Raw genomic sequence first — 144179 nt, 5'->3', positions numbered from 1 at the left:
CTGCCCTGATGGGTGCCCCCTTTGATCCTCTGGGACTTGCAGGTACAACAGTGTCCGTCGACTTGGTGGCTGAGGTGCAGGCCTGGGATCTGAACACCATGGGCCGAGAGGAAGGACGGGGTAGGGGTAGAGAAGAGGTCAATGTTTGCCAGGAAAAGTTTTTTAGACACACTGGGATGGAAAGATGGAGAGGGTTTGGGAGTGGAGAAAGAGGGAGTGGTTGTAGGAGCTGTACACCTGCTGAGTTTGGGTGAAGGTGCATGGGCTGGATGCTGTTGTGAGGTGGATGGCTGTTGGGTGGGTTGGTGCTTGCGTTTGTGTACTTTGAGAGGAGGGGTCACAGACACACTGGGAGACGACACAGGGGATGTGTGAATGGTTGTGGGGGTGGTGACTGTAAGTGAGGGCTGTGTTGTGATGGGTGTGCTGGTGTGGAGGTAGTAGCTGAAGATGTAGTGCATTCAGGTGTGAGTGTAGATGCTACTGGGAGGGAGGTGGACGAGGAGGAGGAGGGGGACACGGTGGATGCAGTGGATGTTGGTGTGTTTGCATGGGGATGGTTCTTGTGTGAGTGCCTATGAGATGAAGTTTGGTGCTTATGTTTGCCTGAGCCACTTTTGTGTGGTGATTTGGGTGCATGTTGGTCTAAAGGTGTACTTGGGATAGGCTGAGGTAGAGGGGATTGGGTCTGGGTAGAGAAAGTTGGAGGGGGGAGGCTAGACACAGGGACAATAGCTGCCATCAGTGCTGAGGCCAGAGCCTGAAATGCCCTCTGTTGGGCCGCTGCGCCAAAGTGAATGCCCTCCAGGTACGCATGTGTTTGTTGCAAATGCCTCTCAACACCCTGGATGGCATTCAGAATGGTTGACTGCCCAACAGTGAGGGATCTCAGGAGGTCAACAGCCTCCTCACTGAGGGCAGCAGGGCTGACTGGGGCAGGGCCTGAGGTGCCTGGGGCGAAGGAGATGCCCACCCTCCTGAGTGAGCGGGCACAGGAGACACACTGAGGGGCTGCTGAGAGGGCGGTGCTGGTGGGGGGTTGGCGGCTCTACCTGCTATTGGGGTGGGCACAGAGGTGTCCGCCACCGCCAGGAAGCTTCCATCGGAGGAGTCGTCACTGTCAGTGGTCTCCCCTCCTGTCCCCGTCGTGGAGCTCCCCTCGCCCTCCGTCCCGCTGGTGCCTTCACCCTCGGTGGATTCGGCCTCCAGGCCCATGTGGGGTGCAGCTCCCTCCGTCACCAGTGCCTCTGCTCCTCCACCAGATGATGCTAATGCACACAAGGACAGGGCGACAAAATAAAAAGGGGGGGAAGAGACAGAGGATACACTTGGTCAATGCCAGCAACACCACTACAGTTGTCGTGCACAACACACATGGAGCCGCTCTATGCACTAGGCCATGCCCAACCATTTACTGAGACAGTCCCCAGCCCCTGCGGTACAATGCCTAATGCCAACATCTGCACACCTGAAACACACAGAACCCTGCACAGTAGTAGATGACCACTTAAACCATTGGGGTAGGAGTGCGCCAGAGCCTGCACAACAAGGGACTTACCCTGCCATGCTCGCCCTGACCTAGAGGCACACACAGCCCATATCCCCCACCCAGCTACCTCCTAAAGCACGCAAAGTCAGCTTTCAGAATCTGTACTCACCCCCTTGTGGCTGCTGTGATACCCTCAAGTGCCCATCTAACTCCGGATAGGCCACCGCCAGGATGCGGAACATCAGGGGCGTCATGGTGCGACGGGCACCCCTTCCACATTGGGAGGCCAGCTCCAGCTGGGCCTCCGCCGTTTTCTTGGTCCAGCGGCGGAGATCCTCCCATCTCCTCCGGCAGTGGGTGCTCTGTCTGTGATAGACCCCCAGGGACTGCACCTCCTTGGCGATGGCACGCCAAATACCCTTTCTCTGGTGGGCACTGACATGAAGGGAAAAGACAGCAGAAAAGTAAATTACTCACCCATCCGGACTGTCAAACTCATTGCCCACCAGTTCCCACCCATGCCCTGAGGCACATACAATGACCACCTCTCATGCAGCACTCAGGCCAGGATGCCTCAGCACCCCCCAACAGGTGGCTTACATCCACACCACTCCAAACATGCATTGCCCGCACATCATGCTCACAGTGTACTCACCTGTTTATCTGGAGGGCCGTAGAGTAATGGGAACAAGGCTAGGACCCCATCCACCAGTTTCTCCAACTCCTCCGCAGTGAAGGCAGGGGCTCTTTCCCCAGACACAGGAGCCATTGTCACTTCTAGACACAGGTCACAGCAGCACTTGGAGTGTAGTTCCTCTCCTGTTGAAGGTCAAGTAGCAAGTGAATGAATAGTTAGAAAATGGTGATGACGTCCGCGGCGGTGCATACCGTCTCTGCTGGCGTACATCGCCATTGGCTACTGGAACCCTTGGGCCCAATAATAACCAATGCGAATCTGTGCGGCGGTCATTGACCTCCTACCGCGATGGCGCACAATGCCAGCGCACTTACCTCATTTCCACTTGTCCCTCCTCACAGGTCAGGCAGCCGCCATTTTAGGGGGGCGCAGGTAATGGCACCTAACTGCGTCACAGCAGACATTGGCACATCAACTGACTCTCGACTTCACATACTGCTTCTGTAAAGTAAATTCAGCAACATTAGTGCAATATATGTGGAAATCTGACCCTCTGCTCACAGTTCTCTTCCATATGCTACAACCACTGAGGCAGATTATGAGATGGCGGCATCCTCCGGTGTACAGACCCCTGGTAGACCTGTCGACAATGGGGGACAGACACATCATCATCACATACAGACTTGATCGTGCCACAATCCAAGAACTGTGTGCCCAATTGGAGCCAGACCTGATGTCAGCTATCTGCCAGCCCACAGGTATCCCCCCTCCAGTGCAGGTCTTGTCAGTGCTCCATTTCCTGGCAAGTGGTTCCTTTCAAACTACAGTGGCCATGGATTCCGTGATGTCTCATCCCATTTTCTCCAACGTGTTGACCAGATTGTTGCCTGCCCTGCTGAAACACATGTGCAGCTACATTGTGTTCCCCCAGGTGGATCAATTGGCCACAGTGAAGCCTGACTTTTATACCCTGGGATATATCCCCAACATCATTCGTGCCATTGATGGTACACATGTAGCATTTGTCACCCCGCCTGAGAAATGAACAGGTTTACAGGAATAGAAAAAGCTATCACTCAATGAATGTGCAGATGGTATGTTTGGTGGACCAGTACATATCCCATGTGAATGACAAATATCCTGGCTCTGTGCATGACACATTTAATTTGAGGAACAGCAGCATCCCATATGTGATGGGCCAACTCCAGAGGAACTGGGTGTGTCTAATAGGTGAGCCAAAGGTCCCCACTGTGTATAAGTTGGTGTCTGGGTATGGGATTGCCCTTAAGGGTTTGTGTGTATCTAAAAGTTGTCACCCTATATTTGCAGGTGACTCTGGTTACCCCAGCCTCTCATGGCTACTGACCCCAGTGAGGAATGCCAGGACAAGGGCAGAGGAACGTTACAATGAGGCACAAGGGTGTACAAGGAGGATAATTGAGAGAACCTTTGGCATCCTGAAGGCCAGGTTCCGGTGCCACCATCTGACAGGTGGCTCCTTGTACTACTCACCCAAGAAGGTGTGCCACATCATCGTTGCACGTTGCATGTTGCACAACCTGGCCTTAAGATGCCAGGTGCCTTTTCTGCAGGAGGATGTGCCTGGAGATGGTCTTGTGGCAACGGTGGAGCATGTGGACAGTGATGAAGAGGAGGCAGAGGAAGATGATGTTGACAACAGAACAAATATAATAAAACAGTACTTCCAGTGACACACAGATAAGACACTGTAACTTCACTTAACATTTCAGTAATCTGTTGGACATTGTACATGGCAACCTCTTACCCTATGTCTATGGCCACTGACTGTTCCCTTTGGATTCTCTATTTTCAGATCTGTGTGCCCCATTCTGGCTCCTGCTATATGTACTGTGCCCAACAAAGGTCATCCTGTAGTATATTTCACTGTACATATATGTTGCGATGCTTTGAGAATATTGTATTAATACATTTGAGATTCATTACACTGACTCCAGTATGGTATTTGTTTCAAGGGTGTTTATTTATGTGCCAATAAGTATAGGTATGTGCAAGGGGCTGGGGTGATGGTGGAGGAATGTCCAGGGTAGAGTCCAGTCTCTTGGTATCAGAGGTGCATTGTCCAAGGGGGCATAGGAAGGGGAGCCATGGCAGTTCAAAGTGGACTGGGTAACAGAGTGGGACAGAAGGGTGACTATCAGGAGAGTCCTATTTCCTGGCGGAGGTCTTGGCAATGTTCTCTGTCTTCTGCCTGGATCACAGGGACCGTTTGCTGAGTGGTTATCCTTCTGCAGGAGGTGGGGTGCTGGTGGCCTATTGTTCCTGTGGCGGTGCCTCCTGTCCATTAGCGCCGGCGGACGTGGAAGGCTGTTCTTTGGTTTGGCTAGTGTCAGGTGCCCTTTGTTGTGCCACTGTCTCCCTCATGGTCTTGCCCATGTCAGCCAGCACCCCTGCAATGGTGACCAGGATGGTGTCGATTTTTGTTAGGTCCTTCCTGATCCCCAGGTTCTGTCCCTCCTGCAGCCGCTGGGTCTCCTGCAACTTGGCCAGTACCTGGCCCATGGTCTCCTGGGAATGGTGCTATGTTCTCAGGATCCCTGCAAGTGCCTCCTGGAGAGTGGATTCCCTGGGCCTGTCCTCCCCCATCGCACAGCAGTCCTCCCAGCTTACCTGTTGTCCTGTGCCTCTGTCCCCTGGACCGTGTGCCCACTGCCACTGACCCCAGGTCCCTGATTGTCCTGTGTTTGTGGGGTTGCCTGGGGTCCCTGTAGTGGTGGACACACTGCTGATTGATGTGTCCTGGGGACAGTGGCTTGGTCCCTCTGGGTGGGTACTGTGCTGGTGTTTTTCTGAGGGGGCGGCTCTGTGGTGGGTTGGGACTGTGTCAGGGGAACCGACTGTCCAAAGGCCCCTGATGGGCCAGGTTAGTCACCCTGATCTAACCGTGCAGAGCTGCTGTTGTCACTGTGGGCCTCTTCAGGGGGGGACTGGATGTAGCTGCCACCGCCTCTCTGGTGATGTTGAGTAGGGGTCCTGTTGGGATGCAAAGGCGTTGTTAATGTATCTGCGTGTGCCATCTTGTACATGGGTGTGTTTCCCTGTATGATTGTGTATGACTGTGCTTTCCCTGTTAGCTTGGCCTTGTGTGGGCTGGCTGAGTCTTCCTACTGGGCATGCTTTGGTGATGGGTGTCCATGCAGGTCTGTGAGTGGTGTCCATGCATTGGTGTTGCATGCAGGGCTTGGTATTGGGATGGGTGGGTTGTGATGGTGAGGTAAATGTGAGGTGATGGAGTGATGGGAGTGAGGGTAAGGGTGGGCGTATGTAATGGCATGCAGATACGAAGGAGGGTGTAGTAGTAAAGATTAGACTTACCAGAGTCTAGTACTCCTGCGAGGCCCTCAGGATGCATAATTGTGAAGACTTGCTCCTCCCATGTTGTTAGTTGTGTGGGAGGAGTTGCAGGTCCACCGCCTGTCCTCTGTACAGCAATCTAGTGTCATGCAAACATGGAACACACCTTCCCACTTAGGCCGTTCTACCTCTTTGTGATGTCATCCCTAGTTCTGGGGTGCTGTCCCATGGCGTTGACCCTATCCATGCTGCTCCACCATAGCTCCATCTTCCTTGGATGTCTGCTGTACCTGTGATCCGAATAGCTGTGGCTCTACCTGGATGATTTCCTCCACCATGACACTTAGCTCCTCCTCTGAAACCCTGGGGTGTCTTTGGGGTGCCATGGTTTGGTGTGAGTGATATGAGTGAGGATGTGTGAAGATGTGTGGGGTAATTTGTGAGGTGATGTGTTGTGTATGCTGTGATGTGCATGAATGGTGTATGGGTGAGGTCTGTTCTGTGCCTCTGATTGAGTGGGTGATCCTAGCTTGTCTCTCTCTGCTTGCTATCTTTTTTTCACTGTAAGGGGTTGTGGGTATTGTGGGTGTGTGTTTTATATTGGATTGGGTGTGTGGGTGTGGTGTGTGTATGTGTGTCAGGTATGTGTTGTTTGCATTGTCCAATGTGGTGTAGTTTTGTAAGTGTGTGTGTATTTTGAGCGCAGCGGTATGTACCACCAATGGTTTACCGCGATTGAAAGACAGCCACAGTGATTCGTGGGTCGTGATACTGTGGGCGTAATGGTGTGGGTTTTGCTATCGCCAGTTTATCACTGACCTTTGGTCGGGCCAACTTGTGTGGGTGTCTGTATTGTGGTGGAATTCTATGTGTGGGTCATAATCCCTGTGGCGGATTACCACCGCGGTCACGGTATGTTGGCAGCCGTCAGCACGGCGGTAGGCGGCATTTACTGCCAGGGTTGTAATGAGGGCCTATATGTCCTACCTTAACCATACACTGCATCTTGCCCTTGGGGCTACATAGAGCCTACCTTAGGGGTGTCTTAGGGAAGGTTTAGGCCTGGCAAGTGGGTACACTTGCCAAGTTGAATTTACAGCTAAGACTGCACACACAGACACTGCAGTGGCAGGTCTGAGACATGATCACAGAGCTACTTATGTGGGTGGCACAACCAGTGCTGCAGGCCCACTAGTAGCATTTGATTTACAGGCCCTGGGCACATCTAGTGCACTGTACTAGGGACTTACTAATATATCAAATATGCCAATCATGGATAAGCCAATTACTTTTACATTTTGTAAAGGAGCACTTGAACTTTAGCACTGGTTAGAAGTGGTAAGGTGCCCAGAGTAACAAAAACAGCTAAATCAGAGACCAGCACACATCAGCAATCTGGGAAACAGAGGCAAAAAGTTAAGGGAGACCACCCCATGGATGAAAAGGCTAACAACAGTGAAACAGAATGCAGCCCAGCAACCACAATACAAAACCAAAATGTCATATTTCAGTAATGCACCACAATCAGCGAGCAGCTCAAAGAAATAAGAGAACGCATTACTACGGCAACAAAATGCCATACAGCACATTTTGACAAACATTTTGACAATACATTACAGCCTCAAGAAACCTGCTTTCATACTACTGTGGTCAAAATTGTTATCACCAAGCACTGCTCGAAATTACCATCAATGGCATGAAATAGTGTCAGTCAAAAATGTTGTTTGATCCAGCCCTGACAATTAGATAGTTTAGTTCATGTGATACGGACTCTCGTACTTTATTTTAGTGACAATGTGCCAAAAATATCTCAGAGGATATGCTCCCTTAGGAGGTAAGCAACATACACAAAATATACACAACTAACCAAACCAGGTAAGTGAAACAGTCAAAAAGTAGTGCAAAATAGGCCTAGGGGCAACACAAACCATATACTAAGAAAGTGGAATGCGAACCATGAATGCACCCCAAGGCAAGTATAGTGTGTAGAGGGTCACTGGGAGTGGGAGAAAACCCTAAGGGTGTAAAGCAGACCCCACCCCAAGACCCTGGAAAGTAGGAGTAAAGTACTACTATTCCCCCAAAAACACACTAAATTTGTGATAAAGGATTTTGCAAGGACCACAACAGACTGCAAAGCACTGAAGACAGATTCCTGGACCTGAAGACCTGCAAAGGAAGGGGACCAAGTCCAAGAGTCGCTAAAGTGTCCAGGGGGGGCAGGAGTCCACTAAACCCCGGATGAAGGTGCAAAATGGCTGCCTCAGATTGGAAGAAGCTGCATGTTTTGCTACAACTACAGGAGGTAGGAAGTTCTTCTTCATTCTTCTTCATGCAGAAGATGTCCTACGGCGTGCTAGAGGATGCAGAGTTGTTTCCTTGGCAAAATACTGCAAACAAGCCTTGCTACCTGCAAGAGTTGCAGTTAAAGAAAAAGGGTGCTGCCCGGGCCCCAGAAAGACCAGGATGTCGCCACTTGGGAGAGGAGACAGAGGGGGCCCTCAAGCAATGTAGAGAGCCCTCAGACAGGCAAGAAGCAACTGCAGACATCCTTGAACACGGGTTCAAGAAGACTGAACACGGCGGTCATCTCAACACTGCAAAGAGAGGTCCCACGACTGAGCATCACAGGACGGAGTGCTAGGGACCTCGGCTCAGCTGTTCATGCAGGATTTCTTGGAAATGTGCACAGAAGCCCTTGTAGCTGCAGATCACATGGTGCACTGGATTACTGTCTGGGGAGGGGAGGGGAGGCAAGGACTTACCTCCTTCAAATTTGGACAGCTGGACCTCTGGACATTCTGGGTCACTTGGGTCCACCACCTGTGTTCCAGGGGCCACGCTCATCATGATGAGAGTGGACCCAGAGTACAGGTGAAGCTGAAGTTTGGTGCCTGCTGGAGCAGTGGGAAGATTTTGTCGACCCACAGGAGATTTCTTCACGGCTTCCAGTGCAGGGTGAAGGCAGGCATCCCCCAGAGCATGCACCACCAGGAAAGAGTTGAGAAAGCCGGCAGGATTAGTCGCTACAATGTTGCTGGTAGTCTTCTGGCTACTTTGTTGCAGTTTTGCAGGTGTCCTGGAGCAGTCAGCGGTCGAGCCTTGGCAGAAGTCGAAGTGAGAAGTGCAGAGGAACCCTGATGAATTCTTGCAAGTTGTAATCTGAGGAAAAGCCCAATGGAGAGACCCTAAATAGCCCTCAGAGGAGGATTGGCCACCTAGTCCGGTATGCACCGATCAGGAGGGGTCTCTGATGTCACCTGCTGGCACTGGCCATTCAGATGCCTCCAGAGTGCCCCCACACCTCTGGAAACAAGATGGCATAGGTCTGAGGCACACTGGAGAAGCTCTTGGCACCACACCTGGGGTGGTGATGGACAGGGGAGTGGTCACTCCCATTTCCTTTGTCCAGTTTCATGCCAGAGCAGGGAGGGGGGGAGGTTCCCTAAACCAGTGTAGACCGGTTTATGCAAGGTGGGCACCATCTCTGCCTTTTAAAGCATTTCCAGAGGCTGGGAGAGGCTACCCCTCCCCAGCCTTTAACACCTATTTCCAAAGAGAGAGGGTGTAACACCCTGCTCTCATGGGAAATGCTTTGTTCTACCTTCCTGGGACTGGGCTGCCCAGACCCCAGGAGGGCAGAACCCTGTCTTTCGGGTGGCAGCAACGGTAGCTGCAGAGAAAACGCCAGAGAGCTCGTTTGGCAGTACTGGGGGTCCATAGAGGAGCCCCAGGATGCCTGAAATTGGCTCCCCAATACCAGATTTGGAATGGGGGGACAATTCCATGATCTTAGACATGTTGCATGGCCATATTCGGAGTTACCATTGTGAAGCTACATATAGGTATTGACCTATATGTAGTGCACGTTTGTGTCCCCACACTCACAAAGACCGGGGAAATGGCCCTCACCTATGTGGGGGCACCTTTGCTAGTGCTAGGGTGCCCTCACACTTAGTAACTTTGCACCTAACCTTCAGCAAGTGAAGGTTAGACATATAGGTGACTTATAAGTTACTTAAGTGCAGTGAAAATGGCTGTGAAATAACGTGTGCGTTATTTGACACAGGCTGCAATGGCAGTCCTGTGTAATGGTTTGTCTGAGCTCCCTATGGGTGGCAAAAGAAATGCTGCAGCCGATATGGATCTTCTGGAACCCCAATGCCCTGGGTACCTAGGTACCACATACTAGGGACTTATAAGGGGGGGTCCAGTATGCCAATTGAAATTGGTAAATGTAGTCACCAGCCTATAGTGACAAATTTAAAGGCAGAGAGAGCATAAGCACTGAGGTTCTGATTAGCAGAGCCTCAGTGACACAGTTAAGCACTACACAGGCATACACATTTAGGCCACAAACTATGAGCACTGGGGTCCTGGCCAGTAGGATCCCAATGAGACAGGCAAAAACATACTGACATACATGTAAAATTGGGGGTAACATGCCACGAAAGATGGTACTTTCCTACACCTAGACCTTTCATTTACATAATTCCTTTCAAAGGTTTGTAATGTCTAGATATGTCACTTGAAACTTTAAAAGAAGGTTTGGAAAATAAAAAGAAGAATGAGTATTAATGCACACATAACAAACAACAAGAAATGTACTGCTTCATTGCAAATTCTAAGTGCCTAATTTACAAAGCTTTTCAGAAAAGCTGTAGCTTCTAGGGCTCTTCACCTACAAATCATTGATTTCAGATATGCTAATTTAATTATGTGAATGGAAGCAAAACACAACAACACCCAGAATGGGTTAGACTATCACACTCAAGTTCAGGACTGGAAATATTGCCTGTTATCACCAGCAGGGAGGTGGTCACCCTAGTTTTGTCCCAAACTTCCCCAAAACCATTTAAACGAATGGTCTCTGTTAAAACCTGAAGTAAAAGATACATGGAAAGCAACCCATTCATAAAACTGAGGCTATGAAATAGAAACAACATATTTAGAAAAGGAGACTCGATGAAGGAGAAGAGGTCTATTAATAGTCAACAGAGCAATTAAAAGGTTTGACAATCTTTTTTCTTGAGAAAACCTTTATTGAGTTTTGAATAAAAGTAATATAAAACATATAAAAGACAGAAGGATATAAGTGGAATACTGTCTGGGGGTATAATCGTATCACGTTCTTACATGTTCAGTAAAAACAAACTGTACCCTCTGGAGTAGCAAGACAGCATCAAGGTAAAAACAAGAAGCATAAATTAACCTAAAATTGAAAAGAGAATCACAAGATTCTACAGCAAAGATGTGTTAGAGGAAAGAGAAATGCCACAGATAAGTTTGCCACAAGACCCAAAATTGTCTGGGATTATCAGTAGGTTATGGGGCACCAATATATGTGTTGGTTTGTGCATTCTGCTTAGGGAGGGCTGGTGGTTCACAGTGGCTTAGTAATAGCAATCAACTTATCCTGCATGGACCATACAGTTACTAACTTGGCTCTCCAAAGAAAGGTGTGCATGGATATATTAACAGCGCCCCAATGAAGAATATCTAATTATTTTAAGTGTCTGATTTGAAGTTTGCAGTATTTTTCCAATTACCAAGAATAATTTTATGAACCATTGTCAGCAGAAAATCTAACACATTTATCTCTATTGTGGATAATACAAGTATCAAGGAGAACCATGAATAAGTAAGGAAGTTCTTCATGGGGTTGGACTTGGAACAGGGTTTTGATGAACACAAATACATCCTTGCAAAACTCTGAATGGGATGGGCAGTAAAAGATGTAAAACCCCCAGCTCGTTTGTTGCAGTTCCAGCAAGGGAGGGTTTCTCTAAGTTTCAATTTGTGGAGGCAAGCTGGTGTCTAAAAGGTTCTATGAATTAGCATGAATTTAGTTTGATCTAGAACCAGAGTAATCTTATATATAAAGGGAGATTGTGTGATTTTTGACCAGCTCAGGGTATCATTAGCCACTAAGCTGTCCTTGACACACTTAGAGTGAATCTCCTTCAGAAGATTAGAGGAGGACGACATTCAGTAGATTCTGGAGACTTTGTGGCTGGACCAGGCAAGGAGTCTTGCAAAGAGCGGAAATGAGGAGTCCTTATCAGTAAAAGCTAGATTATGTATGCCTGCGTTTAGTTTCAGACAATTATAGAAGTTGATATTATTCTAGGCATATGAGTACTGTAGGTTAGCAAAGTTTATAGGAGGTTTATCTGTTTCCTATTGATTAATGGTGAAAATGCCTCTATTGTCCCACTGGGGCCAGTGGGGCAAGTGACCTGGGCAGCCATCTGTTTAATTTTTGGGTTGTCCCAGACAGGAGCCAACTTTGAGGAATGAATTGTATTATCTAACACAGAGCATATCTGTGAAATGGCTGTTTTGGTGTTGTTCAGAATATACTTTAAATGTAATCGGGTAATTTTGTTCACGGAGAGAAACAAGATAAACTTTCCTTGAGGAATAATAGTGTTTTCAATGTTCACTCATAAGAGCAGCATTCCTTACCTATGGATTAACCAGTGAATACCTTGTTTGAATAGGAAAGCTGTTTGATACATTATGAAATTGGTTAGATTTACACTTCTTTGGACCTTAAGGAGTCTTTGGACCTGATTTAAATGTGGCCGGAGGGAATACTTTGTCACAAACTTGACAGATATCCCCTCTGCCATATTACAATCCACATAGGATACAATGGGATCATAATACAGCAGGCAGGCAATCTGTCATGTTTTTGACAGAGTATTCCCCTCCACAGACTTCTAAATCAGGCCCTTAGTTTCATTACAGAGATCCTGTTTTTTTGTTTTGCAACAGGAAGTGTGAGTGATAACATACTGATCAAATAATTTATTATAGGTGTTATCATCGTTTTCACTGCTTTGACCCTTCTTTATCATGTCAGGAACTTGTGGGACCAGCCCCCAGCAGATCAGTGATTTTCTTGAAAGTGAGCACTTCAATATGTCTTAGAGTATCTATAAGATTATTTGGAACTCCAGGCCTAAGTAATTAATATAGCGTTTGTGCTAGGCGAGTCCTTTGTCACACAATAGTTCTCTGAAACCTAAACTGTGTAAAAGTATAATTTCTGACTAGTCCTTGTTAAGGGTATACCCTGATATTCTGGTGAATGGGTGTCAGGAATAAGGCTGTGCGCGGTCCAGGTCCCGCCCGAAACTCTGCTGTGTGGATTTGCAGCACTTCATGCGCACCACTTGTAATCCCCTCCTGTTCTAAAAGTAGTCATCAGCGTCGTCTGCCCTGTGGTAAAGCTCATGTAGTTGCAGGGTCAGGACATTGGTGGACAAGATGCACTTATCAGTGCTATTCTATGAAGGGACTACAATTCCCATGTTTTTAGAGGCAGAAGCCATCTTGGGGTGTGGCAGACCTGTAAAGCCCAGCCACACCCAAGCACATTGCTCACTATTTTGAAGACTTCGATGCAGTCAGACCTCATGGAGGTTCCTCTGAAGAAGAGCAGATTTCCTGCATGGCAGATTGACAGCAAATCGGAGTATCCTTGTTTCCATGGTGAATTCAGATACGAGTAGGTCGTACTCATAGCGGTAAGGTCTTGATGAGTTAAATCTGGAAGGGAGTTGTTACTTTCAAAGGTAAAGCGCCCCTTAGCACAACGAGCAAAGCGTTTTCAGTTATAAGAGTAAAGCAGCCTTGGCGCAACAATCAAAGCACTTCAGAGCACAGAAGTAAAGCGCCCATTAGCACAACGAGCAAAGTGCTTCAGGCCACACATGTGAAGTGCCCTTGGAACGGCAATCAAAGTGCTTCAGTCCGCATGAGTAAAGTGCCCTTGGCATGGAAATCAAAGCGCTTCAGTCCACATGAGTAAAGCGCCCTTGGTACGGCAATCAAAGCGCTTTAGTCCACATGAGTAGAACGCCCTTGGCACAACAAACAAAGTGATTCATGCCACATGAGTAAAGCGCCCCTTAGCATAACGAGCGTAGCGCTTCAGACAAGACAAGTAAAAGTGCTTTCTCGCATAAGGAACAAAGCACTTCATGTATAATAATCAAAATGCTTCGTGAACACTAAAGAAGGCGCTTCTGCCTAACGAATAAAGCGATTCAAGTTCAATGAGTAAATCTTTCAGGTCTATAGTTGTAAATGTGAAAGCATTTTCGGAGGTAAGCAAATTATAGTTTCATTGTTTTTTAGAAAGCATAATATGTGAGATACATATTTAAGTCTTTGAGAATTTCTAGGCTGTTATCAAACGTTTATGTTATGAATGCATAGTTGTTACAAGATTGATATTCAGAGTATGACCATAGTCCAAAGCTCTTGCCATCTCTTGGTTCAGAGGTTGTAGTTTGTTCTTGTTCCATGATTCAAAGAAGGGGCTTCACCCTCACTTCACAAAAGGGGTCTCAATCTGATATCACGGAGACGTCTTTATTCTAGAGTCCATTGATGAGTTATACTGCCATGAATGAGTATATGCATATTTGTTCTAACTTTTTCTTTTCAGATCTCTCTCCCTGCAGTTCCCTACCCTAATTCCCTTGCCCCACCTGGCTTCATCATAACTCTGTGCTATAATAGCTTTCTGAGTTGGTGACCCCAGGAGGTTGGCCTTTTGTTCATCAACGTGCAGATCCTGAGTAAAGGACACTGTGACAATGGAGCACCAAGGTAAAACTTCTCAAGTAGCGGTTAAAGGTAGGTCCAGTCAACTTTATCAAATGCTTTTTTGGCGACTAATGTGATGGCAACCATGGGTGTAGTGAGAGTGTGGGCTTTATATATTAAGTGGCAAAGCATACTGGTGTTGTCGCTGGTAAATCAGTTTTTCAAAAAGCCCACCTGAGAGTGATAAACTAGTTTAGTAAATTTCACAATCAATGTTGAACCGGTTATAGTGTTCTGTAATTCTTAGTGAAGAGAGGATCCTTGCCTTCCTTAGTGATGACTGTGATTTTAGCCTCAGAGGTAGTACCACTCATGACACCTGAGTCAGCAAAATAGGTATATTGTCAGAGGAGGAGCCATTAAGAAGTTTACCAACGTTTTTATACAATTGTGCTAAGAAGCCTTTTGGTCCTGGGGCTTTACTGTCCTTAAGAGATTTAATTGTGTCCAAAATTCCATATATGGAGAAAGGGGAATTTATTTTTCTTTTCTTCTCCTCATTAAGAGTGGAGAGGGAAAGTTTTTCTAGGAACTTTTCACAGTCAAGCTCCATTACCATTGTGTTCAGGGAGAAGAGGACCTCATAAAATTCTTTAAAGGTGTCTGCCATCTTTGCAGGATTCATTTGTATGTGTTTGTTATTGTCCATGGTTGATGTGATAAAAGTTTGTTTGCTGTTTGTATTTTAGGTAAGAAGCATGCATCTTGCCCTTTTTGTTGGCTTTGCAAATTGTCAAGCTTTTTTTGTTTCTTAACCCAAATCCTACTCATGTACTTAAGATATTATGTTATTTGTATTTTTTTGTTGTGAGGAAAGAGAAGATGGAATTGTCTTTGGGATGAATATGGATATGCTCTAATGATTCAATCTCTTTTTCTAGTGTTTGCAGTTTTTAATTTGTTTTCTTGTTCATTACTTACCTAATTTGTAATAGGGTACCCCTCGGTTGTGCCCTGAATGCCCTTCCACCAAGTTAATGAGGAATAATCTGCTTCAGGATTATTGTTTAGGAAATCCTTAATTGCTGAGTCTATCTGCTCAAGATATTCAGTAGATGTTCAAATTTCATTTTTCAGTCTCCAGAGGGATGTTATGAGTTGGATTTTAAAGCTTAATAGTGAGAGGGCTACATAAGAGTGTTCTGAGATTAGTTTAGGTTCAATAAATGTTTGGTCAATGTTGTGGATGTGGTTGCCTGTTATTATAATACATTTGATATCGGTGTACAAAGATTGAGGACTTGAGAAAAATGTATAGTCTTTTGCCCTTGGATGTTGGACCCTCCACATGTCCTTTAAAGCTAATTTCTCGCAGAGATATCCAATAAGATCATGTGATTTAGGAGGATGGTACCAAAGTAGAGTCCCCATGACCAGTAGGTTCAAATAGAGGGATTAAAGTCACCCATGAAAAGGAGTAGTGAGATGTCAGAGATGGCTAGCAAGTTTTGGTCATCATCTCTGGGGGCATGTTAGCCACATAAAAATCCACCCCATTTTTTGATAATTTGGAAATGATCCTTTTTCCTTTGGAGTCCGAAATCAATGAAAGCATACTGATTTTGGAAGCAATAGAGATTAAAGCTTGACCCTGTTTATTTTTTACCAATTGCAGGGTAACTATCAACATCAGCAAACCATTACTCTGAAGAGAAAGGGACACATCTTGGTTGAGTTTGTATTCCTGTAGAAAAATTATAATGCCATGTAGTCACAGGAATAATCTAAAATCATTTTCTCTTCATGGAAATATTGTATATTATATATTATATATAAGAAACGTTAGCTCAGCCTTTGAGCCAATAATTTTGACGCAAAGGGTTAATTAACCTAACACCATATTTATATTTTGTCACTGGACCTGTCTAGCAACAAAATTCTAGACTTAGCATAATTTTTTGGGAGTGTCACTCAACCTTGCATCGTGTAACGACAATGATATGCAAGGTAAGCGTTCCTACCAAAAAATTACGCTAGCCCGCTAGCACCATATTTACAACCCAACATAAAAACAACGCACACAAAGGACCGAGCAAAAAAATTACACTAATTCTGATTAGCATCACAATTTTATTGCTTGGTCAGACCAGGCATGAAAATGAGGCCCACACACTGCTAAATAAGGGAAACTCACAGAAGGAGCATTGGCAAGCAACTGGACAACATGGACCTGTTACTGCTCGAGTTCGGCACACAACGAAGGTGACAGCAATGACAACAAGTGCTACCAGGACAACTGCAGCAACCCCAAACACCACCATAGCAGCCAAAAAGGCAGCGCAGAAGGCGGGAGAGGATATTTTGCCAGCGCACAACAATCCTTGCCCTCAGGGACAAAGAGGTCATCAGACTCTACCATCTGAAGTGGGAGTCTAATGTACGCCTGTTGCAACACATAGTACCAGACATCACTGCAAGAGGGGAAAGTCAAACAACAGTTCCACCCATGAGCTAACTCCTGGCTGCCCTCCATATGCTAGTGTCAGGATCTTTTCAGACTACTATGGCACAAGTGGGTGGTATCTCCCAGCTAGCCTTTCCTGCCTTCCTTCCGAAGGTCCTGGACACCATCATACGCCTCACACCCCACCACATCCGGTTCCTCATCACCCAGCAGCTGAAGCAGTAGATTAAGCAAGGTTTCTTCCAAATAGCTGGGTTCCTGCTTGTGCTGAGTGCAATGGACTGTACCACTGTCCAAATTGTACCTCCTGCTGCTACCGAACACCTTTACAGGAACCACAAACATGCCCACTTCATCAATATGCAGGCCATTGTGGACCACCATGGTATTTCACTAACATACTAGCTAAATATGCTGTCAGCGTCCATGATGCCTACCTGTTACAGCACTCTACCATGAACCAGTGGTTCCAGGATGGTCAATATGGCAATGGGCTACTTGTAGGTAAGCCACCATTCTAATCATTACACAGACAACACACCAAACTTGTGAGACAAATAATACATATACCGCACTAAACACGCATGGACAGGGGAACACAGATGTTCAGACAACAAGACATATGTCACATGCCACACTACACCACATTCAATGCACATCTCCATATGTACAAGTTCCTGGCACCACCTGACTGACACACTATGTGAAGGACAGGTGGAGCTATGTCCCCTCTGCATACAAAAGGTAGGCCCAAACCACTACTAGGGTCTGCAGGTTGACAACAAAAAACACATCCCACACACATAATAATCACCAATAAATAGCTCTGCTATTTGAATTGCATTGGCCATGCCAATGTAAAGCAATTCACATATAGGCACTGCCCCACATTTATCATGGTGTAAAAACCTCAGGTAGCACCAATATCAAATGCCATCCGAATGTTGCCATCATCATCTACATATCACCAAAACATGCCAGACATTTCCATTCTGTTCACCTTTCCCTTGTCTGGTGCATAGTGCAGCACACATAGAAATATCACATCATCAGCTATGAATGATCATGGGCAGGATGGACAATTCAAAGCACACCAACAATCATACACATTAATCCGACATCTCCCTACCGTGATACAAGGGTAACAACAGAGGATGTGGCATCTGGACTACTGACAATATACTGAGAGAGGACAGAAATGCATGTGAATGAGGAGACATGGCACTTAGCAGGACTGGTCCCCGGATACAGCACACTGCAGAAAACCATATCAAGCCCTGTCCTGTCACACAGGTGTCTGAAAACTCTTTCATACATCACAAAACATAGCATACAACTGAGTCACACTGTGCATACGGACCTAATGCACATATGTATGCCAGCCAGCTATTGGCAACAACAACACTTTGTGCATGGGAGGTATTCCAAGGGCAAAGGGGTAAGATCCACATGCAACACACAGGGCCCAACACCTGTTTCAATGCACACAGCACACAAAATAGGTACAACGTCCCAGACCATTACTCTTCTGCAGGTCTAAAGTGAAGGAGCTATGGGCCACATGTCAAGAAAGTGGCTCAGCACCACTGTAACTGTGCCCCTTGGTGGCCACCTACTGCCACTGTGTGGGTTCTGTATACAATATACGGCACACCATGGTGCAGAGTAGGTGCAAGATAATGGATGCCATTAATGGACTCTATAGGAGTAGCTCCTGCCCTGTACATAGTGACCCGTTTACACCAATTGTGTGCCTCCTTCTAATGCCTGCTCTGTGCAGGTGTGAAATGTCTCTGCTAAAAATGATGCATTGGAACCCTGAAGATTCCTCTGCACCAATTTTTCCGGTCCTCCTAATGGGGAATGCCCCCTTTGTGTACGTGATGTCTGTCACAGCCATAATCTGCCACAAAGTCTCACTAAGTGTCGCACTGCATGCGTAGTGCGACATGTAAACATGGTGCCTTGAGTTTGGCCTTGTAGGGCTACCATAGCGTCAATCTAAACGATGCTATTGTGGTGCAAGGAGGTGCTAGGTCCCAATAGCATTTGGATGCAGCCTCAAATATGGACAACCCAACACATATTTGGCATGGGGGAACTGTCAGTCCAAAATGTAATTGACAATCACCAGGTCCCTAAGGCAAAACCCATGATAGGAACATGGATACCACACACCAGTGCAACCATTCATCCAAACACGAACACACAATACTAGATTCAAGTCTGAGTCACCACTCCACTTAAAACCAATATGTGCCATGGCACATAGGAAATAACAAATATGCATGACTGACACATTTTCCCACATTCCCTTGCAGCGGACCAAGGTTACATCATCCAACCATAGATCATGACCCCTTTTGGCAACCCAACTACAGAGGCAGAGCCGGTGTACAACGAAGGCCACAGAAGGACAAGAAATGTGGTGGAGAGGATATTTGGACTCCTAAAATCAAGGTTCAGGTGCCTGGCTCTGACAGGAGGAAGCCTGTTATATGCACCACCCCTTGTCTGCAAGATCATCCTTGTGTGTGCCATATTACATAACATTTGACTACTCACCAATGTCCCCTGGGATGAACTGCTGGATGGCTCCAATGAGGAGGATGATGACTAGAGGAGGAGGGGGAACAACAAAACACTGCTGCTGGAGTACGCAGTTGAACAACAAATGGAAAAGAACTTCTTCACATAGACAATCTGTAAATATTACCATTAAATCACTTTAAACCAGAATGTCCATGGCGTACTCAATATCACCATCACATACCCTTTGTAAGTGATCATATCTCAGAGAGTATGATAACACCACAAAAGTTGTGAATAATGTTGGAAAATATATCCAGATTTAAGAGGGTTTAGCACCTCCATGCAAAACATTAGCATCACATTTCTCACGCTCATGTGGCCCTACAATGCCTAGATCCATGCACCAGAAATACATTGCGCTACTTTCTACTCCTTGCAACACATTATGCCTGCGCCAGGCAAAATTTATGCAAGTGCGGTGTACAGACTGTGTGGGGTGCAAAAATGAGGTAGTTAGAACTAAGGGACTAAACTGTTTCACATCTCTTATGGGTCCTTGCAATGCCTGCACTCAGCAGGTGTGAAAAGGGGGCACACCATTGGTAGCAATGGGCCTCTATGTACTTGTCAGGGTTAGGGCCAAAGATTTGGCCCTAACCCTGCACAGTATATCAGTAGCTTGAAATAACTTCAGCGCTATTGGTCCCAGCCCCGCATCATGGTGTGCTGTCTCTCAAATGTGGCACACATGGTGGTAGTGGAGTGCGCTAAGGGCTGCAAGACAAGTGGGACAGAAATGGTGCAGCTCAATTCTTCTCACATATGCCCCACAGCCATGATTGATTAACAAATTGGGAGAATTACACTACTACAGGAATGTGTGGGTGGAATGTAGGCATAGTCTGTAGCACTTACAATTTACATTGTCAGACACATATCACACAAGTGTGTTGGCAGGACATATGCCTGCAGCAAATCTGGAAATACACATGAAGAATGCTGTACCTGTGTATGGCATAGGTAGGAAAGGGGTAGTAATTACCTACAATGGCTGGATTGTGTCTGCAAGGTTGCCAAGCAAAGTCTGTATGACACCATCTCACGTGACATCTGAAAACATACTTCTCAATGACACTCACATGTCTGACCAAGAGAGAGTGAGATACAGGGCCCAAAACACATGAATGTCTAGGTCTCCCTCAGCTAATCCCGTTTTGAATGTGCATGTAAACCTAGCAATGTCCAAACATGTCACAGACTTTTCCAAATGTGTATGTGTGAAGAAGGAGACCGAAAGGTTGCATTTGTCATTTTTTCTACTAATAGCTGAGATGAGTCAACACACATTATCAAAATACACCCATGGTGAAAGTTACATAGGTTGTGAAATGCAGATGTGAGTGCATGCCCATGTACACTAAATGATGTGGAAGAACAGCTGAGAGAGTCCCTTAGACACTTGAAGATCCAAAATGTGGAGGTTACTCTGACACTGCACTAGTACTGTGTCTGGTGTACTGTGATGTGTGGGTGGCAGTCATGTGATCTAGCAAAACCTGGAAATGGTAGGGATACTATCACTTAGCATGTAGAAGAAGATGCGTCCATCTACAAAGTAAACACGTCTGACTTAGCATCCTGTGCACGTATGAAGGGACAATGTTGCTGTTGATGGTGGGTACTGAGTATAAGCATCACAAAGAATGCAACAATGTAGGTCTAGACCCATACCAGACAAGATATTTCATTAATGTTGGTGAACGAACACACATAGATAAATACTCACTGTACAACAGAACATTGTTACCATGTAACACCAGACACATATTCACAGAGAATATCTAGGTCAGTGCACAACCCATTCACGTTGGCAACAACAACAACTATGTGCTTGGCCAGCAAATACTAGTCTGATAGAAGCTACTGAAAAATGACAGAATCTGTCCCCGGGTCTGAAAATATAACCAAGTTGCACAATATATAAATGCCCTAACAAAGCATTGTATGGAAAATCCCACCTATGCATGCCAATTTGTGTGAAACCATGCCAAATGAAGAGACAGGCCTTACACAAACAAGCTGCCAGCCCCCAAAATATGATAGGGAAAGCCTGACATCAAGAACCAAAAAGGAAACAAAATATACTAGGCCATGCGATTACATTTGGTAAGGTGTATGTCTCCAACACCCCCAAACTCCGCAGCAGAGGCTACATTGACTTGACACCATCAAGGGCCTCCTGCTTGTGCACAGTGGATTGAGGTGAGGGGAACACAGTCAACCTGTGTCGATACATGCAACAATGGGCCTGTGTGGGCATACAAGGTGCCATAGGAGCAATGGTGACTAGGGAGCCATCATTGCATGACAGCAGCACTGCTATACAGATTGTATGGCAATGTATAAGTCTGGAAATTAAACATGCTTTGGGTCATTGTGCTTTCCAAGAGTGTGTCTTTCACACACATTTCAAACGTCTTAGCACACATGTCACACCTAGGTGGTTCAGACTGTGGGGGTCATTACAACATTGGCGGTATAAGGAGCTTATAGCCGTGCAGAAGACATCCAATACACCGCGGCGGTGGCGGTAGACAGCCACAGCTATTATGACACACATCACGGAATCTGCCGAAATTCAGACACCCACACAACACCGCCACACCAAATGTCAGCGATAAACATGCGAAAACAAATCCTCCACCTCCACGCCAACAGAAACACGCCCATGCTATTACGACCCACGAATCCATGCAGCGGTCTTTCAACCGCGGTATTCCATTGGCGGTACACACCGCTGAGCTCAAAATACACACACATCTACAAAACACCGCCACATTGGACAATCACAAATACACACACCTGATACACATACAAACAACACTCCCACACACCCAACACAATATAAAACACACACCCACATCACCCACAAACCCCTACAACCAGAAATTCTGAGAGAAGGCCAGAGAGAGAGCACAGCTATTGACAACCCCATCACACAGAGGCACACAACACCATCACCCACACAACATCCACGCACAAAACACCACATACCACTACACTCACCACACTCATCACCACATACACCACCCCACACCTCACACACCCCACCCCATGTCACGCCAAAGACAAACCCGCTTCTCCGAGGAGGAGCTCAGGGTCATGGTGGAGGAAATCGTACGGCTAGAGCCACAGCTATTTGGCTCACAGGTACAGCACACATCAATAGCCAGGAAGATGGAGTAATGGCGCAGAATAGTGGACAGGGTCAACGCCGTGGGACAGCACCCAAGAAATAGGGAGAACATCAGGAAGAGGTGGAACGACCTACGGGGGATGGTGCGTTCCATGGTATCCAGGCACAACATCGCAGTGCAGCGGACAGGCGGCGGACCCCCACCTCCTCCCCCACAACTAACAACATGGGAGGAGCAAGTCTTGACCATCTTGCATCCTGAGGGCCTCGGAGGAGTCGGTGGAGGATGGGACACTGGTAAGTCAAATCTTAACTATCACATCCCCCACCCTACCTGCATGCTATCACACACCCCCACCCTCACACCTTCCCCTATCACCCCAAATCCTCACTAATCTACCCATAACACAAACCACCCATCTCAACACCAAGCCCTGCATGACACAACTAAGCATGGGCACACCTCACTAAAGCATGCTCACTGCACATACCCAGAACACCCCCCCAACCATCATCACACAAGCAATGCTTGCACTGGGGTACACAAACACCCATCCATTGCACACCATGAAACACACACATGCAATAATCATGTTCTCATACCCCTGCAGGAACCCGAAAGACCGTCACCACACCAGAGGGTCCAGACAACACCACTCCACCCCCAGAAGAGGCCCACAGTGACGACAGCAGCTCTGCCCCACTGGATCTTGATGACCAGCCCGGACCATCGCGGGCCTCCGGACAGTCGGTTCCCCTTGCCCAGCCACAACCCAACACCGAGCTGCCACCCTCTGGTAACACCAGCACAGCACCCACCCAGCAGGCCCAAACCTCCCTACCCAGGACAGGTCAATCAGCGGTGTGTCCACCACTACAGGGCACCCAGGCTAACCCACCACCCCAACAACAACAGGGACCTGGGGGTAGTGGTAGTGGCACACGGTCCAGGGGACGGAGGCACAGGAAAACCGGGGAACTAGGAGGGCTGCTGTGCAACAGAGGGAGGACAGGCCAAGGCAACCAACTCTCCACGAGGCCCTCTCCTCCATCATGGGAGCATACCACCACTCCCAGGAGACGATGGCGACGGTCCTGGACAAGTTGCAGGAGACCCTGCGCCTGCAGGAGGAGCAGTATTTGGGGTTCAGGGAGGAGCTCAGGACCATCGGCTCCGCCCTGGGCACCATCGTAGGGGTGCTGACGGACATTCAAAAGACCTTGAGGGACACCATGGCACTCCAAGGGGCCCCTGACACTAGCATGGACGATGAACTGCCCACCTCCTCCGCCGGCGCTAGTGGACAGGACGCCCCGCCACAGGACCACCACACCAGCACCCCAGCCCCTGCAGACGGACAACCACCACGCAAGCGGTCCCCGAGATCCAGGAACAGGACAGAGCAAGATAGCAAGACCCCCGCTAGGAAATAAGACCACCCTGATTGTCCTCCCACTGTCCCACTTTGTTACCCTGTCCATATTCAAACTGCCCCAGCTCCACTTCCTATGCCAAGATGGGTAGTGCACCTGTGAGACCAATAGACTGGACTCTGCCATGGACATTCCTCCACCATCACCCATCACCATTTTATAACCCCCCTTCATTTTTTGAGCACTCAAATAAACACCCTTGATACACAAAAAAATCTGGAGTCAGTCTATGATTTGGTATTTTGTATTATCAATCACAGTGTCATAATGGGTTACCCATTGTAAGGCTAACATACCTATGTCACACATCACAAGCCCTTGAAGGATGCAAGCAGTTGACACGTAGGTTACCACACTTGTGAAACTGAAATGGAAGGGTACAACTCAATTAACAAATAGTGAGTGAAATGTAGGTACAGGATAGAGGTAGACGTGTGAAAGTTAATGTAATGTTAAACCAGAAAATGTTCTCACCTGTGTGTCACTGGAAATATTGCTGTATGACTGAATCCCTGTTGTTGTTTTCTTCTTCCTCAGCTTCATCCTCATCACTGTCCACAGGCTCCACAGGCTCCACAGCTGCTACAGCACCGTCATCTGGATCATCCTCCTGCAGAAAAGGCACCTGGCGTCGCAATGCCAAATTATGGAGCATAGAGCAGGCGATGATGATGTTGCACACCTTCTTCGGTGAGTAGAATAGGGATCCACCTGTCATATGGAGGCACCTGAATCTGGCCTTAAGGAGGCCGAAGGTGCGTTCGATAACCCTCCTAGTCCGCCCATGGGTATCATTGTACCGTTCCTCTGCCCTGGTCCTGGGATACCTCACTGGGGTCAATAGCCAGGAAAGGTTGGGGTAACCAGAGTCCCCCAATACCCATACACAGTGCCTCTGGAGTTGACCCATCATATCAGGGATGCTTCTATTCCACAGGATGTAGGCGTCATGCACTGAACCAGGGAACATAGCATTTACCTGCGAGATGTACTGGTCTGACAAGCAGACCATCTGGACATTCATAGAATGATAACTCTTCCTGTTCCTGTACACCTGTTCACTCCTGCTGGGGGGGGGACCAGAGCTACATGGGTCCCATCAATGGCACCTATGACGTTGGGAATATGTCCAAGGGCATACAAGTTACCTTTCACTGTAGGCAAATCCTCCACCAGAGGGAATATGATGTATCTTCTTACGTGTTTCAGCAGGGCAGACAACACTCTGGACAACACGTTGGAAAACATAGGCTGGGACATCCCTGATGCCATGGCCACTGTTGTCTGAAATGACCCACTTGCAAGGAAATGGAGCACTGACAGCACCTGCACGTCAGGGGGGATTCCAGTCGGATGGCGGATCGGTGACATCAGGTCTGGCTCCAACTGGGTACATAGTTCCTGGATAGTGGCACGGTCAAACCTGTAGGTGAAGATGACATGTCTCTCTTCCATTGTCAACAGGTCCACCAGCGGTCGGTACACCGGATGATTCCGCCATCTTCTCATATGTCCCAGCTGACGGTGTCTACGAAGGACAACAGCGAAGAACCAGTCATTAATCCTCGAGGTATGTACCCACTGTTACACACAAGACTACACCAGACACAAAACCCTTCCTGTATGTGTGTTGAGTGTAGGCCTAGCTATATGTGACGCAGTAGTAAATGAAGCCATGTGGGCCCCTGAAATGGCGGCTGCCTGACCTCTAAACTGGGACAATGGGATTGTGGGGTAACTGCGCTGGCGCTGCACACCGTCGCGGTAGGCGGTCGAAGACCGCAGCGCAATGCTGCATTGGTTAACATTGGACCGTATGGGTCCCAGGAGCCAATGAACAGGTGCGCTGGCGGTGATGATGCGCACCGCCGCGGACTTCACCGCCGCGGACGTCACCGCCATTTTCTATCTGTTCACTCACTAGATACCTGACCTTCGACAGGAGAGGACCTACACTGCTAGTGCTGCTGTGACCTCGGTCTGGAAGCGACGATGGCAGCTGCATCTGGGGAAAGGGCCCCTGCCTTCACTGCACAGGAGTTGGAGAAACTTGTGGATGGGGTCCTCCCCCAGTACACGCTACTCTACTGTCATCCAGACCAACAGGTTAGTACACTGGGAGCACGTTGTATGGGCTAGGCCTGGGTGGCGAGGGCTGGGTGGAAGAGGGAAGGGGGCAGAGTACATAGAACGGTTATGCATGGGAACGAATGGGCCACAGGGCCAGAGTAGGGAGGGGGCCACTCACATTGACGGTGCAGTTGGTAATGACTACCTCTTCCCTTGTGCATGTCATGTAGGTCAGCGCCCACCAGAAGAGGGACATTTGGCGTGCCATCGCCAAGGAGGTCCGGACCCTGGGGGCCCACCAGAGATGGGGCACCCAGTGCCGTAAGAGATGGGAGGACATTCGCCGCTGCAGCAAGAAGACGGCGGAGGCTCAGCTGGGGATGGCCTCCCAACGTGGGAGGGGTGCCCGTTGCACCATGACCCCACTGATGTTCCGGATCCTGGCGGTGGCCTACCCGGAGTTTTATGGATGCTTGAGGACATCACAGCAGACACAAAGGGGTGAGTACAACCTCATTCTGCGGACTTTGCGTGCAGTGGAGGGGTCTGGGTGGGGGAGGTGGGCTGTGGGTGTCCCTAGGCCAGGGCGAATTTGGTAGGCAAGGCCCCTTCGTAATGTAGGCCATGTGGCACTCTACCCCACCTCACCAGAGTGCCAAGTTGAGGTATAGTTGCCCCTGTGGCATCCATGTGCGCAGATGTCCACCATTGCCATGTAGGCCATATCCCAGAAATTGCATGTGCAGAGGGCAGGAGCACGGCGTAATGCAGGGGGCTGCTGCGTCTGTCTTGTCCGCCAACGGTAGCGGAATGCCAGGCACTAAAACTCTCTTTCTTCTGTCTCCCCCCCTTTTCCTGCTCTCCCTGTCCTTTTGTACATCAGCATCATCAGGCGGAGGTACAGTGGCACCGGAGCTGCATCCCACATGGCCATGGAGGGCCACACCACAGATTCTGAATGCACCAGTGGGACGGAGGGCGAGGGGAGCTTCACATCGGCCACTGGATCACCAACGAGCGACACGGACTCGTCCGCCGATGGGAGCTCCCCTGTGGTGGTGGCACCATCTGTGCGCCCCACTTCTACAGGTACAGCCGCCACCTCCCCTACCAGCACCGCCCTCCCAGCAGCCCCTCAGCATTTGCCCCGTGCCCCCTCACCCAGGAGGGTGGGCATCACCTTCGCCCCAGGCACCTCAGGCCCTGCCCCAGTCACCCCTGCTGCCCTCAGTGAGGAGGCCATTGACCTCCTCAGGTCACTCACTGTTGGGCAGTCTACCATTGTGAATGCCATCCAGGGTGTAGAACGAGAGTTGCAACACGGTAATGCATTCCTGGAGGGCATTCATTCTGGTCAGGCTGTCCTTCAGCGAACCGTGCAATCTCTGGCCTCAGCACTGATGGCAGCCATTGTCCCTGTGTCCAGCCTCCCCCCTCCAACTTCCTCCACCCAGACCCAATCTCCTGTACCCCAGCCCATCCCAAGCACACCTACAGACCAGCATGCACACAAGTCAACACACACAAGTAGCTCAAGCAAACATAGGCACCACACACACCACAGGCACTCACACAAGCCTCACCCACATACAGACACAGCAACATCCACTGTCTCCACTGTGTCCCCCTCCTCCTCTTCTCCCTCCTCCCTCCCAGTCTCGTCTTCTCTTCTACACACACACCTGCATGCACCACATCTACAGGCACTAGGACTCGCACCAGGACACCCAGCACCACAAGCCGCTCACCTGCACTCACCACCTCCACTGCCATTTACACGTCCCCTGTGTCCTCTCCCAGTGTGTCTGTGACGCCCCCTCCCAAAGTGCACAAACGCCGGCAATCACTCACCCAACATCCATCCACCTCACGACAGCCTCCAGTACCTGCACCCAAAACACCTAAAGTGACATCTCCTACAACCACCTCCTCTTCCTCCACTCCCAGACCCCCTCCAGCTACCCATCCCAGTGTTCGTCAGAAACTGTCCCTATGTCAAATTGACCTTTTTGCCCCCACCCCCCCTCCAATTCATCAGTCCCGTTGTGGCGCCTCAGCCAAAAAGCCTCCAATACCAGTGGTGCCTGTTCAAGGTTTGTGGAGTGCACCAGCCACCAGGGCAGGCAGTAGGACCGAGCCAAGGCACTGGCAGCCCACCCCCTGTAAAGGCTCCAAAATTGGACAGTGGACGACGGGTCTGTGTTAAGACTCCTGGTGGGACAACAAGTGACATGGGTTCGAAGGGGATTGGTGAGTCAGCTGTAACTCCAACAAAGGTGGGGAAGGTCCAGAGGAAGTCTGCCCAGCCTGTTGTGAGTGTCACAGTGGAGAAGTGCGCCATCATTTCCGGTGGTACAGACACAACCGCCAGCACCGTTGTCACTGGTCAGGAGACCACCGCCGGAGTCACAGCCAAGGAGGGCCCAAGTATTGTCACTGGTCAGGAGACCACTGCCGGAGTCACAGCCCAGGAGGGCCCAAGTGTCGTCACTGGTCCAGAGACCACCGCCAGAGTCACAGCCCAGGAGGGCCCAAGTATTGTCACTGGTCAGGAGACCACCGCCGGAGTCACAGCCCAGGAGGGCCCAAGTATGGTCACTGGTGCAGAAACCACCGCCAGAGTCACAGCCCAGGAGGGCCCAAGTATGGTCACTGGTCAGGAGACCACCGGCAGAGTCACAGCCCAGGAGGGCCCAAGTATCGTCACTCGTCCAGAGACCACCGCCACCACCAGAGTCACAGCCCAGGAGGCCCAAGTATCGTCACTGGTCCAGAATCCACCGCCAGAGTCACAGCCCAGGAGGGCCCAAGTATCGTCACTGGTCCAGAAACCACTGCCGGAGTCACAGCCCAGGAGGGGCCCGGATGCCACAGCACCGCTGGGCAATGATGGAACGTCATGCCACCCACCAATGCTCATTGTAGAGAACGTCATGCCACCCACCAATGCCCATTGGAGAGAAAGTCATGCCACACACCAATGCCCACTGTAGAGATCGTCATGCCACACACCAATGTCCGTATCAGAACCGCCATGGCAAAGCACCGCTGAACATTCCAGAACCGCCATGGCAAAGCAACGCTAAACAGGGCAAAGACCGCCATGTTAAAGCACCGCTGAACAGGGCAAAGACCGCCATGGCAAAGCACCGCTGAACAGGGCAAAGACCACCATGGCAAAGCAACGCTGAACAGTGCAAAGACCGCCATGGCAAAGCACCGCTGAACAGGGCAAAGACCGCCATGGCAAAGCACAGCTGAACAGGGCAAAGACCGCCATGGCAAAGCACCGCTGAATAGGGCATGCACCGTGTAGGAATGAAAAGGCCGCCACATCAGGCATCCTTCTCCCATGTGCAGCTGGGACAGTGACCGGACATGAACTTTCACGGGGAGACTCATCCAGTCTGGGCACCAGTCCCCCCCAGTACCAGTAGAGAACTGCATCTACTTGAGAGACTGTGGCTTTGCACTCCCCAGGATGGCACAGTGGGGAAGCCACCCACTGTAGAGACTTGAGAGACTGTGGCCTTGCACTCCCCAGGATGGCACAGTGGGCAACCCACCCACTGGAGAGACTTGAGAGACTGTGGCTTTGCACTCCCCAGGATGGCACAGTGGGCAAGCCACCCACTGTAGAGACTTGAGAGACTGTGGCCTTGCACTCCCCAGGATGGCAGAGTGGGCAACCCACCCACCGGAGAGACTTGAGAGACTGTGGCTTTGCACTCCCCAGGATGGCACAGTGGGCAAGCCACCCACCGTAGAGACTTGAGAGACTGTGGCCTTGCACTCCCCAGGATGGCACAGTGAGCAACCCACCCACCGGAGAGACTTGAGAGACTGTGGCTTTGCACTCCCCAGGATGGCACAGTGGGCAAGCCACCCACTGTAGAGACTTGAGAGACTGTGGCTTTGCACTCCCCAGGATGGCACAGTGGGCAAGCCACCCACTGTAGAGACTTGAGAGACTGTGGCCTTGCACTCCCCAGGATGGCACAGTTGGCAACCCACCCACTGGAGAGACTTGAGAGACTGTGGCTTTGCACTCCCCAGGATGGCACAGTGGGCAACCCACCCACTGTAGAGACTTTAGACACTGTGGCCTTGCACTCCCCAGGATGGCACAGTGGGCAACCCACCCACTGGAGAGACTTGAGAGACTGTGGCTTTGCACTCCCCAGGATGGCACAGTGGGCAAGCCACCCACTGTAGAGACTTGAGAGACTGTGGCCTTGCACTCCCCAGGATGGCACAGTTGGCAACCCACCCACTGGAGAGACTTGAGAGACTGTGGCTTTGCACTCCCCAGGATGGCACAGTGGGCAACCCACCCACTGGAGAGACTTGAGAGACTGTGGCTTTGCACTCCCGAGGATACATCAATGGGCATGGAGCCCCGTTGTGGATGTGGCTTCGCATTCATCTGGCTGAGGTGCCCCCCCTTCCCTTCCCCCTGAGGTGCCTGTAGTGTTTCTATCTGATGCCCCGGCAGTGTTCTCTCCGATTTTGGTCAGGTATAGTTTGTGGGCCTCGCCCATGCATTTTTGGACTGTTGGTGCACAGACATTGTTGTGTACATATCTGCACTACTTCTCAGATTGTATGTGTAAATAAGAGTGATTTTGAGATATATATATCTGTATATTTTTGTATGACATGTATATTGGCACATTACAATGTTTGACCGAATTTCACATTGTCTTTTCATTCTTCCGGGGGGATTGTGGGTTGTTACTGTGATTTTTGTGAATGCATTGGTGTGTATGTTGTAATATGCGAGGGTGGGGGTGGGAGTGTTTGGTGGGTGTCCCCCTAACTTTTGCCTCTCCCCTCTCCCGTGTCGTAGATGCAGTACTCACTGGTGTCTTCGGCGCCTACGTAGCTTTTGGTCATAGAGGAGCAGAAAGACAAGGGCAGGTAGGATTTGTAATTCGGCCTCCATGGTGTCCTCCTTCCTCGTTGAGTATGTTGAGATGAGCGTTTTCCCATAGCAAAAGCTGTTTCCGCCGTGTTTTTATCCACGGTGAATCCGCCCCAGAAAAGGTGGCGGATTGACGGGTTGTAATACTGTAGTGTGGGCGGTACATTGTCTCCCGCCTGTCTGTTGCCGGTGACTGCCGCGCTGCTTGTCTGTACCGCTGTGGTGGGCGGTGTGTTAAAGTGGCTGTCTTTGTTGGCGGTTACCGCCAGGGTCATGATTCCCTTTTTTTGTCCGCTGCCCTGTTTGCGGTATTTCTGCAGCTTTAACACCGTCCGCCAGGGTTGTAATGACCACCTATGTGCCTTGCATTGCAGTATGCACAAAAGGGACATTTGTACGAATGAAAATGTGTATGTGTTGCATAATCACATGTAGACTTATATGACCTGTAAAAATGTTCCCACATAGGGAAACATAGTTGGCACAGATATAAGTACACGGCCATGAAACTATGGCCTACATATATCAATGCTGGAATTTAGATTTGGTAGTTATCATATCCCTATAAACGCCACTGTGGTATGACTCACATATCATACATGAAACATATCTTTTCACACATACCTCATTTCATTGACACATGTTAGCACACATCTCCTGCATAATGTATGCATGGGGAAGTATACATTACACGTTTAGCTGTGCATCATGAAGCCTGAACAATACAACACACCACAGTTTGGACAGACATGGACTCACATTGCTATGGCTTACTGGAAATCAACCCAGCCTTAGTTAACAGCATCCTTTGTGTAAGATTTGAAAGGGTATCACATGCATGAACATGTATTGGACATAGCCCATCATATGTTATGCGGTGTTGCGAAAAGTACATTTGGAAATCAGACATGACAATGTGGTGTACCCACAAAAATTATTACCACCACATATGTACACTCACTGTACACATGTGGTAACATGTATCTGGAAAAAAGTCTACATACACATGCACATTTGCAAACAGTACCTGTACTCCCATACATCACACACACACAACAGAACATATGGTTTAAATATTCCAATATTTCCAGCAGACAGTTATGTACACATGCAAACACATGGTGCGATACCAGACAAACAACAAAGATGCATAGCCCCTGTAAATACCCGTCATGCTTCAAAAAAATTATGCATACGGTAGGTCTCCATACATCCCATTGACACAATATGACTCATTGCACATGCATGTCAAAAGTAACTTGACAGGCCAAGTCAACCTTCATTGAAAAAAACGTGAGTGTTGGTCATGCGTCAAAAAAATTATGCATATCAGGAAACGTGATGCATACGCCCAGGAAGTGATGTAATATGTCTTCCATGCTTCTGCACATTGAAAGATGATGTTATTTTCACTTTTACTTTACAGTCTTTCAGTCTGCGTTTGTAAGAGTTTATGAGTTGCTTTTGATGGTATAAGGATTGTTGTATTTGGAGTATTTTGTGCTGTGGCCTGTGTGTGTTTTGTCACATATTGTCAATTTTGTAAGTTTTAAGTCCATGGTTATACTGTCACTGTGTTTGTATTGTTGAGTGTCTGTCTTGGGGTAGATAAGTTTGTTGGGGTTATTTGGGGGTTAGGTGGGGTCATAATATATATATATATATTTTTTTTTGGGGGGGGGTTGATTGGTTGCTGTGGAGGGAAACAGCAGGATGTCCCGGAAGGGAAGGGCACAGCGCACGAGTACAGATGAACTGGGGGTTCATATGGTTAATGTGCCACTAGCTCCCCAACATTATGAAAATGGCTGGCTGTGTCATCATGGGCTACCCTACGGAGGCCAGAAAGCTGTACTAGGGGAAGGTGCTGGTCCAGCTACGCAGCATCTTCCAGGTTGAGCGCGCGGACCACCAGCTTAAGCATCGGTGAGCAGACCTCATTGCCCTGGAAGGGGATCTCTTGGATCACCTAGTGGTTCGGGTTGGCGGACCTGCTGGTAAGGAAACCTGTAACATAGCAACATCCTCCTTTGTATGTGCATGACAGTAGGGCATAAGGATAACTGCAGCATGTTATAAAAAAGGTGAGGGGCAGATTTAAGGAAAGTGGCTCTGCACCCAGTGCAGCACCACTTTCCTTGCGCCCCGTAGAACCCCCTGACCACCACCATGTGTGCACTGTATCTACGATATGGTGTACCATGGTGCAGGTAAGGGGGCAATTGGGTCATATTTGTTGACGCTGTTGATATACTGTTGAGGGTAATTGCCATAAATGTGGCACTAATCCTGACCAGTACATAGTGGGCCATCAAATTATAATGGTGTGCCCTCTAATAATGCCTGCTCTGAACAGGCATTAAAATATGCAGAACAAAATCACGCAAATTAATCCTTTAGATTTCTATGTGCCATTTCTTTAGCCCTCCTAACGGGCAAATGCCCGCTTTGCATACATTATGGCTCAAGCAGGCATAATATAGCAGAAAGGGTGATAAAGGAGCACAGTGCATGCATAGCACCACTTTGTGAGCCTATGGGTAACATTGTGCCTACACCATGCATGCATGCATGCAAAGGGGGAATTCCCCAATTAGGGGGGGCTAAAAAATGAAAGGCACAAAAAAAACAAAGAGATTTCTTTTTGTAAAACATTCTGGAATTTTATATGCTTGCTCAGACCAGGCATCAAAAGGGGGCACACCATTATTTATGATGGGCCCCTATTGACTGTTCAGGATTGGGCCAAAATCTTGGCACTAACCCTGAACAGACCATCAATAGCTTCAACAATTATGATGCCATTACCTCCTACCCTGTGCCATGGTGCACCGTATCTTAAATACGGCACACACATGGTGGTGTTAGGGGGGTGCTAAGGGGCTCAAGGAAAGTGGCGCTGCACTGGGTGCTGTACCGCTTACCTATTATCTGACCCTATGCTTCTGACAATTAACAGTAAGTGTGACATGAATCTGAGACATGTGTGTATGGGTGAGTCACATTACTATATATGTTTTTGAGTGCTACCTATGTCTGTCTAACTGACATGTTGTAAATGGCAGTGGGTCATTGCTAACACTAAGTTAACTAGGTCACTCCGCTAATTTATGCTGTCATGTGTTACAGGAGGACCTCCACACTACACCATCAGCGAGGTTTCCACTTTTGAAGAACCCAATACAGCCAGTAAGTGTCACCTTGTATGCCACATGTGTACATACAGTGCTGTGTCTGAAAGGGTTTGATGTGTGTAAAAGTCATGTAGAAACAACGTGTGTGTCAATTTAGTCCCTTCATCTATTATTGGGTGTCAACATCATGTTTAATGATATGTTGTGGATGTGGAATAATTTTAATGATGTACAGGTGCCAACGTGTACTGCTATGGATTATTGGGTCTCAGGAAATTTTATGTATGCCCACAAACACAGTAATGTCAGTCAAGATATGTGTCAGAGGGGCTGGCTTTCTGCAATGCATGGATGTTTCCAAGATATTTGTCACAATACCTGTTCCTACTCTGTGTGCCACACGTTGCACAAATTTAGTCAGGATATGGTACAATATATGTGCCTGTGTAGAGCTCTCCAAGGGCCTTTTGCAAGCAAACACTTGCACCACCGGTGCATCACTGCTCTTCTGCAGGAGGCTGGCCTGGTTTGAGTGGGTACCTAAGGTAAGGTACTTACACCTTATACCAGGTCCAGTTATCCCTTATTAGTGTAATGTAGTCAGTGTCTAGAACCCAGGCACTCTAGGTACTTTATTTTTGGTGACACAAATGCCAAGTATACCTTTGAGACTATACTTCCTTAGGAGGTAAGTAATATACACAGTATATAAATCAGAATGCGGAAATAGCTGTAAAAACAGTAAGAAAACAGTGCAAGTAGTGAAAATCACAATAGTTAGAAATGGGTCTGGGAGAACACAAACCATATACTAAGAAAGTGGAATGTAAAAGTCGGTTTCCCACATAGGCAAGTGTAGTGTGTAGAGGGGCACTGGGAGTGTTAGAAAACACCAAAGGTTAGTAATAGAACACACCCCAGAGCCCAGGAAAGCAGGAGTAAATCAGAATAACTTTCTTAGAATACTCAAGAAAATGTGGTAGAAGATTTTGCAAGAACCAGAAGAGACTGCAAGACACCAATGATGGATTCCTAGACCTGAAGACCTGTGGAAAAAGGGGACCACATCCAAGAAGCACTGAAGACTCCAAGCAAAACAGGAGCCCCTGTTAACCCGGATGAAGGTGCAAAAGAAGAACCACTGGTGAAGAATAATAGTCAGTACTGCACCCAAAAAGATGGTGTGTGTTCCACGTTGGTGCAGATGATGTCCCACGCCAGATGGATGATTGTAGTCTGGTTTGCGTCGCTGGATTACGCCAACAAGACTTGGCACATGCAAAGCACACGGTTAGCAGAAATTGGCACTGCCTGGGACCAGTAGGGACCTGGTAGCATCTACCCAGGATGGGGGGGACAGAAGGGGCTCTCAGCAACTCAGAGAGCCCTCAGAAGACCAGGCAGCGTGAACAGGAGTCCCACAGCATGGGGACAAAGAAGGTAAAAAAGGAGGCCCATGCAGCACTACACAAAGGGATCCCATGCCGCCGGAGAACCACTCACCATGCTGTGCATTGCAGGATAGAGTGCTGAGGGCGGAAGCTGCACGGTCCACGAAGAACTTTGTGGAAGGATGCCAAGCCTTGACAACTGCAAAACACATGGTGCATGGGTATACTGTCTTGCGTGGGGTGGCAAGCTCTTACGTCCACCAATGGTGGACAGCTGGACATCTGGACCATCAGGACAACTTAAATCCACCACCCTTGTAGCTGGATCCACGTACTTCTTCAGGAGAGAAGACCCACGCCACCAGTTGTCTCTGTAGATGGGTGCCCGCTGAAGCAAGGAAGTGACTCCATCACTTCAAGGGAGATTCCTACATTCTCCTGGTGCAGGCTAAAGACAGGCAGTCCTCGGAAGATGCATGACCTGGAAGCAGTTGCAGTTGCTGGCAGGAGCTGAAGATACAATGTTGCAGAAGTCACCTTTGCTTCTTTGTTGCAGTTTGTAGAGTTCCTGGAGGGTCCAGATTGTAGGAAAGTACCATCTTGCCTAGCATGTTACCCCCATATTTCACTGTATATATGTTGTTTTAGTGTATGTGTCACTGGGACCCTGCCAGCCAGGGTCCCAGTGCTCATAAGTGTGCCCTGTATGTGTTCCCTGTGTGATGACTAACTGTCTCACTGAGGCTCTGCTAACCAGAACCTCAGTGGTTATGCTCTCTCTGCTTTCCAAAATGTCACTAACAGGCTAGTGAGCAATTTCACCAATTCACATTGGCATACTGGAACACCCTTATAATTTCCTAGTATATGGTACTGAGGTACCCAGGGTATTGGGGTTCCAGGAGATTCCTATGGGCTGCAGCATTTCTTTTGCCACCCATAGGGAGATCTGACAATTCTTACACAGTCCTGCCAGTGCAGCCTGAGTGAAATAACGTCCACGTTATTTCACAGCCACTTACCACTGCACGTAAGTAACTTATAAGTCACCTATATGTTTAACCTTCACCTGGTGAAGGTTGGGAGCAAAGTTACTTAGTGTGTGGGCACCCTGGCACTAGCCAAGGTGCCCCCACATTGTTTAGGGCAAATTCCCCGGACTTTGTGAGTGCGGGGACACCATTTCACGCGTGCACTATACATAGGTCACTACCTATGTATAGCGTCACAATGGTAACTCCGAACATGGCCATGTAACATCTCTAAGATCATGGAATTGTCACCCCAATGTCATTCTGGCATTGGGGGTGACAATTCCATGATCCCACGTGTCTCTAACACAGAACCTGGGTACTGCCAAACTGTCTTTCCCGGGGTTTCACTGCAGCTGCTGCTGCTGCCAACCCCTCAGACAAGTTTCTGCCCTCCTGGGGTCCAGCCAGGCCTGGCCCAGGAAGGCAGAACAAAGGACTTCCTCAGAGAGAGGGTGTTACACCCTATCCCTTTGAAAAAAGGTGTCAGGGCTGGGGAGGAGTAGCCTCCCCCAGCCTCTGGAAATGCTTTGATGGGCCCAGATGGTGCCCATCTCTGCATAAGCCAGTCTTCACCGGTTCAGGGATCCCCCAGCCCTGCTCTGGCGCGAAACTGGACAAAGGAAAGGGGAGTGACCACTCCCCTGACCTGCACCTCCCAGGGGAGGTGCCCAGAGTTCCTTCAGCGTGCCCCAGACCTCTGCCATCTTGGATTCAGAGGTGTGCTGGCACACTGGACTACTTTGAGTGGCCAGGGCCAGCAGGTGATGTCAGAGACTCCTTCTGATAGGCTCTTACCTTTCTTACTGGCCTATCCTCCTTCCTAGGTAGCCAAACCTCCTTTTCTGGCTATTTAGGGTCTCTGCTTTGGGGAATTGTTCAGATACCGAATGCAAGAGCTCACCAGAGTTCCTCTGCATCTCCCTCTTCACCTTCTGCCAAAGGATTGACCGCTGACTGCTCAGGACGCCTGCAAAACCGCAACAAAGTAGCAAAGACGACTACTGCAATCTTGTATCGCTTCATCCTGCCGGCTTTCTCGACTGTTTCTTGTGGTGCATGCTCTGGGGGTAGCCTGCCTCCTTCTTGCACCTGGAGCTCTGAAGAAATCTCCCGTGAGTCGACGGACTCTTCCCCATGCAACCGCAGGCAACAAAAGACTGCATCACTGGTCCTCTGGGTCCCCTCTCAGCACGACGAGCGTGGTCCATGGAACTCAGCAACTCTGTACAAGTGACTCCCACAGTCCAGTGACTCTTCAGTCCAAGTTTGGTGGAGGTAAGTCCTTGCCTCCCCACGCTAGACTGCATTGCTGGGTACTGCGTGATTTGCAGCTGCTCCGGCTCCTGTGCACTCTTCCAGGATTTCCTTCGTGCACAGCCAAGCCTGGGTTCCCGACACTCTAACCTGCAGTGCACAACCTTCGGAGTTGTCCTCCGGCATCGTGGGACTCCCTTTTCTGACTTCGGGTGGACTCCGGTTCACTCCTCTTCTAAGTGCCTGTTCCGGTACTTCTGCGGGTGCTGCCTGCTTCTGTGAGGGCTCCCTGACTTACTGGGCGCCCCCTCTGTCTCCTCATCCAAGAAGCAACATCCTGGTCCCTCCTGGACCACAGCAGCATCCAAAAACCCTAACTGCGACCCTTGCAGCTAGCAAGGCTTGTTTGCAGTCTTTCTGTGTGGGAACACCTCTGCAAGCTTCTTCACGATGTGGGACATCCATCCTCCAAAGGGGAAGTTCCTAGTCCTCTTCGTTCTTGCAAAACAGCTGGCATTTCCTGGGCTTCTGCCCACTCTTGGCACTGTCGCAACTCTTGGACTTGGTCCCCTTGTCTTACAGGTACTCAGGTCTGGAAATCCACTGTTTTTGCTTTGCTGGTGTTGGTTTTCCTTGCAGAATCCCCCTATCACGACTTCTGTGCTCTCTGGGGGTTGTAGGTGCACTTTACACCTACCTTACAGGGTCTTGGGGTGGACTATTTTTCTAACCCTCACTGTTTTCTTACAGTCCCAGCGACCCTCTACAAGCTCACATAGGTTTGGGGTCCATTCGTGGTTCGCATTCCACTTTTGGAGTATATGGTTTGTGTTGCCCCTATACCTATGTGCTCCTATTGCAATCTATTGTAACTTTACACTGCTTGCATTACTTCCTTTTGCTATTGCTGCATAATTTTGGTATTGTGGACATATATCTTGTGTATATTTGGCATCCTCATACTGAGGGTACTCAGTGAGATACTTTTGGCATATTGTCATAAAAATAAAGTACCTTTATTTTTAGTATCTGTGTATTGTGTTTTCTTATGATATTGTGCATATGACACCAGTGGTATAATAGGAGCTTTGCATGTCTCCTAGTTCAGCCTAAGCTGCTCTGCTATAGCTACCTTCTATCAGCCTAAGCTGCTAGAAACACCTCTTCTACACTAATAAGGGATAACTAGACCTGGTACAGAGTGTAAGTACCCCTTGGTACCCACTACAAGCCAGGCCAGCCTCCTACACAGATGCAGTTTATTTCAGTAGACGAGGAAGTGAAGGGTGCAGAGGATTCCTGTTGGAGTCTTGCAATCCAGATCTGATGAAACACCCAGAGGAGAGACATGAAATTGCCCTGAAAGTGGGATTTGTCAGCTACACAGGAAAGCACCTATCGGGGAGGACTCAGACGTCACCTGCTGCCACTGGCCACTCAGATGTTCCCAGAGTGCCCTGCCAACTTAGAATCCAAGATGGCAGATCCCAGGAACACTCTGGAGGAGCTCTGAGCACCACCCCTGTGGTAGTGATGGACAGGGGAGTGGTCATTCCCCTTTCCTTAGCCCAGTTTTGCACCAGAGCAGGGACTGGGGGTCCCTGAACTGGTGTAGACTAGATTATGCAAGGAGGACACCACCTGTGCCCTTCCAAGCATTTCCAGAGGCTCCTGGGTGCTACCCCTCCACCAAAAAGAGAGTACTTTCCTGCATCTTCAACAATGAAGTGAGGCACCAGATGTGCAAGGAGATTTTTGAGAAAGACAACAGTCAGTTGAGTACACATAGAGATTTGCACTCTTCTCCAGATGGATGGGGGACAAGTCCATGGGTTGCAGCAAAAAAGATGTGTGCAGATGAAACAACAGGTTTTAGCCATCATGATAGTTGAGCGCAAGCATGATCACATCACGTGTGTATGAAATGTGCAGGGTGTCCTGGTAGTTAGAAGGTCTATCAAGTTTGTGCACAGATAGGGGCAGTTACAAAAAATAGACCAGCTCAACAGCCTGCAACCACCTCAAAAAAACAAGTGTCCTCTGCACCCAGAGTCTGTGGTGCTCCATCAGGACCAACACCCTAAACATCCACTGCACATCTGATGCCAGCAGCACTGCAACAGCCACCACCATCTGCCACCAGTTCCACCTTTAAGGTGGAAATGCGACACAACCTGGCTGAGGTCAAGGTTAGGTTGGCCAGACTTGAGGCAGACAATGCTAAGTACTACAAACTGCCTAAGTTCATAAAGAGAAAGTTGAAGAAGCTGTAGTTTTGGCCAATAACCACTTCCCAGGACCTTGCCTTCACCAGTCTGCATTGTGTATAGTTTTAGTGGGTTTTAGGGGGGTAGACATAGGTTAGGTATCATAGAGTAGGTTATTTGTAGGATATAGTTTGGTGTAGTTTGAGTATGGGATTTAGGCTTTTTTCTACTTGGGGTGTTGGGTGAGGAGGTTATGTATAGGGGTATATGTTAAAAAAATACTTGTTTAAGACATAGGATTAGTTAGTATATGTGTAGCTTTAGTTCATGTTGTCCTACACATCTATTGTCTCATAAGGGGGGCGGGGGACAATGTTTTTTGAGTTGGGTTATGTGTGTAAGATATGTTTAGATTAGGATAGATAGCTGTAGGGTTAAGTTAAGATAAGTTAGTATAGGTTAGATTGGTGTAGGTTAGTGAGTAGTTTAGGTTTTTCATAGGTTGTGTTTTTAATTACCAATGAATCCTGTTAGTTTTAGACAATTAGGTGTCTATGATGATTGACTGTCTGGGTGTTCTCATGTCTGCACTGGCCAAGTTAGAGAAATGCCTTAGGGTATGCATTCAGTATTGATTTACATCTATGACTATGTGTATCCACTATGAACCAAGAAGCTGTCTGATTGGCAGCAGTATGACATCAGCTACTCAAGACAGTTTTCAGAGCGGTTCCTGACATTCAGATTTTATATGGATACAAAATCCTTGTCAGTTAATAATGCAACATCAACTGTCATTGCTAAGGTCTGTCGCAATCATTATTGAAAGGTTTAGCACATTAAACTCCATCTTATTTGGGATGTGGATACTGGCACACTACTATCTGCCCATCACAGTCTTAAATATGCCTCTTCTGTTGCTCATATATTTGTTGTACTGGTACAATCATCCATGAAATTTCCAGACGCTTGAGCTACATGCCATATGTCAACTTGCATGCATATCTGTTCAATACATGCTTGGAAGGCTAAGAAAGTTGGTTGTAGTCCACAATGATATTGGTTACCTTTATCATGTTTAAGTCCTAGTGTGTGAATTTGTGCCTGACAGTAAGCCACACATGTCATTTGGTTCTGTTCTCATTGATATAGCTTCACACAGTGCATACATCAATATGAGTTGATTGAACACTGATACATGTGAATATGGTGATGTATGTACAATTTTGTTTCCAATGCAGTACAATGTCCAGTTCAGTGACCCCATGAGAGATACTGAGCCATGTAATGTTCATTCAGAGTCCAAGGGTGAGGGGCATGTCATGAGACATGTGTAGGAGAAGTGTGCATTAGTGAGGAGATGTCCAATTTGACAAGAGGTAGGAACTGAGACAATGGCAGTCCATACAAGATATGTCAACATGGGTAGAGTGAAGAGGACACATTGCGAGCTGTCACAACACTGGCAGGATCTAAAGAGATACTGTCCATGTGGCACAGATTGGAGCTACCTTGTGATTTTACAAGTGAATGTTGTTCATTCCACATCTTTATCTTCTGATGTGTGTGGTGCTTCCTATGCCATGGGTGGTGCTGTTGTTGAGGTTAAGGGGGCAGAGATGCAGAATCAAAGGTCACTAGAGCTGCAATTTGTGGGAATACATAAAGCATCACTACAGCAAGGAGGAACTACTGATTTTGCATTACCACTGCTATATCACAGTAGCAGGCAGCAGTGTTTTCCCTGAGGGAGGCCACTTCCCACTGTATGGACTCCAGGGCATTCTGTGTAGCCCCCAGCCTGTTATCTATCATGCTGCTGCCAATTTGGGAGGGCAATTGGTCTTGCCTCATGACAACAGCTGTGTTGGCCAGGGACTGCTGAGTCCACGTAGCGAGGAGTGAGTGCATCTGACGCCAGCTGAGTTATCCTTATTTGGTCTGAGCACCTCTGCACTCCCTCCAGGCTGCCTGCCATGGTCTCCAATCCCACCTATAAATGCTGTGCCAGCTCCCACTAGACTCCTGCCACTGTCCTCTGAAAGGTAATGTCTGGGTCCTCTGATTCCCGGGATGTGGCAGGAATGGTTGGTGCTGTGTGTTGGTATTGGGTGGCTCATGGGGAGACCCCACAATGCTGTTTGTCCTCCCTGCAACTAGAGGTGGTGTCTTGAAGGAACCCAGGATATCATGGAGAGGCTCTTCATTGATGGTTGGCAGCTGGTCATCCATATCATCTTTAAAATCCAGGACAGGCAAGTCCACAGGAGGTAAGGCATCACCATCTGCAATGGGATAGTGAAAGGTCAATCTTTGACTGTAGTTCCTGTTGACATGGCTCATTACTTACTTGTTACTGGTGGCTCAGTGACATGTTACAGACCCTGACATCAAGGCACACATTTGTGGACCTCTAATGGCATAATATGCCACCTGAACATTATTTGTGTGTAGTCAGTATTTGCACAATCTGCCAGTCCACAGTTCCTTTGATTTGACTGTGTAAACTTTGCATAGCATGGCAAGACATGGGCATTGTTCAAGATCTGTGTTCACTCCACAAGTGAAGATGTTCAGATATACTTGGAAATTGTTCTTACTGATATTTGTGTTATTAAGTGATTCATCTTCCACCCTATGTGTTTTGCTGGAGTGACAGTAAGGAGTGAGCTATCCATATGCATCCTCTAGACACTTTGAGTGATGTTTCCAGCATCCTGCACCACACATTATGAGATTCAACCACACTGTGTGCATGTGAGCAAACAGGATTTTCTTCCTTCCTGCAAGACAACACTCATCTGTGCATTTCAGGTTTTCTTGTTGCATAGCTGAAAGGATAGCTGCATTGCTGGAGGGAGTGTTGTTTTGATGGAAGGTAGACTTTCCTTTTGCACACATACTCATAGGATGGTTCATTATTATGTTGTGTGGTGCAGGATGCAGAATAAATGACTCTGGGGCCAGATTTAAAAGGCCCTATCACCACTGGAGCTTCACTTTTAGCAATGCTTTTGTGTTGATATTAGTATTGACCTTGATGGGAGAGTCAGGATTATGGGTGGAATCAGTTTTAGGCCTCCTGTAGATAGATTTGATCTCTTTGTCAGCCTTTGTGCTATGAGTTGAGGCTCAAGATTGTGTTTTTTGGGTTGGGTTTCAATCAGGATTAGGTGAATTCTATTGTAAATAGTATACTCACACTCTAGTGCTGATGACATATACAGTCAAACTGGACTCCTGTCATCCCTTTCTTCCATCTACAAGGGGCACTGAGCACAGGTATTCTACTGTATGCACGAGCTACTGCGGGGGAGCACAGCTAGTGACTGGTGTAGCCTCAGTGCAGGCAGTATATGTGAGATGAGGTGTGTGAGAAAACAGGGCTGACTGCAGACGCCCCCTAACTTTTTGCCCCCATTTTCCACTATTGGCTGGTGGTTCCCTGACTCTGATGGTGCTGTGGGTACTGCTAACCAGTCCCAGGGCCTGTGCTCTGTGTAAAATCAGTATGCAAATTAGGCTAATTATAATTGGCTAAGTCAACCTACCTATAAGTCCCTAGTATATGGTAGGGCATGTAGGTTTAGGGACCACAGCATAGGAAGTGCACCCATAGGTGCACTGCTGAGTTGCCCAGTGTCATTTTAAAGGCAGGCCTGCCTTGCTGGCTGCTTTTAAATTAAAGTTATATGCAAATTCGACTTTGGAATTAAAAGTAGTTCCAAAGTCTTAAACTACCTTATTTTTACATATACGTCACCCCTAAGGTGTGCCCTATGTGCCCCTAGGGCTGGATGCCATGTAACTATAAGGGAGGACCTCATAAAAATAGTTTTATAAGCCCTGGTGAGGTAAAAACAGCCAAATTCATTTTTCCCTCATTGTAGTGAATGGCCTTCATAGGCTAGAATGGTGAGACTTTATTTTAATTTTAAAAGTCCCCTTAAGTGACAGCTACAAAGGGTTTGGTATCAAATTAATTGTTATAATAAATCCCAAAAACTTGCAGTTGTGGGATTTAATATAGCTTGTTCAGGTAAAGAGTTTTAAACTTTACCTGAAAGGTTGCCAATTTCAGCCCTGTATTATTTTTGCTGCTGTGCTCTGATTGGCCAGCCTCTGGCAGACTGGCCAGGCTGCCTTGATGAGGTGTGAAGTGGCCTGACTTCACACAAAGAGATCTGTGTGTGGGAGGGAATCTCCCCTCAGTAGATGGTGAGGCAGGAAGGGGGAGGGCTGCCAAACTGGTCCTCAAAGGCAGAGAAGGACATTTGGAACAACCCAGCAACACCCCCACATCCTGCAACCCCAGACAACTAGGTGCCCCCTTGATTAGATTAGGAGAGGGCAGGAGAGGGGGGATGTTTATGATTTTTAGCCACACCAGTGGGTGGGCTCAGCCAGATGTAACCTCCAAAAATCATTTTCAGCCATGATGGATTTTTGAAGAATGTTGCCTCCTGGGATTGATTTTTGCCACATTTACTAGGAAGTGGTCATCACAGGGGGAAGGACCCAGCACCTGATTGGAGAATCAGGACCCCCCTGTTTTTCACCCAGGAGCAAGGACAAAACTGGCAGACCTGCGCCCACACCACAGATCCCCATCACAATCCAAAAAGGAAGAACTAAAGGAGAAGAAGGACTGCCCTGCTGGACCCCTGGCCTGCACCTGGAACCTGCACTCAGAAGGACTGCACCAGCTGCACACTTGGGCTTCACCACAAGAAGGACTTTGCCTGGCTTCAGCTGGTTCAAGGAGGGACTCCCTGTCTGCTACATGTGAAAAATTGCTAACCAGAGTCCCCTGCACCAAGTCCTGAAGAAATCAACCAAAAAGGAGTTTGCGCCAGGTGCATTCTGGGAGTTGTAGTCCACACCCCCAAGGATCATCTCAGAGCTTCTGGGCCCTTGGGATGAGCTGTGGACACCAAAAGAACCTTAAAGGAACATCTGGAAGAAGATCCAGAAGTTAGGAGAACTTTGGAGAACTTTTGAAAAAAAGCTCCATAGAGGGACCGACCCGCCGCGGCAACTCTAGCCGGCTTGCCTCAATCGCGACCGGGCCTGATTTGCAGGTTCGTCCCGGTGAAGAAAATCTCCAAAAAAGAGACTAAGGGGGTTATTACAACTTTGGAGGAGGTGTTAATCCGTCCCAAAAGTGACGGTAAAGTGACAGATATACCACCATCCGTATTACGAGTCCATTATATCCTATGGAACTCGTAATACGGCTGGAGGTATATCAGTCACTTTATCGCCACTTTTGGGACGGATTAACACCTCCTCCAAAGTTGTAATAACCCCCTAAGTCTGAACGTAGAAAGTTGACCGGGACCTCCCAGCCAGCGTATCCGAGGAGGGCTCCATGGATGTCGGATCAAGATCCAGGTTTGCCCCAGTCGAAGGATTTTCACCTCAAAAAAACAAACAAGTCCGAAGGTAAAAATCTCCACGAGGGCTCCCGCGACGCGTATCCGGAGAAGAGTTCCAGGAGGTCGGATTGGACTGGCAGGTTCGTCCCGCTGAAGAAAATCTTCAGAAAAACAACTAAGTCCGAAAGTAAACTTTTGACCGAGGCCTCCTGCGGGCTGTAGCCGAGCCGGGCTCCATCGTAGTCGGCCTTAAACTTTGACTTTGCCCCGGTCAAGGTGCGACCATATGACCAGATTGGCGCTTTTTGTTTCTAGGCGTTAGAAAACAATAATTATTTAAAAATTCATATCTCCGGTTCCCCTTATCTGATTTTATTTGTTTTTGTGTCATTTTAAAGATAAAAATATGATATATTTTTATAAATTGGTTTGGGATTTTTAAACTGTTTCCTGTGTTTTATTTATTTACTGTTTTGTGATATTCGAATGCTTTACACTCTGGGGGTCATTCTGACCTCGGCGGTAAAAGGCGCTTACCGCCGGTCAGAAGACCGCCATAACACCGCTGCGGTCGCGGTAAACCGCCACAGTCATTCTGACCCGCAACTGGCAAACCGCCAAAAACCCGACATCAACAAAAGTCCGCCACAGCAACGGCCAGCGCAAAACTGGCGATGACTAAACCTCCACCGTCACGCCAACAGAAATACGCCCATGCCATTCCGACCCACAAATCCCCGCAGCGGTCTTTCAACCGCGGTATTCCATTGGCGGTATACACTGCCGCGGTCAAAATACACACACCTTTACAAAACACAGCAACATTGGACAAATCAAAATACACACACCTGAGACACATACACACACCACTCCCACACACCCAATTAAATATAAAACACACACCCACATCACCCACAAACCCTTACGACCACAATTGCGACTGAAGGACAGAGAGAGACAACACAGCATAGAGTAGACCATCACACAGACGCAAATCACAACATCACCCACACAATTCCCACGCACAAAACACCATACACCACCACACTCTACAACACATACACCACCCCTCACCTCATCCACACCACCCCATGGCACCCCAAAGACACCCCAGTTTCTCTGACGCAGAACTCAGGGTCATGGTGGAGGAAATAGTTTGTGTAGAGCCCCAGCTCTTCGCAGCACCGGTGCAGCACACCACCATTGCCAGGAAGATGGAGCTATGGCAAAGAATAGTGGACAGGGTCAACGCTGTGGGACAGCATCCACGCAATCGGGACGACATCAGGAAGCGGTGGAACGACCTACGGGGGAAGGTGCGTTCCATGGTATCAAGGCACAACATCGCGGTACAGCGGACTGGTGGCGGACCTCCACCTACTCCCCCAGAATTCACAGCATGGGAGGAGGAAGTCTTGCACATCCTGCATCCTGAGGGCCTCACAGGAGTAGGCGGAGGAATGGACTCTGGTAAGTCAAATCTCCACTACTTCATTCCCCCCACCCCACCTGCATGCCAAATCATACCCCCACCATCACCCCCACCCCCATCACACCAACTCCTTGCAAATGGCTCACCATCACAACCCACCCATCCCAAAACCTAGCCCTGCATGCGTCCCCAAAGCATGGACACCCATCACCAAAGCATGCCCACTGCACACACCCATCACCCCCACAAGCCACCGTCACAAAAGCCCCCACAAGGGAATGCCAGCACTGGGGTACACGGCCACCCACCCATTACACGAAATGCCACACACAGAAGCAATAACCATACTCTTATACCCCTGCAGGACCCGAACGCCACCACACCGCCACGGAGGGTCCAGAGATGTCCATCCCACCCCCAGAAGAGGCCCCCAGTGATAACAGCAGCTCTGTCTCCCTGGACCCAGATGACCAGCCCGGCCCATCGGGGACCTCGGGACAGTCGGTTCCCCACAGACAGCCACAGGCTACACCAGACCTAACCCCCTCTGGGAACACCAGCACAGCTCCCACCCAGCGGGCCCATGCCTCTGTCTCCAGGACACGTCAATCAGCGGTGTGTCCACCACTACAGGGCACCCAGGTTGACCCACCACCCCAACAACAACAGGGACCTGGGGGCAGTGGTAGTGGGCACACCGTCCAGGGGACAGAGGCCCAGGGAAACAGGGGAACTGGGAGGGCTGCTGTGCGACAGGGGGGGGACAGGCCCAGGGAACCGACTCTCCAAGAGGCCCTCTCCTCCATCATGGGAGCATACCACCACTCCCAGGAGACGATGGCTACGGTACTGGCCAGGTTCCAGGAGATCCAGGTACTGCAGGAGGAACAGTACATGGGGTTCAGAGAGGAACTGAGTAACATTAGTTCCACAATGGGGACCATCGTCGTGGCCCTTAACCAGATAGTCACCACATTGCGGGACCATGTGGCACCACAAAGGGCCCCTGTCACTAGCATGGACCAGGAACAGCCTACCACCTCCGCCGGCGCTAGTGGACAGGAGGCCCCCACACAACGACAGGCCACCAGAACCCCACCACCTGCAGAAGAAGAACCACCCCGCAAGCGGTCCCTGAGATCTCACAAGAAGACAGAGTAGGATGCCAAGACCCCCGCCAGCAAAGGATACCCCCTGATGTCATCCCACTGTCCCACATTGTCACCCTGTCCAACCTTGAACTGCCCCTGCTTCATCCTTCCACAGGCATATGGACAATGCACCTGTGAGACTGAAAACTGGACACTGCCATGGACATTACTCCACCATCACCCATCACCGTTTTACAATCATGTTCCTAAATTTAGCACTTTAATATCTTTAATAAAATCACTTATTGCACTCAAAAAATCTAGAGTCTGCTTGTATTTTGAACAAATGTATTAGACATAACGGTGCAAAAATGTTCAGTTACATTGTGATGACAACATGCCACTGTCACACAGCTGTAGTCCATGGGCAAACAAAGCAGTGGTCATGCAGTGGGGCCCACAGCTCTGAAAACGGAAGGGAAAGTCACAACTCAGTTAACAGGAACTGGGGGGGAACTCAGACAGTAGAGAGGCAGGAGACTTTAAGTAAATGTAAAATGGCGTGGTTGATTCGTACCTGTGTGCTACTGAAAATACTGTTGTATCACTGTGTCCCTATTGTCTGTGTCGTCCCCATCTTCTTCCTCCTCTTCACTCTCCACAGGCTCCACAGCTGCTACAACACCACCATCTGGACCATCCTCCTGCAGGAAAGGCACCTGGCATCGCAAAGCCAGGTTGTGAAGCATACAGCAGGCCACGATGATATGGCACACCTTCTTTGGTGAGTACATTAGGGATCCACCTGTCATATGCAGGCACCTAAACCTGGCCTTCAGGAGGCCGAAGGTTCTTTCTATAATCCTCCTAGTTCGCCCATGGGCCTCATTGTACCGTTCCTCTGCCCTTGTCCTGGGATTCCTCACTGGGGTCAGTAGCCACGATAGGTTGGGGTAACCAGAGTCACCTATTAGCCACACACGGTGTCTCTGTAGCTGTTCCATCACATAAGGGATGCTGCTATTTCGCATGATGTACGCGTCATGCACTGACCCAGGGAACTTGGCATTTACATGGGAGATGTACTGGTCAGCCAAACAGACCACCTGGACATTCATCGAATGATAACTTTTTCAGGTCCTGTACACCTGCTCACTTTCACTGGGGGGAACCAAAGCCACATGAGTCCCATCAATGGCACCAATGATGTTGGGGATATGTCCAAGGGCATAGAAATCACCCTTCACTGTAGCCAAATCGCCCACCTCAGGGAAAACAATGTAGCTCCGAATGTATTTCATCAGGGCAGACAACACTCTGGACAAAACCTTAGAAAACATAGGCTGGGACATCCCTGATGATATGGCCACTGTTGTTTGGAATGATCCACTTGCCAAAAAATGGAGTACTGACAGAACCTGCACCAGAGGGGGAATCCCTGTGGGTTGGCGAATGGGGGACATCAGGTCTGGCTCCAGCTGGGCACACAGTTCCTGTATAGTGGCTCGGTCAAGTCTGTATGTCAGTATGACATGTCTTTCTTCCATTGTCGACAGGTCCACCAGCGGTCTGTACACGGGAGGATTCCTCCATCTCCTCGCAAGTCCCAGCGGACGGTGCCTAGGAAGGACAACATGGAGCACAGAGTCAAGCAACCCACAGGTACGTAACCACAGCTTGCACAGTACACGATTCGCTATGCATTGAATGGTTTGTATGAGTGTTGAGGAAAGGCCTAGGTATGTGTGACGCAGTAGAAATTAAGCCATGTGGGCCCTTGAAATGGCGGCTGCCTGACCTGTGAAGTGTGACAATGGGATGTGAGGTCAATGCGCTGGCGTGGCACACCGTGGCGGTAGGCGGTCGAAAACCGCAGCACAAAGCAGCATTGGTTAACATTGAACCCTATGGGTCTCATGAGCCAATGACGAAGTGCGCCGGCGGTCGCGACCGCCATTTTCTATCTGCTTAATCACTTGAGACCTGATCATCCACAGGAGAGGACCTATACTGCAAGTGCTGCTGTGACCTCGGTCTGGAAGAGACAATGGCTGCTACGACTGGGGAAAGGGCCCCTGCCTTCACATCTGAGGAATTGGAGAAACTTGTTGATGGGGTCCTCCCCCAGTATGCGCTACTCTACGGTCCTCCAGACCAACAGGTAAGTACACAGGGAGCACGTTGTATGGGCTATGCCTGTGTTGAGTGTGGTGGATGTAAGATGGTGGGGAGGGGAGCGAATGAGGAATGCAACGCACGACAGATGAGAGCATGTGCCACATGGCAAGGTTGGGGAGGGGGGGCCACTCACATCGACCATGCAGAAAAGTGTTGATATGTCTTTTCCCACCCTGTACATGTCACATAGGTCAGCGCCCATCAGAAGATCGATATTTGGCGTGCCATCGCCAAGGACGTCCGGGCCCTGGGGGTCCACAACAGACGGGGTACCCACTGCCGCAAGAGGTGGGAGGACATCCGCCGCGGGAGCAGAAAGACCACCGAGGCTCTGCTGGGGATGGCCTCCCAACCTAGGAGGGGTGCCACACGGCAATTGACCCCCCTGATGTCCCGGATCCTGGCGGTGGCCTACCCCGATTTGGATGGGCGCGTGAGGACATCACAGCAGACACAAGGGGGTGAGTATCAGCACATTCTGCTATATTAGCGCACAGTGGAGGTGTCTGGGTGGGGGAGGAGGGCTGTGGCTATCTCTAGGCCAGGGTGGTTTCTGTAGGCTAGGCCCCTCGGTTAGGCATGGCCCTGTGCCCCCGCCCCCCACCTCTGTAGGATGCTAAATACAGCTATCCATGGCCCGGGCTCACCTATGTGTGCAGTTGTCCTCCATAGACTTGTAGGCCAAGTCACAATAATTGAGTAGTGTACCCCGAGAGCGCGGCGTAGTGCAGGGGGCTTCTGTGTCTGTCCTCTCCGCCAACGGTGCCGCCAATGCATGCACTCAACATGTCTCTCTTTCTTCTCCCCCCCCCTTTTTTTTGTTTTTTCTGGTCATGTGTGCATTAGCATCATCAGGCGGAGGAGAAGTGGCATCGGCGCACGAGGGAGCTGCATCTCACATGGCACCGGAGGGCCATGCAACCGACTCCGAGTACACCAGTGATACGGAGGGCGAGGAGAGCTCCACAACGGGGACCCGTGGAGACGTCAGCGACACCGACACGTCCTCGGAAGGGAGCTCCCTTGTGGTGGCGGCAACATCCGTGCCCACTGCAACAACAGGTACAGCCGCCACCCAGCGCACCAGCTCTGCCCTCCCAGCAGCCCCTCAGCGTTCGCCCCGTGCCCGCTCGGCCAGGAAGCCGGGCATCTCCTTCGCCCCAGGCACCTCAGGCCCTGGCCCCGTTACCCCTGCTGCCCTCAGTGCGGAGATCATTGACCTCCTCCAGACGCTCATTGTTGGGCAGTCTATCCTTTTGAATGCCTTCCAGGGGGTAGAAAGGGAGGTGCATCGGAGCAATGCATACCTGGAGAGCATTCATTCGGGTCAGGCTGCCCATCAGCGATCGTTCAACGCTCTGGCCTCAGCACTGACGGCAGCCATTGTACCTGTCTCCAGCCGCCCTCCTCCAACTCCCTCCACCCAGTCCCACTCCCCTGTTCCTCTGCCTATCCCAGACACACCTACAGACCAGCCTGCACACACCTCAACACCCAAGGGCAGCTCATCCAGACATAAGCACCACAGATCACACAAGCATTCACCCAAGCAACATCCACATGCAGACATGCCAACAGCCACTGCCTCCTCTGTGTCCCCCTCCTCCTCGTCTCCCTCCTCCCTCCCTGTGACGTCTCCACTCACACCTGCATGCACACCACCATCAGCCAGTACGTCCAGCACACCCACCAGAGCACTCCGCACACGTGCAGTCACCACCCCCACTGCCATTTACACGTCCCCTGTGTCCTCTCCCAGTGTGTCTGTCACCCCCTCTTCCAAACCACACAAACGCAGGCAGCCACCCACCCAACAGCCATCCACCTCACGACAGCCTCAGTCACAAGCACATGCACCCAAAGACAGCACACTTGACTCTCCTACAACCACATCCTCTTCCTCCACTCCCATACCCACTGCACCTACCCTTCCCATTGCTCCTAAAAAGTTATTCCTCTCCAAAATTAACCTCTTTGCATCACCTGACCCACCCCCTCCATCTCGTAAGAGTCCAAACAGCACCTCAGCCACCACAAGCCCTGCACCTACTAGGACCATAGTTCAGGGCTATTGGAGTCCACCAGCTCCTAGGGCCGGAACATCGGCCAGCAGCAAGGGGACAGCCAGCTCACCCCCTGGGAAAAGAACCAAAAAAGGGAAGGGCCGGCACGACAGGCCTGATACGGCTGCCCCCAAGGACACTACCCTTGCACCGTCACCTGGCACATCCACAAAGGGAGGCAAGGGCCCCAGAGATTCGGCGAAGGAGGGCAAGGGCAGCAGGGCGGACAAGTCCAGCAGCAGGTGAGCTGCCCAGGAGGGCCCCACCAGCCCCATTTCGGGTGTGATGGAGGACACCCACGGGCCCAGGACTCCAGCACAGGAGGGCCCCGCTAGCGAAAGGTCGGATGGCGACTGAGCGGGAATTATTGTCCAGATCTGGTTCCCTAGGAACACAAGACAAGCACCGCTGAACAGGGCCCCGCCGTGAAGAGCACCGCTGAACAGGTCCCCGCCGTGAAGAGCACCGCTGAACAGGGCCCCGCCAAGACAAGCACCGCTGAACAGGGCCCCGCCGTGAAGAGCACCGCTGAACAGGGCCCCGCCAGGACAAGCACCGCTGAACAGGGCCCCGCCGTGAAGAGCACCGCTGAACAGGGCTCCGCCGTAAAGAGCACCGCTGAACAGGGTCCCGCCGTGAAGAGCACCGCTGAACAGGGCCCCGCCGTGAAGAGCACCGCTGAACAGGGCCCCGCCGTGAAGAGCACCGCTGAACAGGGCCCCGCCAAGACAAGCACCGCTGAACAGGGCCCCGCCAAGACAAGCACCGCTGAACAGGGCCCCGCCGTGAAGAGCACCGCTGAACAGGGCCCCGCCGTGAAGAGCACCGCTGAACAGGGCCCCGCCGTGAAGAGCACCGCTGAACAGGGCCCTGCCAAGACAAGCACCGCTCCGCTGGGCCCTTCCTGGCAAGCCCCGCTCCGCTGGGCACCGCCGTCTCTGAACTGCTCCGCTGGGCCCTTCCTGTCAAGCACTGCTCCGCTGGGCTCTTCCTGTCAAGCACCGCTCTGCTGGGCTCTTCCTGTCAAGCACCGCTCCGCTGGGCCCTTCCTGTCAAGCACCGCTCCGCTGGGCCCTTCCTGTCAAGCACCGCTCCGCTGGGCCCTTCCTGTCAAGCACTGCTCCGTTGGGCACCGCCGTCTCTGAACTGCTCCGCTGGGCCCTTCCTGTCAAGCACCGCTGGCCCATTGGCAGGGCCGTATCTGTGTCGGGCAGGGCTTCACGAAGCACTCTGGCCAACATGCCTCCTCCATAACCAGTGGAGTCTGTAATCCACCTGATGGACTGTGGCTTTGCACTTCCCAGGATGGTACAGTGGGCAATCCACCCACTGTAGAGACTTGAGAGACTGTGGCTTTGCACTCCCCAGGATGGTACAGTGGGCAATCCACCCACTGTAGTGACTTGAGAGACTGTGGCTTTGCACTCCCCAGGATGGTACAGTGGGCATGGAGGCCCCTCGTGGATCTGGCATCGTGGACTCATGTGGCTGAGGTACCCCCCCCCTTCCCTTCCCCCTGAGGTGCCTGTAGTTTTATTATCTGATGCCCCAGCAGTGTTCTCTCCAATGGAATCGGGTCTCGTGTGTGGGCTTTGCCCATGTGTTTATGCACATTGGCCCACGGACAATGGAAAGGAAGCCAATATGTGCCGGACTTTTTGCCTATGTATATATTGTTCATGTGGTAATATTTTATATTTAGATATTTCATATTTCACTTAACTTCAAATATGCTATAATATACTTCAATTTTAATGATCAATTTATTTTGTCTTTGCATTATTCCGGGGGGTTTGGGGGGTGTCACTCTGACTTGTTGCTCTGCATTGGTGTTTGGGGGGGGGAGGGGGGGGGGTCGCGTATGTGTGTGCCCGTAACCTTTTCTCCTTCCCCCTCCCCTGTGTCGTAGGTGCAGTACTCACCGTTGTCGTCTGCACCGGCGTTCGTGCTCCTGGTAGAGGCGCAGGTAGACAATAGCTGGTAGGATGTTTAATTCGGGTTCCATACTGTCCAGATTCCTCGTGGAGTGTATAGAGGTGAGCGTTTTCCCGCTCGTAGTCTGTTTCCGCCGTGTTTTTATCGGCGGGGCTCCCGCCCCGGAAAAGGTGGCGGATTGGTGGGTCGTGATAGTGTGGGCGGTACATTGTCTGCCGCTTGTCTGTTGGCGGTGACCGCCGCACTGTTTGTTTGTTCCGCCGTGGCGGTCGGAGTGTTAAAGTGGCGGGCTGTGTTTGCGGTTCCCGCCAGGGTCAGAATTCCTTTTTTTTTACCGCCTGCCTGTTGGCAGGTTGGCCGCCGCTTTAACACCGACCGCCAGGGTTGGAATGACCGCCTCTGTCTCCAAAGTTAAGCCTTGTCGCTCGTTGCCAAGCTACCAAGGGTTGAGCTGGGTTTAATTTCCTGAGACCTAACTGGACCTAAGTGGAGGTTAGTGGCCTATAGCTAAGTGTAGGTACCTACATGCACTTACCAAAAACCCATTTTCCAACAAGGTGAGATGCAAATGTCACATCATTAGAGTGTCACAGCTAGGCATAAGAGTATCAACCTTCTCTAAATATGCTGCGGTGTCAATGTGCCCATTCTTCATGTTGTGTATCTAAAGCTGTGTTGGATTCACCAATAATCATTGAAAAGGGATGGGAGCCAGTGTGGGCCCATGTCTCTATGGCGCAGTGCTGCTCATTTAAACCTGCATGACTGTATGCAACATCTTATCAGGTCTTGGGAGTAGTGACCAGGCTGACAGGCCTTTTTTGGATTACCGCTTAATCATGGTGCCCTAGTTTGTTACTGGTGCTTCGGAGTTGTGTCAAAGAGGGTGGTGTGCATTTGCAAGCAGATTGGGGAGATGCTTGTCAGTGTGGTAGCCCACAAGACAAGTATTTTACAGAAAATATGTAGGCTATAGCGCCATTTTCTCCACTGGGTCTAGTCCAATTTATTTCTCCTTCTCTTGCATTGGCAGAAAAGCTCTCTGCTGTCAATCTGAATAATCTCTGTTCTTTCTGGGAGCTATTCTCGGTCAATCTGCCTCCTACAGCTGGGCTTATGCACCATATTTAATTGTGGATCAAACACATGACACAAAGCTGATGAGCTATGCTGCTATCTTCCACAGTCATCCAAGCCATGCCCTAAAGGTATGATATTTTAAAATAAAGAGACACGTGAAAGAGATGTGACCAAGAAAGCAGCATGTTTTTGTGATTTGAAAGTGGGGAGCTGTAGATTTTTTTTCACACATTAAGAGAAAATATATTTTTTTTAAATCTTATCTTGGGTTTCAACTAGTGTCACTGACATGAACAGCAATAATCAATGTCATAGATAAAGGAGTTTGGTGAGCACTGCGAGCCTATGATATATATTATTTCAGTATGTGGGGAAACATGTGTGTACACAGCCTGGGTATTGTATGCATGCCTTTATCTTTTAGAAGAGGAAAGCCTGACTTCACTCTCAAACCTTACCCACACAGTAGCAGTCTAGATGGTCAGCCGATCTGCATAAATACCACATTTCTTCAAATTTCTGAATAACTTTGTATATTTACCCAAGCACTTGTTGTTGTATTTTTCTGGACATGCTACTGTGCTTGTTTTTTTCCACACCTGATAACACAAACATGGCCTTCCCATGGCACAACTGGCTTCAGCAAATGATGCTCTGAAGTTCTCAATGATGCTCGGCTAGAGTCACTGTCATTCAGTATGCTCTGAGTACCAGGGGTGAAGGGCAACCATCCCAAAAAAATCAGTGGGCCTTGTATCTAGACTAGCAATTAAGATCTAGATCGGTTTAAGCATTTCCATCAAATACTACAATAATTGTTCAAAGGCATTCAGTTACAGATGGCTAGAATATTAATACACAGAGTTAATTATTCACCATATTTGGTAACAAATCCAACATAAAGGTAGCTTTTTTAAAACCATGAACATTCTAATCGTGCACAGGAAGACGCTATTTTGATGTTTTTTACAAGAATAAATGAAAAGTATAAGAAATGCCAGGAACGATCTAGTGTATGAAATTCACCTTTTTAATTGGTTTTATGTTAGATCTTTAGGGTTTTATGGACTTGGATTTTACTGGTAGGTTTAGCGTCTGGGCGCTGGGAGACTGCTACCAAGCTTCCCAGTTCACATGCTGTGACCCATAAACTTGGGTAAACATTGACTAAACGCATTTGGCTTCTTTCATCTTCAAGAAAGGCCACAGTAGAGGGCTGCAGGAAACACACCAGTGGCATAAAAGTTAAATACCATGTTTTGACTGCAGTCTACACTTAGAGCACCCACTTGAGTGAAAGTAACCAGTCCCTTAGACTTCAGGCAGGGTTCTGCAGACACTGACCCCCTTCCTTTGGCAGACCATCTTTCTGTACTTGGATCTTTTCTTTACCCACATCAGCCTCCTTCTGAGATGTCCCAGCCTCTTCGATCACTCCGTCACCCACTCCAACCGATGTATGCAAGACACCACCTGAACGTGTATGAGAAACCTCCCACACCGACCACCATTCTTTCTTACCTGGGGGTGACATTGTCTGTGTGCTGTAGGGATGGTTTTGAGGCTGCTATTTTCCGTTTATGCATGTTATGAAAGTTTTTCAGGGCATTCAGGGTGTCTGAGCTGCTGGCATTAGGCTGTGAGATGGGGTTGCTTCATGGGGAAACAAGTTTGGCAAAGGGTCAGTAGGGGATATGACTGCACATCCAGAGCAAGTCAGCTGGGGATGGAGAAATGGGTATGGTTGCAACAAAGTGGGAAGGATGGGGCATCCCCAATGATGGACTGGCACAGTTTTTGTGAATGGTCGGAGCATAGACAGGAGCAAATATTTTGTCATACCAATGAAGACAGGATTACGTCTTTTCAGCTGTTGTCAATGCTACGCATGGCTTTAAAGAAATTGGGCTGAAATGTGGCTACATTTGGGACTCATTCCTTCAGGATAGGGGCAGTAACTGCTGCTGCCCATATAGGTTGGAACTGGACTCAGATACAGAGAACTGGCAAGTGGAATTCTCGCTACTGAGAGAAATATATACACAACTAAACTGGGGGTGTGGAGCTTGGCAATGGGGAGGTCTGGGGACTTGATATAACTTAACTGTTTTCCCTTTCCTCGTAAGGTATGTGATCAGCCCTGAGAGGTCTAAGATGATCACATGGCTGTTGAGACATTCTTTCATCCACTGGAAAGCCAAATACATGGAGCAGCAGATCTATGGACATAGCCGGCATGAGGCTTTCTGGTGGTGGAAGAGTGAGATGAGATGGGGGAATTTGCTGCCTGTTTTAGCTTGTGATAATGAAGTGCGTTTTTTCTGGATAAGTTGGTTCTTGACTTGGTAGAAAACGATCTGGTATACTTATTGGTGCTCACCATACGGCAACATATGCAGTGGGATGTATTGTTCATTCAACAAAACTTGGCTGGAACAACTGTGATATGGACAGAGTTTGTGCCCCGTAGGAAATATAGAGGAGCAATGAAACATGGGGCGATTGACAGAGCCAGGAGAAAGCTGTATCGGGCAATGCAGGTTTTCTGTGGAGCTTATAACATGAAGGTCTGGTGCATGGGGATATTAAGGAAGAGAACATGGGCCTATTTCATTCTGATGGAGCACATCTATCTAATATGGGAAATGCTTACTACATGTTGGAATTGAGGGATATGTTGGGGTCACTGTTGACTGAGAAGGTCTGGCGCAGAAGGACAGAGTGAGGTGGTGTTTTAGTGGGTTCACTGATGGGGCAGTGAGACGTCCTCCAGGGTTTTACTGGGTGGGATTAGCTGGGGAGTGTAGAGTCAGATTAGGGCCTATGCACCCCTCGGGAACATGGGAGAAAAGAAAGATGTCAGTGTGTGGGATGCCCGGAACAGGGTGAGGAGTTTACATGGAAGGGTGCTTGGATGAAAGAAGTAGGAATGGGCTTTGGCATGGAAGAAAAGGAGAAATCAAGAATGAACCAAGTAGGACTGTTTTAAGGCGTCTTCAATAGTTATTGTTTTGGAATGTAAACACAAAGTTATATTGTTTGATTGTAAATGTTTGAGTTAAATTGCAATCCTGTCCTATAAAATGGGCTTTTACACTCTACTGTACAGTTGCATATGTTAATCACGAATGTATTTCTTGGCTACCCAGTATTTGTGCACATACATGCTCCTGGCTCATAATCAGGCCCCTTGAGTGGGACTCAAGTTCATCTGAAGCCTGTAATACAAGAACAAAATAGCTGCTGTCTTCCTCAGTAAAAGGGGCACATTTTAATACATTCTTTAATACGTGCTCAATCTATACATCCTCCTGTTATTGTCTTATCAATCGCTGATTTCCCGACCTAGGAGGTAAGCACATACGTGCTCGCTTTAGCTGCAATGTCCAGATCTCCTTAGGAACATCATCAGGCAACAATAAAGCAACAGATTAAAAATGCTAGTGTATTTGGACACGATGATGCGAGGTGTTACTCAATGCGCAGCCAGAATCATTTGCCCATACATTTTTAATTTGTTTATATTTAGGCTATGTCATTGAAACAGCATTTGCAAAATGTTGAATGCATTTGTCATAACAATATGTGTATTATTACTAAAAACATAAACGTGTCACATGCCGGGGAAGAGCTCGTTTGTTGTCCTGGAAACAACTTGTGCTGTCGCCTTTGTTGACTACATGCCTGCCAGTTCTTTGTGTTCGTTAAACCCTGTCAACATCTGTTTTCTGTAGAAAGATGACTTTATACTCATTTTTGGCACAGATTAGTTATCCCCAGGTGCAATGTTCAATGTCAAGGCTCCCATGGAGACAATATGTATGCTTGCCAGCGTTTTATTTAAAACACTCTCTGTCACTGCAAAACTTTTCACGTTTGCTGTCATGTACTGCACTGTTATGACGACCTTACAGATCTTTTTTTGTTCTAATTCTCATCTTACCATGCTAGAAATTAAGTTACCTGCATGTTTAACCATATTCTACTAACTATTAAGTCTCAGTTGCAAGCACAACTGCAAGTCCCTTTGTTAGCAATTTGTTATAACACACATTAAGTGTGCTCTGTTTCTATCCAGACGAGTATTATCGTCTAATCTCATGCTGTTGGTCATTTCATGTATCATTCCACTTAAAATGCTCACACCGTATGAGTGACGAGCCGTTTAGATCTTAAGATTCCACTCAGTCATCAAGATGTTTATCCCCTCTATCCATTCTATACAGAAAACAGTCTTTTAGGTATTTTTCCCATAATTGACAAAGCCAAAAGGACTGGCTTTAAACATGATAAACAAAATGCGTGAATACCATTGTTTACATTGTGAATGTAATGCTAACTTGTATTCACATAACCCTTACTACGCTTGACCAGGCATTTAAGTGTTTTGCATCAAGTAGCACCATACTTCTGAATCCAAGGGTAGAGGTAGATTAGTAGTAGATGAGTAATTCGTGCTTTATTTTGCTGTGTAGAATTAGATGTGTTATGTTTATTGCATTTATGCTCTTGAGATATCTTGCATTAACTCTACTGTTTTGAATAGGGATAGAGGTTTGGAAGAGAATTAGTGAAGGGAAGACGTGAGATGCAAATGGGAGTAGTGGACATGTGCGTTTCTTATCTTTAATAATTGGAAGGAGAGAAGAGTTTGGAAAGCATGTGTTGGCACAGTAATTCCATCTGCATTGGTTTGCTAATGCCTTTTCCCAGGGGCATATAGAAGCACGTTTCAATTGCTGCAGGAACTGTAAAACTAATAGGCAGATATTTAGATAAGTTAATTAACATTAAAAACATTATCCCAATTAATAGAATTACAAGTGATAGGAATGGGGTTGCTAGTTGGCAAAGGTATTCACCATTGTCCCTTGTCAGGGTAAGTCACACACAATCCAAATGATCCTGTGCCTACCCTCTGGTATCTTGGCACTGTGCAGTCAGGGTTAACTTAGAAGGCAATATGTAAAGTATTTGTACAATAATTCATACAGTAACACAGTGAAAACACCCCAAAAATACACCACACAGATTTAGAAAAATAGAAGATATTTATCTTGTTAACCCCTTCGCTGCCAGGCCTTTCCCCCTCAGCTGTTTTTTTTGGGGCTATTTGGAGCAGGGCGTGCTTAGGCCCTCATAACATTTTGTTCACATAAGCTACCCGCGCCAAATTTGCGTCCTTTTTTTCCAACATCCTAGGAATTCTAGAGGTACCCAGACTTTGTGGGTTCCCATGAAGGAGGCCAATAAATGAGCCAAAATACAGTGAATTTTTTTTTTTTTTTTTTTAAATGGGAAAAAAGGGCTGCAGATGAAGGCTTGTGTTTTTTCCCCTGAAAATGGCATCAACAAAGGGGTTGCAGTGCTAAAATCACCAGCTTCCTAGCTTTCAGGAACAGGCAGCCTTGAATCAGAAAACCCATTTTTTCAACACAATTTTGGCATTTTACTGGGATATTCCCCATTTTTACGATTTTTTTGTACTTTCCGCCTCCTTCCAGTCAGTGACAGAAATGGGTGTGAAACCAATGCTGGATCCCAGAAACCTAAACATTTCTGAAAAGTAGATACAATTCTGAATTCAGCAATGGGTAATTAGATCCTACAAGGGTTTCCTACAGAAAATCACAACTGAAATAAAAAGATATTGAAATTGAGGTGAAAAAAACAGCATTTTTTCACCACGTTTTACTCTGTAACTTTTTCCTGCGATGTCAGATTTTTTAAAGCAATATACTGTTATGTCTGCTGGACTCTTCTAGTTATGGGGATATATAGGGATTGTAGGTTCATCAAGAGCCTGAGGTACACAGTGCCAATAAATTAGATGCACCCTGCAGTGGTTTTTCATTCTATACCAGGTATACAGCAATTCATTTGCTGAAATATAAAGAGTCAAAAATAGGTATGAAGAAAACCTTTGTATTTCCAAAATGGGCACAAGATAAGGTGTTGAGGAGCAGTGGTTATTTGCACATCCATGAATTTTGGGGTACCCATGCTAGCATATGAACTACAGGGCATTTCTCTAATAGATGTCTTTTTTACACACTGTCTTATATTTGGAAGGAAAAAATGTAGAGAAAGACAAGGGGCAATAACACTTGTTTTGCTATTCTATGTTTCCCCAAGTCTCCCAATAAAAATGGTACCCCACTTGTGTGGGTAGGCCTAGTGACCGCGACAGGAAATGCCCCAAAACACAAAGTGGACACATCACATTTTCTCAAAGAAAACAGAGGTGTTTTGCAAAGTGCCTACCCCTGGATTTTGGCCTCTAGCTCAGCCAGCACCTAGAGAAATCTACCAATCCTGGGAATTTTTAAAAACTAGAGACCTAGGGGAATCCAACACAGGGTGATTTGTGGGGGCTCTCACCAGGTTCTGTTACCCAGAATCCTTTGCAAACCTCAAAATTTGGCTAAAAAACACTGTTTCCTCATATTTCGGTGACAGAAAGTTCTGGAATCTAAGAGGAGCCTCAAATTTCCTTCCACTCAGCATCCACACAAGTCTCCTGATAAAAATGGTACCTCACTTGTGTGGGTAGGCCTAGGGCCCGTGACAGGAAATGCCCCAAAACACAAAGTGGACACGTCACATTTTCTCAAATAAAACAGAGGTGTTTTTTGCAAAGTGCCTACCTGTGGCTTTTGACCTCTAGCTCAGTCAGCACCTAGGGAAAACTACCAAACCTGGGCATTATTGAAAGCTAGAGACCTAGGGGAATCCAAGACAGGGTGACCTGTGGGGCTCTCACCAGGTTCTGTTACCCAGAATCTTTTGCAAACCTCAAAATGTGGCTAAAAAAACACTTTTTCCTCACATTTCGATGACAGAAAGTTCTGGAATCTGAGAGGAGCCACAAATTTCCTCCCACCCAGCATTTCCCCAAGTGTCCCAATAAAAATGATCCCTCACTTGTGTGCGTGGGCCATGTGCCTGCAACAGAATAAGGCCAAAAACTTGTAGAGATAGAGGGGATAGCACAGTGAGTTGATAAGGACATATTCTTCTTTTATACATCTTTTGGCTGACTCTGCTTTGGGGACCCACACAAGTGAGGTGTCATTTTACATGGGAGACTGAGGGGAACGCTGGGGAGTAGGAATTTTGTGCTGAAGTGGTTATCCTACTAAAAAAGTCCAGAAAATATGCTTTTTTAAGGAAATTTTGAGGTTTGCAGTGGAGTCTGGGTAAGAAAATGTTGTAAGATCCATGCAAGCCACACCTCCCTGGACTCCTTGGGGTGTCTAGTTTTAAAAAATGTCTGGGTTTGGTAGGTTCCCTTAGATGAAGGCTGCACCCACGACCAAAAACATAGGTGCCCCCTCCCCCAAAAACAGGTAGTTTTGCATTATATCATTTTGATGTGTCCACATACGTCCGTGATGTGCCAAACACTAAAATTATGAAAAGAAACGCACTTAGGTTATGTGAAAAAGACCCCTCACCCACCAACCAAGTTGGTGGCATGCTTCATCATCGGGGTCCCACCTGAGACACCTAGTGTGTCACAAGTGTGCTGCAACGCCTGATTATAGCGGAGCAGATTTTGTCATTTGTACCACACATACTGGTTGGATTTGGCACGAGGGTGAGTGTTGGTTCAGTAGATCAAATTTTATTAACAAGAGATTTCCCAAAAGTGAAATGCACTGTTAATAACTGAAAGGCCAAAAAACTGAACCAATGACTCACAGCTTGTGAGCTGTAAAGGCCGCGTCAAGGCACCAACCGTTTTACAGTCCATTCACACACCTTTCATACATGACATGCAGGAGACCAGTCAAGCCGCCAGCCACGGGCCCAGCACATTACAACAGTCGCATCGATAGACAGCTCCACTCAAGGGCCCCTTACTTACATACGCCCATATACCTGATACACCAGTCACACCAGCTGATGGGAGTGTGTGGACTGAGGTTTGGTTGGCACTGCCAGCCAAGTGCCACCCCACACACACACCACCAGCCAGGCACCACCCACGTACACTGCCAGCCAAGTGCCACCCCACGAGCCAAGCGCCACCCCACACACACCGCCTGCCAAGCACCACCTCATGCACACCGCCAGCCAAGCGCCACCCCACGAGCCAAGCGCCACCCCAAGCACACTGCCAGCCAAGCGCCATCCCGAGCACACCGCCAGCCAAGTGCCACCCCACACACACGCCAGCCAAGCACCACCCCAAGCACACCGCCAGCCAAGCGCCACCCCATGCACACTGCCAGCCAAGTGCCACCCCACACACACCGCCAGCCAAGCGCCACCCCACACACACCGCCATCACTTTTTTCCCATTTATAAACAACAAAGAAACCACTAACTAATTATAAAATAAGTACAAAACTACAAACACAAAAGTTTTAACTAAATATATGACAGTAATGCCAACCGTGGAACATACGAAAATATAACATAGGCAGTTTACGCTCATGGTATTTCCTCAACATTTTTCTGTGTGTGGTAATTTCTGAAACAGCCAGGCACACACAGCCCAGGCTTTGAAGGAGAATCGGGGCAGTACATCCGGCTCTCCTTCCGGATTCCTCTTCGGGCACATACTCTACATTTCTTAGTGGGTAAGACTTTCTTGGGAGTGGGAGGAATGTGATCTGGAAAGTGGCGATCTTTCAATATAGCCAGTTCCTCCACCACTGCTACTCTAGGAACTCTTGCCTGGTCCACCACAATAAGGCTCTCTATCACCGACTCCTGAAATTTAACAAATGTCATCCTTGACTCAGGTGAACCATCCTTGAACACAATAAAGGCATTAAAAGTTGCCAGATGAAATAAATGTAGGGCCAACTTTTTATACCACACATAAGACTTACGCAGAGCAGTGTAAGGTTCCAACCTCTGATCTATTCTATTAACATCACCCATGTGCCTTTTGTAGTCCAAAATGCACGCACGTTTGCCCGATTCAGCAACCTGGCCCCAAACAGTCACAGGGGAAGTACTCTCATCATGGATGGTAGATAGCATGTACACATCCCTCCTGTCTGAAAATTTCAGAGCTAGCAGGTCATTATTCAGCAAGGCACTGCACTGTCCCCTCTCAAGTTTTTTACAGACAAGCTCCCTTGGATAGCCTTTCCGGTTAGAACGGATTGTGCCACAAGCAACAGTGTCCACTCTAAACAACTCCTTGAACAACTGCACTCCAGTGTAGAAATTATCTACGTACAAATGGTGACCTTTGTTAAACAGTCATCTACCATGTTCCCACACAATTTTTTTGCTAAATCCAAAAGTGGCTGGACAACCAGGAGGGTCAATACTGGAATCCCTACCAGTGTAGACCCAGAAATTATACACGTATCGTGTACTGCTTTCTGACAGCATATAGAATTTAAACCCATACCGTGCCCTCTTACTAGGAATGTACTTCTGAAAAACTAAACACCCCTTGAAAAGGACCAAAGACTAGTCCACACTTATCTCTTTGCATGGAACATAGACCTCTGAAAACCGATCTACGAAATTATCAAGGACAGGCCTAATCTTAAAAAGACGGTCACAATCAGGGTGATCTCGTGGCAAGGCTAAAGCATTGTCTACAAAATGCAGCATATGAAGAAGCAAATAGCGATTACGAGTCATAGTTGCAGGATATATAGCCATTGCCATCAAGGGACTAGTAGACCAATAAGAAGCCAGTGACGGCTTCCTTATCAACCCCATCAAAAAAGTCAAACCTAAAAACATTTTCATCTCTTCCAGATATGTGGGAACCCACTGAATAGCTCTAGATTGAGACCTAAGCCTGGCAGCGTTGTCCCTCAAATATTGCTCTGCATACACATTAGTCTGCTCCACAGTCTCTTCCAAAAATACATTGTCCATAAACAAGTGAAAGAAATTAACAGACAAAAAGTTTTCCATATTGACTCTACACCCTGGGAGACCAATAAATGCAGGTAACCGTGGCTGTTCCATGTTTGGGGCAATCCAGGGTTCAGATCTTCTAATTGGAAACCCTTCAGCCCCAGGCTGCTGCACTCTTGGCACATCAATGTCCTCCTCTAAAACAGGCCCTTCATCTGCACTAAGAGTGGCTTCCTCATCAGAAGAATCCTCTTGGACAGAAAACTCACTGCCAGAATCTCTCACTTCCTCCTCTGCCTCAGATGCAGAGTCAGTCTCGTAATCATGGTCTGAAGACGACTCAAAAAGCTTGCCAACAACCTGCTGAGTGGTCACTCTGCGGCTAGCCATGATCTTCACTAACAACAAATGGATTGCCAACAACCTCCAGCACTAAAATAAGTAATAAACAAAGTGTAGCTTTATCACAATGAGTTTTGTACTAAAAAACAATACCACTCACTTGCCTGAAAAAGCTACTCACCAGCAACTACTCTGCACAGACACAGCAATCACCAATGATATCCCACTAAAAAGAAAATTAGACATATGACAACACAAATATCATTGTGCTCAAATCTAAGGACAATTTCACACACAATACTACATTTAGTACACCACCTACAAACATGTCATTCATGCATGTCAACAATACTCCTTTGGAGTAAATTGCTTTCACTTACCTAAAACATGCAACTATGCAAACTGCAGGACAACTACTGCCAAAACCGCAAGGATCCACAGCAAAGGAAGCAAAAGCTTTGAACTAGAACAAAAAGAAGAAATAAACTGTTATAATCACAAATACAAATACTTTGCCAGTTGACAAACACCCCGCCACCAAGAATGTAGAAATTGTCCTTGGTGCCTAAGTGGCTTCTGTCCCCCATGGGGGCAGATGGGCCAAAACAAAATAGGCCAATCTGCCCCCAAGTGGGGCAGAAATGGCCAACAGCTCTGTATCCTGTTTGGGGGGGGGCGACCCTTGCCAAAGGGATGAATGAGGGTGCCCCCAGCACAAAAAAAAACTAAGGGGAGCAAAAAAAAAAAAAAAAAATCCCCTCATGTCTTGGTGGCTTCTGCCCTCTTGGGGGCAGATAGGCCAAAAACAATAGCCCAATCTGCCCCCAAGGGGAGCAGAAATGGTCATCAGTAATATGCCCCCCTTTGGGGAGCAACGCTTGCCAAAGGGGCCGCCCCTCTACCCACACAAAACACACACACAAGATCCCTGGTGCCTAAGTGGATTCTGCCCCCCTTGGGGGCAGATGGGCTTAAATAAATTGGTCAATCTGCCCCCAGGGGGGGCAGGAATGGCCAACAGCTCTGTGCCCCCTTTGGGTGGGGGTGACCCTTGTCAAAGGGGGCACCCCCGGCACACAAAAAAACAAAGGGAATGAAAAATAAAATCTCTGATATCTTGGTGCCTTCTGCCCTAGTAGGGGGCAGATGGGCCTAAAAAAAAAAAATGCTGATAGCCTCCAAGGTGGGCAGAAATGGCCATCAGTAACGTGCCCCCTTTGGGGGTAACCCTTGCCAAAGGGGCCACCCCCCACCCACACAAAACATACCCACACACAAGATCCCTGGTGCCTAAGTGGATGGGCCTAAAAAAAATAGGTGAATCTGTCCCCAAGGGGGGCAGAAATGGCCAACAGCTCTGTGCCCCGTTTAGGGGGTGACCCTTGCCAAAGGGGGCACCCCCAGCACAAAACAAAAAAAAGGGGGGAAAAAATCCCTGGCATATTGGTGGTTTATGCCCTCTTTGGGGGCAGATGGGCCTAAAATAATAGGTCCATTTGCCCCCAAGGGGGGCAGAAATGGCCAATATTAATTTTCCCCCCTTTGGGGGGGCGACCCTTGCCCAAGGGGTGCCCCCAAACACACAAAGCACACACACACACCACACAATCCTTGGCGCCTAGTGGGTTTCGACTCACCCGGGGACGAGATCGGCCAAAAACATGGCCGATCTAGCCCCGGGGGGCTGAAACATATTAAAAATTATTGCCCCTGGGGCAGCGACCCTTGCTTACGGGTCGCTTCTCAAAAGCATAAGGTAAACATAATCCCTGGTGGTCTAGTGGTTTTTGCCCCCCCCCCCGGGAGGAAGATCAGCCAAAAAAACGGCCGATCTGCCCCCAGGGGGGCCGAAATATGATACCCCCCATGGGAGCGACCCTTGCCCAAGGGGTTGCTCCCAAAAATAAATATTTTAAAAAATCCCTGGTGCCTAGTGGGGATTCCTGGTCCACGACCAGGAATCCACTGAAAACAGGCACGGGGGAAGGAAAAACTATTTCCTTTCCCCCGTGTCTGTTTTCCCCCCAAAACCCTCCCAAAGGAGAAAGACTCACCGGCGAAGTACTCTCCTGCGACGCCCTGGAAGCAAATGGCTTCCAGCGCGTCCTCTGCAGCTTCTCATGACCTCGGCGTGCTGGAGTGCGCTGACGTCATCAGATTGCCGAGGGGGGGGGTCAAGGGTGGACCATGGGGGGAGCGCTAGTGCTTCCCCCGTGGGCCCGGTGCAGGATGAGGTCCTGTGTGCTGGAATGAGACCACCTCGTGCAAGGCACCGAGGGGGTTAAATTAAGATCAAAACAATAAAGATTCAATAAGCACAGTTGAGATAAAGTTGAGATATCACTTTTGCAAGATTAAAAAGAGTCTTAAATCTTAGAAATCAACAGTTGTCTCTTGGTTTCACATAGTACCTGGTTTGAGTAAAAAATAACACGCATGGAGACCGCAGAGGTGGAGATGCATGGAAAAATAGGGATTGCGTTGGAATTGCGGGCATGGCACACACGTTGCGTCATTTCTTTTCACACAGCAAGGGTCTTTGCTTATATTTCTGGCACACAGTATTGGTTCCTCACTGTGATGCAGGGATCTTTTTGATGCCCAGGTGCAATGCGTGGAAATCCTGGGCATGCAGGATGTAGTCACAGGTGTTGCTTCGGTATGGTGATGTGTCTAATTTTCTGTCGCACAGCAGGTGCTGCCTCGATTCTTCTCTCTGAAAGTCGGGCTGGGTCATTCCGGTTTGGCTGTGCGTTGATCTGGTAGGGCTGTGCGTCAAATTTCCAGTCGCAAGGCAGGCGCTGCGTCAAATCTTCACTCGGGATGTCGGGCTTTGTCGTTCCAGTTCCGCTGTGCGTCAATTTTCTGATCACAAGGCACGATGTGTGTCGTTTCCGGCAAGCTGCGCATCGATTTTCCACGCACAAGCAGTTTATTGAAGAGGACCTTTTGGCCCTGAGGCTTCAGAAAACAGGAGGCAAGCTCAATTCAAGCCCTTGGAGAGCTCTTCTCATCAAAGTCAGAGGGTAGCAAGGCAGCAGAGAAACAGCAGGGCAGCAGGCCTTCTCAGCAAAGGAGTCCAGATGAGTCCTTTGGACAGCCAGGATGTTCCTCTTGACAGGCTGCAGGTTCAGGTCCAGAAGAGCCTAGTTTGGTGATGTCAGAGACCCAGTTTATATACCCCAAAATGCCTTTGAAGTGGGGGGAGACTTCAAAGAGTGGTTTTGAAGTGCACAAGTTCCCCTTTCAGTACAGGTCTGTATGCCAGTGTCACAGCAGGGGGTTTGGTAGTCCATTTTGTGAGAGCAGGCCACTAGACTTTGAAATGTAAGTGTCAATCCCCACACACTTCAGTATGCAGATGAGTGCAGGTGTGACTGAGTGTCCTGTGTTTGTGGTTGTCTGAGTGGAATGCACAAGGGAGCTGTCAACCAGCTTAGCCCAGACGTTAATTGGAGACAGCCCGTAAGGCACAGATGGATTTTAGGTGTAGAGAAATGCTCACTTTCTAAAAGTGGCATTTCTAAAATAGTAATAGAAAATCCAACCTCGCCAGTGAAACTGCACACATAGGCCTTGTAATGGCAGCCCTGAGACATGGTTAAGGGGCTACTTATGTGGGGGGCACAATCAGCGCTGCAGGCTCACTAGTAGTATTTAATTTACCGACCCTGGGCACACGTAGTGCATTCTACTAGGGAGTTACATGTAAATAAAATATGCCAATTGGATATGAGCCAATGTTACTATGTTCTCAGGGAGAGAGCACATGCACTTTGGCACTGGTTAGCAGTTGTGAAGTGACCAGAGTCCTGAAGCCAGTAACAATGAGGTCAGAAAAAGAAGAGGAGGAAGGCAAAAAGTTTGGAGGTGACCCTGCAGAGAGGCCATTACCAACAAAAAGCATTCTTGATGGTAATGCATCTGCATGACCTGTGTCTTTTTGACTATTCAAACACATTCTTTTGGTACCTATAATACTGAGAGCTGGTACAGTGGTCTTCTTCCAAACTTCTTGCCTTCTCCTCTACAGTGTGCTGAAATTCCTTTTTCTTGGCCACAAAGGCAACCCCTCTGCTGTGGTGAAGGAGCATCGCCCCACTGCTGAAAGACAGCAGAAAACTAAAATTATAATTCTCACTGCTTTAAACACTATACGGTTGGCTTCTACCCAATTTGGTACCTTTAATTTTCATATGTCTCTAGTAAGACGGTACTTCAGGCCTGTAAGTTAAATGCTACCACTGGGCCAGTAGCATTTATTGTGACACACTCACTAAAGTAGCCCTTTAACCTGTTCTGTGCCCAGGACGTAATGGTTACGTCCTGAGGCACAGTGCTGCTGTGCCCAGGACGTAACCATTATGTCCTGGTCACAGAGCCCAGAGGGAGCGCTATCGCTCCCTCTGTGGGGTTCCCCCCCACCCCACCAAGTCAGGGATGGAAGGGGAAGCCCCTTGTAGGCAAGGGTCGCCCCCCGGGTGGGGTGGGGGGGCAAATTTATTTTAGGCCATTTCTGCCTCCCCTGGGGGCAGATCGGCCTATTGGTATTAGGCCGATCTGCCCCCAGGGGGGGCAGAAACCTCTAGGCGCCAGGGCAAAAAATAAATTGTTTTTTTTTTTTTTTTTTTTTTAGAGATGGGGAGCGACCCATTAGGCAAGGGTCGCTCCCCTGGGGGGCAAATTGTATTTAGACCATTTCTTCCCCCCTTGGGGGCAGATTGCCCGATTTTAGGTCAATCTGCCCCCAAGGGGGCAGAAACCACTAGGCACCGGGGATTTTTTTTTTGCCGCCAATGTCACGCAGGGGGAGCGACCCCGTAGGCAAGGGTCGCTCCTGGGAGGGTTGGGGGGGGGGGAATTTATTTTAGGCCATTTCTGCCCCTCTGGGGGCAGATCGGCCTATTGTTATTAGGCCGATCTGCCGCCGGGGGGGCAGAAACCTCTAGGCGCCTGGGCAAATTGTTTTTTTGTGTTTTTTTTTTTGTTTGTTTGTTTTTTTAGAGATGGGGAGTGACCCATTAGGCAAGGGTCGCTCTCCTGGGGGGCAAATTGTATTTAGACCATTTCTGCCACCCTTGGGGGCAGATTGGCCGATTTTAGGTCAATCTGCCCCCAAGGGGGCAGAAACCAATATGCACCCGGGATTTTTTTTTGGGCGCAAATGGCACGCAGGGGGAGCGACCCCCGTAGGCAAGGGTCACTCCGGGGGGGGGGGGGGTTGGGGGGCAAATTTATTTGAGGCCATTTTTGCCCCCCCCGGAGGCAGATCGGCCTATTGGTATTAGGCCGATCTGCCCCCAGGGGGGGGCAGAAACCTCTGGGCACCAGGGCAATTTTTTTTTTTCTTTTGAGATGGGGAGCGACCCATTAGGCAAGGGTCACTTCCCTTGGGGGCAAATTGTATTTAGACCATTTCTGCCCCCCTTGGGGGCAGATTGGCCGATATGCACCGGGTATTTTATTTTTGGCGCCAATGTCACGCATGGGAGCGACCCCGTGGGCAAGGGTCGCACCCGGGGTGGGGGTTGGGGGACAAATTCATTTTAGGCCATTTCTGCCGCCCCTGGGGCCGGATGAGCTAGAGGCCAAAATCCACAGGTAGGCACTGTTTTCTATGAAAAAATGTGATGTGTCCACGTTGTGTTTTGGGCCATTTCCTGTCGCGGGCGCTAGTCCTACCCACACAAGAGAGGTATCATTTTTATCGGGAGACTTGGGGGAATGCTGGGTCGAAGGAAATTTGTGGCTCCTCTCAGATTCCAGAACTTTCTGTCACCGAAATGTGAGGAAAATGTGTTTTTTTAGCCAAATTTTGAGGTTTGCAAAGGATTCTGGGTAACAGAACCTAGTCAGAGCCCCACAAGTCACGCCATCTTGGATTCCCCTGGGTTTCTAGTTTTCAGAAAAGTGCTTGTTTGCTAGGTTTCCCCAGGTGCCGGCTGAGCTAGAGGCCAAAATCCACAGGTAGGCACGTTTTTCTATCAAAAAATGTGATGTGTCCACGTTGTGTTTTGGGGCATTTCCTGTCACAGGCGCTAGGCCTACCCACACAAGTGAGGTATCATTTTTATCGGGAGACTTGGGGGAACACTGGGTGGAAGGAAATTTGTGGCTCCTCTCAGATTCCAGAACTTTCTGTCACCGAAATATAAGGAAAATGTGTTTTTTTACCCAAACTTTGAGGTTTGCAAAGGATTCTGGGTAACAAAAACCTGGTCAGAGCCCCACAAGTCACCCCATCTTGGATTCCCCTAGGTCTCTAGTTTTAAAAAATGCACAGGTTTGGTAGGTTTCCCTAGGTGCTGGCTGAGCTAGAGGCCAAAATCTACAGGTAGGCACTTTGCCAAAAACACCTCTGTTTTCTTTCAAAAATTGTGATGTGTCCTCGTTGCGTTTTGGGGCATTTCCTGTCGCGGGCGCTAGGCTTACCCACTCAAGTGAGGTATCATTTTTATCGGGAGACGTGGGGGAATGCTGGGTGGAAGGAAATTTGTGGCTCCTCTCAGATTCCAGAACTTTCTGTCACCGAAATATAAGGAAAATTTGTTTTTTAGCCAAATATTGAGGTTTGCAAAGGATTCTGAGTAACAGAACCTGGTCAGAGCCCCAGAAGTCAACCCCATCTTGGATTCCTCTAGGTCTCTAGTTTTCAAAAATGCACAGGTTTGGTAGGTTTCCCTAGGTGCCGGCTGAGCTAGAGGCCAAAATCCACATGTATGCACTTTGTAAAAATACCTCTGTTTTCTGTGAAAAAATGTGATGTGTCCACGTTGTGTTTTGGGGCATTTCCTGTCACGGGCGCTAGGCCTACCCACACAAGTGAGGTATCATTTTTATCAGGAGACTTAGGGGGAACGCTGGGTCGAAGGAAATTTGTGGCTCCTCTCGGATTCCAGAACTTTCAGTCACCGAAATGTGAGGAAAACGTGTTTTTTTAGCCAAATTTTGAGGTTTGCAAAGGATTCTGGGTAACAGAACCTGGTCAGAGCCCCACAAGTCACCCCATCTTGAATTCCCCTGGGTTTCTAGTTTTCAAAAATGTGCTGGTTTGCTAGGTTTCCCCAGGTGCCGGCTGAGCTAGAGTCCAAAATCCACAGGTAGGCACTGTATTCTATGAAAAAATTTGATGTGTCCACTTTGTGTTTTGGGGCGTTTCCTGTCACGGGCGGTAGGCCTACTCTCACAAGTGAGGTATCATTTTTTTTAGGAGACTTGGGGGAACGCTGGGTGGAAGGAAATTTGTGGCTCCTCTCAGATTCCAGAACTTTCTGTCACCGAAATGTGAGGAAAATGTGTTTTTTTAGCCAAATTTAGAGGTTTGCAAAGGATTCTGGGTAACAGAACCTGGTCAGAGCCCCACAAGTCACCCCATCTTGGATTCCCCTGGGTCTCTAGTTTAAAAAAATGCACAGGTATGGTATGTTTACCTAGGTGCCGGCTGCGCTAGAGACCAAAATCTACAGGTAGGCACTTTGCAAAAAACACCTCTGTTTTCTTTAAAAAAAATGTGATGTGTCGATGTTGTGTTTTGGGGCATTTCCTGTCGCGGGCGCTAGGCCTACCCACACAAGTGAGGTATAATTTTTATCGGGAGACTTGGGGGAACGCTGGGCGGAAGGACATTTGTGGCTCCTCTCTGATTCCAGATCTTTCTGTCACCAAAATTTGAGGAAAATGTGTTTTTTTAGCCAAAGTTTGAGGTTTGCAAAGGGTTCTGGGTAACAGAACCTGGTCAGAGCCCCACAAGTCACCCCATCTTGGAGTCCCCTAGGTCTCTAGTTTTAAAAAATGCACAGGTTTGGTAGGTTTCCCCAGGTGCCGGCTGAGCTAGAGGCCAAAATCTACAGGTAGGCACTTTGAAAAAAAAAACTGTTTTCTTTCAAAAAATGTGATGTGTCTATGTTGCGTTTTGGGGCATTTACTGTCACGGGCGCTAGGCCTACCCACACAAGTGAGGTATCATTTTTATCAGAAATCTTGGAGGAACATAGATTATCAAAACAAGTATTATTGCCCCTTGTCTTTCTCTACATTTTTTCCTTCCAAATATGGGAGAGTGTGTAAATAAGACAGCTATTTGAGAAATGCTCTGTAATTCACATGCTAGTATGGTCACCCCGGAATTCAGAGATGGGCAAATAACCACTGCTCCTCAACACCTTATCTTGTGCCCTTTTTGGAAATACAAAGTTTTTCTTGATAGCTATTTTTCACTCTTTATATTTCAGCAAATGAATTGCTGTACACCCGGTATAGAATGAAAACCCACTGCAGGGTGCAGCTGATTTATTGGCTCTGGGTACCTAGGGTTCTTGATGAACCTACAAGCTTGATATATCCCTGCAACCAGAGGAGTCCAGCAGACGTAACGGTATATTGCTTTCGAAAATCTGACATTGCTGGAAAAAGTTACAGAGTAAAACGTAGAGAAACATTAATGTTCTTTTCACCTCAATTTCAATATTTTTCTTTTTCAGTTGTTATTTTCTGTAGGAAACCCTGGTAGGATCTACACAAATTACCCCTTGCTGAATTCAGAATTTTGTCTACTTTTGATAAATGTTGTGGCGTCCTGGATCCAGCATTGGTTTCATGCCCATTTCTGTCACTGACTGGAAGGAGGCTGAAAGCACAAAAAATCGTAAAAATGGGGTATGTCCCAGTCAAATGCCAAAATTGTGTTGAAAAATTGGGTTTTCTGATTCAAGTCTGCCTGTTCCTGAAAGCTGGGAAGCTGGTGATTTTAGCACCACAAACCCTTTGTTGATGCCATTTTCAGGGAAAAAACTACAAGCCTTCTTCTGCAGCCCCTTTTTCCCATTTTTTGGAGAAAAAAAATGAAATGTTTACTGTATTTTGGCTAATTTCTTGGCCCCCTTCTGGGGAACCCACAAAGTCTGGGTACCTCTAGAATCCCTAGGATGTTGGGAAAAAAGGACGCAAATTTGGCGTGGGTAGCTTATGTGAACAAAAAGTTATGAGGGCCTAAGCGCGAACTGCCCCAAATAGCCAAAAAAAGACTCGGCACAGGAGGGGGAAAAGGCCCGCCAGCGAAGGGGTTAAAACATGTATCAGGCCTGCCATACCAGCCTATGTGAAGTTTTAAAGTGCCTATTTGTCCTGGCAAAATAAGCCAGTTGCTGGGCCTAAACTTCCCTTTTTAATTCAAATAAGTCACTCAAAGGTAAGCCCTAAATACCCCATAGGGCAAAGTGCATACTATCTAAAAGGAAGGACATGTGTATCAGTTTAAATGACCTAATAGTGAACAACTTCCAAATTCGTTTTTCAATGCTGTGAGGTCTGACTCTCCTGTAGGATAACTTTGGGTTATCTTGCTACATTTAATCAGTGCAAACTTAAGATTGGGACACGGTGGACCACCACCTCCCATTGTGCCAGAGGAGGCATCTGTAGGTCCTGCACCAGAGAAGGAGCTTGCAGAGATATAAAGCACCAAAACCATTCCTGCTGTGCAAGACAACAGCAGACTAGGGACTCCAACTAGCAGCTGCCATTGCGCCAGGGGAGGTGTCTGTGAGCCTTACACCAGGGGATGAGCCTACAGAGGTATAAAGCAGGGAAAGCATTCTTGCTGAATGGGTCATGCGCAGGCCACCAGTGGGTGAAGTCCTGGCCAAGGTAGGGCCCATCCTGTGCCCTTCAGCAACAGGAAGAGACAGGGTGTAGGAGGCTTGCCTGGTTTGTAGTGGGTACCTATGGTACTTACTCCTTATAGTCCAGTTATCCCTTATTAGGAAATCTAGTCAGTGTCTAGAAGCCAGGCTCTCAAGATTAGCTGTGAATGAGCACCCAAGGCTTATCTTGGAGACATGCAAAGCTCATACAATACTACTGTAGTCACACAGTACTCACACACATGAAAAAAACTTCAAAGTACCTTTATTTTGGTGACACAAATACCAAAAATACCATAGAGGCTATACTCCCTTAGGAGGTAAGCAATACACAAATTATATACAGTGTTATGCAGAACAGTTAGAAAACAGTGCAATTAGTGAAAATCACAATAGTTAGAACTGGGCCTAGGGGGGAGCACAAACCATATATAAAGAAGTGGAATGAGAACATCGGTCACCTAGGCAAGTGTAGTGTGTAGAAAGGAGCTAGGAGTACTAGAAAACCCCAAAGGGAAGTACTAAAACCCACCCCAGTGACAGGAAAGCAGGAGTAAATCACAGTAAGTTTCGTAGAACACACTCAGAAATGAAAAGAAGAATAATGCAACAACCTGAGGACCTGTGGTAGAAGAGGACCAAGTCCAAGAAGCACAGAGGAGTCCAGGAAGAACAGGAGCCCCTGATAACCCGGATTAAGGTGCAAAAGGAGAAACACTGGTGAATAAGAACAGTCAGTACTGCACCCAAGAAGACGGAGTCAGCTTCCTGGAGGATGCAAGTGATGTCCCATGCCGGATGGAGGATAGCAGTCTAATTTGCATTACTGGACTCTGCCAACAAGCCTTGGAACATGCAAAGCTCGCGGTCAGCAGATAATGATGCTGCCCAGTACCAGGAAGGACCAGGTGGACTCTACACAGGAGGGGGAGCAAGATGGGGCTCTCAGCAACTCAGAAAGCCCACAGAAGACCAGGCAGTGCACACAGGAGTCCCACAGGATGGGGCCAAGAAAGTTGCAAAAGAGGCTCACGCAGCACTATGACTAAGGCTCCGACGCCACCGGAGAACCCTCAGGAAGCTGTGCGTCGCAGGACAGAGTGCTGGGGGCCGGAGCTACAAGATGCATGAAGGACTCGGAGGAAGGATGCCAGCAAGCCTTGGCGGTGCACGGGGGTACTGTCTTGCATGGGGAAGCAGGCTGCTACCTCCACCAAAGTTGGACAGTTGGCAGAGAGGAATGTCAGGAACAGTTCAGTCCACCACCTGTGATAGAGGATCCACGCAGCACAGCAGGAGTGGGGATCCATGCAGCCGGTTGTCATTGTAGTTGGTGCCTGCTGAAGCAGGGGAGTGACTCCTTCTCCCCAAGGGAGATTCCTTCGCTCTTCTGGTGCAGGCTGAAGACATGCTGTCCTCAGAGGATGTACGACCAGGACACAGTTGCAGTTGCTGGCAGGAGCTGAAGATACAATGTTGCAGAAAGTGTCTTGCTTCTTTGTTGCAGCTTGTAGAGTTCCTTGAGGGTCCAGATACAGTTTATTCAGTAAGAAGTCATAGTGAAGAGTGCCGAAGATTCCTGCTGGAGTCTTGCAATCCAAATCTGATGAACCACCCAAAGGGGAGACCTTAAGTAGCCCTATCAGTGGAGGACTCTGATGTCACCTGCTGACATTGGCCACTCAGATGCTCCCAGAGTTCCCTGCCAACTTAGAATCCAAGATGGCAAAACCCAGTACCCCACTGGAGGAGCTCAGAGCACCACCCCTTGGGTGGTGATGAACATGGTAGTGGTCACTCCCTTTTCCTTTGTCCAGTTTTGTGCCAGAGCAGGTACTGGGGGACCCTGATGTAGACTTAATTATGCAAAGAGGGCACCAAAGATTCCCTTCAAAGCATTTCCAGTGGCTTGGGAAGGCTACCCCTCCCAAGCCTATAACTCCTATTTCCAAAGGGAGAGGGTGTAACACCCCTCTCCCAAAGGAAATTATTTGTTCTGCCTTCATGGGCTCGAGCCTTTCAAGCAACAGGAGGACAGAAACCTCTGTGAGGTGGCAGCAGCTGGGGCTGCCTGGAAAACCTCAGAAGGCTGGAGTAGCAATACTGGGGGTCCTCTAAGGAATGGAATCATACAACCAATGCTTGCAAAAGCCTTGGGGCAAGATTCCAACATGTTTGATACCAAACATGCCTATGATCGGAGTTACCATTATGTAGCTGGACATAGGTAATGACCTATGTCTAGTACACGCATAAAATGGCATCCCCGCACTCATGAATTCTGGGAAAAAAGTCCTGGAGGTCTTGGGAGCACATCTGCTAGTGCAGAGGTGCCCTCACACACAGGTATGTGGCACCCTGCCCTCAGGGCTGGAGGGTCTCCTATACGGGTGTCTTATAAGTGACCTGGTGCAGTGTAAATGGCAGTGAAAGGGTGCTTGCACTTTTTCACACAGGCTGCAATGGCAATCCTGCAGGATCCTTTGCATGGGCTCCCTATGGGTGACAAAATATATGCTGCAGCACATAGGGATCCCCTGGAACCCCAGTGCCCTGGGTACCTAGGTACCATTTACTAGTGACTTATAAGGGCCACCAGTATGCCAATTGTGGGTGAAATACTGTGTTAACAGTAGTCAACAATCAAATTTAAGGGAGAGAGAGCATAATCACTGGGGTCCTGGCTAGCAGGATCCCAGTGATCACAATCAAGCACACTGACATCAGGCAGAAAATGAGGGTAACCATGCCAAGTAAGAGATTACTTTCCTACACAGGGCAGGGCAGCCTCTCTTGGCTTCGCGTTCTTGGAGAAGTTGCGGAGGAGGTGCACTGCGTTGCAAACAGTGAGTACCTGAGGTGGTATATATTATTATTACTATCACTATGGACAAAAGAAAGGCTGTGGGCAATGTAGTGTGTGCTGGGGCAAAATGTGGAATAAGACATGCAGCTGATAACTGCACCTTAGATAATATTGCTAATCTTATTGAGGAGGTAGATGATATACTACATAAAGGGAAAAACAGACTGAGGCATTAGGCCCTCAGCTGAAAAATCCCCATTTTTTTCCATAGGAAAGATTAATAAGAGCACCCAAGTTCAAAAATTCATCACTCGATTGGTATTTGTGATTCTAAAGCTTCTGACAAAATAAATGCACACTGCCCCACAATCCCTTCTACTGATTTACCAACTGCTGTCCACAGTCAATTGGTAACTGCAGACTCATTGAGTACTCATTCACCTAGCCTGTCAAGAGAAATACCTGAACACTCTGACCCAAATGCTGCACTGGCTACTATAAGCCAGAGGACATGGGTTCACTAATTGCCAATCTGAGGGGCACATTTGACACTGTGAAGCCAACAGTGTAGTCTTTAAATCAGAGGATGTCAGAGCTCTCCAAGACTAACACCAATTTACCCAAAGAACTGGCATACCTTTTGATTGGATGTCGAAAGGAATGAAGCAGTTACGGCCGAAGTCAATTGAACCCCATGGGGAAGATTCTGGGGACAAAACAAGCTCTGGGAGCATTTCCTCTCATTGTGCTCTTCCCAGTACTGGCAATGATTGTCATCAACTTTGGGAGGGAGGTTACTCGTACTGCAACAACTGCAACACATACAATGTATATAAGAGTTACAATATCTCTGAGCAGCAGAAGAGCATATTCTTCATCTTCTACTCCATCTAAACCCTCTCCTCTACCACAAAGTGGAATAGTAAACCTCCATCCTCTATGGGAATCTTGTGTCTTTGCTACAGCTGACAAAGGAATTCTCAATCTATATGACAAATAGGCCACAGGTGAGCCGAAGGGAGTTAACCGAGTCACAGGTCAAATAAAGTGATGCACTGGATTAGTTTTCAGCGCTAGTGCTTTTCACTGATACATTCTGACATTGTTTTTGCACAGCGCCTGTTCAACAATGCTGATGTTTATGATACTATCAAGCTGACTGAGAAACCACACTATTGCCGACGGCCTGCCAGTACTGGATGCCTAAACATTGACACCTTCTGGTTCCAAAATGCAATTTAGAAGTATACCAAATTCCTATACTAGTCATGCAGCTAGTTTTTTCTAGCTTACAGTTGCCTCAGAGTCATGGTCAGTCAGCCGTCCCAAATTCACATAAGGGTAAAGACAGATCCCATGCAACAGAACAACTAGTATCACCTAATGTGAAGGGCTCTGTCACATCTCCTCTTAAAGAAGTTGATTCACTGCTTTGTGTTATTTTTAGGTAAACGTCCAAGACTGTTCCTTGTTTTTATACCCAGTCTTCTTCCTTAGAAACCAAGGCCCATATTTATGGGAAAATGACAGAGTGCGACACAGTGCCAAAATTCGCAGCGCTGTGCTCCGTCATTTTCACAACTCAGGGATGTGCCTTTTTTAATTGAATACTGCACTTCCCTGTGTTGTCCCCTGTGCTGGCTCAAAATTGAGCTGCCAGTGTCAATGCAGGCATCCTTGTACCATCGTGCAAGGACGTCTGCGTTGAGGGGTCTGATTGTTTATGTGCAGGAAGGTGTCCCTTCCTGCACATAAACAATCAATAATGGTGTTATGGCACTTCTGTGTGTGCTACAGAATGCAGCACACACAGATGTGCTACAGCATCTTTTTCAAATGATTGTTTATGTGCAGGAAGGGACACCTTCCTGCGCATTAAACAATCATTTCTGGCATTTTGCTCTTTCAATGCATGCTGCAGAATAGAAAAAGCAAAAAACGAGGAGTAATCAAAGTATTCCTCCTCGTTGCCCATTGCTAATGCTACTCCTGGGGTGGCTTCAGATTTTACCGCTGCCTCAGGTTTACAAAACCTCATAAATCTGAGGCAGTGTCAATATGCAATGTTTGTTGCTGTGGCACACCCACAGCAACACCCATTGCATGCCCCTCTAACATAAAACTGCATCATGTCATTTACAAATAATTATAGCGTCCATGAGTTAAGTTCCGTTGTAATTTAGTCTCAAAAAGTTTCTAAACATTCCCAGAGGTTTTATCTTAATTTTCCTCCTTGGAATTGCAATGAGAAAATGAGGAAATATGCAATTAAAAATTCACCACTCAACTCTTATAATAATGATAAAAAAAGAAGAACTATTTCCCCAGCATCTTAAGTTTTTCAACCAACACGTGTTTCACGGCACAACATTCCACTTCTTCAGGGCTAAAATTTAAGAGAAAACAAACAAAAATCATAATCACAACAATGATGGAAAACAGAATTTGTCAACGATGCCACAAATTAAAACTTCTTCCTCGGGTTTTTCTTCGCTGTCTACCTTCATTCCCCTCACTGATCACAACCTCATAACACAAGAAAGAAGCCATGGCATGCGTGCTGTTTTCAGATGTTTTCAAATGTCTATGTGATTCCGATATCCTTACTTCAAGGCATCGTTACAGCCAGACGCCTATAAATTCCCCTCCAATGTCTCATCCTGTCAACACTTTACAAATAGATAACAAATCCCAATTTAATAGTTTAAAAATTATGTTACATGACATAGGAACAGTTTTTGGCCAAGACGAGAGGTTTCCTACCACTCCATGTAGACTTGCAATAAATAAACCCCACTTACCCCCTCAATGTAAACACCTTCGCAGAGTTGGCTTTAATCAACTACAAAATGCAATTCCTAAAAAAAGGTAAACAGGGAGAAATCGTTTTACTCGAACAGCCAGAATAGCCCAGGTTACCCTCTGACGTTCCCATGCTTTAACATACCTGCCTCGTACCGCGGGTTTGCCGCTTCCACGTCCAGATATCAACTAGCAAACGCTCACTCCAAACTTCCTGTTTAAATACTGTGCTAAATGAGAGCCCATCATGATCTATTAGGTCTAATTAGGATTCAAATTTACCAACGGTTGCCGTACTCTGTGATCCGGGGTGGATTTTCTACCTCTTTTTATATAAAGCTCTATGTTCATTACCAAAATAATCTGTCAAACGTTTAACGAAGTCATGCTTTGTAAGCATTTCCTACTTCTTTTAAAAAAATGCCACCAAAATACCTTTGCTGTCACTCAGCTTACATGAGTGAGAAAAAAAGATTTCTAAAATGCACTTCTAAACAGTGAAACATAAAAGTCCCCACACGAATCTCGAGCCCTGGCAGAGCCCAAGCTTAATCTACATGTGAGCATTCTGTTAAGCTTTTCGGCCCGTATTTATACTTTTTTTGCGCCGCATTTGCGTCGTTTTTTGACGCAAAAACGGCGCAAACTTGCAAAATGCCATTGTATTTTGTAGGTTTGCGCCGTTTTGCGCCAAAAAGCGGCGCAAATGCGGCGCTAAAAAAAGTATAAAGTATAAACACGTTTTTACATATAACACTTTTTATCTCCTACCTACATTGTCACTCAAAACCAGAACCAGTACATCTTGTATATCTACAGGGAGTGCAGAATTATTAGGCAAATGAGTATTTTGACCACATCATCCTCTTTATGCATGTTGTCTTACTCCAAGCTGTATAGGCTCGAAAGCCTACTACCAATTAAGCATATTAGGTGATGTGCATCTCTGTGATGAGAAGGGGTGTGGTCTAATGACATCAACACCCTATATCAGGTGTGCATAATTATTAGGCAACTTCCTTTCTTTTGGCAAAATGGGTCAAAAGAAGGACTTGACAGGCTCAGAAAAGTCAAAAATAGTGAGATATCTTGCAGAGGGATGCAGCACTCTTAAAATTGCAAAGCTTCTGAAGCGTGATCATCGAACAATCAAGCGTTTCATTCAAAATAGTCAACAGGGTCGCAAGAAGCGTGTGGAAAAACCAAGGCGCAAAATAACTGCCCATGAACTGAGAAAAGTCAAGCGTGCAGCTGCCACGATGCCACTTGCCACCAGTTTGGCCATATTTCAGAGCTGCAACATCACTGGAGTGCCCAAAAGCACAAGGTGTGCAATACTCAGAGACATGGCCAAGGTAAGAAAGGCTGAAAGACGACCACCACTGAACAAGACACACAAGCTGAAACGTCAAGACTGGGCCAAGAAATATCTCAAGACTGATTTTTCTAAGGTTTTATGGACTGATGAAATGAGAGTGAGTCTTGATGGGCCAGATGGATGGGCCCGTGGCTGGATTGGTAAAGGGCAGAGAGCTCCAGTCCGACTCAGACGCCAGCAAGGTGGAGGTGGAGTACTGGTTTGGGCTGGTATCATCAAAGATGAGCTTGTGGGGCCTTTTCGGGTTGAGGATGGAGTCAAGCTCAACTCCCAGTCCTACTGCCAGTTCCTGGAAGACACCTTCTTCAAGCAGTGGTACAGGAAGAAGTCTGCATCCTTCAAGAAAAACATGATTCTCATGCAGGACAATGCTCCATCACACGCGTCCAAGTACTCCACAGCGTGGCTGGCAAGAAAGGGTATAAAAGAAGGAAATCTAATGACATGGCTTCCTTGTTCACCTGATCTGAACCCCATTGAGAACCTGTGGTCCATCATCAAATGTGAGATTTACAAGGAGGGAAAACAGTGCACCTCTCTGAACAGTGTCTGGGAGGCTGTGGTTGCTGCTGCACGCAATGTTGATGGTGAACAGATCAAAACACTGACAGAATCCATGGATGGCAGGCTTTTGAGTGTCCTTGCAAAGAAAGGTGGCTATATTGGTCACTGATTTGTTTTTGTTTTGTTTTTGAATGTCAGAAATGTATATTTGTGAATGTTGAGATGTTATATTGGTTTCACTGGTAATAATAAATAATTGAAATGGGTATATATTTTTTTTTGTTAAGTTGCCTAATAATTATGCACAGTAATAGTCACCTGCACACACAGATATCCCCCTAACATAGCTAAAACTAAAAACAAACTAAAAACTACTTCCAAAAATATTCAGCTTTGATATTAATTAGTTTTTTAGGTTCATTGAGAACATGGTTGTTGTTCAATAATAAAATTAATCCTCAAAAATACAACTTGCCTAATAATTCTGCACTCCCTGTATATATCAATAAACCATCTTACTTATTGTAAGATCTGGCAGCTCTTGGAGTGGTTTCCCTGTACCTTTTGCTTCTGATCTCCTGTTTGTGGATCCTGTGCTGTAATTAATTTGCGCTAATTTTGTTACTCTGGGCACTTTACCACTGCTAACCAGTGCTAAAGTGCAAGTATTCTCTGCCTGAATTGTATTGCTGGTTCATTTATCCAAGATTGGCATATTTGATTTACGGGTAAGTCCCTAGTAAAGTGCACCAGAGGTGCCTAAGGCCTGTAAGTCAAATGCTATTAGTGGGCCTGCAGCACTAATTGTGTCACCCACATGAGGAGCCCTATAAACTTGCCTCAGACCTGCCTCTGCAGTGTCTGTATGGGCAGTTTGGAACTGCCAGTTCGACCTGGCAAGTGCACCCACTTGCCAGGCCCAAATCTTCCAGTTTCCTACATGTAAGGCACCACTAAGTTAGGCCCATGGCAGCCCCATGGGCAGGGTGCAGTGATTTTAAAGGCAGACCATGTACTACTGTGGTTTACATGTCCTAATAGTGAAATACTGCCAAATTCTGTTTTCACTATTGCAAGACCTATCTCTCCCACAGCTTAACACGGGGATTGCCTTTAAATGCCCTTTAAGTGTAGTTTCCCATTGGGAGTAAATAGAGATGCGGGGTTTGGGGTCTCTGAACTCACAATTTAAAAATACGTATTTTGGGAAAGTTGGTTTTCTGACTGCCTGTTTGAAAATGCCACTTTTAGAATGTGGGCATGTTCTTGTTTAGCCATTCTGTGCTTCTGCCTGGCTACTGAATACACATCTGGGTCAGACTGACAGTTGGGCTGTTTGTGAATACCTTCTAGACAGTGACACAAAGGGAGCTGAGGCATGGCCTGCATTTGATTGTAGTCTTCCTAGGAGAGTGTGGGAGAGACCTCACAATACGGTCTCCAACCCCCTAGTGTTTGCCTGGGGCAGGGCACAGAAGAGGCAGGGTCTTCTGCACTACAAAGACTTTCCTTTGAAGCTTGCCCACTTCAAAGGAAGGAATGAGTGTAAGCAATGGACTGCGGACCCCAACATTTTAGATTACTTCTGAATCAGGGGGAACCTCTGCCAAGGAAAAGACCTTAATGCTTGAGGAGGACCTGCCACTCTACCTGCCGCTTTTGCTGTTCTGGCCTGCTACTTCTGCCTTAAGAGAGAAAGGACTGGGCTTTGCTTTCTGAACTCCTGCTTGTGAAGTTTCTTCGAGGGATTGGGCTCAGTTTGCTCTCTGTTCTGAATTCTCAGGGTCATCAAAGGCTTTATCTGCTAGCACCTGGGCTCTCTTGCTGAGACCCCTACTCTGCCTTGTGTTGCCACATCCAGTCCCTGGGCCCATGAAAGGAGTAGTTTGCGAACCTAAGGTGACAATTCATACACCGGAGCTGAGCAACAGAAAAATCAACACATCGCCAGTAAAAACAAAGCATTATCAGCTCAGCACAGATTCATCACTGCCGTGCATCCGGATTTACCATGCATCATTCCTGGGCATCAAAATCTTCAACATCACCACAGGGGCCCGAGGCTGCTTGTCTAGAAATTGAAGCATTTCTTCCCTTTGAGAAAAGAATCGATGCATAGCTTATCCGGCGGAGAAAGAATTGATGCACAGCCTAACTTGTGAGTAAGGAATCAAAACACTGTTTGCTTTTCCAATGCACACTCACCCACAAAGCTTTAATTTTGACACATACTAGGTACTTTGTGCTAAAACAACACATACATTGATTCTTATGAGTTAAGACTCTTTTTGTGTATGTTGGATTTTTTGTCATTTTTGTCTTGTTTGATTTAGATAAATATTGACTATTTTTCTATTCTGGTATGGAGTCCTTCTGTGGTGTTTTCACTGTGTTACTGTGTGTGTATGTACACATACTTTACACATTACCTCTGAGATAAGCCTGACTGCTTGTACCAACCTACCAAGGGGGTGATCAGGGGTTAACTGAGCTATGTATCTCCCATACCCTGACTAGAGTGAGGGTCCCTACTTGGACAGGGAGTAAACCAACTGCCAACTAGAGACCCCATTTCTAACGCTTAGAAATTAAACTTTGGAGATAAAGTTACTTAGTGTGGGTGACTGGAGGAACAGGAGGACATGGTGGCAGTAAGACAGAATTATTTGGGTGAATCTGAAGTGCTAGATGGAATAGCTCAATGGAATGGATGGGGGTCTGCAAGCCAGAGTTGTCACCTTCTGCATGTGACTTCAAAATAAATTCCCATCTTCAACAGTACATTTTTAATGTCCATTTTGTTTAAACTAGAAATAGCCACAATCTGTTTCTAATAAGCCATCTAAGTACCTGGCTTTGGCCTCTTTCTTTCTTGTTGATTATTGCTATCTTCAAGATGTTAGAAGATCAGTAGGATACAGGCTGCTTGCCTCTCTTAGCAACACTCTGAAAGCTTTATATACTATTGTAGAGCCTACCTAGTTTTTGTTTTCCTCAGAATAATATGCCCAAGTTTGACTTTAATTGCAGAATAATGCGCTGGAATGTGACTTTAAATGCAGATCATATAAAGTGTTTATTTTCATGAACCAAGAATATATATATTATAGCTTCTTCTACAAATGGATGTATATTAATTGTGCATTGGTATAACCTCAGGAATTTCAGCCCATATGAGACAATTTATGTGTTCTATACCTCTCAGTATATATTAACTTCCAGTATGATTCTTGTTTGAGTATCAGTGATACAAATATTCTATTTTGATTAAACGTTGTGCTCTCTGGGCATTTATTACATTGGCACTTTCAATCTGCTCCATTAAGCATTTTGCTGAGGCTGAATTTAGTCCTTCTGATGAAGCTGGCCTGGCTGTTATCGGATTTTAACTAAGACAGTTTCAAAGTTTCTCCCTTACATTGATGGAATATGCCTATTACTCCTACAACAAATGATTCTCTTTTTTGGTGCATAAATGCATGGCAAGAAACCTTTAATATCTGCTTTGGCCACTAGCACAAAATATCTTCCTTTTTAGTTCACAGTCTACCAGCCAGCACAGCTCTCTACATTGCAAAGACATTTTGGAGACTTTCAGAAAGTTGACCTAGGAATGTGTTCCACCCATTAATTACCAATGGTTTTGTGGCTTGTAACTTACATTTCTGGGTTTCTGTTTGCTGGCTTTATTTGGTTTAGGCTCTCCAGGTTTAATTCATCACTCGTGTTGCCTAAACTGTGTTTACTGTATTCTTCCACAATCTCCCTTTCTGTAAACAGGCCTTTAAATCTTGTTATTATGCTGTAACATTTGCTGTGCATTCAAAGACTGCAGTCAAATGTCAGATGTTGTTTTCTCAGGGTGCTTGTTTACTTTTGTTCTGACTTCAAGGTGAGAGGATTTATTTGACAATCCTGCTGGTTACTGTGGGTAGGAAAGATATTTTTTTAGCACATGATAACATTTTACATGAAATGCAGAAGAATTTCAGAATATATTAGAATTAGGAACACAATTGAAGCACAGTTTTTGTTATTACTGAAGTGTGTTGGAAGAACATACTTTAATATAATCAAAGCATATCAAAACAGTAGATGTTGCAATTTCCACACATTTTCATTAGTGCACTGTATAGTTTTATTAGTAAAACTCTATGCCTGTGCAATTGTAATGGTCATTTCAACTGAAAATGTGTTGTCTGTAATGGCAGTGTATACCATACCATGCATACTCTGCTTTACGCGACTCTACTCTCTACCCCCCCACAACACTGCACTCTAACTGCTCCACCTTACACCACTGCATTCTATGCCACTTCCCGCTACGCTTCTCTACACTACCCTGTACCACTCTATTCTTTGCTAATTCACTCTTCACCACTGCAGTCTACACCACTCCAATTTCTCTGGACAACTCCACTCTATGGGCCAGATGTAGCAAAAAGAAAATATGCGACTCGCAATTTGCAACTCGCAAATTGGTATGCAGTACGGTGTCTCAGGCACCGTCTGCGAGTCGCTATGGGGTCGCAATGACCCACCTCATTAATATTAATGAGGTGGGTCGCAAATTGCGGCCCCATAGCGAGTCTAGGCACTCGCAAACATGGAGGCCTGCTGTCGTCAGCAGACCTCCATGTTCGTGACTGCTTTCTCAATAAAGCAGTTTTTTGTTTTTAAGTGTAGCCTGTTTTCCTTAAAGGAAAACGAGCTGCACTTAAAAAAAAACCGAAACCTTTAGTTTCGGTATTTTTTCAGGGCAGGTAGTGGTCCCTTGGACCACTACCTGCCCTGAAAAAATAGTATAGGGTCCATTCGCAAAGGGGAAGGGGTCCCATGGGGACCCCGTCCAATTTGCGAGTGGGTTACCATCCACTTGAAGTGGATGGTAACTGCGACACCCTTTGCGACCGCATATGCATGCCACTCCGAATCGCAAATAGGAAGGGAACACCCCTTCCTATTTGCGATTCTGAAATGCATATTGCGAGTCGGTCCCGACTCGCAGTATGCATTTCTGCATAGCAAAGAGGCATTTGCGCCTCGCAAATGGCGATTTTCGCCGTTTGCGACGCGCAAATCCTTTGCTACATCTAGCCCTATGTCACTGAACTGTATGCCACTCTGAAACACTGCACTCCATACCAATACACTCAATGCCAATACACTTTCCTCTGTAACACTCAACTCTATGCCCCTTTCCTCTATGTCAATCCACTGTATGCCACTTTTATCTTCTCTGCACTCAGTACCACTTCGCTCTATGCTATTTCACTCCATGTCACTGTATGCAACTGTACTCTGTGGTGCACCACTCCACTCTACACCACGTCATCCTACTCTGAAACATCCTATTCCACTCCACTCTACACCACTCTATTGCACTCTGCACCACTCCCTTCTTTGTCACTGCACTCTATGTGCACTGTACTTTATGCCCATGCACTCTACTCTTCATCACTGTATTCAATGCCACTGCTCTCTATGCCACTCTACTCCACTCTACACCACTGCACAATGATACTCTACTCTGCAACACTACACTCTCTGTCACTGACCTTTATGCCACTCTACTCTGTACTACTCTACTGTATGCTACTCCACTCAACCCTCTGCACTCTATGCCACTGCACCCTATAGCACTCTACTCTACTCTGCACCACTTTATGCCATTCTACTCTGTACCACTCTACGTCACTGCACTCTATGCCACTTGATTTTATTCTGCACTCTATGCCACTTCCCTCTGCATCACTCAACTCTGCACCACTCTACTCTACACCACTTTGTCACTCTTCTCTATAGCACTGCACTCTACACAACTCTACTCTGCACCACTGCATTCTACAATGCTCAAATCAATGCCATTGCACTCAGTTCCATTGCACTCAATGCCAGTGCACTCTGTAAAACTATATGCTAATACACACTACACCAGCCCACTCTACACTGTGCCACTCCAGTGTATGTTACTCTATGTGACTCCACATTGTTCCACTCCAATACACTACACCCTCTGCCACTCCACTCTACAACACTCTACTCCACTCTTTGCTATTCCACTCTATGACACTCTACTCTACACTTTTTGCCATTCCACTCTACCATACTCCACATGCCTCTCCTCTATGCCACTAGCTTTTAGCCATAGTGAACATAAACCACACTGGGGTACAACATGGCTAAATCACAATGGCAAAGCCAATAGCTCTTGCACAGGTGAGATCTATTAGGTTTGCCAATTCTTGTTAACCCCTATGACACTGTAGGACAGAAGTTATACATCACATGGCACTATTATTAAACTCCCACTAGCATGAGGTCACTGTGAAAAACTGTTCTTTTCTTCTATATTTGCTAATCACTTTCCAATAGCTCTCCACCAGTAAATATCTATCACTTTTGTAAGAAATTGAGTTATTGATTGATGGGGTGGAACAACAATGCTTGTCAGGGTGAGCCCAAAAAAATTCTAAATTAACCAGTGCTCAACAACCTTGTAGTCTGCCACAAAAGCGGTCAGGCTTAGCTTGCGGACAATGTGTGAAGTATTTATGCAGCACACAAATAGTAATAAAATGAAAATACAACACAAGAAAAATTGCTAACCAATTTACAATAAAGTGAATTTTAATAAATATAATTAAACCAAAAGATATTAAATCCAATCAGTAGAACTGGAGTCATGAATTTTTAAAGTTTTCACCAAACTCTAGTGTCTAAAAGATGAAAAAATACAAAAGTTTAGGCTGACCACAATAGGGTGCAGGCCAGATACAAGGGGAGGTTTGATTCCAGTCTCAGCTTACCTTAGGAGTTAATAAAGTGAAAATACAAAAAAAGAAAAATCCCAAACCAATTTGTAATAATAAGAGTACAGTTTAATAAATAAATGACACCAAAACAAATTAAATCCAATCAATAGAATTCGAGGTATGATTTTTTAAAATTTTAAATAAAAGCCAGTCCCTAAAAGATCAAAGTACCAACTGCTGGTACCTGGTCATGCGAGACCCCACAAAGGAAAAAATTAAAGCTGACTGCAATGGAGCATGGGTCAGATACAAGGGGAGGATTGGATCCAGCCTTGGCTTAGCTTTGGACTAAGAAGAAATTCTGAAGAAGGTAGAGTTCAGTGGAGTACAGCACCAGGCTGTGTCCAAGGAGGTGTCATTGTCCTGGAGAGCCATTGAATGAAGTCTTGTTGAGGCTGTCAACAATGGGCATGGAAAAGCTCTGAGCAGGAAAGGCTTATTTCCAGGAAGTGGAGGTTGTCATCACCCATGAGAAGCTGGTTGCCGTCGATCTTGGTGAACATTTTTATCTCCGGACTTAGACTAATTTTTGGAAGTTGAAAATCTGAAGCTGCAAGTTGTATTCGAAAAGGGCTACAGGAGGCTGGATACTAGTTTTGAGAGGTCCCCTGATAGGATTTGCTAATGTGAAGAAGAACATAGCAGGACTTACAATGAAGTCAACCCAACAGGTGATGCACCTTTGGTGAATCAGCTGGCAGGTTGGTCCAAGATTTCTGTCAGTTCTTCAGGAATATTTCTAGTGAAAAATGTTCCCAACTTTTAGGATCATGAAGGAGTTATACCACCAACACCATGGTTGAGGGTCCAGAACCTGTGAGTTCAACACTTGAGAGGGTCAGGTCTCTCTCCTGCAGAGGCCAGATGTAGGTTTCAAAGCCTCAGGAGCATGATATAGCCCTGTAACTCACACAAGAGGCAGGTCAACTAGCATGTGAAGTCCTTTCTGGTTATAATGGGTTCAAGGAGGTGGTCCAGTCCTCCTTCAACCAGCAAGATAATCCTATAAGCAGCAGGATAGTTCTCTGGTAGCAGCAGGGCAGTCGTGAGGTGCTAGGGCAGTCCTTCCGAAGGAGTATATTTAAAAGTTGCTCTGAGAGTCCAATCTTTATATGGTGTTGGCCTTTGTACTTGGGGAGTTACCAAACTACCCCCACATCTGGTTCTGTCAAGTTCTTCCTTTGCCTGTCAAGACTGCAAGAAATCTGCATTGACAAAAGGCTGATGTCAGGGTCTTTTGTGTGTGCTGGAGGCAAGCGCTCTGAAGTTTAAGTTAGACAGGGATCAGCTCCCCCTCCAGCCCGTCCTGTCTATACCTAGTCCACTTTGTGTCACTTTCTGGGAGGAATACAGAAACCCCAAAAAAGGAGTAATTCACATACATGTGACCAAGGGTACTGGCAGGAGGCACAAATGGCTAGGACAAGAAAATGACAGCTTTCTAAACACTTTTTGCATCTTTCTTCCTCTTTTAGCTTTCTAAAAGTGGTGTTTTCAACAATGTTACCTGCCATCTGACTTTACAATTAAAGACAGTTTTAAATTACAATTCATTTGAGTCTAAACGTGAAATCTGTATCTGCTCCCAATCCAAAGTTAATACCTATAAAATCTAACAAGGTAACCATGTGTTAGAAAAATGGGCCCTTCTCTATGGGCTTTTAGGGCCAACCATAGAGGGGATTTATCAATATTAAAAAGGAGGTCTAGGCCTGGCAAAATGTTCACTTTGCCTGATCTAAATTGTATTTTAAATCTACCATACAGGCTTTAGTGGCAGGCCTGAGATATGTTCTGAAGTTCAACTTTGGTGGGTGGCACAGTGAGTGCTGCAGGCCCACTAGAAGTGTTTCATTTACGGTAGTTGGGTACATGTAGTACCATACACTAGAGACCTACAAGTACACTAAATGTGGAATCATGTGTAAACAAATTTTACAGTGATTTAAAGAGAGGCAGAATCATTTTAGCACTGGTTAGCAGTTGTAAAATGTGTAGGATACTAAAGACAGAAAAAAAAAATCACAAGAAGGGAGACAAAAGGTTTGGGGGAATACAACTACAAGGATGTCAGGTTTAACATTGTTAGACCCAGATGCACTGACTAATAATTAAAACGAAATTACAGCAGTAGAATTGCTTAAAATGTGGATCCTTTTTCAATAAAATATTATTCCATGTGAAAAATGTATTGTGCTTTTCTGTCCTATTATAAATGATGAGGAGGGTCACAGAACTATTCTAAATAGCTTTCACATTGAAGATGAGTTGTTATTCCCTAGTTTTGAATGTATAATAATTGCATTGATTATTATATTAGTGATTCCTATGTTTAATCAGCATTATCCGCTTAATTAATACTTTAGAAGTATTCAATTGTTGAGCATGTACAGAGGCCATTTACAGGTATAACAACCCTATTGTGCCAAATGTTGTAGATATTCATGCCACATTTGAAAAACAACAAAGCTTTGTTGGAGAGCATCTCACATATCTGCAGTATGCTCCTCTTGATACAAAAAAATATATTAACATTCAAGACATTTTCAGTAAGAAAAACCTAGTAAAATCATGGCAGTGTTATAGTTTATCTTTTTATTATCATAGGAAGTTCATGGAGAATTCATTTATCCATACCCTCTAGAGAGAAAAAATTAAATACCAAGAAATGGATATATCGTAATCAATACATTCAACACACAAACGTCAGAGTCACTTGGTAACACCCTTTGTTCAAAATGTAAAAATTGTATATCTACCACTTATGCACATTTTCTTCCTACATTGCTGTGCCAATTTTGTCATTTGATATTCATTATCCTCTAGGAATGTTCTGTCAAGGTAGTTGAAAACCAAATGATTTAATAACTACACCATCTCACCAGCATGTCACAGTTTCAGAAACACAGCAATCACTGTTGTTACAACAAACTCAAAGTCTGCATTGACATTATTAGAAGGTTCACAATGTTTTTTTATTGAGTGCACCTAATGGATGGTCTAGTGACGTGGATCACCCACTTTATTTATGTGACTTACATCTAAACAAGACACTATGGACGTTATTTTATGGTGTCCAATTTACAAAAAAATGAGATTTAGCTTGGGCCACTTTTAATTGAAAGGAACTGTACCTAGTCTAGGCCTGCGTTATTGTTTTAACAGCCACTTAGTGACTCTCTGATTCACTGGGCTGTGGCTTACTTACAATTGTGCTATAACATTAAAGAATTCTATGATTACTGGTCAGGTCAATGATATACTGATTTTATGTCTAGTATGTGCACTGTTGTTTTTTTTCTGTATTTGTCTATTATGGTTTGATATTTTAAACTGAATAAAGTTTTATTTTTTTTTACAATTGATTACTGTCAACTATTTAAACCACTTCATTGAACTTGAAACTAAAATTTATAAAATTCTCCTTCTACTGTTCAACGGTCCAATTCACATTATCTAAATGAATAAAAAATAAAATAAAATAAAACTAGATGTTCAGAGATAGCATGGGTTTTATGCCAGAATCATGACTATCTTTTTATAAGATTTAATTTAGAAACCCAATCAAAGAGGAGTGCAAAATAGTATATGATTATTACCACAATTCCAAGGGTGTATATTCCCCGACATCTGGATGTTTAGTTGGTTAAAATAAATAAATAAGTAGCCTTAGTCATAAGTGCTAGTAGCAGTGTGAGTTCATGTTCTGTAGACGAATACTGATTGTAAACTATGGGATTTAAAGAAATCACACCATCACTACAATTTTAGACAGCATAGCATAGTGATTTCACAATAGTACATTCCTATGTCATCCTAAATCGTCATATTTGGAAATGTAAACAGTTAACATGACACACTGCTAATCAATTGTTCAGCAGTCACGTTTTCATGATGTTAACCCAAGTCAAATACAGATTTGTTTGTGAGAAGAAGAAATATTTTTCTTTACATAAATGATCTATACCATAAAGGTGATCCTGACCAATTTTCACATGTTGCTTTTACAGGATCATGATACAGCAAAACTTGGTGGGGTTCCCCAGGGAGAGGGGTTGAAGGGATTTGGGATAGTGGAGGGGGAGCAATTGGGAGAGAGGAAAGAGGGTCAGGGAAAGAAAAAATGTGTACCTCATTTTAAGGAGGCCCAGTTGGCAACAATTTTCACAATGGAGTCCGTAACACTTAATAAAGATAAGAGAATATGGCTGGAAGTAGGCTTCAAATTCTCTCCTGGAATGTAAATGGTCAGCGGGTCAAGCCCAGGAGGAACTATATTTTTCAGTATATTAGGGACTCTTCAGCTCAGATTGTAATGTTGCAAGGATCCCATCTCGCAGTTACCGAGGCTCACAATATTTTTAAATCTCAGAAATGGGTTAAGCAAATGGTTTGCTCCGGTAATACGTCACATTCTAAGGGGGTTTTGATTTTGGTGAAAACAGGTTCCAACTTTGCATTATATGGCGGACGCAAAAGGTAGATGGGTTATGGCTGACATTAGGTTCAACTAAATTTTTTACACTTTAGTATCCTATTATGGTCCAAACTTGGATGATACAACATCACTGCAGGATTTATGTAAAGAGTTGTTGGATGTCCAGTACCCAATTATAATGGCAGGTGACTTTAACGTAGTGTTAGATCATTCACTGTATAAGGCTTCTAGAATCACAGCATCCGGATGCCAGAAGTCGTCAGCATATATTAAGATAATGAAGAAACACTATGCGTTGGTGGACATCTGGAGAGAGTCTCATGGACGTTCTCATGGATAGATTACTTTTTATTAGCTAAGTCACTTAGGATGACTGTGGTGGACATCCAACATATTCCAGCCCATCTGTCAGACCACGCTGCAGTAATCTTGACATTGGAGGGTGCAGCGCCACTTTCTGTAAGAAGATGGACGTTGGACCGTTCCCTTCTAGATGATACTAATTTCGTGGAGCGGTTACTAAGTTTTTTTAGGAATTTACCATGTACTCTGCATCCCCTCATGTGGTGTGGGATTCCTATAAAGCCTATATTAGGGGGATTCTGATTAGCATTTCTGCTCAGAGAAATAGGGATTATAAGAGAGAAATACAGAACCTTGAAAATTAGTTAGTTAACTTACAAGGAAAATTAGTGAAATCACAGCTGGAGAGGAATAACGATGAACCAATAATATTTGATTTGTTGTCCAAACGGGCATCGTTGCTAGCAGTAATAGAAGCAAGAGTAAGGAAAAGGTGGGAGACAAGTAAATTCGCAAATTTTAAATATGGGGGGAGCGCGGGAAAGTTGTTGGCATGGAAAGTGAAATCAGACCTTGCTAAGAACGAGATAAAAGATTCTATTACAGTGGCAATCTTAAGGGATACCTTAGAGGTCCAGAAAGCATTTGTGCATTTTTTTAAGGTTTTGTATACAGAGGATTCAGTAAATATAGTGGAGGCAAGGTTTTCAGAAATAGAAGATTTACAGATGCAAAAACTTGATGATGAAGAGAAGGCACTACTGGAGGAAGAATTTTCAGATGAAGAGGTGTCTCAGGCTATTTCTAAAAGTAATAAGGGGAAGGCAGTTGGACTTAATAGTTTACCTTCTGAATTCCATGCAAAATTGCATGGGGTTTTAACCCCAGTTCTCAAAAATCTTTTTGACCTTATTTTGGGGGAGAGTCTTCTCTCCTTACATCCTGGAATGAAGCAGTGATTACCCTTATTTTGAAACCTGGGAAGGACCCCCTACTTTGTGAATCATACAGGCCAATTTCTTTGCTAAATAATGATTATAAAATATTTACTAGTATTTTGGCTAACAGGTTGGGAAAGATTATAGGGGCTCTGATTCAGGTTGACCAGAAGGGTTTTTTAAAGTCTAGACATATGCATCAACTGTCTCATGAATTGACTGGGGCAACTGATTTGGTAAGGGCATTTGAACTGCCTCTGGCAGTTATAACTTTGGATGCCACTAAAGCTTTTCACTGAGTAAATTGGAATTATTTTGATTTTATTTTAACACATTTAAATTTTGGACAAATATTTTGTGGGATCTTAAAGTGAATTTACAATGCCCCATCGGCTAGATTATTATTAAATGGGAACTTAACTAACTCTTTTCTATTACTAGGGGGACTAGGCAGAGTTGCCCCCTCTCCCCGTTGCTGTTTGACTTTTATATGGAGCCATTGGCCCTCATGATGAAAAATGTTCCTCTGAACAAGCTGTTTGCCTATATGGGCTGGGAGAAAAAAATCTCTCTGTATGCAGATGACATTATGACCTTTACAGAAAATCTCCCTTTGACGTTGGGCAGACTTGAGGTTTTAACAAGGGATTTTGGTCAGGTGTCTGGGTATGCAGTCAATATGGCAAAGACAGAGATAATGACGTAGAATATGAACACAATATATAGGTTAATAAAAGAGGTGTATAAACTAGAGGATAGTACTCTAGCAAATCTGAAACTTGTGGCACGGGAAGTAGACAAACTTCTTTTAAATTGGGCACATCTACCTCTGACTTTATATGGGAGGGTAAATCTAGTAAATATTTCTATTCTTCCCAAGCTTACTTTTCTTTTTAATATGATTCCACTAGACTTTAAGAAAAAGGGGATACTAAAGTTTGCTATTGGAATCTTCTATGGAAGATGAGAAAGACTTAGCTACCTACTGGGGAGCTGCTTGGGTACAGACTGTTACATTATTTTTGCCATTTACACCTTTGGCTGAGTTTCTTGATTTAGAATAAGCTTACTCAACTCAGAATGCTTCAGAAGTTCACAGTGGTGTGGCATCATCCCCCTCATTTTGTAAGATATCCCATGCTCGGTTTGCAAACAGACTAATAATTTGCTAGGTGGCTCTGTGACTATTCCTGTACACCCAGGCCTAGGTCTAAATTGGCTAATAGAGGAGGGGTTCTGTTGCCTAAAATGGCACATCCTGCACCAGGGCTTCCAGGGTGGTTTAGCTGGTGTTCAGCCTAATCACCCTGTTTGCGAGTTTATTTGGAAGTAATCTAATCTCCTCAAGAATTATCTTAGTCCTTAATTGTGAGGAGTGGGTGTTTTAATAAGTCTGGCAAGATAACCGCTGTTTCAGGTACAATATAATAAGCTTTAAGCCCACTATCCTCCTCAGCTCCTACAGCTGCATATTATTGTTCTAAGCCTGGGCCTATTGAGTCATAGAGATAGGGGGTCATTGCGACCCCGGCGGGCGGCGGGCACCGCCCGCCGGGCGGAGACCGCCAAAAGACCGTACAGCGGTCAAATGACCGCGGCGGTCATTTTGACTTTCCCGCTGGGCGGCGGGCGACCGCCAAAAGGCCGCCCGCCCGCCCAGCGGGAAAGCCCCAGCAACAATGAAGCCGGCTCCGAATGGAGCCGGCGGAGTTGCTGGTGTGCGACGGGTGCAGTGGCACCCGTCGCGATTTTCAGTGTCTCCTTTGCAGACACTGAAAATCTTAATGGGGCCCTGTTAGGGGGCCCCACGGCACCCGTTCCCGCCAGCCTCTTCCTGGCGGTGTAAACCGCCAGGAACAGGCTGGCGGGAATGGGGTCGGAATCCCCATGGTGGCGCTGCTTGCAGCGCCGCCGTGGAGGTTTCCCTGGGGCAGGGGAAAACCGGCAGGAAACCGCCGGTTTCCATTTTCAGAATTGCCCCTGAAGCATCGCCAGCCTGTTGGCGGTGCTTCCTCCGTCCCCGGCCCTGGCGGTCCATGACCGCCAGGGTCAGAATGACCCCCATAGTGTCTAATGTTTCCACAATTGCAATAATTGATTCAAGTACAGGAAAGACAGGTGGAATATCGTCCACGGTTTGTGTCTCTTGATCACACTTCCAGGAGTCGAAATTTTTCTCCTCTATGCTATGGTACAATTAGTAGAGTAGGGTCCAATACCATCTGACCAACAAAAGGCAACTGTTTGGTCTGGCATATCTTCTAAATCCTAAAATTCAGTCAGTAATTAACAATTCTACACAGAAATACAGGCTGCAGTAAATTAAACAGGAGGCGATGCTTGCAGAAATAATATAAATAACACAGCATATTTTTCATGGCAATAGCAGGAATCTGTCCTGTCGTTTTTTTTTTTTAATCAATTTTTTTCTGCTTTTTAAACCATTAACAAAGGGTCAGGAGGATGTAATCTCAAAAATGGGGCCCAAGGGGGTGCTAATATTGAACATAAAAAATGTATTAAGTATCATATGTAGGTCAATGTAGAGATAGTCAAGTTGTACTCGGAAAAGGTAAGAAAAGGAAGAGAAATAGGAGCTGAGGAGCACATGGGAGTTTTATGAGCTTCCTATTAGAGTTGTTTATTGAGATCAAATGTAAATATGAATGTAATAGCATCAGTAAGTCAACAGTGAGACAGAGGGTCTGATTTAGATGTTATTGGTAGCGGGTCCGCCCCCACTTTTTCGATGGAACCCGTCCGTTGGCTTGGTGGTCTGCCCGCCAGATTTAGATGTTGGCGGTCCCCTAGACTACAACCTACTCGAGTCCTGCCAACTCTGCCAAGGATTCCCATCTGCTGCGATGGTGCCATAGGAAATACTCGGTGGCAGCAGGTCTCGTGCCACACTCACCGCTGTGCAGATTTGGATGTGCCCTACCTCAAGCAAAATGTGGCGGTTCAACCTCCACTTCTGACTTGCCAGATTGGGGAGCAAAAGGGGTGAAAACTCACCTTTTCCCCCATTCCAGTCCCTTTTCTGGCTGGACACGAGTGAACAACACCTTCAGTTACTGTTTCCACTGGTCCACAGAGAAAACACGACCCCCCTACCACTGGACAGAAAGATAGGGAAGCCACATTGGCTGTGTATATTGGGGGGTCACCGCACATGAGCTCGAGACCACTGCTAACATATACACGTCCTTGTAATTTTTCTAAATTACTGTGACATGAATATGATGAGGAGAAAATTGTGTCAGGTCCAGATGGGGACATACTGGTACACAACACATATCACTCATACACAAATGTCCTTTTGGTGTCAGAATTCATTGCAAAGCGCTGGACTGTGGTCGGCGGTGGGGGCAGGAGCGGAGCCCCTTTAAATTTGTAATCGCGCTCCCGCCTCGCAGGATGCACACGGGCGGCACCCAGGCGAAGCCCGGGCCAAGGGCGGGCCCGTCCTTTGCCCATCATCGACAGGAAGAGGCTGGGCTGGGTGCCCCCAGCTGGGCCCCCCGGACATCTCCACTGCTATATTGGGACCAGAGAACGTGTGTTCACCAGGAAATTAGTTTAAAGGCACTCGCACTTTGCTAGGGGGACTCCCTGTCCCAGGATTCATCGCGCCTGCCTGGGGGCTGAATCTAATATCGCACAGGAGCTTATTAGTGCGCCGTGGTGCCCCGCAGCGCGGGTCGTGTGCGGACTGTGCCCGGGCCAATCCCGGAACAAGGGCAGGCCCGTTTGTGCCCATTTGAGGCTGGGCTGGGCCACCCCTTTTGGTCGTAACACAAACTATTAAATAGAGCTCAGATCTGAGGTGAATACATCGAGGACAGAAGGTGCTGTTGTTGTCCTTCCTTTTCTAGGAGGTGTGCGTGAATATAATATAAAATGTGGAAAAGAAAAAACAGTCTTCAAAAGGGGGAAGGTGGGCTGGGCTCTTCAGTCCAACCTTCTATTACCAGTTTTCTATCCTCTGTAATTGGGGCTATTGAATCCAAACTGGAGCAAGTTGAAGAAAGGATTGGGGCTGTTCAAAAATCTGCCCAGCAGCCTCCACTGGAGCCTTCTGTTCATATAATTACTAATCCAAAGGTTGGGTCATTTCCATTGGTTTCGACTACCAATATTACAAAGTATGTTCACTGTGATATGCCGCCACAAGATTCAATTAAAACCTCTGTTTTAAGTGTTAATTCATCCTTGGAATGCTTCCGGGCAGATACCCCCCCACTCAAGAAGAGGAGAGCGGGTAAAAGGTCTAGGAATATAAGAAAGGCCTCGGGCCCTAAAAAGAGAACCCATACTCCACCGGCAATAAGTGCTAATGAATCAGTTGTTTTGGTTTCAACCAATAAATACCCTACGAACAAGGATGCTTCTAGTGATTCCATCTGTACAATAGATTCCATACTTAAATCTTTTTGTGTAACTTTAACTGTAACTTTAGAGGAGAAGCTTATTACTATGATAACCAAAAGACTTGATTGTTTTTGTAACAACGTGACTAGCACCTTTTCCCAGTCATTTAATTTAGGATTATCAAGTGTGGGAAAAGCACATAGTCATGAAGTGGTAAAAAAAGATAATCTATTACCTATTTCGCCATCTAAAAGATCCGGTATACCCTCGCCAACTCCTTGGTCACCCTTGGTCAAGTTAATATTGCAAATGATTTGCCTCAAGAAAAGTCTAAGGAAGTCTGTTCCTTTGGGTCAAACCTTCCCATATTCAACAAATCTATAAATCATGCAGAATTATTGCATTTACCTCCTGATTGTATTCCGTATGTTCTGGTGTTAGAAAATGTGCCTCCTTTGGATAGTAACAAAAAAGAAGATACACTAGCCTTATTTAGGAAGTCTGCTCACTGGCTGAAATCTAAATTCAAATCTAATTATCACCCAAACAACAATATCCTTATGGCGCGTAGAGTGAAGCGGGCTGGCTATCTAAGAAAAGTGGATGATGGAGACTGTGTCGTAATTAATTTTGCAAATCCTTGTTCAGTTGACTATCTGCTAGCTAACTCAGATTATTGTAATAGGTCAGAAGATGGGATTCAAATACACTCACTGTGCCATTTTTATGACCATTCTCTTTTACCATAATGTTCTACTATTGACCCTAATAATCATAGTTTGGGCCCAGTTAGGCCATATCTTCAGGTAAATGTTCCTACTAGTAATCGCTTCCTGGCTTTTAATTCTCTTGATGAGAATGATTGACTCATGGTTACCGTAAACCCGGGATCCAAAAACTTGGCGAGATTAGCGGCTGATGATGACCATGACAAATTTATACAGGAAGATAGTGAGATTTCTTTTCATACTTCCCCTTCTATAAATATAGATAAATCGGTATTATGTTTAGGATCCAAACCCATAACATTGATCAGTTGGAACATTGCGGAGCTTCGGTCCAAAATAAATATTTTGGATTGGAAGAGTTTTATATCATCTTTTGACATAATTTGTTTACAGGAGACTTGGTCAAAAGATAAGTTTCTCTTGGATGGTTACACATCTTTTTATCAACCGGCATTAACTTCCTCAATGGGAATGGCAAGAGGAGGTCTTTTAGTTCTTGTTTCCTTACAACTACCACTATTGGAGGTGTCTTTAATTTAGTCCTCACCTTATTTTATTATTGTTTTATTATCTATTACGGGAAGTAAAGGTATTTTGATTTTAAATGTTTATAACAATGTTCCGCGTGGTCTCCTTAAGGGAAACCTAGAGGATGTAGTAGATTTTATTGACTCATCTATCAAATTGCAGGATGAAGATTTAGTTGTTTTATGGGTTGGCGATTTTAATATTCCCCTATGCTGTCAGGAACCCTCAGAACTGTGTGCCATCCCAACTGAGGGCAGAGAGTTGTAACCCATTTTATTCACTCAATTGAAGGAGAAGCTCTGAATTTTTTCCTATGTATATTTGATCCAGTTCACGTAATTGAGAAAGCAGCATTAGATACCTATTATTGATTTCATTCTTATTGGTTCTCTAGATTATCATTTAATTTGTGATTTTAAGATTATTCCCCACTGTGCGAGTGACCACAATCCTTTACGTATTAAATTAGACTTACATATTAATCAGGCCTTTAAGGATAAGGGATCGAGAAGAAATACCACTTTCCATACAAATTTTGTCCTACGTCTGAAATGGGACAAAAGAAATCCAACGACATTTAATCAGGAAATTATAAGATCTTAGTTAGACTCTATTAATATTTGTCTGTCCCAGCAGCTAGACCATGATCATATAGTCCAAGAATTTGAACTTTTAAGTAATGTTATTTCGAATGCTTTGGTGGCGGAGAGGCCTTCCCTGGGTTCGGTCGCCCATAGATGGTTTGATTCCACGTGTTCAACTGCCCATGAAAAATTAAAAGAAGTCCTTAAGATAGTTCCTCCTTCTCGTTATTTAATTAAATTAGCTAGGTCCGAGTATAAGGCCACTCTGGAAAAAAGGAAATTAGAAATAAGGACTAAGAAGGGCTATTGGCTGCCACTGACTTGAAGGACACTTCAAAATTTTGGAAGGTGGTAAGCCACTCATATTTCTCGGATAGTAACATCAAGGCTGATGATTGTCTTATTGCAGAGGATGTATGGTTGAATCATTTTAGGAAAGTATTTTACCCAGATAATGATATTTTGACTAAGGAGGATAACATTACTAAACAGATTAATTTAGATTCTAATACAAATGCCCTAGATATTTCAACTGAACTCCATGCGGTCCTTGGAGCCATTAATCGAGAAAAGACTAGGGAAGGCTCCTGGCCCTGATGGAGTTCCTGTTGACATCTTTAAATCTATGCCTAATCTTTGGGGCCCCATAGTCACAAATGTTCTAAGAAGTGTTGTTAAATGTAATATACCCTCCTCATGGAAATTGGCAACTATTATCCCTATATTCAAAAAGGGCAATAGACAAAATCCTTCTTGTTCTAGACCAATAACTCTTATTGATTCTAAGGCCAAGATTCTGGGCAGTGTGATTTTATCACGCCTGGAGGACTGAGTGACAGAGGCACTGATTTTATCCCCAATTCAATTTGGTTTTAGACCTGGTTTAGGCACAGTTGAGCAAGTATTAAACTTGCACCTCATTCTTAGTAAATACGTAATTGCCAGAAAGGAGTCTATTCATATGGCATTTATTGATTTAACTAGCGCTTTTGATCTGGTAAATAGAGAGAAGCTATGGCAAATTATGGGAACCCTGGGGTGTGATGTGACCCTACTGGAGCTCATAAAGCGCCTACACACAGATTTAAAGGTGTCAGTTCAGTTTGGCCCATCTGGTCAGAGAACCTCCCCCATTTCCTCAACTAGCGGAGTAAGACAGGGATGTATTTTAGCCCCTTTTCTTTTTTTTATATATATAAATGGGCTTTATGATTTTCTGATAAAATATGGGAAGGATGTACCAAAGATGGGCCAGAGATTGCTCCCAGTTCTAGTATACGCAGACGATGCCGTACTAATTGCTCGCACTGCAAATGGCTTACAGGGCCTGATGGATCTTTTTTAAAATTTCATGCTGGATCTTGACCTGAAAGTTAACTGTTGTAAGACATTTGTTATGACATGTGGCCCCCGAAATACTAAGTCTAAACAATTTAGTATGGGGGGCAATATTATTAATAAGGTGAAGAATTTTTGCTATTTAGGTATGCATGTGAGCTCTTCCATGTTATGGAATACTCACCTTAATTTTAAGACCCAGCAAATGGCAAGGAATATCGAAGCGATTTTCAGTTTTACCCGAAAACTGGGCCATCGACCTCCTTCTCAGATTGTAATGCTCTATAATTCCAAGTGTGTTTCAGCGGCCCTATATCGGGCAGGTGTCTGGGATATTAAAGTACTCACTCTCCAACGTGTTGAGAATAAATTCATGCGTAGGTTATTGATCCTACCCAAGTGTATAGCAAACAACATTAGCCACGAGAGGCTGGGCCAACACTATTTAGAGGACACAGTTTCTATTGCCCCTTTCTTGTTGTGGATTAGATGTTGGACGAATCCAGTCTTGTGCAGGAATGTATTACTGAATGTTTACAGTTGGCCAATTCAAATAGGGTTCGCTGGCTTTCGTATTTGCAAACATCTTTTGGAAAGCTGGGGCTTAGGTATATGTTTAAAGAACCACAATTGCTAACCACAAATGCAAGGTCTCTGCTGAAATTGATGTATTGTGTGTGATGCAGGGGGCACATATGGCAAAGGTACAAAGTGTGTGTGTATGTGTGTGTGTGTTTGTGTGTGTGTGCGAGACATACCACTATTCCATAGCCAATGCCATTGTCCAATATCCATTGGGTCCAGAGACAGACTCCCTCCATCAGCAAACCGCCACCAGTACACCACCTGCAGGACTGTCAAATCTAAATAAGGCAGATTGAACACTTTTGACTTGACGGTCTTCTTGGGTCAGCCACTGCAGCACTTTGGTGGTCACACTGCCAGGATCTAAATCAGGCCCCAAGTCAGTTCTGATGGGACTTCATGAGTACTTAAAGCACATCGATATGAAGTGTAGGCAGGTAAGGTCAATATTAACTTTAATCACCATGTGATCCAGGGAGGTTTTGTGTTTGTTGGAAAAGTGTGAGTCCTGTGAGTTTCAGAGGGGCTTTTTAGAGGCTTTCCACAGAGAATGTTGTGATGAGATATTGTAGGGTCCTCAATAAATAGAAGCCAGTTCTTCTATGCCACATATTAAACTTTGGAAGGGTTTTTCCAAAAATTAAGAATTATCTGAAGCCTATTGAAGCCTAATGTAAGCATGAGATCTGAGTTTTGATATTAGGATCTGTAACACCAGTGATGATATACATAATATCTTCCTCTGATTGCATTCTACATTTCTCTTTGATAAGTTCAAATATATTTGACTAGTATGATTTTAATAGTGGACAGTGAAAAACATGTGTGCTAGGTTACCTTTGTCTGTGTTACAGCTCCAGCTGGCTATCCAGTAGTTTCATTTTCTGGAGAAACCTAAGAAATTGAAACCATTGGCCTTTCCTTGAAACAGCTGGTCCTTAGATAAAGAAGTCTACACTATGCAAAGAATGCCATATGTCAGGTTGATTTCAAGGCCAGCCTAGCAGAAGAGAATAACTTCCAGATCAAGGACTTGCTTACAGAGTGGCTCAATAACTCTTTATACCACTCTGCCTAGGCCAAGGCCAATCATTTTAATGTTCCAAATGCTTGTACTGGAGTCAGATAGTTGGTTTGGAATAAAAGTACAAATAAACACTAGCAAATAGCCTGAAGGAGTGTATTCTAATTTAATGTTGAATGTAGGAAGAATGGTGCAGTATTGAAGTGTGACAGATTTGAAAATCCAAAGATGAAAACCCCACAATCATGGGTTTGTACAAGAATCAGAATTTCTTATTTGTGGTCACAGACCTACACAGTGACTTCAAATGTCCTTATAATGCAAGGTGGAGGGTACATTATTTTATAAATGTTATCTTTGATTATCTCCACACAATTGGTTAATACTAGATGCAAATACTAAGGGTCTCATTATGAGTTTGGCGAACGGACCGCCACACCACCATGTTGGAGGTCCTGAAACAACCACCATGTTGTTGCTCTTTGAGACTGCCCAATTACAAGTTATACAGGCAGGATCACCAAGCAAAAAAGGCTGACCACCAGCAATGCAGAGGCCTGGAAATAGGTGGTCCCTCCTGCAACACTGTCAGCACTGCGACCAACCACTGACCTTATTACAAGCACACAGTCACATTAGCAGACCCCCATGGTGGTTAGCCAATGGTGGTCTGAACCCTGGAGGTCCGCTGTAACAAAAGTAATACACAGCTTAACAATGGATTTATTTGAAAACAACACAGCTGACACACATTGCCACACTGCACACACCTGCAAAGGACAATATAAAATACACCCCTTCACAAACCACAATCCTTTACATTTACACTCTGAGCCAAACAACCATGACCAGCACATATTGATAATTACACAGATTAGGCAACCCTTGTTTCACCATCCCATTGAACACCCAGCACACACCTGTGTCCATCCACACACTTTTGCACTCCCACTGATTAGTAAGTCACTGGCACCAATTTAGTTTTTTTGTTCCACCATTTCATGTTCCAAAAATCCCCATTTATCTGAGGATAAGTTGTGTCATGGTGGATGACATGATGAGTAGAGCCATAACTGTTAGGAGTACAAGTCCAACACACTTCTCTCAGTGGGAAAATGGACATGTGGGACAGGATTATCAAAAGAATGAATGACGTAGGCACCACCCTGCGCAGAAAGGAGGACATTAGGAAGAGGTGGAACGACCTCAGGGGCAATGCCCATTCCCTGGTCGCCAGACAGGAGCTGCAGGCCAAGAAAACTGGCTGTGGCCCACCCACTTCCCCATTCTATCTCTTTCCCAGGGAGGATATGGCCTTGGCCATCCTGCATCCTGAGGGCTTGACAGGAATACCTGGGAGAGTGAAGTCTGGAAAGTCAAAACACTAAACATGTCACCAAAATGCTATATAAAGCATGCCCACGGCTCACCTTTTGTCACTTTTGCTGTCACTTCACTCACTGGCCCAGTGTCTACCTGTCCAAAGACGTCTATTTGGCAACTCAAAATTGGATTGTGCTCACTTGGAGAGATTACATTTGTAAAGTGTGAGTAGTACAGGGACTGACATGAATCCAACTCCCAACAGGCACTGTTCTACAACTCCAAACACCAGACAAGTGTTCACTTGTCCACAGACCCCTGTTTGGCAATTCACAAATAAACTTCACTCACCTGGGAGGGTCCCATTTGTTGAGTGTGAGAAGTAGAGAGAGTGACCTGACTGCATCTCCCAGGAGGCACTATTCCTGTAACTGCAAACTCTATCACAGTGATACATGCTACAATACATCTGTTAGTGAACTCTCAGTTGAAGTGAACTCCCAGCAGGCCATGTATCTTTAACTCTAAACACTAGCCCGATGTACTCTTGTCCAAAGACCCCTGTGTCTTAACTCTCAATTGAAGTGCACTCACCTTGAAGGATAATATTTGTATTGTGTGTGTAGTATTGGAAGTCACATGGCTGCAACTCCAAGGAGGCTCTGTTACTGTCACTCCAAATACCAGTCCAGTGTCCAATCTAGAATATACGGTGGCTATGCTTTAGTTGTTTGCACACCCCAAAACTAACTCCCACATTTTTAGGGATGATGTATATAGAACACTAGTCAATAGGTGCCTTCCTGGTGAGAACACCCAGCCACCTAGGCTCATATTTATACTTTTCTAGCGCCACATTTGCGGCATTTTTTGATGCAAAAGCGGCGCAAACTTACAATATACAATTGTATTTTGTAAGATTGCGCCACTTTTGCATCAAAAAGTGGCGCAAACGTGGTGCTAAAAAAATATAAATATGGGCCATAATGTGTAACCACCAAACAGGAGGAAAACCCCGTCAGGCTAATAAGTCCATCAAAGTCACCAAGGCACACAGTAAGTGTCCAAAGAAAGCATGTCTGCTCCAAATACATAGAAATCTCCAGCATGTCTTGTATAAATATTTGTGATTTATTCTCATAGATAACTTGTCCAGTGTGATTGTACAGCCAACAGGTGTTTCTTCATCATGACTTTTTCAAGCCCAAGATGTGGGAAAATACTCCATAGGATGTAAATTGCATGTAACTTTGGATTCCCTGTACCCCAGTAGATCCTGTCATCTGGCCACTATGATGCTAAACGATGCCATGGTGGCAAAACCTGCCCAGAATGCCTCATTCTTGAAACACAAGCTTTATTCGGTCATAAAAACCATCAAAGCAAGTAACCACAATGCTCCATATAAATACAAAATTGAATTAAAAAGATAAATAGGAACAATTAAAAAACATCATACAATATTAAGACTAAAAATTTATTAAATCTCTCAGTCCTTGCCCTCTAACATACATATTTACATATCACTGGTGTTGTAAAAGGTAAGTGCGAATATGCCATGCAGCCACAAGGAACTTGCTAACTGCATGTATCAATACAATAGAAGTGTCGCTCTTTAAAATCCTAAGGACAATAACATATTGTCTAATGCCCCAGTTCTGACAGACTGGGCGGATCCACTTACGTTGGGGAAAAGTGTATGCTGTGAAAAAGAACAAAAACTGATTCTGGAACATCGTTACAGCCTGGACATAGGGTGCGTCCTGACAATGCCCTCCAACTACTAGTAAAAGACATTAACGGTAAACACCCATAGCGAAAACAGGCATACAGGCTCTTTCCTAGGGGATTGGGGATAAGATCTAAAAAAGGTTCATACTGGGGGTACTATTTAAAATCGAGGAATTGGTTAGTCAACTGCCCATCGGATGCGCCAAGAAGATAGTTATTCCTTACGTGAGACCAGTAGGCTATTTTCAGTGTTTGTTTCTGGGCCTTCCCTAAGTCCTGTGGGTTCTCCCAATAACCCTGAAGACCCAAAGTGCAGAAACAGTTTGACACATGCCAAAACCATGGGATAGAAGCTACATTAGGTCTTTTTAAAAGGTGAAGAAGTGAGTCCCTATAAATAGTAAACTCTGGGTTGGTCCACATCCTTACCCAAAAAAGCAGCGGTCTCAATGCTAACGAATCTGAGATACGATTAAAGCCAAGATCCAGAAAGATAGGAATCAAAGGAGTGCTGCCTGGGCACACAAATAGTGCTCTGGCACAACTATTTTCACTCACAGACAATTTGGGAGCTTTGCAGAATCCCCACACCTCAGCACCATAGATAGCTGCATTTTGTGCTTTTGCCAAATAGATATTAATAGCCGGAGAAACGACTTTCATGGCAGTACTTTTATATAGGTGTAAAATGGCACCTGATCTGTGTTGGAGGAGAGACACACTTTTGCTGATCTGATCTTCCCAATTTAAATTACTGGAAATCCTCACGCCCAAGTAGTCTAATGAGCTGACTTTATCCAAAGGAACACCAGCTATGTCAATACTGCATCTCGTGGCTGGTCCTAGGCTAGACACCAGTAGTTTGGTTTTGCTGACATTCATTTCCAACCCACGGTCTGCACAGAATGCTGTAAATTTATTAACCAGAGTCTGGAGCCCCATTGGAGTCATTAAGATGAGGAGGGAGTCATCCACAAAGGGTAGTATAGGGATTTTTTGAGCATTTAGGGAGGGATCATTGTTCTGCCAGTGAGACACAGATTGACCACCTCATTTATATATAAAGTAAATAGGATTCGTGCCAGGACACAGCCTTGGTGATCCCCCCGCTGGATTGCAATATGGTCTGTTAATTCACCCTGGTTACCCCATCTCACCTGAGCATATGTGCCCTCTTGTAGTCGCTGTAAAAGATACAGGACGTTCCCTGGAGTACCTATATTGTGTAAAACACCCCACAATTTCTCTCTAGGTACCATGTCAAAAGCAGACCGAAAGTCCACAAAAACAATGTATACATTTTGTTTAGCAAGGGTTACATATTTCCAAGAGAGGAGTGCCAACCTAAAAACTTGATCCACTGTACTAGTTTTGGAGGGGAAACCAGCCTGGAGTGGCGAGATCACTTGATGAGCATCAGCCCAATCCAACAACCTATCCAAAAGTTTTTTTGCAAAGATTTTTTGGAGATTATCAATAAGGCTGATGGGTCTATAGTTAGCAGGTAAACTCACTTCACCTTTCTTATAAATGGGTATTATTTCGGCCCCTTTCCAAGTGCTGGGCATTGGGCCCCCAGATGCTATTGCATTTGATATCATATTGATATAACTGGACCAGATTACCGTCTCGGATTTATATAAGTCCCCTGGTATCTAATCTGGGCCTGGGGCTTTAGAAGATTTTAGGGAATTGATGACAGCAATAGATTCCCCGAAGGTAAAGACAATGTGATCATCGTAGTTACAGACGTCCATTCCTAGGTCGTCTGACAATAAATGAGTTTCAGCCGGCTGCTGGGGGAAGGAATCATGGGTTAATGAATTGCAGAATGGAGCATAAAGAGTAGTGAAGTAGTCCACCCAGCTCTCTGGTTGGATATGAGTATGAATTGTACTCCTACCCTCTCTCTGTCTATTGGAAAGTAACTTCCAAAAAGTCACATTATCATTGTGTCTAGTTGCATCAAGCAAATTCTGACAGATTGAACCTTCCCAGCTTTTCTTTGCCTGTGCTATAGCCCTATCATATGCTAGTCTGGCTGTTCCAATCACCCCCTGAGAACGAGACACAATAGCTGACTTTAATGCTAAGTTAGCCTTAGAGCAATCCTCATTAAACCACTCTCTTGTTTTATATGTGACAGCAGTTTGCTTGGTGGTAATCTTCATATAGAAGACATTCTGTAAATCATGCACCAGCATCTTGTGGATGCTGAGAATTGGGATATATCTGTCCTTGTGCTCTTCATATTTAGCCATGGCATCAAAAAACAATTTATAGAACGCCTTGATCAAGTACGGATTGGCCATTACTTTTGTCCAGCTAACACGTTTATAATTATTGGCCACAAGTGGCTCTGGGACCATAGTATGGTGAATATTCTGAAACCTCCTAAATTCACCACTGCGTAAAGTAATGAGCAAGGGGTTATGATCACTATTATGGCAAAAATCAACCCTCATATCTTCCAACATCGGCCACATCCTAACATACACTAGGATATAATCAAGAACAATAGTAGATAGGGCACGCTTAAAGGTGGGGGCGATGCTTGGATCGGTGCGTGTGCGACCGTTACAAGCCAGAAGCTCACACTTGAAATACAATGATGTCAGCTGGAGGGCGACACAGGAGTGAGTAGACACTTGTTCGCTTATCAGTTGTGGAATGCCCCAATGTTCATCCTCTTCAGCTGTTAGGTCGCTGTTTACAGGAGAGGGTTCAAATGTACAATTCATATTCCCTGCAACCACAACCTTAGTGGAGAAATGTAAGGTATCCATGAATTCAATTAGTTGAGCCAAGGTCTGAGACTCTATCCCCCGTGACACTGACCTAGCATATACATTGATTACTATTACCTTAAGACCTTGATTGAATTCAAGCTGGACACCCAGTATATCAGGGAAATCTATTTTTAGTTTCAGTGATTGCACTGCAATTTCTTGTTTAATAATATCAATAGCCCCCCCCCCCCCCAGCATGACCAGTGCCCCCATCTGCAGGTTGAGCCACCACATAATAGGATGAAAAACCATCCAGGAAGACTGGGTCCTGAGCCCAAGTCTCCTGGAATATGCAACACAAAAGGATGATGGACGGAGTGTTGAACAATGCAAACACTCACCCCCAGTCACAGATCTGGGTTTCATCCATCATTCTTTTGCTCACCATGCCACCCAATTTTGGACCCAGCCATATGCAAATCAGTCTTGACCCTGTTCCACTTGGGAACAGTCCAGCCTGAACTGCCAAGCCAGGTCCTCCCTGGACCGGACACAAGCATCCGGTGACCGGTTTCAGGGTATCACCCTTCATTAGCCAGGCTAGCTTGAATCCAGTGGCACAGTGAGCAAGGGACCCACGTCTGGGCATATCCTTCCAACTTAGGGCAACTTTAGCAACACAAAGGATGATGAACGGAGCGTTGAACAATGCAAACACTCACCCCCAGTCACAGATCTGGGTTTAATCCATTGTTCTTTTGCTCACCATGCCTCCCCAGTTTGGACCCAGCCATATGCAACTCAGTCTTGACCCTGTTCCACATGGGAACAGTCCAGCCCAAAATGACAAGCCAAGTCCTCCCTGGACCGGAAACAAGCATTCTAGGACCGGTTTCAGGGTATCACCCTTCATCAGCCAGGCTAGCTTGAATCCAGTGGCACAGTGAGCAAGGAATATGCATACATTCTGCTTGCTAATGTAGGTGGCCCACTCTGGGTCCAGCAATTTACTATCCAGCCCGGCCAGATTCCAGGACATGATAGTAGTTCAGAATTATTTTCCAAAGCTCTAAACCCAGGATACTGAAATTTCCTGCAATCTACAAACTCATCTAACACTCTGCGCCTACCCACAGAGACCAAAACTGAGTATGATGGATAGGAATCAGTTGATAGTCAGTCAACATCTGGTAGTGTATGGGGATTGTTTGCTGCTAAAGCTGAGGCATGATTTTGGCTTTGTCCACGCTTCCCATCTACTAGGCCCCTACATATAGTGGGTAAAATGGTGGGTGGAGGATGTTTGAGTCTAATACCAACCCCCCTGGGATTCCTAAGGTGACAAGCATGCAGTTCAAATTCAATAAGACTATCCACTAGCAGCTTATCCACAAGACAGATAGAAATGAAATCAAAATTTGAGCCTGGCTGGCTGTGTCTTCCCACATCTAAAATATCTGCTTGTATAACAGAAAGGTAATTCAGCTGAGCTCTCAGCCAATAGGTAACCTTGTTTATCAAAGAATCCTGTGTTTCCAAGGACCCTGTTGTCATCTTTGATACCTCTGTTATGTATATGGTGCCTCCATTTCTCCCTATACCTTGGGCCTGTTTCTTAGATGTTGGCCATCTCGCTTCAGCCTAAGATACGGCACGGTCCAGTGGCCTAATTTGATGTGTTGTAGAAGTAACTTCTCCAACTAGCACTAAGGTACTAGCCATTCAAGGTGGCCCCTTGAATGGTCAGCAGTTTGTGCTTCATTGGGGCTGACATACTCAGGATGATTCCTGCCCTTGACATCAAGACTGCGCTTGCACCTATCAGCCTCAACAGGGGCCTGTGTTCTTTCAGTATAAGGGACAGAAATATTAGTGAAAGTGGGAATTATGACAGACTGTGAATGAAGATTGCCTGTTTGTGACCTAGGTTCGAACACAACAGTGTCAATGGGTGTTCCCCCTGAAACAGGCAAGATCCCACCCGTACTTGGCCCAGGGCGCTCACACCCACGTATCTGACCAGATTCCCACGTTAATTTGTTCAACAACATTAGCACCAAGCTCTTAACTTCATCCAGTTTCTGGTGAACAGACGCCAAATCAAAATCGCTACACGGTGGCAGCAGCCTTCCCATGCCCACAGATATGTTAGCCACGGCATTGTCATCTGCACATATTCCAGTGCATGCATTATTAGCAGTGTCACAGGGCTCCTCATTTTCTGCCAGAGGCCCGTACCGATTGGATCATTCTTTTGACTAGGGGACACATGTAGCAAAGTCCGATATTGCCACTCGGAAATTTCGAGTCTGTCCGACTCGCAATTTCCGAGTCGCAATATCAGATGCAGAACAATATCGGATGCAAAATATTTTTGCCGACATTCACAAAGGGGAAGGAGTCCCATGGGGACCCCTTCCCTTTTGGGAATGAGTTACCACCAGTGTGACACTGGCTGTAACTGCGAGTTGTTTTGCGACCACATTCGCGGTCACAAAGCAATTCTGAATTGCGATGCGAGTCACAAATAGGAACGGAACAACCCTTCCTATTTGCGAGTCGCATTCACAAATTGCGAGTCGGTACGACTCACAATTTGTGAATGTGCATCACGTTAGGCTGTTTGCATGGCGCAAACTGCGATTTTCGCAGTTTGCACCATGCAAACGGCTTCCTACATCTGGCCCTAGATTAGGAATGGATGCAAAGGTAAATCATTAATCTAGTACTTATGTGCATTTAGAATCATTGTCAATGTATGGCTTAGCCTCATGACACACCCCTTACTTCCACAGCTCTGTTGTCACCTTCACACAGTTCATATTTGTCCTGTACAAGTGTATTGCATAACTGACAGTCCCACAGTGCAGCCAGTGTGTTGATTCCTTGGAGGCCATGATATGTGACTCAGTAGCTTGGTCACAAAGATGAAACTGTACAATGCATGCCTTTGTCGGATAGCATCTCTGTAGGATAGACGCATGTGTCCAAAGGAGTGTTCTGTGGTGCAGGTGCATACCACAATACCCCACCCTCTGAACTGGAATGAGTCTGGGTTTGGTAGAGCACATGTCCACACATGCATAAGAACATTGTGTGGGAATACATCATGTAACAGATTAGCTCTATGAACCATTGTATAGTTTATCCAAGTTTGATACTTTTAAGGTTTTAAGCCAAATAAAGAATTTATACAACAACATACACAATGAAGACACTTTCTGTACCCATAATGGCAGCCCCTTGATTGTGTAATTTTGGCGTTTGTACTCTGACAGTTGCCTGTAGGGACTGTATGCAGAGAGTCATTCTCACAGAGTGTGAAGGTGCTGGTCCATTCATGCCTAAGGAGTTTACCCTTCAGAAGCCAGAAAAGTGTGTAGTGTTTCATTGTGGCTCACATCACGGTACAAGTTGCTGGAGAATGGGCTACCTGGTGTCAGTAAGCTTGCTTAGTCATTGTAGCCTATGAGCAGGATAGTGGGTTGATCTGCAGATGCAAGTACATATGGTTGTGGTCAGGTCCCAGTTTTTTGACCCATATTTATACTTTTTGATTCAAAACTTCGCAAAAGCAGTTTTGCGTCAAAAAGTATAGTGTTGACTTCATCATTCCTGAGCGCCAGCCTGGCACCAAATGTATGGAATCCTGCAACACGGCGCACTGATTGGGCTGGTGTCAGACAAAATGACGTTAGCCGAGTGGGGGTGGTGGTACCGGGGTAGAGGGTTTTGCCTCAAAAAATTACACTAGGCTGGTTAGAGGCAGAAAAAATGCTGTTAACCAGCCTAGTGTCATTTCCTGGTGCAAAACCATCCATACCACATGACTCCTGTCTTATGAAAGACAGGAGTCATGCCCACTACCCCAATGGCTAGCACAGGGGACAAGTGTCCCCTGGGCATGGCGATTGCACCCAGTGCCATGTAGGAGGTTCCATTTCAGGGCCCCCAATGGCACTTAAAAAAAGTTTTCAAAATACTTACCTCTACTTACCCTACTTGCCTGGGATGGGGTCCCCCATCCTGTGGTGTCCCTCTGGTGTGGGTGGGGGTGATCCTAGGGCTTGGGGTAGACACCTGTGGGGTCTTTCCATGGTGTCTGGTCATGAAAATGGGTCCACAGGTCCCTTAATGCCTGCTGTGACCCATGCTTTAAATAATGGTGCTAAGCAGGCTTAGAATCATTATTTAGGCCTGCCTACCCATGCTCCATTTTTGCATGAGAGGATAAATAAGGCACTAAGGGCTTAGAGTCATTCTTTGGACAGGAATGCCTACCTAGCACACCACTGACACAAGGTGGTTTCACGCATCCAAAAAATTACTTTAACGCCAATATTTTGATGCTAGATGGGTCTAGCATCAAAATATAAATATGGAGTTAAGTTTGCGCTGAATTGGTGAAAAAATCATGCAAATTCAGCACAAACAGAGTATAACTATTCCCCTTATTGACTTGTCTGTTTCACACTTGAGGAGTGTTAACAAATAGAAAAGTCGTAGCTTGATGTTACTAATATGTATGTGACTTAACCATTTGTGATAAAACTTGTGATTATAATCTCTTGATTTGTCTTTTGCATCCATACAGGTCAACATCCATCTGAAAAAAGAACTATGGAGAGTCATCACCAAGAAGTTGCGGACCCTCGGGGTCCTCAGCCAGTGGAGCTCCCACTGTCGGAAGAGGTTGGAGAACCAGAGACAGTAGGCCCAGAAGTTTGTAGAGGTCCAGATTGGGTGTCCTCCTAATGTGTGTGGGTGGCTATTGGACCATGACCCCCACTAATGGCGCACATTCTGGCGGTAGCCTACCCAGTCGTTGATGAGTATTTAAGGACAGCACAGCAACCACAAAAGCCTGAGTACAGGGCATATTCCTGCCTGTCACACTGACAATGAATATGTTAGGTTCTGACAGCTGCCCTTGATGATTAGGGATGAGCCATGTATAACACAATAGATGTGTGATTGTGTAGATATGTCATGTTTTAGCTAGTGATGTGCCTTGTCTATTGGTCTAGGACACAACTGTGTACAATCCATAAATAACTTGCTCTCTGGGGATAACATATGGCTGTGTACGATGATCCATCAAGTAATGTTTGTTTTTTTAGTGGGTGTAAATTCTATGCAACAGACCACTACTCCTCAGTGTTACAGGCCAAAGGTAAGGAAGTGATGGATCACTGTCCTTAGCAATGTGCTGGTTCAATGAGTATTTTGGCATCTGCCACCCAGAGGCTAGTTGTCTTCAGCATTTGTCGGGTGCTGATGCCTCACTACAGTCTGTACTGTGAAGATGGCCATCTTACATGTAAAAGAGCATACATTGTTCTTTGGATGCAGCTACTGATCACTACTTTACCTTGGTAAGTGGAAAATGTCCATTGAAATGATTTATGTACCACCACTGTTGCCAACATTCCCTGTGCCTAAATGTCAGCATGTGTCCCTTTCTCATTAGAAAACCACTTGTAAAATGCTGTTTCTACCTGTGTTGATGGGATGATGTTTGTATTCCCTCACATATATGTGCATGGGAACCTGTGTGAAATAAGACATTTACAAAGGGGGTACATTGTATGTTGTGTACATACAGGAGTGTGTCACCATTGTTTATTGGCTGACACATACTCTCTGCAGTATCAACGAGAGACATGACAGGTAGGCCTAGAGTTTTAGCTAGAATGTGCATTTCTATGCCATTGATGTAGAACCATGTAGAAAAGTGCCTAGGAGATTTGAAATGGGTAAGATTGTTGGCATGAATCATGGAGTTTCTTGCAGTTATGTTGAGATCACATGTGTTTGGGTAGAAGCATTCATTCACAGACATTTGGGTTTGCATGACCATAATGGAGACAATGTTGTAGCTTCCGACTGGGCAACATGTTGAGAACCTTCAACAAGTGATTTCAAACATCTGGGCCTCTCCGCCATCCAAGGGACTAATGGCTTCTACTGATGCACTCAGAGTCTGTCGTTGTAAGGGGCGTCAGACATTAGTGTTGATTTCCCTGGGGCTTGCTGAGTCATTGTGTTGTATAGTTTAGAGACATCTCTCTCTCTCACATACTGCCCATGATGCCTACAGTGGCCATTGCCATGCCAAATGTATGGCCTACCTAGGCAGCATTAGTACTATCTCCATGACTCCACTGAGGCAAATCTCACTAGGGGAAGTGTGCAGTGTGTAACTGCTTCCAATGTGATGCGTATTTCCATGCCCTCTTCTCCAGGCTATTGTACTTTTGTCAGCAACATGGCAGGATTTTGGTGCACCGTTTCTTATTGTTGGGTAATTATGTATGTGACAAATAGATGTGTTCATATCCTAGTGTGGGATCTCTGGGAATGCAGCTGGCATTTGCCTACTATTGTATGACAACAGGTAACTGAGGTATGCTCCATGGGGCAAAGCATGGAGTGTGAAGAGGTCTCTTACCAGTTCAATGGTTACTGTGATTGCACAACTTCAGCCATGCAATTGTAGTTGTCTGAAATCCTGATTTTCCTGTGGGCAACTATTGACAGTTCAGATGACATGCATGCATATGGTATGGTACATATATGGGCCACTTAGGTGGAGTTTGTTGCTAGGGCCTATTTGACATCATGAGAATGTTTGCTAATCTGAACTGGTGTTCAAGTGTGATCATGGACATGTGATGACCCTATTTCTCTTTGTATGTGCATCATCAGCCATCAGCCAATGGAAGTGAAGGAGACAGAGAACCTCCGAGTGGGGATGCATTTGGCCATGGGGCCTTGAGTCAAGACACCACGGACACAGCGGTACACATTGCCGGGAGGGTGAGGGGAGTCCCATGGGGGAGACTGGAACAACATGCACCCACCTCAACACACAAGAGCACACATAAACACAAGCATCACAAAACACAGTGGCACGCAAGCAAACAACATACACCCACACACACATCAGTCACCACTTCCCAAGACACCCCCACCACTCCCACTGTAGCACACATGACATCAAGCATACCCACAGGTATCACCACAGAAGTCAGTGACACACCCACCACACCTAGCATACCCGCAGACACCATCTCAACACAACACTATCACCATACCCATAGACACCACCCAAACAGACACATAGACATCTTCCACACCCAGCATACCTGCAGACACCATCCCAACAGACACACACACACGTCCACCACTACCAGCACACCCGCAGGCACCACCCCAACAGACAAGCACACATCTACAACTCTATCACCCAGCACCTCCACCTCCCAGCCCCCAAGACACACAGACACCCACACTCATCCACGCAGCAGACATCACCCAAACATAAGCATACTGCCCACTCGCACACATCCAAGACATCCATACCAACACTGGAGACAACTACTCCCTCAACCTCCATATCCCCACCCCCTTCTCCTGACTGCCTGCATTCATAAGAAAGTTTTTTTATTTGACCTTTGCCCTGGTACCTCCATCCCGTCACAAACCCAAGAGGCCCCAACCAACCTCCAGGTCCTCCCATGTCACACCTGCCCCCCTGCAACAAGCACCAATACCTATCCCTCCAAGAAGAAGTCTACCCCTCTCACGAAGCAGTCCATATCTACCAAGCCCTCCCATCACAAATCTGACCCCCCAAAGTTGATCCCTGAGTTGCCTGCCTGCCCACTTGATGTCCCTTTCTATGGAGGTTCCCTGGCAGTTACGAGTCAAGGGACAGCACAGTGATATGCCTGTGCTTTTCAAAATTGACTAGCTAATGGCCTTGGACTTTTCAAGTTTCAATATTAATATACCTAATCAGTTGATTTTTAGGTACACATTTATCTTGCAATTCCTTTTCTACATTTATGTTGTTCTTGTGTTGTCTGCCTACAGTTGTGTGTTTCAACTTGTGTGCTGATACATTTTCTGTTGTTTGCAGTATCTGATTTTGTGGGCAGTGTGAGTCTCCCCCAAGACAAGGGGATAGATTGACCGTATTGCTATGTGGTTGAATATGCGATGATGGTGCGATGATGGAGTCATAGCATTGTGTACTGTTTGGTGTGGTAAGTATTTCATATCAGGTTGTCTAATGTGTGCATGTATTGTGTTAGGCATGTCCCCCTGATATGGATTATGGATTCATCCAATATGTGGAAGTTTGAGCTTTCTTTGTGTAGACATAAATGCCCATATTTATACTTTTTGACGCACAACTGCGCCAATGCAGTTGTGCGTCAAAAAGTTTACCGCCGGCTAACGCCATTCCAAGGCGCCATGCGGGTGCCTTATTAATGGAATGACGTTAGCCGGCGCTGCGGACTGGTGTGCGTAAAAAAAAAAGACTCACACCAGGCAGCGTCGGCATATGGGAAAATGGGGGCTGTGCGTCAAAAAAACTGTGAAAGTCAGGTCTGAGGCAAAATTCAGGCCTCAAACCGGATTTGCGCCATTGTTTTTGACGTCCAACCTCCATTGACATGACTCCTGTCATAGCAAAGACAGGAGTCATGCCCCCTTGCCCAATGTCCATGCCCAGGGGACTTTTGTCCCCTGGGCATGGCCATTGGGCATAGTTGCATGTAGGGGGGCCCAAATCTGCCCCCCCTCCATGACACTTACAAAAAATGAGAAAAATAAATCTTACCCCAACTTACCTCAACTTCCCTGGGATGGGTCCCTCCATCCTTGGGTGTCCTCCTGGGGTGGGCAAGGGTGGCAGGGGGTGTCCCTGGGGGCAGGGGAGGGCACCTCTGGGCTCCTTCCGAGCCCACAGGTCCCTTAACGCCTGCCCTGACTCAGGTGTTAAAAAACGGCGCCCATCAGGCTGTGCGACGTTTTTTAGGCCTGCCCCCTCCTGTGCGTCAAAATGACGTCAGAGCATAAATAAGGGGCACAGGACTTAAAGTAATTTTTTGGAAGGGAACGCCTAACTTTCATATAATTAACGCAAGGATGGTTCCCCCTTCCAAAAAATGACGCACATGGTGGAATTTTGACGCCCGCGGGGTCGGACGTCAAAGTATAAATATGGGGCAGGGTTTGCGCCGATTGTGCATCAAAAATCTTGACGCACATTCGGCGCAAACAGAGTATAAATATGCCCCAAAGTGTGACCACACTTGTGCTACCTTCCTTTGCATTTATCTGTGCACATGTCCATTTTGCTGTGTGTACCTTGCAGATACTTCATGTAGATGTATGCCCCATGCAGTTGAATTTCTGTGTGCTTTGTTGACTTGCACTTCCACATTGTGCAGATGGGCATGTCATTTGGGTCTAATATTGTTTGTTCCTGAGATGCATGTAGGGCCAGTTCCTGTGCAAATATTGTTTAAAGGGCATGCAAATTGATGTGTGTTCCAGTGCATCCTCTTTCCCTGAGTGCTCCTAATGCCCCCATCCCTATTGGGCAGCTGTGGTTTGCATAGTAGCTTCGCATACTTGTCTCACTGTCTATTCTGCATCCCATTGTCCTTCCATTGTGTTACAATGTGGGTGATGTGGGTGCCTATTGCAGGGCTGTCTAATGGGAGTGGTGTTTGTGTTCCATGCAACGTCCATACATACGTGTGTTGAATGAGAGAACAGTCCACAACATGTGTGCAATGTGAGAGTCTGAGTTGTATTTGTAGATGTGATGCTGCTGTGGTGTTGGTCATGTGTGACACAATGTTGTGTACACTTCACTGTACCTATGCATGGGCTGAGCAGACGTGTTTTTGTGTAGTGTTGCTGTGTAGTTTGAGTGCACTGCCAAAAGTGGGGGTGGTGTTGTGACTGTGCCCTGATTTGTGTCTGATTCCGACACAGGTACTTAGGGGCATATTTATACTCCGTTTGCGCCGAATTTGCGTCATTTTTTTCGACACAAATTCGACGCAAAACTAACTCCATATTTATACTTTGGCGTTAGACGCGTCTAGCGCCAAAGTTCATGGAGTTAGCGTAATTTTTTTGCGTGAACACCTTCCTTGCGTTAATGATATGCAAGGTAGGCGTTCCCGTCTTAAAAAATGACTCCGATGTATATGCGTCGTATTTATACTCCCGGGCAAAAATGACGCCCGGGAGTGGGCGGGTCTAAAAAACCCGCATTAGCGCTGGATTTTAGCGCCTGGGTCAGGGCAGGCGTTAAGGGACCTGTGGGCTCCGAATGATCCCAGAGGTGCCCTCCCCTGCCCCCAGGGACACCCCCTGCCACCCTTGCCCACCCCAGGAGGACACCCAAGGATGGAGGGACCCACCCCAGGGACATTAAGGTAAGTCCAGGTAAGTATTTTTTTTTTTTTTTTTTTGTGGCATAGGGGGGCCTGATTTGTGCCCCCCTACATGCCACTATGCCCAATGACCATGCCCAGGGGACAGAAGTCCCCTGGGCATGGCCATTGGGCAAGGGGGCATGACTCCTGTCTTTGCTAAGACAGGAGTCATTTCAATGGGGGATGGGCGTCGTAAAAAAATGGCGCAAATCGGGTTGTGGCGATTTGTTTGCCTCAGCCTGACTTGCACCATTTGTGGACGCCCATACGCCATTTTCCCCCTACGCCGGCGCTACCTGGTGTACGTCGTTTTTTTCAACGCACACCAGACAGTGCCGGAGGCTAACGTCGGCTAACGTCATTGAATAAATACGGCACCCACATGGCGCTTCAGAATGGCGTTAGCCGGCGCTAATTTTTTTGGCGCAAAACTGCGTTAGCGCAGTTTTGCATCAAAAAGTATAAATATGGCCCTTAGTGCCCGTAGAATGAACTTCATAAGATGTGGCTGATGGCATGACCAGCTATTGTTGAGCGTAATGATATAGGTAGGTGTGTGTACTTATGGACAGTTGCGTCCATGGCAGCTTGGATTTGAGTACCTTCGATGATCATCAGCAGTGGCAGGATGTGTGTTGGGCTTCATGGCAGCACTGGAGATGTAAGGCTGTCTGCAGGTGAGTGTTTCCCATTATACTCCCCATTCCTACCTGCTGAGACGTGGTGGATGGACTGCCATGGTCACATTGGTGGTGTGCAACCTCATAATGTGTCCGAAGGATACACAGGTTGTGCTGGCCTATTTGTTTCATGACCGCAGTCGTTTGTGCTTCCTGGTGGTGCCAGCCGGACCATGGCAGTCATTGCTCCATAGGCCTACATTGCTCGTAATACCATGGTCCAACTGCCAACCCTACAGCGGTCTGACCCCCAACACCACCAAGGCAGTCCACATACCACCAAACTTGTACTGAGGCCCTAAGTCAGCATTTCCCTACCTGTAGTATTTCAAACACTGGGTCACCAGACAATATCTGGTAGGTATCAAAAGAGCACAACATACAGGACATTTTGTACTTATCTTGTCACATTTGCTGTGTTTAAAAAAATAGAGGTAAAAAGGCAGGCTATGTCTCCTGATGAATTGATGCTTATTCTTTGAACCTGGGAATTCTTTCTTTCTTTCTTGACTAGTGTCATTATTTTTTACGCTAGTCCAGTGCTTTGCAGGATTAGCGTAAAAAGTAATGATGCTAACCCTGCAAAGCACCCAGAGTCCCATTGTAATAAATGGGAGCCTCTTTTTAACACCTGCACTTAGCAGGCGTTTAAAAATGCAGATAAAAATGGCACAAAGGAATCTCATAGATTCCTTTGTGCCATTTTTACGCCCCCCCTAGCGCTGGAATGCCCCCCTTGCATACATGAAGCCTGGCGCAAGGGGTTACCAAGTGGTCACAATGCAAGCATTACACCACTATGTAAATATGGCGCAGCATTTTTGACCTCGTTGGGCCACATTTGCGTAAAAATAATTACACAAATGTGGCGTAAGGAGGCGGTAGGGGCTCTTAAATATGCCCCTTTGTTTTGTAATTCTGAAGTGAGATGGGAATAAACCCTTTCAAGTATTCCCAAGCTTTCAGTGTTTCTTGGTGCAATTACTTTAGAAAGCCATTTCAACAGAGAATCTTCTCAATGTACGTGATTATACGCAATCAAACCAATTAAGCATGTCTTTGACACATACAATGAGAAATGCAGATGTGGCTTAATAGCCAGAGTTGCCTACTTTGGATCTTAGGAACCAGGTGCAAGTCCTGGCCTTCTCTGTGGGGAAAATAACCTAATCTCCTGTGTTTAAAATAAAATGAGTTGTACATTATGTAATGTAATCTGTTGGTGCTCATGTTAAGTGCTCAAATGTCATTTGACAGTGTATGGTTTTATACTGATTTACATATAGGTAATTATAGTTAGGACCTGGTTTCTATGGAAAACGTGTTTTTGTTATGCTAATAACTTTGGCGCCGTTTGATGAATCTTCACAAAACTTTCCAAAAAACAAAGGACGTCACTTCAGTTGCTGTCTGAGAAGTTTCAGGGCGGTCAGTCAAGTGGGGACAGAGTCAAAAAGGGGACTGCAAAACACATTTTCCTCATTCATTTTTCCATAGGGATTTTGAACAGTGATGTTGCTGAAACCACTGGAAGGAATTACACCAAATTTGGCAGAAAGGTAGCTCTTGGTCCACAAAGAGACCTTTTTTTGTAATTTAGTGTAAATTTGTTCAGTAGTTTTAGAGAAATTGAAGGAAATTTAAATTTGTATATATTGGGACGCGAAGGTTTCGTGGACCCCTCCTGATCTTGTTCTGATATATGATTGATTGACAACACTTCAACACAGAAGTGTTGTCAACCATGTTGTGACTTTGCTTCAGTGGAGTCCCATAAAAAATGTTACAAATAATGGAAAGGGGGCAGGGCAGAGTCACGTTGACCCCTTAGCTCTGGTGGAGGGATCCCAGAGGGAGGGTGGATCCGCGGGTCCACAGACTTCTGGGTTTCTTCATTTTTAACCCTCAGGTGGGCCAATTCCCATGGGCATTCTTATCATAAAGCCCCAGTGACCCCCACCTCCCCGGGGCTATTAAGTAATATGCCGGTGGGGCGTATGCCCCCCCGCTGCCCTGTGGACCACTTCCTCCCTGAGGCTGTTTACAAGTATTTTGCGCTGGTCATGCATTGCACCACTTTGTAAACCCTTACACCACATTATGGGGGTCATTACGACCTCAGCGGTCTTGCCAAAAGACAGCCGAGGCTGCGGGAGACAGAATACCGCCATTGCCGGCGGTATTCTTGGCTCCCTATTATGACATTTCAGCTGGCCAAGCGGACGGTAACAGTGTTACCGTCCGCTGGCCCAGCGGAAATGTCACATCAACATTGCTGCCGGCTCGTAATAGAGCCGGCGGCAATGCTGATGTGCAGCGGGTGCAGTAGTGAATTCGGGCAGTGAAATGCACGGCGGGGCTATGCCTGGGGGCCCCTGCCCATGCCAACTGCAGGAGCCTCCAAGGGCACCCCAAGTCCCCTTACCGCCAGCCTTTCAATGGCGGTGTGTACCGCCACGGACAGGCTGGCGGTCGGGGACTCATAATCCCCAGGGCAGCGTTGCATGCACCGCTGCCCTGGGGATTATGACCGCCAGGCGGAAACCTGGCGGGAAAGTGGAGGGGCCGGCGGTATGGCCGTGGCATTTCCGCCACGGTCATAATTGCTGGCGGAACACCGCCAGCCTGTTGGCGGTGTTACCGCCAACTTACCGCCGGCCGCCAGGGTCGTAATGATCCCCTATGTCTGCCCCATGCATAATGTATGCAAGGCGGGTGTTTCCGACGCAGGGAGGCACGAAAAAATGGTACAGTGAAATTTACAACATTTCACTGTGACATTTTTTTCATCAATTTTCTAACACCTGTTCAGAGCAGGTTCTAAAAATTACGAAAGTTACTACTGATTTCTTTCCTTAATAGCTTTTAAAGATTTGAAAATGAATACAGTCTCCTAATGTTGACTTAAAGTGGCAGTTCATTCTATAAGCACTGTATAGTTCTCTTGCAGTTAAATGTATGTTTAAGATGCAATAGAGAGATTAGTGCTTTTTCCCACTGTAGAATAAACATGTTTATACAAGAGGTAGGTTTTGGTACAGAGGCAAATGCATTCTCATAGTATGTATATATATATATATATACACCACCACTTAACTCCGTATCAGGAGCTTCAATCCACGCAGGGCAGTCGGCGCGCAGGGACGGAGCACCCTCGCAAACAAATTCCAACAATATCTCCACACAAAGTGAAGCGCCGTACTCAGGTTCACAGGGAAAAGAGGCACTTTATTTTTCATTTTCCATCACAGAGGCAAGAGTTATTTCATTCGTCAGGAGCTAATTATTTCATTTTCTTTCAAGGTATCTCCCATTTTCCTGGCGCGTTTCGGTTGCTGATGTCAACCTTAATCATAGGTCTCTCCTGATAAGAAAAACAACCATGTGTTCAGCCTTCCATTTATATCATGGCTTTAAAGCCACAGAGTCTCTCTTCACGCTTTTCAAAGTTTCACAGCTGCAGTGCATTAATTGATATATTTATATATTACCCAGTGACACACGCCACTAGGTAGTTATAGTTACGACCTAGTTTCCATAGACTGAGTGTTTTTTGTTTTGCCTATAACTTTGGTGCTGCTTGATGAATCTTCACAAAAGTTTCAAAATGTATACTTTGGTAAGTTCAGCTTCTGTGGAGATCCATCAAGCAGGGGCGAGAAAAATGAGGGGTCCAAAAATGTGTTTTCGCCATTCCATAGGACCTTTAGACATGCCTGCAGTCCAATCCACTGAATGGAATTACACCAAATTTGGCATTAAGCTACATTTCGCTCTGCTGATTATGCCTTTTTGTGATTTGGTGTAAATCCGTTCAGTAGTTTAGAAGCAATTTAAAAACAAAAAATATAGATATCTAGGGATGCGGATCCTCCACGAATCCACCACAGGTCGATCCTCGCGACACAGGAAGAATGTGATTGGCTGCCGCAACATGAGAGAAAGGTTGCAGCCGTCATTTTCTTTTGTCGGTAAAAGGTCCCCTGGGCTGAATGTGGGATCAATGGAGCTGATGGGACCAAGGTACAGGGTCCCTGACCCAATGGGGATGATATAGTTGTGGTGATGTAGCAAATAATGGGCTTCAAATGCCCGAAAATATTTTTTGGGACATTTCACGACATCCGCAGATCCACCTGCAGGGATCAGCATTCGCCCCCAGTGCAACTCTGCGGATGGACCTGCGGATCCGTGAAATATTTTAAAAGAAAGCAGTCTATATTCGTACACTCAAAGAAACACCCAGAAAAACACCGTCATACCCACTTTCACTCTAACCAAGGCACTCTCGTGCTCTCTGTCACACAGAGAGAGACACTCACACACAATCTCAAATCAATTGTCATACCCACTTTCACACCTACAGAGATTCTGTCACATCCTCTGACACAACCACACAAACACTCTCACACTCACTCTCACACTCAGAGAGACACTCTCACATCCAGGTAGACACTGTCACATTCACTCTCACACCCAGAGACTGTCACACTCTGACACTCACTTTCACACTCAGAGACTTACTCTCACACACACTGTGATAGGAAGATAGACACTTTCACACCCACTTTCACTGGTAGAGAGACAATGTGAAATCCACTCTCATAGCAACACACATAGAAACTTTCCTGCTCCCTCTCACACTCAGAGAGACACTCTCACATCCAGGAAAACACTGCAACACTACCTCTCTCACCAAGACAGACACTCTCATGCTCAGTTTCACAGCAACATATACACTCTCACACATAGGCCCTCATTATGACATTGGCAGTGAATCCCGCTTATCGCTGTGGTGACGGCCACCAGCATACCGCAGCAGTGGCGAATATCCGTTCCCCATATTATGACACACACACACCCCAATCTGACAGAATACAGCCACATACACAAATCCACCAGCCCAAGGGTCAGTGATAATGTGGTGGTACCAACACCCATGCCGTTACGCCAACAAAACAATGCCCATCACATTAAAACCCACGAATCACCACAGCGGACATTCAATGGCGGTAAACCATTAGGGGTACAAACCACCGCGCTTAGAATGGACACCCACATACGAAACAACACTACATTGGCCAATACCAAAAACACACACCTGACACTAATACACACACCACGCCCACCCACTCACAGCACTGTAGAACACACTCCCACATTATCCACAACCCTTTACAAACAACAATCACTGCCAGGAGATTGACACGAACAGCACAGATACAACTAGACACACACACCACTTACACCCATTCATCTCTCACGTACCTCACAACACACACCCCACCACATTACTCAACACCCTCTCACCAACACACACCACACAACACCCACATCTCCACAAAGGCACTCCGGTTTCACTGATGAGGAGTTAAGGGTCATGATGGAGGAAATTGTCAGGGTAGAGCCACACCTGTTTGGAGCACAGGTACAGCAGATATCCATTGCAAGAAAGATGGAGTTATGTCGGGGAATTGGGGACAGGGTGAACGCTGTGGGACAGCACCCAAGAACAAGGGACGACATCAGGCTGAGGTGGAATGACCTACAGGGGAAGATACATTCCGTGACAGCAAGGCACCAGCTCGCGATACAGAGGACTGGTGGTGAACCACCAACTCCTCCCCCAGATCTCACAGCATGGGAGAAGCAAGTCTTGGCAATACTGCATCATGAGGGACTCAATGGAGTTGCCAGAGGATTGGACACGGGTAAGTCAATATTTACTACTTATCACCCCCCATATCTGCATGCCATCACACCCCCTCACCCTCACTCCCATCACTCCACTACATCCCACACACTGGACCAACACATATGACTAACCACAATGCCAAGCCCTGCATGCTATACGAATGCATGGGCAGCCCTCCCAGCCCTGCATGGACACCCATCGCTAAAGCATGCACAGCATAGGGAAACTAACAATCACACAATATATCACCATACACAAGCAAAAGGCAGCAGGGCAACACCAACGATAGAGGGGAAACCAGGTATGTATAATATGTCACAGACATGATGCATAATACATCACTTACATCCCCACTGGTGTCCCAGCCAGTCCCTGAGGAGAGGAGGTGCCACAACTAATCAGTTCCCCAACATAAGATGCCCCCAGTGATGACAGTAACTCTGGACTTCAGGATCTGGACCAACAACCTGGCCCATCAGGGACCACTGGACAGCTGGTAACCCAACCACACTCACAGTCCACCACAGAGACTCCCCCATCAGTTTCCAATACCACAGCACTTACCCAGCATCCCTACACCTCTGTCCCCAGGACACATCAATCAGCAGTGTGCCCACCTGTACAGGGACCCCAGGCTACAACTCATACCCAAGACAATCAGGGACCTGGGGTCAGTGGCAGAGGGCACACTGTTCAAGGGACAGAGGCACAGACCAACAGGGACACTGGGAGGACTGCTGTGCACCAGGGGGAGGACAGGTCCAGGGAACAAACTCTCCAGGAGGCTCTCTCCGAGATCCTGGGAGCCTAACAACATTCCCAGGACACAATGGGCCAGATCCTTGACAACATGAAGGAGAACAGGTGGCTGCAGGAGGGACAGTATCAAGGGGTCAATGAGGACTTGTCGGCCATTAACACCACCCTGATCTCCATAACAGGGGTGCTGGCAGACATGGCCAACATCATGAGGGAGGCAACAGCACATCAGTGGGCCCCTACCACTAGCCAGTCCATTGACCAGCCATCCACTTCCACTGCAGCTAGTGGGAAGGAGGCCCCACCACAGGACCCACAGGCTACCAGCACCCCTCCACCTACAGAAGGTGAACCACCCCTCAGACGTTCTCTGTGAACCAGACAGAAGCCAGAGACACTTGCCAAGACCACCATCAGGAAATTAGACTCTCCTGATGTCGAAGTAAGCCTTAGCAAGGCCTACTAGTGCAAGGGGTTTGCCCTTCTCTGCACAAAGTCATCAGACCATACAGGAAGAAGTTGGCACAGAAACTGAAATAAAAGACAAAGTTTATTAAACCTCATGAGGTGGTACTACAGTTCAAACAGCACCCTTCAGTAATGTTTGAAGTAGCACACTGAAATAAGAGAGCATGGTCCTTTTATACCCATGCAGGGGCTAAAAGAAGGTGGTACAATTATAGAAGCAAGACTTATATACATATAAGGTCATATGGAAATGCACAGTCGACAGGTAGAAGGGGCTAACAGTTTTCAAGGACTAGTAGACACATTACTGTCAGTTACCAATTACTAACAGCTGCAGATCTTACTGGGCATGTGCAAAGTGGGAGATGCTAAATATATCTTGTCACTAGACAGATTTGCAAGAGTAGTTAACAGGAAGGTAGGACAGAGCACATGGCGAGCACATGGCAGCATGTGGCAGAGAAAATGGCTGCCATGAATACAAAATGGATTCGGCAAAATGTTCACATTAGTTGCTAAATACAGGATGTCTTCGGCTAATGCTTAATCTAATCGCTACTAAATTACAACACTGCTTATCCCCCTTGTGTCCCACCCTGTCACCTTTTCCACTTGGAACTGCCTTTGCTCCCCTTCATATGGCCACTTGGACCTGTGCTACAACAGACTGCAACAATCCTTCCTTCATCATCAACCCATTCCATTGCACTTTTCCCTCAATTTCTTAGCACTACAATTAACACCCTTGAACACAACTTGACTACTAGTATTTTATGTTTTGAAAATGTACGTATATGGAAACAGTCACATCAAGTGCAAATCATCTATGAGAGCACAAATATAAAGACCTGTAGCTGTCTGTAGTCAGCACATCAGGTCACAGTTGTCATATCACCAACATCTATAAAATGGCAAGCCATAGGTGACAGTAAGTTGAAATGCAAAGGAAGTTAATGTCATCATGCTACAGCCACACAGAATACAACAGTAGTCATAGGAATGGTCAGTTGCTCTGTCTAACCTGTCTGCCATTGGAAGTATGGACGCATAACTGATGTTCTGTTGTCCTCAACCTCATCCTCACTGTCATCACAGTCTACTGCTGCCAAAGGGGCATCTCCAGCCTCCTCCTCCTGCAGAAAGGGTACATGCTGTCTGAGGGCCAGGATGTGCAACATGCAGCATACCACTAGTATATGGCAGACCTTTTCGGGTGAGTAGCACAGCGATCCACCTGTCTTAGGGAGGCACCTGAACCTGGCCTTCAGGAGTCCAAAGGTCCTCTCGATGATCCGTCTGGTTCACCCATGTGCCTCATTATACCGTTCCTCTGCCCCTGTCCTGGCATTCCTCACAGGGGTCAGCAGCCACGATAGGTTTGGGTAGCCAGAGTCACCTGCAGGTATTGAGGGATCACATTAAGCCTCACACAATGATGTGGGGATGACGCTTAAAGGCATACAATAACATACAGTGGGTGGGGACCAAGGCTCATCTATTAGCCACACCCCATGCCTCTGTAGTTGGGCCATCACATTTGGGTTGCTGCTATTCCTCAGAAAAAAGGCATCATGCACCCACCCATTCTACCTAGCATTGATGTGGGAGATGTACTGGTCCGCCAGGCACACCATTTGTACATTCAGTGAGTGTAAGCTCTTATGATTCCTGAACACCTGTTCATTCTGGCGGGGGGGACAAACACAATATGTGTACCGTCAATTGCCCCAATAATACTGGGGATATGTCCCATTGCATAGAATCCGGCCTTCACAGTGGCCAAATCTCCCACCTGGGGGAAAGCAATGTAGCTGCCCATGTGTTTTACCAGGGCAGACAACACTCTTGCCAGCACGATTGAGAATATTGACTGTGACATTCCTGCTGCCAATCCCACTGTCACTTGGAAAGAACCAGTTGCCAAGAAATGGAACACTGATAGCAGTTGCACAAGAGGGGTGGAATTCCCAGTCAGATGACGGCTAGCAGATATCAGGTCGGGCTCCAATTGGGCACGGAGCTATGTGATTGTGGCTCTGTCCAGTCTACAGGTGAGGATAATGTGTCTGTCTGCGAGTGTAGCCAAGTCCACAAGGGGTCTGTACACGGGGTATGTCTCCACCTCCGATTCATCCTCAGCTGCAGGTATCTTAGGGACACAAGAGTGAGTAGGCTGTGACATTTTGAACAATGGAACCACAACTTCAGTGTACATGGTGCATTTATGTTATGGGACAGTGGGAATGGCGAGGTATGTGCTAATCTAGACTGTGATGCAGTTAATGTCGATATGACCGTTGTCCCCTCCCCCCGAAATGGCTACCACCTGTCCTATATGTAAGGACAGATGGAGTGAGGTAATTCTTCCGACGTTGGGTGGCGTGGCGGAAGGCAGTCTTGCACTGCAGTGCAATTTCTCATTGGATAATATGGGGCTCTATGGAGTACAGTGGCCAATGGTTATCTGCTCTGGTGGTGACGGTGTACACCGACGCATACAGGACTGCCATTTCCTATCTGATTCCTCACTTGTTTCCTGACCTTCAACAGGAGAACATTTACACTGCATGTGCTGCTGTGCCCTGTGTCTGGAACCTACCATGGCCCACGTGACCAGGGAAAGAGCCCCTGCCTTCACTTCGGAGGAGTTGGAGCGACTGGTGGATGGGGTCATACCCCAGAACGGACTGCTGTATGTGCCTCCAGACCAACAGGTGAGTACATATTGAACATGGTGCATGTGGGAAGGATGCATGGAGATGGGTGTGCAAGCATCACCGCTAAGGCCAGGCCAGACATTGCAGCGTGGGTCAACACTACGGTAATGGGTGCATGGTAAATGCAGGTAGCCTAGCTTGTTAGCATTCAATTTCAGGCAGGGCCTTGTGGGTCCCAGGAGGGGTGCAGTTGGTGGCGTGTGGCACCCATCTTGCCGTAGCGTCTAGTCAAATCACTGGCGGTGCAATGCATAATGCTCAAGCCTGATCCCTGAGTGTGACGGAGCTGTGTATGCCAACTGTGGTGTTGGTGCAGTAATTGACCCAGTGTTTCCTTTATGTCTCGCCCCCCTTTTTTGTTCAGTCATCCTGTCCATGTGTGCATTAGCAACATCTGGCGGTGGAACTGGGGCACCGGCAACAGAGGGAGCTGCATCCCTGACGCTGAGTGAAACAGTAGGACGGAGGGCGAGGGGAGTACCACGGCGGAGACAGGAGGTGAAAACACAGACTCAGATACCTCCTCTGATGGAAGCTCCCCGTAACAGCACCACTCTCCCAGAAGCCCCTCAGTGAGTTCCCTGTGCCCACTCACCCAGGATGGTGGTCATCTTCTTTGCCCCAGGCACCTCAGGCCCTGCCCCAGTGATCCCTGCAGCCCTGAGTGAGGAGTCTATTGACATACTGAGATCCATCACTGTAGGCAGTCAACCATTGTGAATGCCATCCAAGAGCTAGCATCCTAGATGCAGCAATGCAATGCATTCCTGGAGGGCATCCACGGTGGATTGGTGGCCCAAAAGAGATCGATTATCACTCTGTTCTCCTCTCTGATGGCAGCCATTGTCCCTGTTTCTACCGTCCCACCCTCCAGTACCACTTCCCAGTCTCCTAAACCCCAACCCAACCCATGCACACATACTTATGAGTATGCACACAAGACAACACCCAAGAGTGGCACAGTCAAACACAGGCACCACACTTCATCCCACAAGCACTCAAGCAAACACCAGACAGTCACGGGCACACTCACACCTGCATGCACTACACCAACATCCACCACCAGCATCACCACACCAAGCAGCACACACACCTCTGTAGCAGACACCTCCACAGCATCCTTGCACGCTTTCCCTGTGTCCTCTCCCACCCTGTTTGTCCCCCCTAAAAGACACAAATACAAGCACTCACACACCCAACAGCCATCCTCCTTACATCATCATACTGCTTATGCACCTGCACCCAAATCCAGCAGACATACACCTCCTACAACAAGTCCCTCAACCTCCACTCCTATCCCCTTTCCTTCCATCTGCCCAACCATCCCTAAGAAGCTTTTCCTTGTCCAACTTGACCTCTTCCCTCCCCCTCTCTTGTCCTGTCTGTAAGAGCAGTGTCCCAACAACCCAGCCCAGTACCTCAGCCAAACAGTCCACGCAGACAGTGGTGGCACCACCTAGCCATGGTGGCAAATTCAGTGAAGTATCCCACTCCACCAGCCAAGAAAGGGAAGGATCCCACACCTCATGCCATGAAGGGGAAGGAGACTGCATCTCCTGCTTTGAAGGGGAAGGATTCCACGCCCCATGTCATGGGAGGAGCACGCCCTCTACTCCAGCTGAGGCTGTCAGGGTGACACATCCACCACCACCAGTGGTCACGGGGCCCCCACTGCCAGGTGAGGACGTGCAGCCATCACCACCAGCAGAGGCTGCCCAGGAGGCACCTCCATCTGCCACCAACATGCAGCCATCACCACCAGCAGAGGCTGCCCAGGAGACACCTCCATCTGCCTCCACCGTGAAGCCATCACCACCAGCAGAGGCTGACCAGCAGGCACCTCCATCTGCCATGAACGTGCAGCCATTTCCACCAGGGGAAGCCATGTAGGCCACCCTCCAGGGGCTGCTGTAAAAGGGGCCCACTCCATAACCAGGGGGAAAGTCACCCACTCAAGAGACTGTGGCCTTGCACCCCCAGGACAGAGAAATGGCCAGGGAGCCCCCTCCAGAACCAGTGGGAAAGTCACCCACTCGAGAGATTGTGGCCTTGCACTCCCCAGCAGAGAGAAATGGGTATGGAGCCCCCTCCAGAACTGGTGGAAAAGTCACCCACGCCAGAGACTGTGGCCTTGCACTCCCCAGGACAGAGAAATGGGCATGGAGCCCCCTCCAGAAACAGTAGGATTGTTCATGACTTCGGCTGAGGTGCCCCCCCCCCTAACCTCCTGAGCTACCTGCCCACTCGCAAACTAATGCCCCTGCAGAGTTTTATACGGATGAAGGCAGGATTCGAGTTGGGCTGTGCCCTGTGGCCATGTGGGCCCTTTGTAAATTGGACTGGGCAGTGTCCCTTTGTGTACATTTGTACATATCTGTTTCATGGACAATTTGATTATTTAGTAGCTGTTGATATCAATACATTCACCTTGGTGCATTCTTGTTGTTCTTGAATTATTCTGCTGTGTATCGGGTGCAAATTGTTTTTTGTGTGCAGCTGGTTGTGTGTATGGTGTGTGTGTGTCGGGTGTGTGTCGTGTGTGTGTGTGTCACTCTTGTTTTTTGCCCTCCCTCTCTTGTGTGATAGGTGGCTGTAGTCACCATCGTCGTCTTCGTTGGTGTTCCAGGTGGAGCATAATGTAGAAGAGCATCGGAAAGACTTGCAGTTCAGGTTCCATGTCAGCGTTGTTCTTCCCTGTGTCTCCGATGGTAAGTCTTTTCTCTACTGTGATGTGTTTCCACCAGGCTTTTGATGGCGTTGGTACCGCCCCAGAAAATGTGGTGGATTTTTGTGTCTTAATATGGTGGGCAGTACTTTGTTTTCCACCTGGCTGTTGATGGCTACCACCGTGGTGAGTGTTGTTTCCGCCCTGTGTGGTACATTGGCTGTCTATGGGAGTTATCACTGCCATTGTCATAATTTGATGGTAGTTACCACTAGCCTGTTGGCGGTATTACCGCCATTTTATCACTCACCGCCAGGGTCATAATGAGGGCCATAGTCTCACACCAAGTGACATAGGTGGTCATTATGACATTTGCAGTATATTCCGAAGTCCATCGTGGTGACGTCTGCCAACAGACCGCTGCGGAGGCGGTATTCCACCCGCCAGATTATGACACACAAACAGAAAATCCACAGAAACCAGAAACAACCACAAGTCTGCCGGACCCAAAGAAGGTGAAAAACTGTCAGACCCATTACTGTCACCTTTATGCCAGCAAAACACCGCCCTCCAAATTATGATCCATGAATCACCACAGCAGACATTCAATGATGGTCAATTATTGGCGGATCACACCGCTGCCGCGGAATTGGGCACCTGAAAACCACATCAAGCCAACATTGGCCAGAACAAAAAACCCACACCTGACACATATACACACACCCCACTCACAAACCAACAGCACTATAAAAAACACCCCCACATACCCCACAACCCTCTGGAAACACAAAAACACTGCAACACCTTGCCAGGCCAAACCCTTAGAGAACTACATACACACACCACATCTACCTATACATCCATCAGGCATCACACACCCCCCCCTCCACCACAACACTGAACACCCTCTACACAACATACACAACACACAAGTTGCCACAAAAGCACCCCCGTTTCACTGATAAGGAGTTGAGGGTGATGGTGGAAGAAATCGTCAGGGTGGAGCCACATCTGTTTGATGTACAGGTTCAGCAGATCTCCATGGCCAGGAAGATGGAGCTATGGAATTGTGGGAGTCATGCATCCTGAGGGCCTCACTGGAGTCACTGGAGGGCTGGACACTGGTAAGTCACCATTACTACCTTACTTCCACCCATACCTGCATGGCATGTCACCCCCTCACCGTGACACCCTACACCCCACTCCATCCCATACAGTGCACCACCTCAATGACCACCCTCAATTGTGTACCTGTGCATGCCCCACCCACTGCAAGTACACTCCTTCCAGCTATGCATGCACACACAACAGCAATGCATGGACAGCATGCAGCACTACCAATCTCACAATCCATCACCACATAATACCAAAGGTGGTAATACAACACCAAACCCATAGGGAAAGGTAGAAATGTGAAATATGTGACAAACAATGACCCTGACAAAACACTTACAACCCCACAGGTGCCCCAGCTAATGTAAGCAGCAAGCACGAACCATGACAACCCAGTCCTCCACCAGAAGATGCTCTCATTGATGAAAGCAACTCTGAATGTTCTGAGTTGAATGAACTCCCTGGCCCATCTGGGACGACTTGTCAGTTGGCTTCCACCTCTCGCACTCAGTCTGCCACAGGCCCACCCCCTCTGACTCCAACACCAAAGCAGCCACTCAACGTCTCCAGACCCCTGTCCCCAGAACACGTCGATCAATAGTGTGCCCACCTGTACAGGGACCCGCGTCGACCCACACAGTCAAGACAATGAAGGTCCTCGTGTAAGTGGGAGTGGACACACCGTTCAGGGGACACAGGCACAGGTGGCCAGGGGCAGTGGGAGGTCAGCTGTGTGTCATGGGAGTCCAGGAACAGGGAACCAACTGCCCAGGAGGGACTAACACATGTCCTGGGGGCATACCATAAATCCTAGGACAGGATGGGACAGGTGATCACCATCATGCAGGACTACCAGCAGCTGCAGGGGGTACACCACCAGGAAATAATGCAGCAGTTGCAGGTCCTAAATGGCAGCATGGCCTCCAATATAGGGGTGCTGGATGACATGGCCAGCCCCATGCAGGAGGACAAAGCACACCAGCGGCCTACTTCCACTAGCCAGTCCACTCAACAGCCATCAACATCTGCTGCAGCTAGTGGACCGGAGAACCTGCCACAAGACCCACAGGCCACCACGACCCCTCCCCCTGCAGAAGGTGAACCACCTCGCAAACGTTCACCAGAGCCTGTTGGCAAGACTACTGCCAGGAAATTAGCCTCTCCAGAATGCCCCCCTTGTGTGCCACTGCGTCACCTTGTTCATGTTGGACTGCCATTTCTCCTCTTCCCATTGCCCCATGGACAATGGACCTGTACTACAACCAAGCTGGGCCACTGTGAGAAAGTAGCCTCTTTCTAGCATGGTTAAAACCCCCACTTTTGGCCTTTTTGTGAGTGTATGTCAGTGTGTGTTTACTGTGACACTGGAATCCTGCTAGCCAGGACCCCAGTGCTCATAGATAAAAAAACTATATGTCAGTATGTTTTGCCTGTCTCACTGGGATCCTGCTAGCCAGGACCCCAGTGCTCATCGTTTGTGGCCTAATGTGTATGCCTGTGTAGTGCCTAACTGTGTCGCTGAGGCTCTGCTAATCGAACCTCTGTGCTTATGCGCTCTCTGCTTTTAAATTTGTCACTGTAGGCCAGTGACTTCACTTACCAATTTCAATTGGCACACTGGACCCCCCCTTATAGGTCCCTAGTATATGGTACCTAGGTACCCAGGGCATTGGGGTTCCAGGAGATCCATATTGGGCTGCAGTATTTCTTTTGCCACCCATAGGGAGCTCAGACAAATCCTTACACAGGACTTCCATTGCAGCCTGCGTGAAATAGTGCACACACTATTTCACATCCATTTTCACTGCACGTAAGTAACGTATAAGTCACATATGTGTCTAACCTTCACTTGCTGAAGGTTAGGTGCAAAGTTACTAAGTGTGAGGGCACCATTGCACTAGCAAAGGTGCCCCAACATAGCTCAGGGCCATTTCCCAGGACTTTGTGAATGCGGGCACATCATTAAATGAGTGCACTACATATAGGTCAATACCTCTATGTAGCTTCACAATGGTAACTCCGAATACAGCCATGTAACATATCTAAGATCATGGAATTGCCCCCCCATTCCAAATCTGCTATTGGGGAGCCAATTCCATGCATCCTGGGAGCTCCACCATGGACCCTCAGTACTGCCAAACCAGCGCTCTGAGGCTTGCACTGCAGCTACAACTGCTGCCACCTCACAGACAGGGTTCTGCCCTCCTGGGGTCTGGGCAGCCCAGTCCCAGGTAGGCAGAACAAAGCATTTCCTCTGAGATCAGGGTGTTACACCCTCTCCCTTTGGAAATAGGTGTTACAGGCTGGGGAGGGGTAGCCTCCCCCAGCTTCTGGAAATGCTTTGAAGGGCACAGATGGTGCCCTCTTGCATAAGCCAGTCTACACCGGTTCAGGGACCCCTTCTCCCCTGCTCTGGCAGGAAACTGGACAAAGGAAAGGGGAGTGACCACTCCCCTGTCCATCACCACCCCAGGGGTGGTGCCTAGAGCTCTTCCAGTGTGTTCCCGACTTCAGCCATCTTGCTTTACAAGGTGTGGGGGCACTCTGGAGGGCTCTGAGTGGCCAGTGCCAACACGTGACATCAGAGACCCCTCCTGATAGGTCCTTACGTGATAAGGTAGCCAATCCCCCTCTCAGGGCTATTTAGAATCTCTCCTGTGGTTTCTCTTCAGATTCTACCTGCAGGTTTCCTGCAGGAATCCTCTGCAACTACTACTTCATCCTCTGATCTCAGATCAACTGCTGACTGCTCCAGGAACTGCTATAACAGCAACAAAGTATCCAGAAGGGCTACCTTTCCTCTGCAACTTCAGCTCCACCCAGAAACTGCAACATTTTCCACGGTGTGCACACTCTGTGGACTCCCTGTCTTCACTCTGCACCAGAAGGACTACAGAAATCTCCTGTGGGGTGACAGAGTCATTCTCTTGTTCACACAGGCACCTTCTAAGTCAACGACCTGTTCTCTTGCTAAATGAATTGCCAGAGGGAACAGTAAGTGGGCATAGAAGTGGGAAATATCAGCATGCCATTGCCACACAGATTGCAACCAAAGTCATTGAAATGTAAAGTTACACTGTCCTCCCTGTGTGTCATTGGAAGTATTGCCGGATCACAGATGTTCTGTTATTTCATCCTCATCCACTGCCTCCTTACCATCACCGTCCACAGGGTCCACCGCTGGCACACAGGCATCTCCAATCTCCTCCTGGAGAAAATGAACATGGCATCTGAGGGTCAGGTTGCAAAATGCAGCATGCCACTACTATCTTGCAGACCTTCTTGGGTGAGTAGCACAGGGATCCACCTGTTAGATGGAGGCATGGAATCCTGGCCTTCACTGATCCACTAGCAGTTGAACTAGATCTATTATTTGATTGAAAGCAGGAATAGTGCATCACAAATGTTCATTGAGAACGCAATCATCTAATCTGAACCAGTTTCTAACCATATCTGGAAGCATGATAGATTTAATAAACAGGGTAGTGTGGTACTTAATCAAAAAATGTAAAACTAAACGATCTTACCAAACTAATGGCAATGGTGGCTATGAGGTTGTTGCCTACATATTAGAAAAGACTGGGTCAAGCAGGTGACCTGTTATATGAGTGGGGGGTGGAATTAACAAGAGCCAAGTTAAGCACATTGAAATCTTCTTTAAGGGCCAGCTCCACGTTGTTCAATATAGCTTCCCAATAGATATTCAAATCCCCCTCCAGAGTGAAATTAGCACATTTCAAGAGCAGGAGGGCAAATGCACCAGAGATCATAGCACACCCGTTTCCATCATACCCTGGTGGCCGTTAACGCAACATCCCTGAGATTGTAAATTTGTGGGTCCGTTCAAGAGAATAAATCAGAGCTTCACACTCTGGAATAGTAAGATCGTGTGTATTGCATACACATGTTATTGAAATTAATAGCAATTTCACCCCCTGTCTGGCATGCCGATCCCTTCTAATAATAGCATATCACATACACATATTCCACATCTAATGTGTGAAAAGTTTTGATATTAATGTAAGGGTAGTATTTTGTAGTAAAAAGGTACCCATCCAGTACGAAATCAATGTTATTATTCCAGGACACACCTTTGGACAATGGTGCAAAGGTGTGTGATTGGCACTTGATTGCCTGTTTGTGTGCCAGCACTGGAGAAGAGAGCAATAGTATCATATATTCGTAGACATGGCTCTGTGCTGCTCTCCCCCCTCCCCAGCACAATGCAGCACAGCAGTTTTGACTGATATGCTACATTGTGCTCCGTTTCACTATTTCTTTTTAAAATGTGCCCCAGGTGCTGTGCACATTTGTCCATGGTTAGGCAATCATTATTTAGCATGTTTGAGTTAGTTCCCATTCTGAGTGGCCAGTACTAACTTGTAAGGGCTTTTTTAAATATTTGGAACCTGGTGGTGCCCCTGAAAAAGGCAAGGGATCAGCCAAGCATTTTTTTAATGTTGTGCAGGGCTGTAGGGAGCGCAGTATCCCCCCAGCAACATTAAAAAATAAATAAAGTAAGGGCCATATTTATACTCTGTTTGCGCCGGAATTGCGTCATTTTTTTTGACGCAATTCCGACGCAAAACTAACTCCATATTTATACTTTGGCGTTAGACGCGTCTAGCGCCAAAGTCCATGGAGTTTGCGTCATTTTTTAGCGTGGACACCTACTTTGCGTTAATGATATGCAAGGTAGGCGTTCCCGTCTAAAAAATTGACTCCGAGGCATGTGCGCCGTATTTACACTCCTGAGCAAAAATCACGCCCGGGAGTGGGCGGGTCAAAAAAAATGACGTACGGCCGCTTTTGCGCCGTTTTTTAGCGCCTGGACAAGGCAGGCGTTAAGGGACCTGTGGGCTCGGAAGGAGCCCAGAGGTGCCCTCCCATGCCCCCAGGGACACCCCCTGTCACCCTTGCCCACCCCAGGAGGACACCCAAGGCTGGAGGGACCCATCCCAGGGACATTAAGGTAAGTTCAGGTAAGTATTTTTTTTTGTGGCATAGGGGGGCCTGATTTGTGCCCCCCTACATGCCACTATGCCCAATGACCATGCCCAGGGGACAGAAGTCCCCTGGGCATGGCCATTGGGCAAGGGGACATGACTCCTGTCTTTGCTAAGACAGGAGTCATTTCTATGGGGGTTGGGAGTTGAAAAAAATGGCGCAAATCGGGTTGAGGCTAAAAATTTGCCTCAGCCTGACTTGCCCCATTTTTTGGCGCCCAAGCTCCATATCCCCCTACGCCGGCGCTGCCTGGTGTACGTCGTTTTTTTCCACGCACACCAGGCAGCGCCGGCGGCTAACGCCGGCTAACGTCATTGATTAAATACGGCGCCCGCATGGCGCTTCAGAATGGCGTTAGCCGGCGCTAATTTTTTTGACGCAAAACTGCATTAGCGCAGTTTTGCGTCAAACAGTATAAATATGGCCCTAAGTCTCTTGCTTCATTGCATCCATACACACAGGGCAGGTTACCAATCTGTTAAAGCACTACAAGTTTGAGGTCTATGCTCATAAGCTGGAGAGGAGGAAAAGCTTGTGGTTGGTTCTAGGGCTTCACTGTGTTCCCTGAAAAAGTATTAGAAAAAGGATCCAAGAGAAGTTTAAAGTTTTATTTTTTAAAACAATGCTTTTTTTAAAATGTTTTGTGACAATGGCAATTAGTAAATTTTTGAATGGTTCAATTTATAAAATATACTTTTGATTGTAACTCTTGGTGAATGTTTGACAAAGCCAGAAGGTATATTTTGATGTGCTGACACCAAGGGAAAGCTCAAAGACTTGCCACTTTTATATTTTGCCGTTCTGACCCCTTTGACAAAACCAGTAGTTCAGCCTTACTTAAATTAACATTCTTTATATTGTTGTTAATGCAGTTAGCTATTCACTGAGGAAGGGTCTGGGTGCAGGGCCTAGCCAAAGCCCGTGCACAGCAAGGGATTGGGTGTCCATGGGGGTTTGGGCTCAGGTCCTGGGCCCAACCCCACACCGCACAAATTGATTAACATCTTACTTTAAGTAAAAAAAATTGAAATCCAGTAAAAGAACCAACGTTTAAAGTGACCTTTTAGTTAGGAATTTTAATATGATACTTTACTTTAAAAAACTTTGAAATTCAAATGAAAGACCAGCAGTTAAAGGAATGTTATAGTAAGGTGAAAATGTCAGTAAAAACATACTAATTCAAATGAACAAAATAACTGAAATTCACAAGTTATAGTAATCTCAAGTTTTAATATTGGATTAATTGAGTTCCATGACTGCTGTGATGCATTTATTTACATGAACAAAGTCGCATCACCATTATTAGATTCTGCCATCTTGAACTCTCCATGAACTCCAGCACGTAGACCAATGGTCAGGCAGGCTCTGAGACATAGGCCTAGGGTTAATGACTGACAGGTCACAGAATGGTCAACATTTAGCCAACAGCCAAACACACAAACAGTGAAACTTAGATCAGATCCCGCAGATAGACAGCAACACCACAATTGTCCCCGGAGATTGGCCCCAATAAAACACATATGGCCAGAAGGGTGTGTACACCTCCAAAAACACCATAAAGTTAGATGTCCCATGTAGCTAAGTACACTTAGCCAATCAGGACACATCACTCACAACACATGCAGTGACCACACACCTCTCAGGCTGGAGATCTGGACACCTACTAGCTGGCCCACACTGTGTCCATGCTTGGTCGAGGCCCACCTGAGTTCACTTTCTGGAAGTGAATTTGTGACTCCTCGACAAATGTTTGCATTTTTTGCCAAGACAATAAGGTAACACAGGAACATGGCGGCCAGCTGACATGCCAACCATGAGCTCCTTGCTTCTCCAGTGTTGTAAAAGGGAAATGCAGCATTAAATTGATTCAGCTTACCTTGTGGTGTCCTACAGGCATGTTTTTGGTGATGAACTGTATTATCTTGCTTCCTGTAGCCCGGGGGTCCAGGAAGAGATGCAGTGCAGCAGCAACCTCAGGCCACAGAGGGAGAACTGGTGGCAGCTGGACACCTGTGGTTGCGGGTGGTTCAGGAGCTGTGTAGAGATCGCAGCGTGGCTGCACAGGTCTGCTTCTGAGAAATCTTTGGCAGCGTCAGCACTTGCTGGTGGATCCAAGTATTCCCCATATGCTCTACAGGCCTTGATGTTTGGAGGTAAAGAAGGGAAAGGCGTTCTAACTCTTTGAGCCCTTCAAGGAGGACAGCATTGAGCACAAAAGCAGAGGAACTTATTCCTCCATCCTTGGCAACCTTAACAGGAGTCATCAACAGAAAAAATAACTCTCCCAGGAAGTGAGTTTGCTCACATAGACCCTAATGTACACTTATCAGCCTTCCAAGGTGGAAAAAATAAACATATGTGAAGTAGGAAACAGATCAGTTTCAGGCTGCCTCAGGTTAAGCAGAAAAATAATGCCTGTAACCAGCAGACTGGTCTGAAACCCTCACTTTTTGTTGTGACCTCATGGATAGAGAGTGGACAAAAGTTCCTTAGAGTGTCACTAGGACACAATTAGTTTAAAGAGAAGAACCAAAATAGCACCCTCATTGAGATATTTTTAAAACAAAATTCAGGATGAGAGCACCAGGGAGGAAAAGGGGGTATAACTTAGCCCAAGTCAACTAAAAAAGACCTCACTATTGACTACTATAAAAATAGCACAATCAACACCGATAGAGGGTATATATTTGGCTCTTGCTAACAGATTTCAAACCCTTAGTCAAAATCCCTCAGAAGGAAGTGGAGAATGGTGAATCACATGTTTTACAAGCAGATTCCCGAGAGGAGGAGGGTAATGTACCTGATCAGACTGCTATAGCATCTCTCTTACTGGCTTCGACAAAGAAGATTAAAAATAAGTTGGCAACCTTGTAGAAGAAACAAGCTAAACTTCAAAGTGCATGTGAAATCTTGGAACTTAAAGTGATCGACTGTGTTCTATGGAGGCTTCTTTGGATGCATTAAGCAAGGAGTTAGATGGTAATTGTAAGGAGATCCAGAGCTTGAGGTCAGGGGAAAAAGAACGGAGGAACCTGAAAGAGTTCATGGTCACCGTATTTAAGGCATGTATCCCCTCACTTAACCTAAAGGACCTCAAGACTGATATACAGAGAATCCAATAAGACCCCTTCAAAAGAAACTCCAATAGGGAGACACCAAGAAAGCTACTTATCAGCTTTAAAACTTAATCATTAAAGGAACATATTTCCCTCAGAAGCCCTAAAAGACAATAGTTTTATTAGGTGATATGGCTTTTTGTCTCATGTCAGATATTTCCAGGATGACCCAATTCAAGTAGTGGCAATTGTGGAAATGCATCCAGGAACTTAGATATGTGGGTGCCAAAGTCCAAATGAAATTCCCAGCTACCCTGAGGATAATGGTGAACAAAAAGCTGCACAATATCAAATAACCTGCAGAAGTTGAAAACTTAATACAACAATTAAGTACAAAATAAGAGTAGACACTGGAGTAAAAATGTTTGGAGGGTTCCTCAGGGTGATGAGGGGATTGGGGCTTTTTGGAGTGAGCAAGAAAGAAAAGGCTCACTTTTTAGGGCTTATAGTTGGCAAGCACAGGGTGCGGAGCATGTGGGAAACAAATCATAAAAAAGAAGTCCTCATTTCTTACACTAGGGGTGTAGGTAGCAAGAAAGAATCAATTGGTAACCTCAAATGATAAGCAAAATCTAAGGGTCCTAATGTGGAATGTTAATGGGCTTAGAGTAGCGGGCAGGAGGCAGAGGATACTGGAGTTTCTTAAACAAACTGATAACGACATTATAATACTTCAGTAAATACATTTGCTCCACGGTAATGTGAATCATACAGACCAATATCTTTACTGAATAATGACTATAGGATTCATATGCAAATATTGGCAAAACGACTGGGGAAAGTGATTGGGGAAGTGATTGGGGAACTTGTACACGATGATCAAAAGGGTTTCATGAAAAGCAGACAGCTTTATGAGGTAACCCATGATCTAGTGAGCATAATAGATGTAGGATCAGTTACAGTCCTCCCTCTTACAATTATGACCTTTTATGCAGCTAAGGTCTTTGACAAGGTGAGCTGGCCCTTTCTGTACGAAGTCATCAAATAACATGGTCTAGGATTAAACTTCTTCAGAACAATCAGGTCCATCTACAATGCACCTGTGGCATGGATATCAGTAACCAGCCAATTAACGAAGCAGTTTAAGATAAGAAGAGGAACCTGTCAGGATTGTCCCCATCACCATTACTTTTTAATCTTTTGTTAGAAACCCTTGTATGTACAATTAGAAGTACGTATGTAATTTATCCTAGTCCAATATCATGATTGGGAAAAGAATGTTGCACTTCATGCAGATGATCTATTAATCAAAATGCAAGACTTTAGGAACTCCTTCCCTGAAAGTTTAGACACAATAAAAGAGTTGGAGGGGCCTCTGGTTCACCAATAGAAAATGGAGTTGATGACATGGAAAGGTTCACTAGATAATCCCTTGGAAAAGGAAGAAATAAGGTAATTAGGGATCCAAGTTGTGATTTGGACAAAATAGCAAAAGTAAACTTTAATAAACTATTTATGGAGTTTAAGAACCTTTTGCATGTTTGGGCTTACCTCACACTTTCAATATTGGGCAGAACCAATATAATCAATATGATTATTCTCCTTAACTTTACCTTTATTTTCAACAAGTTCCTCTTAAACGTTAGGGTAGAGTGGTTCAGGAAGGTTAAGGAAGGGAACTGTCTAGTTTTATCTGGAATTAAGTAGGAGCAAGAATTGCCAGGAGGAAGCTTCATAAGAGCAAATTGGAGGGTGGGATACCTTTCCCAGACTTTCAATTGTACTGCTGGCCATTCCAACTTAAAGATATAAGAATCATGTTAACAAGAGGTTCTCAAATATCTTTTCTCCTCTTTCAAGCTTTAACGAAAAAAGGAGGAGGTGACTTCTTTTTTTTCAAATGTGGCCACCAAAATATTTCAGGAAAATTAGATTGAAGACTTTACAGGCAGCATGTAAGGTGTGGTATCAGATTAGGCAGACTGTAGGAATTCTATATTACAGTAACCACTTCCTTATATGGGACTTACCTGGAACACCTGCTTGCCTACAGGATATACTGACATTGCTCCTGATGGACTGTAATATAAGTGGATGTGGACAAATGATGGAAGGGGGAGCTCTGAGATCATGGGAATCATTATTCTCTCTCTCTAACTACATGCTTTCCAATATCACACTTTACCAGTTAATGTTCTGGACAAGG

Source organism: Pleurodeles waltl, chromosome 5, assembly GCF_031143425.1.
Source record: "Pleurodeles waltl isolate 20211129_DDA chromosome 5, aPleWal1.hap1.20221129, whole genome shotgun sequence".
Lineage (NCBI taxonomy): Eukaryota > Metazoa > Chordata > Amphibia > Caudata > Salamandridae > Pleurodeles > Pleurodeles waltl.
This window is presented reverse-complemented; position numbering follows the sequence as displayed.